The following is a 144179-nucleotide window of genomic DNA, read 5'->3' as shown; positions in this document are numbered from 1 at the left end:
AGAAGCTAAGGGGAAGGGGGGTCCTCCCTCTATACAACTGGCTTTACAAATATGAAATTGATGTTTGGGTCAATATATTTGTCCAACAGGTGCGATTTGTGGTCCATAGTACTGTTGCGGCGCATTAACTCAACAGAACTCTTGTCTGCTTCTATTCTCACACGTGCAAACTGCTACAATAATGGAACTATTCTAATTCTCTCCATCTATTTGTCGCTTGTTACTGTGCTACTAAATTGTAATATTATACTGATGTTATATAGTGTGTCATTTTGGTGCGGCACTCCAATACAGCGCACTCCAATACGTTATACAAGCTAAGAGTAGTATAAAATTATTTTTAAAATTCTTGAAATACTGATTATTCAATAATTTTAATGGATAATTTTAATTAATATATATTATATATTTTTATAATTAAAATTAACAACTGAAATTATTAAAATATTAATGTTATAGAAATATTTGAAGTTCTTCTCTATGTTATATATGCTTAGTTAGAGTTAATAGTCAAAATCGTCCCGAAAAGATATTTCGATCTCTATTTTGGTCCTCGAAAGATAAAATTAATCGAAATCGTCCCTGAAAAATACACGACTTGGTCACGTTAGTCCTTCTGTCAGTTGGATGATGACGTGGTGGGTTAATGCCACGTATCACAAGATGATTGGTTGACGTGTCAGATCAGTGACACCTGACGCACCACGTGTCAGATCAGTGACACTTGACATGCCACATATCACTTGACATGCAAAAAAGTTATTTATAATTAAAATAGTCGTTGAAAGTTCAGACGTAAGTCATTTTCATCCCTAAACTTTTAAAAATTAATCAAATTAGTCCTTATATATATATTTTTTATTTTTTCTTGATAATATTAAATTTGAAATATTTTTTGATATTACTAATTTTAAAAGAAATGTAATTGACAAACAAAAAATTAGTAATTGTATCTTTTCTTCTTAAAAATTTTTCAATAAAATTATCTGAAGGTTGTGGTAGGCTTAGAGAAGGGGCTTGAATCTATGCCTTCCTTTTGAGTTGTTGTTATTATCCTTTTAAAACAAACTTTCAATTTTAATTCTGTTTGTACTCAGTAGCAGAAATTTATGAGACAATTTATTTTTGTCTCATGAATATCAGAAAACAGAACACAATAGAGAAGAGAGAAGCTAACACCAGCATGTATCCTGGTTCGGTTGCCTTGTGCTATGCAACCTACGTCCAGTCTCCTCCACAACTATGGAAGAATTTCACTATAGTTAACAGTATTACATACACCAATTTCACAGGATTGACACAATCCTTTCACACTCAAGTTCTAACCTAACTTGACATTGGCTATGCTAATACCTAACTATTTCACTCTTAGTGCTAATCCAACTAAGAAAGGGATACCTCACAGGTACAAGATATAAGACATAAACATACCTAAAGAAATCTGAAAATAACTCTAGGCTTTTCTCTCAAGTGTATCACTCAGCCTTTTTCCACTCATGGCTTTTACTTGAGCTTTCTCACAATACATTTTCTCACAAGAAATTACAGAAAGATAAACTTAGAAAAGTACATTACAATCAATAAAACATGAAGGAGATTGATTTCATCAACAGCCTCTGTGCTATGCGAAAAACCAGATTGGCAAGCCTCTGATTCAGTTCTTCATACTGGCGGAATGCACCTTTGATTAGGTTACACTGTCCAGTTAGTTGAACTTCTTCAACGAGCTCTCTCAGAACAAAACCTCTATTCACTGGTTTTTTTTCCTTGCTTCTGAATGAGCAGAAAGTCTTCTTTTATCTCCTTACATGTTGCTGGGTCCTTCTACCAAGGTCAACACCTTGAGCCTTGAGCTTCACCAACCCACAAACTTACTTTTTCTCATTAAACCTTAGAGTAGAAACTTTGCTTCTGACTTCTTCATCTTGACCGAAAGCTAGGGGTGTTTATGGTTCAGTTTTTTCATAAATTGAACTGAAACTGCACTAAACCATTTTAAATGGTTTAGAAACTAAACCAAACTACTTTGTCAAATAAGAAACTGGTTTTAAACCAGTTTACAATACAATTCACCAGTTTAAACCAGTTCATAAAAATAAAACCAGTTTTAATTGAAAAAACCAGTTTAAACTGGTTTACAGACTAAAAGTAGTTTTAACTTTTAACATATATAAAATTAGTTTTTACATTTTCTCTCTCCCCCTCTCTCTATCCTTCTTTCCCTCTCTCCCCCCCCTCTCTCTCCCACTCTCCTTCTCCCCCTCTCTCTCTCTCTCCCTCTTTCCCTCTCTCTACTCTCTCTTTCTCTCCTTCCCTTCTCTCCTCTCTCTCTTCTTCTCTCCCTCTCTCCCCTCTCTTTCTCTCTCTCCCACTCTCCTTCTCTCCCTCTCTCCCCCTCCTCTCTCTATTTTCCTTTTTTCTCTCTCCCCCCTTCCCCTCTTTCTCCCCTTCTCTCTCTCTCTCTCCCCTATCCCTCTCTCTCTCTCTCTCTCTCTCTCTCTCTCTCTCTCTCTTCCTCTTCTCCTTTTCTCTCCCTCTCCTATCTCTCTTTCTCTCCCCCTCTCTCTCTCACTCCCTCTTTCTCTTAACATATATTAAATTAGATTTTACATTCTCTTTCTTATCCTCTCTCTCCCTCCCTCTCTCTCCTTCTCTCCCTCTCTCTCCCTCTCTCTCTCTCTCTTCCTTCTCTCCCTTTTTCTCTTTTCTTTCCCTCTTCCTCTCTTCTCTCCCTCTCTCTCCTTCCTTTCTCTCTCTCTTCTTCTCTCCCTTTTTCTCTCTCTCTCCTTCCCCTCTCACTCTTCCTCTTCTCTCTCTCTCTCCCCCTTTTTCTCTCCTTCTCCTCTCTTTGTCTTCCTCTCTCTCTCCCGCTTTTTATTTTCTCTCTCTCCCCTCTCTCTTCCCCTTCTCTCTCTCTCTCTCTCTCTCTCTCTCTCTCTCTCTCTCTCTCTCTCCCTTGCCCCTCTTTCTCCCCCTTCCCTTTCTTTTTCTCTCCCACTTTTTATTTTCTCTCTTCCCTATCCCTCTTCCTCTCCATCTCTCTCTCCCTCTCTCTCCTTCCCTCTTCCCCTCCTCTCTCTCTCCCTCTCTTTTTCTCTCTGTCTCTCTCACTTTCTCTCTTCCTCTCTCTCTTTCTCTCTCTCTCTCACGCTCTTTCTCCCCCTCCCTTCTCTCTCTTTCTCTCTCTCCCCTCCTTCTCTCTCTCTTTTTCCTATCTCTCTTTCTCCCCTCTCTCCTTCTCTCTCTTGTTTTGAAGAAAAGAGGGAAGAGAGAGAGAGAGAAGAGGGATATAGAGTGAGAGAAGGTTGAGAGAGAAAGAAAGGAAAGAAAAAGGAGAAAGAGAGAGAGGAGGGAGAAGAAAGAGAGAGAAAGAAGGGAAGGGAGAGAGAGTAAGAGAGAAAAGGGAAAAAGAGAGAGAGAGAAAGAAGAAGAGAAAAGGGAGGGAGAGAGAGAGAGGAGGGAGAGGAGAGAGAGAAACAAAAGGGGAGAGAGAGAGAAAAGAGGGAGAGAGAGAGAGAGAAGAGGGAGACGAGAGAGAGAGAAATGAAGGGGAAGAGAGAGGAAAATGAGGAAAAGAGAGAGGAGAGGGAGATAGATAGAGAGAGAGAGAGGAAGAGAGACGAGAAGGGAGAGGGAGAGAGATAGAGGGAAAGAAGAGAGAGAAGGGGGAGAGAGGAAAAGGGGAGAGAGAGAGAGAGAAAGAAGGAGGGGGACAAAAAAGAGGGGAAGAGAGAGAGAGGGGGGAGAAGAGAGAGAAGGGAGAGAGGAGGGTGAGAAAGAGGAGAGAGGGAGGAAGGGGGGAGAGAGAGAGGGTGAAGGGAGAGAGAGATAAAGAGTATGTAAAAACTAATTTTAGAGTTTAAATAAAACTAATTTTAATTTGGTTTAAAACTAAACTGAACCATAAAAACTGGTTTTTAATAAACTGGTTTTCATAAAAACTATGGTTTCAATTCAGTTCAGTGAAACCAGTTTTTTTGCACACCCCTACCAAAAGCCATAAAGCAGCAACCATAGAAATCTTCCCATGGTCAACTTGATCTTAGCCCTTGAAAACCAACTTGGTCCCCAAGTCATGTTTAAGACCGTGGATACACAGCAGAAAAGAACAGAAACCATCTTTCCTTTGTATCCCATTTCGGATAGAGGAGAGAGTTGGAAAGAAGAGAAGAAGATCTGATGCATGCAAGAGGAAATGGGTTACCTTTAACCTAAGCTTGATTTGGTTTGGATTTTCTGATTAGACTTCTGTGTTTCAAGCTTAATCCTTCTCTCTCTTGCTTCTTTGGTGACTAGCTTAGGGAAGAAGCTCTTTCTCTCTCTTACTTTTCTGAATTTTTGACCAACTCACAGAGGTGAACGTTGCACATTGAAAGAGTGAAGACTTCAATCTTACAAGAGAAGCTTTGTGGGATGGACACAAGTTTGGATTGGATTTCCATTAAGCAACCCGTTTTGATTTCTTTGGCTTTGTTCCTTTTGAGCTTCGCTTGATTTACTAGCCCCCATCCTTGTTGTTTTATTTTGTTTCAATTGGGCTGCTTGAATTGAATTATGGCCTGCAACACATAATAAATAATTAGTAATATGCAATTATAATTAATCCATACTAATTATTTATTTACCAAAAATAATGTTTGTCATCACTAATTAATTTAGTTAATTTCTTAACTCAACAATCTCCCCCTTGATGACAAACATGATTTAAGTAGTAATCAAAAGAAAATGAAATTGAGTAAGGTTTAAAAACTCCCTTTGATTTTTGTCATTTGCTTATATATTGCTCCCCGGCCCCTTTCCTTTTCTAGATTAGCTTCCCCTGAATTTATACTTTCTTCTTTGTACCTGTTTTACATTATACTTAAAGAGAACATAATAAAGAGCTGTACACACTTATCTTGTCTAAGGAATATCAAGCAAACAACACTATATAATCAGTCCAACTTCAAGCTAATATCAGCAGCAAAAGAATTCAGCAAGTGATTTCAGATATTAATGCAGCAATCAGACAAAAATCCCAAAAGAATTATAGTAGCTGCATTAATGCCAAAAATCCTAGGATATATTTTCTATATTATCCTTCTCCCCCTTTTGTCATCAAGGACGGATAATAGGCATGATCAACAAAAGTCTTGTTTCCTGCAGAAAAGAGTTGGTTCACAGTGCAAAGTACTAACTAAACTACCAAAGGTGCAGCAGTATTTAGAGTTATTACAGTCATCCAAAATAAAACAGATCAAAATAGCTAAAGAAAAACAGAGTTCATGAGACAAAAAGAGAGCAGCAGCAGCAGTTTTTATGAGACAATTTCTAGGCATCAGAACCATTCCCTTCCGAATTAGCTTCCTCCTCAACATCAGTGGCAGGGTCTTCATCTTTTTGAAGGTTATCGATGAAGGACATGAACACAGCCACTCTATCCCTTGATTTCTTTAGGAAGTTCTCATGCTTGCTAGCTAGCTTTCTTTGCTCTTTGCTCATAGCAATCAAGTGATTTGATTGAAAAACAAATTCCTGAACAACATCTTTGACCATATTCAGTAAGGCAGATTTCTTCCCAATAAAGATGGATGTACCCTCAGTAGAAGGAGCAGGAGAATCCTTAGGGACAAAGTCATCATCTTCATCATCAAGGACAACTCTTTCAGATCTAGTGAGTTCTTTTTGCTGTTTCACTGAACCACCCCTTTTAGGTATGAATGTCTATTTTAATATTCCCCATTGATCAAGTCAACACCAAAATACTCAAATAATGGAACTATTCTAATTCTCTCCATCTATTTGTCGCTTGTTACTGTGCTACTAAATTGTAATATTATACTGATGTTATATAGTGTGTCATTTTGGTGCGGCACTCCAATACAGCGCACTCCAATACGTTATACAAGCTAAGAGTAGTATAAAATTATTTTTAAAATTCTTGAAATACTATTGATTCAATAATTTTAATGGATAATTTTAATTAATATATATTATATATTTTTATAATTAAAATTAACAACTGAAATTATTAAAATATTAATGTTATAGAAATATTTGAAGTTTTTCTCTATGTTATATATGCTTAGTTAGAGTTAATAGTCAAAATCGTCTCGAAAAGATACCTCAATCTCTATTTTGGTCTTCGAAAGATAAAATTAATCGAAATCGTCCATGAAAGATACACGACTTGGTCACGTTAGTCTTTCCGTCAGTTGGATAATGACGTGGTGGGTTAATGCCACGTGTCACAAGATGATTGGTTGATGTGTCAGATCAGTGACACCTGACATGCCACATATCACTTGACATTCAAAAAAGTTATTTATAATTAAAATAGTCGTTGAAAGTTCAGACGTAAGTCATTTTCATCCCTAAAATTTTAAAAATTAATCAAATTAGCCCTTATATATATTTTTTTATTTTTTCTTGATAATATTAAATTTGAAATATTTTTTGATATTACTAATTTTAAAAGAAATATAATTGACAAACAAAAAATTAGTAATTGTATCTTTTCTTCTTAAAAATTTTCAATAAAATTAACTCTCTCCTTTAATTCTTCTCAAAATCTCTCTTATTTTTTTCTATTCTAAAACATTTTTCTTACATTATTACATTTTGCTGGAATATATATATATACACTCAAAATTAAAATGTATGTATTTGTTAACCTAAACAAAGTTATATATACCACTATTTTTTTCTACTACAGCTTTTTTTTCTATTACGGTTTTACTTACATATAGAATGTAATGGTAGTGATATCAAAAGTAAAAATTCAAGAAGATCCACAAATTTTACTTCAATGTCAAACTTTACAAAATATTAAAAATTTGTTGCTTAATTATTATTATTATTATTATTATTATTATTATTATTATTATTATTATTATTATTATTATTATTATTATTATTATATGCTAAACCAATTGCTTCTTAAACGTACTACATGCAAAGATGATAATAATTTTTTGTGTTGAGATAGATTATATAATTTTTTTTTAATATCACTAGCTACCATTACATCCTATATTCCAGTAAAATGTAATAATATAAAAAAAGAGTTTTAGAATAAAAAAAATAAGAGAGATTTTGAGAAGAATTAAAGAAGAGAGATATTTTTATTAAAAAAATTTTAAGAATAAAAGATACAATTACTAATTTTTTGTTTGTCAATTACATTGCTATTAAAATTAGTAGTATCAAAAAATATTTCAAATTTAATATTATAAAAAAAATAAGAAATATATATATAAAGACTAATTTGATTAATTTTTAAAATTTTAGGGATGAAAATGACTTACGTCTGAACTTTCAAGGACTATTTTGATTATAAATAATTTTTTTATATGTCAAGTGTCACTGATATAACACATCAACCAATCATCTTGTGACCAAGGTTTTGAAAACCGGACCGATCATTAAACCGTTTTAATAATTAGTTCACTAGTTTACTGGTCCAACCGGTCTAACCATGGTTCAACCGGAAAAACCGTTTTACAATAAAATAATAAATAAATTATAACTATATGAGCATAATTAAGTCACAAAATTGCATAACACAACAGCAGCATAAAAGTATTACTCTCCCAGCACTTAATACAAAATTGTGGAGTACTAGAATGTAGAATCCATCTCAATTTCCACTATAATACAAAATTGGAAAAGAAATTTTAAAGAGAAAATACAGTTACAAAGCACTTAATTAATATTAAAGTCAGGCAAATTGACAAAACACACAACCCTGAGCTAAATAATCAAATAATCATCTACAAATTTAACAAAAACACAAAGCAGCAGCAGCACAGTCGAACCAGAACCCAGAAATCGAATAACCATTCAATGATTTCAACAAAAACACAAAACAGCAGCAGCGCAGCAGAGCCACAAAAAAATAGTGGTTCATTCCACTTGCTTCAAGTGTATTGCTATAATTAAAAATTGATACCACACAACAATACAGTTCGACACAGTCTAGTATTTCGCATTATGGCATAACTAACTCAACAATAATGTAATCAAACACATCTCATGGACCTTCTCAGTCTCAATCATCGTACAACTCCACAACAACTCGCCCATAGTCAATGAGACCGATCATAGAATTAAATTTGCTTTTCTTTATCTCCTCACTGCAACAACCATGTCAGCGTGGAACAATCAATCATTTACTAGTTCATTGTACTTTCAAATGCAAACTCACATGGTTGTCTCAACTACCAGAAGCTCCGATATCGATTCCGCTGAGTCAAGCGAATTCTCCACGAGCTCTCTAACAGTAGTATAAAGAGATTTTCCTGGCTGATATGAAATCCACATAATATAAATACAAACAAATCACAAAATCAATAGAAACATAAACATCAGACACGCCACTCCTACATTATCAAATCCTGCAATGTTCTTGTTCTCAGTAAATAATTCCGGGGACATTCTGCAAATTTGAACAAAGACACAAAACCCTATAATCAATATAATCATTCAATGATTTGTTGATTTCAGAACAAAAAGTCAGAGAATAAAACGAAAAACGAAGAACAAGTGCACACCAAAGTCACTGACCATCAAGAGGGAGACGAGCAGGACGAATCCAATGGAGGATGGGGAGAAATTACTTTCCCATCAGGCAGTGAAACAGCAGACTCAGTTTCAGAACAAATAATCACCCTAACCTTCAAATCAATAACTATTTCAACAAAAAATTAGAAACATCATACTCAAAAATTAAAAAATGGCAACAGCAGGCCAGCAACATAACAAATCCATTTCAACAACATAATTTCAACAACACAAAACCAATTATTTACGTCATTTCAGATTCAGAAATCACTAATTATCAGACATTCAAGTTTCAACACAGACTCAACAGAGCATAAAAGGGAATCACTAAACAGTGCCACTGACCTTCAACTGAGAGCAAGACAACGACGGTGACACCACGGCAAGCATCTTGAACTCGAAGCCTCGAACAGCGAAGCTAGAAGACGACGTGACGACGACGTGCCGAGCTAGGGATTTGGTTTGGAACAGGGGGAGGAGGAGGCCGCAGAGGCGCCTACAACGACGAGCGGCGGCGTCGAATCCGTTGAAGAGGCTAGGTTTTTGGTTTGGGTTCTGAATTCTTGAAGAAGCTAGGGTTGGTGAGTGGTGAGGGACTGAGGACATTTGATTCGCGAAGGCGTTTGGGGGAGGGGGTAAGTGACGCGGCGTAGGTTTGTTTTTTTAAGAACCGGCCGGGTTTTGGTCTGGCCCAACCGGCCTGTTTTTTGCCGGTTTGCCGGTTTTCCAACGATTTTGAAATTGGCGGTTTTAGGAGGAGAACCGAACCGTTTCTCTCACTGGTTCCCGGTTTAACCGGTTCAACCGGCCGGTCCGATCCGGTTTAACCCACCACGTCAGCATCCAACTAACGGAAGGATTAACGTGACCAAGTCATGTATCTTTCGGGGACGATTTTGATTAATTTTATCTTTCAATGAACAAAATGAAGGTCAGGGTATCTTTTAGGTAGCGTTTGTTTTGAGGTACTGGGACAGAGACTGGGAGACTGAGACACAGTATCATGTTTGTTGGCTCAGAGACTGGTACTAAAATTTCTGTCTCTGTCCCTAAAATTTTAATATTTCAGTACCTTCAAAAAGTAGAGACACAGGGGGCTGAAATTTTTAGAGACGGGGACTGAAATTTTAATAATATTTTATACCTAAAATACCCTCATTTCAATTAATTAATTCCAATTTTATCCTTTGTGCAAATTAAATTAGAGTTTTATTCTTGTTTCAATTTCTGTCTCTCACTTTTCACCAAACAGAATACTAAAATTTATTTTGGTCTTTGTCTCTTAGTCTCCATCTCTCAGTCTCAGTCTTTCAATCTCTGTCTCTCTACCAAACGCTAGGGATGATTTTAACTATTAACTCTGCTTAGTTATTTATTGCTTATTAGTACAAGGATTTTTAAGTTGGAAAGCACTGAGAATTAACCATGATTGTTTGGAAGAGTGATGCACCACTATTTGGTGGTACATCTTGTGCTTAATTGAGTGGATTACATCCACTATACTCACATTTACTCATTGAATTCGCATGTTTTACATTTGCCTTCCTAATTATGTGCTATGATTAGAAACATGCTTCTTTGGTCTTAAATTTGCTATGTTTAATCCTCTCTTATTACCATTCGATGCCTTGATATGTGTGTTAAGTGATTTCAGAGTTTATAGGGCAGGAATGGCTTAGAGGATGGAAAGGAAGCATGCAAAAGTGGAAGGAATACAAGAAAATGAAGGAACTGCTAAAGCTGTCTAGCCTGACCTCTTCCCACTCAAACAGTCATAACTTGAGCTACAGAGGTCCAAATGAGCCGGTTCCAGTTGCGTTGGAAAGCTAATATTTTGGGCTTCGTAATGATATATAATTTGCCATAGCTACTGATAAACCACTATTTTATGATTTATCTTGTCCTTAATTGAGTGTTTTTATCAATTCTTCACCCACTTATTCATAAGATTTGCATGGTTTTACAAATTCCTTCCTTATTTTGTGATATATGTGAAAACATGTCTCCTATACCTTAAAAATATTAATTTTAATTATCCTTTATTACCATTCGATGCCGTGATCTGTGTGTTAAGTATTTTTAGGCTTCATAGGGCAGGAATGACTTAGAGAACAGAAAGGAAACATGCGAAAATGGAAGGAACGCACAAAATAGAGTTTTGAAGAAAAGAGCAGCGACGCGCACGCATGGACGACGCGGACGCGTGGCAAGGAAAATCTCCAAATGACGCGCACGCGTGACCCACGCGCACGCGTGACGGACGCCACGTGCAGAAAATTGCAGAAGTCACCCCCAGTGATTTACTTTAGTTTCTCTTCTACTTTTAATTATTCTATTACTTTAGTTTGTTTATTTTGCCAAATTGCTATTTAATATAAATTGAGGTATTTCAGATTTATGATTGCTTTCTTTCATTTATGTTATTGATGCTTCCAATTAATCTTCTCCTGGTCAAGGCATTTTTATTCGAATAGATTTTTTCCCCTTTTGGCTTTGGTTGAGTAATTGGTGACACTTGAGTTGTCAAACTCAGCTGTTGATTGAAAATTAAAAATTACTGATTGATTTGGATCCCTCTAAAGCTAGTCTTTCCATAGGAGTTGACTAGGACTTGAGGAATCAAGTTGATTAGTCCACTTGACTTTCCTTTATTTAGTAAGGGTTAACTAAGTAGGAGCAATAAACAATTCTCATCACACCTGATAAGGATAATTAGGATAGGATTTCTAGTTCTTATATCTTGCCAAGAGTTTTTCTAGTTATTAATTTACTTTCCTGCTATTTAATTTCCCTGTTCAACCTTTCAAAAACCTATAAATATACCTTTCTCCATAACCAATAATAAATCATACTTCCCTGCAATTCCTTGAGAGATGACCCGAGGTTTAAATACTTCGGTTATCAATTTTATTAGGGGTTTGTTACTTGCCAAATTTGTTTGTACGAAAGGATTTTCTGTTGGTTTAGAAACTATACTTGCAACGAGAATATATTTGTAAAATTCTTTAAATCAATTAGCTTCCCGACGTTCCGGCACTCAAGGAACTCCCATGAATTCATGTGGAGAATCTAATGAAGAACGTAGCATGAAGGAGACACTAGAAGCTCCGGTTAGCAGTACAGAGCATGACTTTGTACTGGAACAAGTAGAGGAAGCTGAAATTAAGAAGAATTGGTTGAAGACTTAGGAGACGCTGAACCTCCATGGGAATCAAGAATTGTAGAGAATCCCGCCAAGAAATTTGCAACTAATGCTAAGGAGGATAGTGCACAACTCCCAAGGCATGTATCTTATGAAGAACTGGACGGAACAAATCAAGAAGTAAGTTTCCTTGGTAATGATGATCACGAATCAAGCTCTCCTAGTGATAAACTTGCATCCGTAATTGAATTCTTTGAGACTGAAGAATCTGCCCCAAGTGAATATAAAGATGATGTAGAGGTAGATTTTTTTCAACCTCCAACTTATGACTTGAGTGATGAGGAAGAAATTGAAGACTTTGATCAAGACGTGGTTGCAGTTGAAGAGGTTTGTAAGGAAGTGGAACTATTCACAGAGGAGTATAAGGAAGTGGAGCTTGAAAGACCACTGGAAACACCTCTCCCAACGCCATTACCACCCAATACAAACTTCAAGTGGGTAAAATCCTTAGCCTTTATCTTCACCTTTCCACTTGAATATAGTTTGCTTGAGACCGATGGCCAGCTTAGAGCTCTTTGTTGCTTTAAGAGTAAGAGGGATATGGTCGATAAAATAGTTGGCAGGTAAGGTTCAATAAGGTTCCACGCTCCAAATGGAAGTACAAGGATTGGTATAGAGCTCAATTGAATGGATTTCGGAAGAAGTTCGGGTATCTCAGTAAAAATTCAGGTTGTGTACCGCCCGATTGGAATAATGAAGATAGAAGCGAAGACGGGTACAAAACCAAGGTTTTGGATTCTGGAATTTATCCTGACAATCAATACTCCTGGAACCTGAACACCTGCTTTGACTTGCTCGAAGGCTTTACATGCCTAGTTTGGGACCCCGGAGGCTATTGGAATCGCAAACGCTGGTGGAGATTTCTGGATGAGTTCAAGCACAAGCCACCATAACAAGGAGCTCAACAAATGTCCAGCTTAAGGACTTTAACCAAAAGTGCTAGGTGGGAGACAACCCACCGTGGCATGATCGTTCCTTTTTAATTTTGATTTTATTTTGTTTTGTTTTGTTTGTTTTTAGTTTCATTTTATTTTATTTTATTTTATTTTATTTTATTTTATTTTTCCTAGTATCATTCATAACATCCACATCAGCATACGCATTTTGCATTCTGCATATTAAAAAAAAAAACGCCATACCACGCGGGCGCATGGGCCACGCGTGAGCGTCGATTCCAAATCGGCGTCACCATCCAACCCTCAAAAAGTTGTGCTGGAATTGTGCGGTTGGTATGCGTTAGGCACAATTTGGGCTATGCATGCGCGTCAATAACACGTACGCGTCATTTTCACTTACGCACACCACGCGTGAGCGTGTGCGACACGTACACGTCGCGTGAAAATTTTTGCCCCCTTTATTGAAACAGAGAGTTGCGCCAAAACGACGCTGGATGTGTACGTTTAGCACAATTCTAGTCGACGCGTAGGCATGCTTCACGCGTACGCGTCATTTTTATTATCCCTTAATTACGCATTCGCATAAATGACGCCTTCGCGTCGTTGCACTTTTCGCCTCATCCATGCTGTCGCGTGATCCACGCGTTCGCGTGGATTTGAAATCACTTAACCCCCCTGACGCGGAAACCCTAGCCCTCGCGTGCTCAATTTCCCCCCTCCCTCACAGTCTTCTCCCCTTCCCCCTCAAACCTCCCAACCACCACTGCCGACCCAGCCGCTGTGCAACCACCGTCGACAACCCCTCGCCGCACCGCCCTCACCCCCTCTTTTCCCCTCTCTTCCTTTTCTTTCCCCTACCCCCTTCTCACTTCTGCCCCACCGCCAACCCAACCCCGCCGCCGCACCCTAACGCCGGCCACCACCACCCCAACGCCACACTCCTCTCCTCGCCCCTCCCCTTCTTCTCTTCCTCTCCCTATCCCTCTTTCACCCCCTGCTTCCACCGCGGACTCCTAGCGCCACTGTGCCGCCCACCAGCGGCACCACACCACCACCCTCTCTCTTCATTCAATTTCTTTCACTACGCACACCAGGTTCCACTGCACTCCGATTCCTTTCCCATTCCAGTTAGTTAGTTTGCATATTTTTCAATTCTGTTCAAATTAGGATAGTTAGAGATGCATGTTCGTAGTGGATTTTAGGTGGTTAGGTAGCTAGGATGTGGTTAGTGGATTTAGGTCTGATAATTGTGCCGTTCTTGCTGCTTGCTTTAACTATTTTGCAATTTTGAAATTGCTGTGTTGTTGATGTTGCTATTCACTGCTGTTCTATTCTTGTTCGATACTATTTTGTTTCATCAGATCTTAATTGAGTGTTGCAAATGCCTATATAACTGCACATACATTAGCATTCTTGTTGCCATTTGCTTTATCCTCATTGATTCAGTAAGTCGAATATATTGCATCCATATCCTATATTCTTGCTTGCTTTCTGAATTTGCTAAAGCTAGGCTGATTACATATACCTAATTACTGCTGTTTTGGATTAGCTAAACCACTTATTGCTGTTTTGGATTGGCTAAACTTGCTTATTGCCTATACTTACTATTTTTGGTCTTACCTGTTCTAGGATTCATATAAGCTGCTAATCTTGCTTAAAAGTAATGCTATTTGCATTATTAGGCTATTTGATTTTCCGGGAATGTCCAATTTATAGCCGGAATGCTGCCCAATTTTTTCGCAATTTGTTTCACTCAACTCCCATTCATATATTGGCTTTGATACTTTTGAATTCTCTACTAATTGGTTTCATTCAAGTCAATTCATGGACGAATGGGCTCACATTCCTACTCCTTCTGGTTCCCTTCTTAGTCAAATCGCATTATTGATGATTTTATTCATTTTGCACTTCTTTTATTTATATGATTCATCATCAATAACCTGCATTCTCTACTTGAATGTGAGTTAATTATTCTTCAAGTTCGTGCAATTTTTGTTCACTAAGAACTACAATACCGTGCCACTAACTTTAACTTCACTTTTTAACTCTTAACTGCATTAACTTTCTAACTTCTCTCTTAGTTTTCAACTAACTACTTTCAACCCATTTCAAGGCACGATTATTGTTGTTCCTGATAAACAAGCAATCCGCATATCATAGATCTTGGATTGTGATTTTTATTTCAATTCTTTGACATTCAGCTTGCATATAGTCCAAAATTCTGCATCTATCTAACTCACTTCATGCTTATATTGCTATTCTATTCCTCTTTTGCCCATCTATACTTATATTCCTCTTTTGCCCATCTATCTACCACCATTTTAGATATCCTACACGATGATTCCTAGCGTGAGAAAAACTTTACTCCGCAAGAAAAAGCAGATCAACTCGTGCCTGCCACTGATCCGATAAAGTTCGCAAACCGTTATTGTGAACGAAAGTATGATGTCTTTGGGACTCACAGGCACCTATACTTGGAAAAGACCCTCAGAATCCCAGCTGAACTATAACATTACACTACCGAACAGATAAAACAGAGAGGCTGGTTCTTTCTGGAGAGGAACTTGACTGAGGTTAATGCATCCTGGGTCAGAGAATTTTACTGCAACTATTTTAAAAATGACCCTGGATGCAGTACAGCTCAGAGAGAAGCAGATTCTAGTTACTGAGGAGGCAATTGAAGATATCCTCCAACTCCAGCCTAAGTCAGATAAACCAGATGGTTACCAGAAGGCTGAAGAAGATATGAGGTTTATGCGTGTTGATTGGAAAGCAGTCAAACACACTATAGCTATTGATCCTGCTGTCTCATGGGTTATGGAAAAGTCAACAGTGCACCCTAAAGGCATCAAGATCAATTATCTAAACGATGAGGCTCGGCTATGGCAGCAAATTCTGAGCAACTATGTGATGTCGAGCACTCACGAGACTGAGGTGCCAGCTGCCATGATGACTCTTATTTGGTGCGTGATGGAAGGCAAGGACCTGTACCTTCCCCGATTCATCCGTCACTCCATGGCTAAAGTCCATGTTCGAGGTACTCTGCCCTTCCCATACCTGATTACCCAGCTGGGCCGCCGAGCTAAGGTGCCCTGGGAACCTGAGGATGAGAGGCCACCAGCCGCCGACTGCAAGAAGATCATCCCACATGGCAGGAAGTTCATGGCTCTGGGCTACAGACCGCCCTCTCTTACTTCCCTCACTGATGCAGCCACATCTTCTGTTGCTCCTTCAGCATCTGCTGCACCAGCTACCACCACAGCACATTCACCTGCTTCTGAGCCCATTTACCACTTAGTGCATCGCCTCTTTGAGCGGCTAGACCAGATAGAGCACCGCAACCAGCGACGATATGAGCGGTCTGAGCGTTGCAGCAAGCGACGCTATGAGCATTTAAAGTTAATGATCCGGTCGGGCCACGCTGACATCCCCTCCGAGCCTGACACACCATCAGAGCCCTCTGAGGAGGAGGAGGATGAGCAGGAGGACGATGCACGAGCAGAGGCTATGCAGGCAGGACCCGAGCAGGCTGCGCCACATCATGAGGAGCCCCAGCAGATACAGCCAACTGATCCACAGGTCCCTTTACAGATAGAGCCTCCATTTTAGCAGGCAGATCTCCAGACACTCACACAGACTGCAGCACCTCAGGCCGCCATTGAGACACCAGCAGAACACCCTTCCGGAGATGCCACTTCTTCACACCCAGCCTGATTGAGCATCGAGGACGATGCTATTATATAAGTGTGGGGAGGTCGCCATCTCTGGCGTATGTTATTTTAGTGAACTACTTTCAGACTCTTTATCATATTTTATTTCTTTTTCTGTATTTTTATTTTATTTTTATTTTATTTTATCTCATTTTCCTTTTCATTACTTGCACATTTTCTTTTGTTGTATTTCTGTTTATTTCAACTTTATTATATTTTGCACTTTGGGCTGTATTTATATATCTTAGATACTTAGCTTAATTTGCACTCCTAGCTTATTAGTTGTGATATAGAAAATATAGATTATTTAGTTTATTTTACCCTTTTAGCATATAATAATTTGGTTTAATTGAAAATAAGAGTAAACTAGAAATTTTAGTTTTTCAGAATCACAACAATCCACCCACTATATATATATATAGCAATAAATGTTGGTAAATTGACAACATTTTTCAAAAAATATACTTATTTTTATATGAGCCATTCAAAGATTCACATTGAGTTGAATGGAAACTCTTGATTCCTACTTGCATGATATACATAATTGATATATGGTTTCTGAGCCGAAGAACACACAACCCGTGAGTTTTTGAGCTTAATTGCGTGGTTACATTATGTAACCATAGTTTTCATTCTTGTGTGTTTCTTCCTTCTTCACTATAATTGCAGACTTTACTTTGTTTCATTCTATATGTCCAATATTCAATGTATTTACATTCTTGCATATGATTGAGGCCATTACTTATTCTTTGCTCACTTATCCCAATTAAACCTACCTTTTTATGTCACCCTTGTTAGCCCCCTTGAGCCTTTCAATCCCCTTCTGTTCTATAATCACATCACTAGCCTTAAGACGAAAAACAAATTAAATATCCCAATTTGGATCCTTGGTTAGCTTAAGATAGAGATTGTGTATCCACTAAGTATGGAAAAACCGTGGGAACTTGGGTTGGTAGGAAGATATTAAATTGATAAATTATTTGAAATATTGGGTGCATGCTTATGTGAGACTTAAATAATTAAAATACCATGTGCATTGATATTTTATGTTTATGTTAAAAAAAATTCCCTTTAAGTAAATAAATAAATAAGGGGATAAATTTACCCCAGTATTAAGTTTAGTAAAAATCAATGCACATAGGATAAAATTAAAAATAAATGAATGCATGAGTATGTAATATAAAAGTGGGAAAATTAGGTAGCTAGGTATAATTTTAAAACTGTATAGAGTATGTATATGTTAGGTGAGATCTTAGACTAATCAAGGATTCAATTTATAGCTCACTTAGCCATATATATATATATATATATATATATATATATATATATATATATATATATATATATATATATATATATATATATATATATATATATATATATATATATCCTCACCTTTGCCTTAACCCTATTACAACCTTGAAAAGACCTCATGATGTTTGTATGTGTACATTGAATATTTGTTGATTGGTTAGATGAAGAACAAAGTTTTAGAAAGCATGACTAGAGAAGAATAGAGTGATTAACCCCAAACACTGAGTGATTAGAGTGCATACACAAATCCAGTAAGAGTTCAATAGCTCATTTCCATATATCCATATTTAATTATTGATTGCTTGCAAGTTTGTGAAATCTTTTGATTAACTCAACTCAATTGTGAATGTGTTTTAATATGGCTTGGCCCTTTGCTGTGCATATATGTTTCCTTGAAGAATTTGACTCAATTTAACCACATATAAGCTTTATATATATAAGTGGATAGTAATTAGAATTGCATGATTCATTTAGGTAGCTTGCATTTAGAATAGATTGCATTGCATAAGATTCCACCATTCTACCTTCACTCTTTTTCATTTTCTCTTAAAATTAGCATGAGGACATGCTATTGTTTAAGTGTGGGGAGGTTGATAAACTACTATTTTATGATTTATCTTGTGCTCAATTGAGTATTTTTATCAATTCTTCACCCACTTTTTCATAAGATTTGCATGGTTTTACAAATTCCTTCCTTATTTTGTGATATATGTGAAAACATGTCTCCTATGCCTTAAAAATATTAATTTTAATTATCCTTTATTACCATTCGATGTCGTGATCTGTGTGTTAAGTATTTTTAGGCTTCATAGGGCAGGAATGGCTTAGAGAACAGAAAGGAAACATGCAAAAATGGAAGGAACACATAAAATGGAGTTTTGAAGAAAAGAGTAGCGACGCGCACGCATGGACGACGCGCACGCGTACCTAGCGCAAAGCACGAGCGACGCGTACGTATGACTGACGCGTACGCGTGGCGAGGAAAATCTCCAAATGACACGCACATGTGACCCACGCGCATGCGTGACAGACGCCACATGCAGAAAATTGCAGAAGTCGTCCCCAGCGATTTCTGGGCCCTTTTTCGGCCCAAATCCAAGCCCAGAAACACAGAATAAAGGTTGGAGAATGGGGGAATCAAAAGAGACAACATTCATTATTCACAATTGTAGGTTTTTATATGTAGTTTTCTAGAGAGAGAGGCTCTCTCCTCTCTCTTAGGTTTTAGAATTATGATTTCTCTTAGTTTATGGTTATTTCTTCATTCCAGGTTCAATGTTCCTTTACTTTAGTTTCTCTTCTACTTTTAATTATTCTATTACTTTAGTTTGTTTATTTTGCCAAATTGGTTCATGGATTCCTATGTTTAATTTGATTCTCTATTTAATATAAATTGAGGTATTTCAGATTTATGATTGCTTTCTTTAATTCATGTTATTGATGCTTCCAATTAATCTTCTCCGGGTCAAGGCATTTTTATTCGAATAGATTTTTTCCCCTTTTGGTTTTGGTTAAGTAATTGGTGACACTTGAGTTGTCAAACTCAGCTGTTGATTGAAAATTGGAAATTGCTGATTGATTTGGATCCCTCTAAAGCTAGTCTTTCCATAGGAGTTGACTAGGACTTGAGGAATCAAGTTGATTAGTCCACTTGACTTTCCTTTATTTAGTAAGGATTAACTAAGTAGGAGCAATAAACAATTCTCATCACACCTGATAAGGATAACTAGGATGGGATTTCCAGTTCTTATATCTTGCCAAGAGTTTTTCTAGTTATTAATTTACTTTCCTGCTATTTAATTTCCCTGTTCAACCTTTCAAAAACCCATAAATATACCTTTCTCCATAACCAATAATAAATCATACTTTCTTGCAATTCCTTGAGAGACGACCCGGTGTTTAAATACTTCGGTTATCAATTTTATTAGGGGTTTGTTACTTGTGACAACCAAATTTGTTTTTACGAAAGGATTTTCTGTTGGTTTAGAAAATATACTTGCAACGTGAATATATTTGTAAAATTCTTTACTAGCAGAAAACCTCTCGTCAACTGCCCCGAAGATAGGCGACGCGCACGCGTGGATCACACGCACGCGTGACCTTGAGAAAATTCAAGCCACGCGTACGCATGGACAACGTGTACGCGTGACTTTACCGTGTGCTGGACGTATCAGAAATCGCTGGGGGCAATTTCTAGGTTATTTCTAACCCAGTTTTCGGCCCAGAAAACACAGATTAGAGGCTATAAAGTGGGAAAATCGATTCATTCATCATACAACTTTCATATTCACAATTTTAGATTTTAGATGTAGTTTTCTAGAGAGAGAGGCTCTTTCCTCTTTCTAGGTTTTAGGATTTAGGATTTCTCTTAGGTTAGGTTTACTTCTTCTCCATTCCAGGTTCAATGTTCCTTTAATTTAGTTTCTCTTCTACTTTTATTTATTCTAGTGCTTTGATTCATCTATTTCTCTTGTTAATTACTTATTTTTCCAATTTGGTTTATGAACCTTCCAATGTTAGATTTGATTTTATATTTAATGTAATTTGAGATATTTCAGATTTATGATTTTTATTTAGCTTTTTACGTTCTTAGCTTGAATTGATTAATTGGTGACACTTGAGTTATCAAACTCCTTTGATGATTAGTAATTGGAATTTGCTGGTTGATTTGGATCCCTCTAAAGCTAGTCTTTCCTTAGGAGTTGACTAGGACTTGAGGAATCAAATTAATTAGTCCACTTGACTTTCCTTTATTTAGTAAGGGTTAACTAAGTGAGAGTAAAGAACAATTCTTATCACAATTGATAAGGATAACAAGGATAGATTTCCAGTTTTCATACCTTGCTAAGAGCTTTATTAGTCATTACTTTAATTTTTGCAATTTACTTTTCTTGTTCCTTATTCAAAAACCCCAAAAGGATAATCTTCCATAACCAATAATAAATACACCTCCCTGCAATTCCTTGAGAGACGACCCGAGATTTGAATACTTCGGTTATAAATTTTATTGGGTTTGCTTAAGTGACAACCAAACTTTTGTACGAAAGGATTCTTTGCTGGTTTAGAAACTATACTTACAACGAGAATTTATTTGTGAATTTCTTTACTAGCAGAAATCCACTCGTAAAAATGGCGCCGTTGCCGAAGAATTGCAAACATGTGCCTTATTATTGGTTATTATAAATATTTGCTTTTTCTTGTTTATTTGTTTTTGCTTTTAATTTTTATTAGCTACTATGAATTCTCACCCCTCTGGTTTCAAGTTTGGTTCCAATGTTGTTGAAGGAATGGAAGCTATAATGAGAACAGGCATCAAGGTTGGAAGAATCAAAGATGGGAGGAGCCACAAGGATTTGATCAACCCTCTTGGCAACAACCCCCTCCAATGCGCTATAACCAACAACCATTATATGATGTATACCAGGACAATAGTTATGGTGGACCTTTTCGTGACAACCAACCTCCACCAAATTACTATGGTCAAGAGCCATTCTAGGGTGCATATCAAGATGATGAATATGGTGGACCCCCTTGTAGTTACCAACAAGCCCCGCCATATGCTGATGAACCACCTCCTCAACATAGCTTCGAACCACCATACTCACAAGCCACCTACAACCATTCACCTCCATATGATCCTAATCCTTATCCACCACACCAACCACCATATGAACCACACCCAGAACCACCACCTCAATATTCACCATCTCCATATCCTTATCAAGAAGAACCACCTCCGTATTATGAGCCCTCTCTCCCAACAAATGAACCCTCCTATCCACTCCAACCTCCATTGGATAACAACACCCTCATCTCTAACATCATTGGTCTCACCTCTACACTCCAAAATCTTATATCCCGCATGAACCAACCCTCTACCTCCAATATTCAACCCTCAAGCTCTAGTGCGTTTCCTTTTGAATCACATAATGATCTTTCCATCCCATCACCATCCTCCATGGAAGAGCACCCACATCCATCAATCCAAGAGCAAGATGATCCCAATTATGCTATTGATACGGAACAAGAAAGAAGGAATCATCTTCGCGAATCCATACTTCATAAGAAGCTAGAGGAGGTCCTAAGGGTAGTGGTAGCAGAGACCCTTGAAGATGAAGGAGTGGTTGAAGAATTAGTAAAGGAAGACATCAAGGAGGAGTTTGATTTTGTATTAAAGCAAGTGGAGATAGCCGAAATTATCACAGAAGAGGAAGTGGTTGAAGACTTAGGAGATGCGAAACCTCCATGGGAAAGTCCAGTCATAGAGCCTCCTTCTAAGGTATTTGATGTTGATGTTGAGGAGGGTGTACAACCTCCAAGACATATCAAGGTTGAAGACTTTACAGAGGTTGATCAAGAGATGAGATTAAAGAAGAAGAAGCACAACCTCCCATGCCCTTGGTGAACAATGAAGAAGAGATCAAATTGGAAGAAAGATACCAAGAGGAAGAGGTTGATATTGAAGAAGCTTGCAAAGAGGTGGAAGTTGTCAAAGAGGAGTCCAAGGAAATGGAGCTTGAGATCACTGATGAGCGGATAATTTATACCCTTTTTGGCATTATTTTTACATAGTTTTTCGTATGTTTTAGTTACTTTTTATTCAAAAATTACATTTCTAGAATTTACTATGAGTTTGTGTGTTTTTCTGTGATTTCAGGTATTTTTTGGCTGAAATTGAGGGACCTAAGCAAAAATCTTATTCATAGGTTGAAAAAGGACTGCAGATGCTGTTGGATTCTGACCCTGCTGCATTCGAAATGGATTTTATAAATCTACAGACGCCCAATTGATGCGCTCTCAATTTCGTTGGAAAGTAGACATCCTGGGCTTTCCAGCAATATATAATAGTCCAAACTTTTCCCGAGATTTGATGGCCCAAACTGGCATCGAAAGCCAGCCTAAAACATCTTGGCGTAAAACGCCCAAACTGGCACCATAATTGGAGTTAAACGCCCAAACTGGCACCAAAGCTGGCGTTTAACTCCAGGAAAAGCCTATGCACGAAAAAAGCTTCAATGCTCAGTCCAAGCACACACCAAGTGGGCCCCGGAAGTGGATTTATGCACTATCTGCACTTAGTTGTTCATTTTCTATAACCCTAGGTTACTAGTCTAGAATAAAAACTACTTTTAGAGATTTATTTTACATCTTTGAAATACTTTTTCACTTTGATGCACGTTTTGGAGGCTGGCCATTCGGCCATGCCTAGACTATTTTCACTTATGTATCTCCTACGGTGGAGTTTCTACACCCCATAGATTAAGGTGTGGAGCTCTGCTGTTCTTCATGAATTAATGCAATTACTACTGTTTTCTATTCAATTCACGCCTACTTCTTCTCCAAGATATACTCTCGTACTTAATTCAGTTAAGTCAGAATGAAGGAATGACCCGTGACAATCAGCCAATCTTCGTTACTCGCTTAGCCAAGATCCGCGTGCCTGACAACCACAAAGCGGTCTACATGATGTTCAACGTAGTCATTGGACGACAGCCGGAGTATATTCTCTTGGGTATCTAATACACGGACCGAGTCCGTGAGATTAGTATCTTCGTGGTATAGGCTAGAATAATTGGCAGCATTCCTGGGATCTGGAAAGTCTAAACCTTGTCTGTGGTATTCTGAGTAGGATCTGGGAAGGGATGACTGTGACAAGATTCAAACCTGCGAATGTTGGGCGTAGTGACAGTGTGCAAAAGGATCAATGGATCCTATTCCGACGCTAGTGGGAACCGACAGATGATTAGCCATACGGTAGCTGTACCTGTTATTTTTCATCCGAGAAGAGAAATCTGACAGTTGATTAGCCGTGCAGAAACCGTAGAGGACCATTTTCACTGAGAGGATCCTACAGCTTGCCATGGGAGGGAGCACGCATGGTTGGAAGAAGGCAATAGGAAAGCAGAGGTTCAGAAGCAACAAAGCATCTCCAGACGCTTATCTGAAATTCCCACCAATGAATTACATAAGTAACTTTATCTTATTTTATGTTTTATTTATCCTTTAATTATAAAAACCTTATAACCATTTGAATCCACCTGACTGAGATTTACAAGATAACCATAGCTTGCTTCAAGCCGACAATCTCCGTGGGATCGACCCTTACTCACGTAAGGTATTACTTGGACGACCCAGTGCACTTGCTGGTTAGTTGTGCGGAGATGTGAAAAGTGTGAATCACGATTTCCGTGCACCAAGTTTTTGGCGCCGTTGCCGGGGATTGTTCGAGTTTGGACAACTGACGGTTCATCTTGTTGCTTAGATTAGGTAATTTTATTTTATGTTTAAGCTTTTTAATTTTTATTTATTTTCGAAAAAAATAATAAATAATATCAATAATAATGTTTAGTTTTCTAAAATGTGTTCTTCAGAATTTTTAAGAACAAATTCTAGAGTTTCATAAGATATGTTAAAGCCTGGCTGGCTGTTTAGCCATGTCTAATCTTTTGGACTGAGGCTTCCACTTCTCATTGACATGCTTGTATGTTTTATGCTAAAGCTTGGCTGGCTATTTGGCCATGTCTTATCTTTTGGACCGAAGCTTTCACTTAAAGCTTGGCTGGCCATTTGGCCATGTCTGATCTTTTGGACCGGAGCTTTAGACTAACATTGCATGATTCTTGGAATTCTTATTAAAAATTTTGTATCTCTTTATTCCCTTTTCCAAAATAATTTTCGAAAAAAAAATACAAAAAATTAATAAAACCATAAAAAACAAAAAATTTTGTGTTTCTTGTTTGAGTTTAGTGTCAAATTTTAAGTTTGGTGTCAATTGCATCTTTTTAAATTTTCTTTAAATTTTCGAAAATTCATGCATTGTGTTCTTCTTGATCTTCAAGTTGTTCTTGATGATTTTCTTTGTTTGATCTTTAAAAAATATTGTTTTGTGTCTTTTCTTGTTTTTCTTGTGCATTTTCGAATTCATAGTGTCTAAACATTAAAATTTTTTAAGTTTGGTGTCTTGCATGTCTTTCTTTTCTTAAAAATTTTTAAAATTATGTTCTTGATATTCATCATGATCTTCAAATTGTTCTTGATGTTCATCTTGACATTCAAAGTGTTCTTGCATGCATTAGTTGTTTTGATTTTAATTTCTTATGTCTTGTGTCATTTTGTTGTTTTTCTCTCTCCTCATTAAAAATTCAAAAATAAAAAATAATATCTTTCCCTTATTTTACTCATAAATTTCGAAATTTTGGATTGACTTAGTCAAAAATTTTTAAAATTTAGTTGTTTCTAGTTAGTCAAGCCAAAATTTCAATTTAAAAATTCTATCTTTTCAAATATTTTTCAAAAATCAAATCTTTTTCATTTTTCTTTCATGTTTTCGAAAATCCCAAAATTAATTTTCAAAATCTTTTTCTTATTTTTATTTCATGATTTTCGAAATAATTGCTAACATTTAATATTTTGATTCAAAAATTTCAAGTTTGTTACTTGCCTATTAAGAAAGGATCAATCTTTAAATTCTAGAATCATATCTTTTAGTTTCTTATTAGTCAAGTAATCAACTTTAAATTCAAAAATCAAATCTTTTTAATTTCTTCTTCAAATCTTTTTCAAAATAAATTTCAATCATATCTCTTTCAAAATTTAACTTCAAAATCTTTTTCTAACTTCTTATCTTTTCAAAATTTATTTTCAAATCTTTTTCAATTAACCACTTGACTTGTTTGTTTTAATTTTAAAAAGTTTACTGTTTCTTATCTTTTTCAAAACCACCTAACTATTTTTCTCTCTCTCTAATTTTCGAAAATCACTACCCACTTTTTTGAAATTATTTTTTAATTAACTAATTATTTTAAATTCTAATTTTATTTTAATTCCTTTCTTAAATTTCGAATTCTAACTAATAATTAAAAATAAAAACAAAAATATTTTTCTTTTATTTTAATTAATATTCAAATACTCTCTCTCTCTTATCTCTTTCTATTTATTCTATTTATTTACTAACACTTCTCTTCTACTTATAATTCAAACCCCCTCCCTCTATCTGTGTTCGAATTCTTCTTCTTCTCCCTTCTTCATTCTATTCTTCTATTCTTATACTCACATAAAGGAATCTCTATACTGTGACATAGAGGATTCCTCTTCTTTTCTGTTCTCTTCTTTTTCATATGAGTAGGAACAAGGATAAGAACATTCTTGTTGAAGCTGACCCTAAACCTGAAAGGACTCTGAAGAGGAAGCTAAGAGAAGCTAAAGCACAACACTCTAGAGAGGACCTAACAAAAATTTTTGAAAAAGAAGAAGACATGGCAGCCGAAAATAACAACAATAGTGGAGATGCAAGGAAGGTGCTTGGTAACTTTACTACACCAACTTCCGACTTCTATGGAAGAAGCATCTCAATTCCTGCAATTGGAGCAAACAACTTTGAGCTTAAGCCTCAATTAGTTTCTCTAATGCAGCAGAATTGCAAGTTTCATGGACTTCCATTGGAAGATCCTCATCAGTTCTTAGCTAAGTTCTTGCAAATCTGTGACACTGTTAAGACTAATGGGGTTAATCCTGAGGTCTACAGACTTATGCTTTTCCCCTTTGCTGTAAGAGACAGAGCTAGGACATGGTTAGACTCACAACCTAAAGAAAGCCTGAACTCTTGGGAAAAGTTGGTCAATGCTTTCTTGGCCAAATTCTTTCCACCTCAAAAGCTGAGCAAGCTTAGAGTGGAAGTCCAAACCTTCAGACAAAAGGAAGGTGAATCCCTCTATGAAGCTTGAGAAAGATACAAGCAATTGATCAGAAGGTGTCCTTCTGACATGCTTTCAGAATGGAGCATCTTATGTATATTCTATGATGGTTTGTCTGAATTGTCCAAGATGTCATTGGACCACTCTGCTGGTAGATCTCTTCATCTGAAGAAGACGCCTGCAGAAGCCCTGGAACTCATTGAAATGGTTGCAAATAACTAGTTCATGTATACTTCTAAAAGAAATCCTGTGAATAATAGGACAACTCAGAAGAAAGGAGTTCTTGAGGTTGATACTCTGAATGCCATATTAGCTCAGAATAAAATATTGACTCAGCAAGTCAACATGATTTCTCAGAGTTTGACTGAAATGCAAGCTGCATCAGGCAGTACTAAAGAAGCCTCCCCTGAAGGAGAAGCTTATGACCCTGAGAATCCTGTAATGGAAGAGGTGAATTACATGGGAGAATCCTATGGAAACACCTATAATCCTTCATGGAGGAATCATCCAAATTTCTCATGGAAGGATCAACAGAAGACTAATCAAGGCTTCAATAATAATGGTGGGAGAAATAGGTTTGGCAATAGCAAACATTTTCCATCATCTTCTAAGCAACAGACAGAGAATTCTAAGCAGAGCCTCTCTGACTTAGCAACCACAGTCTCTGATCTATCTAAGACCATTCTCAGTTTCATGACTTAAACAATGTCCTCCATTAGAAATTTGGAGGTACAAGTGGGTCAACTGAGTAAAAGAGTTACTGAAACTCCTCCTAGTACTCTCTCAAGCAATACAGAAGAGAATCCAAAAAGAGAGTGCAAGGTCATAAACACGTCCAACATGGCCGAAACTGTAGAGGAGGGAAAGGCAGTGATTTCCACTGAGGAAGACCTCACTGGACGTCCACTGGCCACTAAGAAGTTCCCTATTGAGGAACCAAAGGAATCTGAGGCTCATACAGAGACCATAGAGATTCCACTGAACTTACTATTGCCATTCATGAGCTCTGATGAGTATTCTTCCTCTGAAGAGGATGAAGATATTATTGAAGAGCAAGTTGCTCAGTATCTAGGAGCAATCATGAAGCTGAATGCCAAGTTGTTTGGTAATGAGACTTGGGAGAATGAACCTCCATTTCTCATTAATGAACTAAATACCCTGGCTCAACAAAAATTACCTCAGAAGAAACCAGATCCCGGAAAATTCTTAATACCATGTATCATAGGCACCATGACCTTTAAGAAAGCTCTGTGTGACCTTGGGTCAAGTATAAACCTCATGCCACTCTCTGTAATGGAGAAACTAGGGATTTTTGAGGTACAAGCTGCTAAAATCTCACTAGAGATGGCAGACAATTCAAGGAAACAGGCTTATGCACTTGTAGAGGATGTCTTAGTGAAGGTTGAAGACCTGTACATCCCTGCTGACTTCATAATCCTAGACACTGGGAAGGATGAAGATAAATCCATCATCCTTGGAAGACCCTTCCTAGCCACAGCAAGAGCTGTGATTGATGTGGACAGAGGAGAGTTAGTCCTACAATTGAATAAGGGCTACCTTGTGTTTAAGGCTCAAGGATCTTCTTCTGTAACCATGGAGAGGAAGCATGAAAAGCTTCTCTCAGTACAGAGTCAAATAGAGCCCCCACACTCAACTTCTAAGTTTGGTGTTGGGAGGCCACCATTAAGCTCTGAGTCTCTGTGAAGCTCTCTAAGAGCTTCACTGTCAAGCTATTGACATTAAAGAAGCGCTTGTTGGGAGGTAACCCAATGTTATTTAATTATATTTATTTATTTTCCATTGTTATTTTATGTTTTCTTTAGGTTGATGATCATGTGAAGTCATAAAAACAACTGCAGAATTAAAGCAAAATGAAAAATAGCATGAAAAATAGCACACCCAGGAGGACAGGGTAAGGATAGCAGAATGGGCGTTTAACGCCCAGCCTGGCAGCATTCTGGGTGTTAAACGCCAGAATGGGCAGCACTCTGGGCGTTTAACGCCAGAAAGGGGTGTCTGGCGTCTGGCTGGTGTTAAACGCTAGAAATGGCAGACAGACTGGCGTTTAACACCAGAAAGGGGCAGCAGACTGGCGTTTAACGCCAGAAAAGGTAGCAGAGCTGGCGTTTAATGCCAGAATTGGCACACAGTGGGCGTTTGAACGCCAAAATGGTGCAGGAAGCAGAATTCCTTGACACCTCAGGATCTGTAGACCCCACAGGATCCCATCTACCCCACCTCTTCTTCTCTCCTCTTCACACCTTTCCACAACACTCTTCCCCAAATACCCTTCACCTATCAAATCTTACCCCCTTCTCCATAATCTCTTCACCACTCACATCCATCTATCATAAAACCCCACCTACCCCACCATTCAAATTCAAACCATTCTCCTCCCAAACCCACCCCTTCATGACCGAATTCCCTCTCTCCCTTACCCTATAAATACCCCCTCCTTACAACCTTCAATCTCACACATCATACACACTACTACCCCCTTAGACGAAACCACTACTCCCTCCATCTCCTCCATTTCTTCTTCTTCTACTCCTTTCTTTATTCTTTTTGCTCGAGGATGTGCAACCATTCTAAGTTTGGTGTGGGAAAATCTAAGCTTTTTTGTTTTTCCATAACCATTAATGGCACCTAAGGCCAGAGAAACCTCTAGAAAGAGGAAAAGGAAGGCAATTGCTTCCACCTCCGAGTCATAGGAGATGGATAGATTTATCTCAAAGGTCCATCAAGACCACTTCTATGAAGTTGTGGCCAAGAAAAAGGTGATTCCCGAGGTCCCCTTCAAGCTCAAAAAGAGTGAATATCCGGAGATCCGACATGAGATTCAAAGAAGAGGTTGGAAAACTCTCACCAACCCCATTCAACAAGTCGGAATCTTAATGGTTCAAGAGTGCTATGCCAATGCATGGATCACTAAGAACCATGATCAAAGTATGAACCCGAACCCAAAGAATTGGCTCACAATGGTTCGGGGGAATTACTTAGATTTCAGTCTGGAAAATGTGAGGTTGGCATTCAACTTGCCAATGATGCAAGGAGATCCTCACCCTTTCACTAGAAGGGTACACTTTGACCAAAGGTTGGACCAAGTCCTTAGGGACATTTGTGTGGAAGGAGCTCAATAGAAGAGAGGCTCAAGAGGCAAGCCGGTTCAACTAAGAAGGCTTGACCTCAAAAACCCGTGGCTAGGGGATGGTTGGAGTTCATCCAACGCTTTATCATTCCTACTAGCAACTGGTCTGAAGTTACAATAGACCGGGCTATCATGATCCATAGCATCATGAATGGAGAGGAAGTAGAAGTTCATAAGATCATATTCCTAGAACTCTACAAGGTGGCAGACAAGCCTTCCACTTTGGCAAGGTTAGCCTTCCCTCATCTCATTTGCACCCTTTGCAATTCAGCTGGAATTGTCATAGAGGAAGACATCCTCATTGAATGAGACAAGCCCATCACTAAGAAGAAGATGGAGCAAACAAGAGGGCCCACTCATGGACCTCAACAAGAGCATGAGAAAGTTCCTCATCTAGAAATCCCTGAGATGCCTCAAGGGATGCATTTTCCTCCACAAAACTATTGGAAGCAAATCAACACCTCCTTAGAAGAATTAAGTTCCAACATGGGACAATTAAGGATGGAGCACCAAGAGCATTCCATCATCCTCCATGAAATTAGAGAGGACCAAAGAGCCATGAGGGAGGAGCAACAAAGGCAAGGAAGAGACATAGAGGATCTCAAGCACTCCAAAAGATCTTCAAGAGGAAGAACTAGCCGCCATCACTAAGGTGGACCCGTTCTTTAATTTTCTTGTTCTTATTTTTCTATTTTTCGAATTATATGCTTTATTGTTTGTCTACGTTTTTGTCTTTATTACATGATCATTAGTGTCTAGTGTCTATGTCCTAAAGCTATGAACATCCTATGAATCCTTCACATTTCTTAAATGAAAAATGTTTTTATTTGCAAAAGAACAAGAAGTGCATGATTTCGAATTCTATCTTGAAATTAGTTTAATTATTTTGATGTGGTGGCAATACTTTTTGTTTTCTGAATGAATGCTTGAACAGTGCATATTTTTTATATTGTTGTTTATGAATGTTAAAATTGTTGGCTCTTGAAAGAATAATGAAAAAGGAGAAATGTTATTGATAATCTGAAAAATCATAAAATTGATTCTTGAAGCAAGAAAAAACAGTGAAAAACAAAGCTTGCGAAAAAATGGCGAAAAAAATATAAAAAAAAAAAGAAAAAAGAAAGAAAAAGAAAAAGCAAGCAGAAAAAGCCAATAACCCTTTAAACCAAAAGGCAAGGGTAAAAAGGATCCAAGGCTTTGAGCATTAATGGATAGGAGGACCCAAAGGAATAAAATCCTGGCCTAAACGGCTAAACCAAACTGTCCTTAACCATGTGCTTATGGCGTGAAGGTGTCAAGTGAAAAGCTTGAGACTGAGCAGTTAAAGTCGTGGTCCAAAGCAAAAAGAGTGTGCTTAAGAGCTCTAGATACTTCTAACTGGGGACTCTAGCAAAGCTGAGTCACAATCTGAAAAGGTTCACCCAGTTATGTGTCTGTGGCATTTATGTATCCGGTGGTAATACTGGAAAATAAAATGCTTAGGGTCACAGCCAAGACTCATAAAGTAGCTGTGTTCAAGAATTAACATACTGAAATAGGAAAATCAATAACACTATCTGAATTCTAAGTTCCTATCGAAGCCAATCATTCTGAACTTCAAAGGATAAAGTGAGATGCCAAAACTGTTCAGAAGCAAAAAGGCTACTAGCCCCGCTCATCTAATTGGAACTAAGTTCATTGATAAGTTTGGAATTCATTGTATATTCTCTTCTTTTTATCCTATTTTGTTTTTAGTTGCTTGGGGACAAGCAACAATTTAAGTTTTTTGTGATGAGCGGATAATTTATACCCTTTTTGGCATTGTTTTTACATAGTTTTTAGTATGTTTTAGTTACTTTTTATTATATTTTTATTAGTTTTTATTCAAAAATTATATTTTTGGACTTTACTATGATTTTGTGTATTTTTTTATGATTTCAGGTATTTTCTGGCTGAAATTGAGGGACCTGAGCAAAAATCTGATTCAGAGGCTGAAAAAGGATTGCAGATGATGTTGGATTCTGACCCTGCTGCATTTGAAATAGATTTTCTGGAGCTACATGAGCTAAATTGGCTCGCTCTCAATTGCGTTGGAAAGTAGACATCCTGAGCTTTCCATCAATATATAATAGTCCATACTTTTCCCGAGATTTGATAGTCCAAACTGGCGTCCAAAGCCAGCCTAAAATATCTTGGCGTAAAACGCCCAAACTGGCACCAAAATTGGAGTTAAACGCCCAAACTGGCACCAAAGCTGGCGTTTAACTCCAGGAACAGCCTATGCATGAAAAAAGCTTCAATGCTCAGCCCAAGCACACACCAAGTGGGCCCCGAAAGTAGATTTCTGCACTATCTGCACTTAGTTATTCATTTTCTGTAACCCTAGGTTACTAGTCTAGTATAAAAACTACTTTTAAAGATTTATTTTACATCTTTGAAATACTTTTTCACTTTGATGCACGTTTTGGAGGCTGGCCATTCAGCCATGCCTAGACTATTTTCACTTATGTATCTCCTACGGTAGAGTTTCTATACCCCATAGATTAAGGTATGGAGCTCTGCTGTTCTTCATGAATTAATGCAATTACTACTATTTTTTATTCAATTCACGCCTACTTCTTCTCCAAGATATACTCTTGTACTTAATTCAGTTAAGTAAGAATAAAGGGGTGACCCGTGACAATCACCCAATCTTCGTTACTCGCTTAGCCAAGATCCGCGTGCCTGACAACCACAAAGCGGTCTACATGATGTTCAACGTAGTCATTGGACGACAGCCAGAGTATATTCTCTTGGGTATCTAATACACGGACCGAGTCTGTGAGATTAGTATCTTCGTGGTATAGGCTAGAACAATTGGCATCATTCCTGGGATCCAGAAAGTCTAAACCTTGTCTGTGGTATTCTGAGTAGGATCTGGGAAGGCATGACTATGACAAGCTTCAAACCTACGAATGTTGGGCGCAGTGACAGTGTGCAAAAGGATCAATGGATCCTATTCCGACGCTAGCAGGAACTGACAGATGATTAGCCATGTGGTAGCTATACCTGGTATTTTTCATCCGAGATGAGAAATCCGACAGTTGATTAGCCGTGCAGAAACCGTAGAGGACCATTTTTACTGAGAGGATCCTACAGCTTGCCCTGAGAGGGAGCACGCATGGTTGGAAGAAGGCAATAGGAAAGCAGAGGTTCAGAAGCAACAAAGCATCTCTAGACGCTTATCTGAAATTCCCACCAATGAATTACATAAGTAACTTTATCTTATTTTATGTTTTATTTATCCTTTAGTTATCAAAACCTTATAACCATTTGAATCCGCCTGACTGAGATTTACAAGATGACCATAACTTGCTTCAATCCGACAATCTCTGTGGGATCGACCCTTACTCACGTAAGGTATTACTTGGACGACCCAGTGCACTTACTGGTTAGTTGTGCGGAGATGTGAAAAGTGTGAATCACGATTTCCGTGCACCAATCACCTTGCCAAGGTTATTGGAGACCTCTCCCCCAAAGCCATCACCATCCATCCCTTCATTCAAGTGGGTAAATCTCTCATCTCTAAGCTTAATTAGCCCACTTGAATATGCTTTGCTTGAGACGGATGGGCAACTTAGAGCTCTTTGTGGCTATAAGAGTAAGAGGGAGATGGTTAGTGGTTGGCAACACAATCCTAGGTTCATTGTGGTAGGAAGCTCACGGCTGAAGTATCATGGTTGGAAGAATACTAAATTGTATGGGTCTAGGAAGCTGTTTGGATGCCTCAGTGAGAATTCGGATTGCTTACCACCCGGTTGGAACAAAGATGGTCAACAAGAAGACGGGTGCAAAAGCAAGGTTTGGGACCCCGGAATTCATTCTAGCAATCAACACCCTTGGGGCCTTGTCACTTGCTTTAACTTGCTTGAAGCCTTTATGCAACTAGTGTGGGATCCCGGAGGCTATTGGAATTACAAACACTAGTGAGGATTCCTGGATGAGTTCAAGCACTAGTCACCATGACAAGGAGCTCACCAAAGGTCCAACTTAAGGACTTAAACCAAAAGTGCTAGGTGGGAGACAACCCACCATAGTATGATCGTTCTTTTTCAGTCTTAGTTTTATTTTGTTTTTTTATTCTTAGTTTTATTTTATTCTATTTTTCTTAGTGTTCATTCATAATGCCTGCATCAGCATCTGCATTTTGCATTCTGCATACTGCATAAAAAAAAGGGACAAACCACGCGTACGCGCAGGCCACGCGTGGGCGTCGATAGCAATCTCGCTCCCCATCCAACGAACAGAAAGTTATGATGAAATTGTGTGGCTGGTGTGTTCTGCGCACAATTCGACCCATGCGTATGCGTCTATGACGCGTGCGCGTCATCTGCCACAAGGGAAAACCACGCGTACGCGTGGATAGGAAAATCGGCGTAAATAGCATTTTGGACAGAAAGTTGTGCTGCCCCCACGCTGGAACTGTGCTAGAGGCACAAGGTCATCCACGCGTACACGTCCCTGACGCGTGCGCGTCCTTTTGCTTCCAAGACCACCCACGCGTACGCGTGGGTGACGCGTACACGTCACATGGCGAATACAGTTCTCCCACGCATGCGTGCCTTGCGCGCACGCGTTGCGTTTCGACTTTTCATTCCCTTCTTCTTTCTTCCTTCATTTTTCTTATTTGCATTTAATTACTTTTCTTTCTTCAAAAAAAATTTCTCTTTCATGCTTAGTTATTTCTGGTTTCTTTTTCATTCTTTTCTTTTTCTTCACGCATTTTTATGTTGGTGTTGGAGCTTTATTTGAGTCTTATATTATTATACTTAAGCTTGTGGATATCATCAAGAATGATTTGACAATTAATATTAATTTTTGGGGTTGCATGCATGTTTTGAATTCTTGCTTTTCCTAACGTATTTTACATGCATACCAAATGTTTGTGAAAAGCCCGTATGGCATTGTGAATTCCTAATTATTCTATCCTTCTACTCTAATGCCTATTTTTTACAAAACCGTTCCAATATTTTATTAATTAAATATAATTATCTATACAAATGTTATTGTTAGTTTGTTACGACTAATAATACATTTTGGCTTTTAATGCTTAATCTATGCTACTCATGCATTTGCCAGCATGCCAATAAATATCTTGCATTTAATTGCCTCAATTTATCATGCTATATTTCCATTGATGTCCTAATTACATGGAGTCGCGACCATGTGTTAACGACATTCTTCTTTATCTTGGCATGATTATCACTCGTACTACCCTCTTCCTTGCTTATCCCTTTGAATTCATGCCCCTCTCTTTTTCCTCTTCTTTTAGGATGGCCACCGAGGAAGGAAAACAGAAAACTTTTACATGGGGAGACAAACAAGTCCATCTGCACAATCCTTGGAGAAAAGTATCAGTTGGAGCCACCCATCCACTTGTACATCTTAGCATGCACCGAGGATGGTGCAATCTTTAAGTGTGGGGAGGTCGATACCGATCTCCGTGGGTTAGTACCTTCCTGTCTCAAAACCAATGTTTAAATTTTCTTTGTAGTTAGTTGTTGCACTTGCATGTTTGATTACATGTTTGTTACATTTTGTGCATATTTTACCAACTGCTTGGTTGAAGTAATATTTACTTTTTCAAGAAACTTTTTAGAGTATTTCACTAATTTGATTAAAATTTTTATTGAACTTGTTTGAAGAAATATTATTTTGGAACATGGTTTAGAGTTCGAACACACAAAACCTGTGAGATTTTTTAGCTTATTTGATTGGTTGCATTTTACCAACCAATATTTTATTTTTGGTGTGTGTTTTTTTCTCTAAAATTGTGATCTTTGTCTTGCTTAATTCTATATTTCTATTGTTTGATGTATGCATGCAGTTATATAATTGAGGCCTTTGTTTCACTGAGCTTACATACCCATATGGCCTTACCCTTTCATTATCCCTTGCAAACCAATTTTGAGCCTATTTTACCCCTTTGTTCTTTACTTTAGCACATCATTAACTCTAAGCGGAAAACAATAATGTCCTTAATTTGAATCCTTGGTTAGCTTAGACTAGTGAGAGTGCTCATGAATTAAGTGTGGGGAAAAGTGGGTTTGGAAACGTTTGGTTTAAGAATTGGGTGTTGTACATTCTTGAGAAAATGTGAAAAAAATGTTTAGAACATGTTCATGCATTCAATAATTTAATCATGTGCATTGAGAAAAACAAAAGAAAAAAAGTATAAGAGAAAAAAAAAAAATATATATATATATATATATATATATATAAAATAAAGGAGAAAAAAAAAAGAAAAAGAGCAAATAATAAAAAGGGGACAAAATTCCCCAAAGTAAATGGTGAAAGCAATTCATATGTACTGTACTCAAAATTAGGATGCATGAATATGTGAAAAATATGGTTAATGGATAGTTAGGTTTTGTATTTTGATTACATGGATTGTCTTAAGTTAGGTGAGAAGTTTAGGTTAATTAAGGATTCAGATTTTAGTCCACTTGACCAAATACAATTCTACCTTGACCCTAACCCCATTACAAACCTTAAAAGACCTCGTGATATGTGTATTTGTGCATCAAATTTATGTTGATTGATAGAAGAAGAGAAATTCTTAGAAAGTAAGGTTAGTAGAGAATTTAGAGAATCGAACCTTAAACAGTTGAGTGATTAGAGTATATACACTTCCGGTGAAGGTTCGAGGCTCGATTCTTTGTTCCCGGCTTTCATGAGCTATTTTCTTCTTGCAAGTCTATTTGTACTTCATTTTTATGACTTGAATTAGTGAAATCCAGTTCATATTTGTTCTTGAAAGGTTTATTTACTTTTCACCAAGTTGGTAGAAATATTTTGCATGTAGTTGCATTCATATAGATAGGTTGCATTACATACTTTCTACCATTCCTCTTCACTCTTATAGTTTCTCTTGAGCTTAGCATGAGGACATGCTAATATTTAAGTGTGGGGAGATTTGATGCACCACTATTTTGTGGTACATTTTGTGCTTAATTGAGTGGATTATATCCACTATACTCACACTTACTCATTGAATTCGCATGTTTTACATTTGCCTTCCTAATTATGTGCTATGATTGGAAACATGCTTCTTTGGTCTTAAATTTGCTATGTTTAATCCTCTCTTATTACCATTCGATGCCTTGATATGTGTGTTAAGTGATTTCAGGATTTATAGGGCAGGAATGGCTTCGAGGATGGAAAGGAAGCATGCAAAAGTGGAAGGAATACAAGAAACTGAAGGAACTGTTAAAGTTGTCCAGTCTGACCTCTTTGCACTCAAATGGTCATAACTTGAGCTACAAAAGTCCAAATGAGACGCTTCTAGTTGCGTTGGAAAGCTAACATCCGGAGCTTCGCAACGATATATAATTTTCCATAGCTGCCCCAAAGATAGGCGATGCACACGCGTGGATCACGCGCACGTGTGACCTGGAGAAAATTCAATCCACGCGTGCTGGACGTATCAGAGGCGATTTCTGGGCTATTTCTAACCCATTTTTTAGCCCAGAAAATACAGATTAGAGACTATAAAGTGGGGGAATCGATTCATTCATCATACAACTTTCATATTCACAATTTTAGATTTTAGATGTAGTTTTCTAGAGAGAGAGAGGCTCTAGAAAACTACTTTTATTTATTCTAGTGCTTTGATTCATCTATTTCTCTTGTTAATTACTTATTTTTCCAATTTGGTTTATGAACCTTTCAATGTTAGATTTGATTTTATATTTAATGCAATTTGAGGTATTTCAGATTTATGATTTTTATTTAGCTTTTTACGTTCTTAGCTTGAATTGATTAATTGGTGACACTTGAGTTATCAAACTCCTTTGATGATTAGTAATTGGAATTTGCTGGTTGATTTGGATCCCTCTAAAGCTAGTCTTTCCTTAGAAGTTGACTAGGACTTGAGGAATCAAATTAATTAGTCCACTTGATTTTCCTTTATTTAGTAAGGGTTAACTAAGTGGGAGTAAAGAACAATTCTCATCACAATTGATAAGGATAACTAGGATAGGATTTCCATTTCTCATACCTTGCTAAGAGCTTTATTAGTCATTACTTTAATTCTTGCAATTTACTTTTCTTGTTTCTTATTCAAAAACCCCAAAAAGATAATCTTCCATAACCAATAATAAATACACCTCCCTGCAATTTCTTGAGAGACGACCCGAGGTTTGAATACTTCGGTTATAAATTTTATTGGGTTTGCTTAAGTGACAACCAAACTTTTGTACGAAAGGATTCTTTGCTGGTTTAGAAACTATACTTGCAACGAGAATTTATTTGTGAATTTCTTTACTAGCAGAAATCCACTCGTCAAAGAGTAAGGATTAATTTTTTATATGAATAAATAAAGGGATTTCAAGCTCTTCACTTGTGCGGCAAGAAAAATAATGAGAACAAAATTTGTAGTATAGATGAATTAGAGAGGATAAGATGAAGACTTGTGTTTAGAATTGAACATTAAGATTGCATTACATTGAAACTGAACTAAGGAATCAGTAGCATATACAAACCATATATATACATAGTGTTTTAATCATGCTGCACTACTATGATCTGCAGAAACTAATATTTAACTTATAACTCAATTCTAACTAACCAAACTGACCTAACCATAATAACTAATCTTAACATCTGATTTTGTACTCCTAATACTCCTTTAAACTCAAGTAAGGTTTTGAACACACTCAAAAGTTTGGATTTCAATTTGTTAAAAGTACTAGTAAATAAAGATTTAGCCAAGATATCTGCAATCTGATCTATCCTTGATATGTGAACAATGTGAAGAGAATTTGACCGAAACTTGTATCGAATAAGTTGCACATCTAATTGGAAGTGTTTAGTGCGATTATGCAGCATGAGATTAGCTATTAATGTAAAACCTGGTCAAACTATAATTAATTAAGTAATAAATTAAATGTGAGCAAGAATAGTTAGAAAATTTAGCAATTGTAATTTAAGAATTTAAATATAATATTTGAACTCAGTAAATTTTTCTGAGTGAGAAAGCATACTTTTCTGCGTAAAAATGTGCACTGAAAATTTGATCGGCAGTACCGGTTGAGATCTGTCCAATACTACAGTCGAGAAAATTAATTATGACTTATGAGTGAGAAAAGTTTAAAAGTTAAAAATTTATAATTGAGATGGTAAAAATAATTAAAACGCTAATTTTAAAAGTTTTGGCTTAAAGTTAGGCCAAACGGGCCATATATGTGAATAGGGTCCAAACCCAACATATAAATAGCCTTCATTAAGGCTATTTCAGCTCATTACAATACATAGAAAGGGAAAATGTAGCTGAAAAGAAGAGACGGGAAAGGAAGAACATGCCCTAGGTTACTATTCACTTGAAATTTCATTTGATCATAACTTTGGCTACAAAGCTCCAATCGACAAGTTGTTTATGACCACGCGTCGTCCTCGTCGAACTCTTCAAGTCTATCTAAGTAGGTGGTAAGAAATCTCGAAACTCATATCCAATTTTTAATTCTCTTTCAATTTCGTGTTTTGGGTTGAGTTTTGAGGAATATCTTGAATTTTAATATTTAGGGAAAGTTCAATTGTGAGTTCTAGCGAGATTTTAATCCAAAGCTACAAGAAATAAGGTAAGAGAACCTTTTTCCATTATTTATCCAAGTTTGAGTTGTGAATTTGGTATAAACTATGTGAAATCTTGTTATTAGATGGTATAGAACTTGTTGAGATTTTAGTTGGGGTGAAGTGAAGGTAACCTGGTGATTTTGGAGCGGAATTAGATCTGTGGATAACTTTGGTGTGGTGCGTGAACTTAGAACTCGCACAATTTAACCGGCAAGTGCACCGAGTCATCCAAATAATACCTCAGGTGAGTGAGGGTTGATCCCACGAGAATTTTCGGACGACTGAGCAAGCAATGGTTATCCTGTTGGACTTGGTCAGGCAAACAGTAAAAGAGGTTGTTGTTGAAAACGCATAAATAAAGACAATAAAGAAAGCAATAAAGATTTGGTGTAAAATCAATATAGGAAAAAAGTTAAGGTCTCAGAGATGTTTGTTTTTCCGGATCAAAACTTCTTACTAACTATTTTAATAATGAATGATTCATTCTATGGCAAACTGTAAGTGATTAAACCCTAATCCCTTAGTGATTTATTCTCCTATAATCCTCATCAAACGCCACTTTCGTGGTCATTCAATTCTGACCGGAGGGTGAAGTTCAGAGTGCTAGTTTATACCACAACGACCCTAATCACCCCAATCCCGGCTAGATAGATGTTGCATATCCCCATCAGGTTGTGTGATTAGCCATCTAGGAGGCGCATTCTCAAGCTGTAGTTCAAGCGAGATAACTCTCCCGAGAATCACAAGAACACATATAGCAAAAGGGTCATACTCCCGCTCCACCCAGTTTCATAAGATTAAGAACGAAAATAACACCTTAGAATTGAATCAAACATATATTAAAATAGAAGAATAATAATCTTAATCCATAAAAATAAACAGAGCTCCTAACCTTAAACCAGGAGGTTTAGTTGCTCATAACTTACAGAGAAAACAGGATTATGAAAAGTGCGGAAAGAAGAAGATCCTAAACCTAATTGATCTTTTTCTTTAAATACTAACCTAATAATAAACGCTAAATCTAAAAGATATTATTTGTAAATAAAGATTACAAAAAGAAAATAAAATAAAAAACTAGGAAATGCTAAATCCACTTGGAGGCTTCAAAGAGGTGTGAAACGGGCTGCTGCTGGCTTTCAACTACAAGACTAAGGAGGAGATGCGCGCTTCTGGTTGTGCCCCCTGCTGGCGTTGAATGCCAGGTGGACGTTCAGCGCCCAGGGAGGGTGTTGCCAGCATTTTCCTTTATTGCTCTATCCTTTTCTAAAATGCTCCGAATTTCACCTAAAACCATAAAAATACAAGAAAAACTCAAAGTAGCATCCAAAGGTGATTTTTGCACTAAAATCAAGTAAAAGTAAATAAAATCTAACTAAAAATAATATAAAAATAACTAGAAAAAGGGTATAAGATGCTCACGCATCAGTGTGACCCGGAGAAAACTTAAAGTGTTGGGTGTAAACCGCCGTCATTAAAGGTATGGTTTTAGTTTTATTTAGATACCGTATAATATAGTATGAAATCCTAAGCTAGATGTCCTTAGGATTAAGTTTGAATTGTGTATTTGGATGGATTTGATATGTGTAGATGATATGTTGTGGTAATTGATGATTTGGATGAGGATAGTGTAATGTTGCATAGTTGATGTTTTGTTGGAATTGGTGTTGGATAATATATATATAATGAGAATATTATTTTGTGTATTTTATGAATATTTTAAGAATATAATTATAATTTATAAATTATGTATAAACGTTAATCTGTAATTTTTTAATAATTTTTTATAATTTTTGTTATTATGAATATATTAAAGAATAAAAAAATAAATATTTTGATTTTTTAAAAATAAATATGTTGCGTATATTAATAAATAAATATTATAATAAAATAAATATGTATATATATATAAAATATATTGTTATTAAAAAAATAAATAATTTGATAAATAAAGATTATTAAATACTTTATTTAAAGTGATAAATGTTATTAAATATTATTAAATATTGTTATCGCTTAAATTTTTTTGTAAGAATTAAATATTTTATTCAATAAAAAAATAAAGATTTTAATTTTTTAATAAATAAATAAATAAGCTATGTTAAATATTTTAATAAATAAGATATTAAAATAAATATGTGAATATTTATTAAAATATTTATAAGGATTATTATTTAATTAATGTAACATATATCTTTGTTGATGCAACCTAACAGGAATTTGTTGGTGCGTAAACTGGATCCGCCACAGACGTGGAATCTGATGGTCGAAAACTACTTACGTGCCACGGGATTCTACCACGTCTCTCGGATTCGGGTCATAAGAGGATTTCACCCCTTATTAGCTGCTCTGGTTGAAAGGTGGAGGCCAGAAACCCACACCTTTGTATTGCTGACCGGTGAGGTTACAGTGACATTGGAGGATGTCGCTCATATATTTGGCCTACCCATTGATGGAGAGCCTGTGAGTGGATGGACAGATAGTAGTGGCGACTTCCTTCAAAGTCAGAGCGTAGCGATATTCGGTCGTGAACCAGTAGTCATTCATTCTTCGAAGTCCTATATAAAGCTGGGTTGGGTTCGACGTATCAGAGACGCAGATCCGTTGGACACTGAGGAGTCCATTAGGAGATACGTCAGATGTCAGATCTTCTGTTTGTTAAGGTCGACGCTTTTCACGGATAAGTCGACCGCATATGCCCATGCGAAATATCTACCATTGCTTCGCGATTTCGAGCGGATCCATACTTATAGTTGGGGGACAGCATGTCTCGCACATCTTTACAGAGCACTATGTCGTGCATCACGATATGATACAAAGGAGATGGATGGCCCTCTGAATCTGTTGTTTGTTTGGGCATGGGAGCGAATGCCGTGTATTGCTCTCGTACCGAGACAAACCCTTCCACCGGCTGAGATACCAATTGCCAAGAGGTAATAAGTCTTATTTTAATCATGTGTTATATTCACGATGCATGTTTGATTTATGGTGACTTATTTAAATTTTTTCAATTAACCATGTTTCAGGTGGAGTCATTCGAAACGGACCACAGCGTGGTTATCGAAGACCGTAAAGACATTCAGGCATGATATAGACTACATGCAGGAGGTAAATAGTTATTGTTCTTGTGATTCGTATTTCCAACCATTAATGTTAGGATTCTAATATACCAATAATACGTGGCAGTTTGAGTGGCAGTCGTACGACAGATTGATCATTCCCGACGAGTTGCATAGTCATCTTGAGGTGTGTGACATCATTGCTCCGTTGTTGTCGTTCGAATATGTCGAATGGCACCCTACGGACCGAGTGATGCGTCAGTTTGGGTATGCACAACCTCCTTCACCAGAAGCAAGGGATATTTCACTGGACTAGCATTGCATCGTTCTACATGGAGTGCAGCTTCATGACTGGACAGTTTTGTATGGGGGCATGGATAGTGGAGTGGGCCAACAGGCGAAATGGTCGATTGCGAGATCAGCAACCCCTTTGACCTGGGACTTTTACCAACGGTGGAGTACCAGGATTGGTACATGGGCTCGTACGGACATCTGCTGAGATTTTCGTACGGAGTAAGTAAATCCAGCACGCTTGCGTTCGTGAGTCTCGGCACTCTTCCACGTAAAAAGTTCATTTAACCTATAATATGTTGCTCGGACCAGCGCCAACATAGGTAGATTACGAGCATCCTTCAAAACTGAATTAATGCACTCGACAAGGTTCGTCGTCATATGGCCCCATCAATGTCCCTTGTCGAATGCCAATACCCAATGTTTGAGTCCGATGGCATCGCACCACCTGGCATATGCCTCGCCTCGCTCTTCCAACCTCTTATGGTTGATATTGTACTCCTCCATCGTTCTTGAATAGCCTATGTTGACAACAAGCTTTTGCAAGTGGGGGACTTTGAAGGCCCTTAAGAAGTTACTGTCGATGTGCCTTATACAAAACATCCACCATGCTCTTGGAGGTTGCCAGTCACCTCCGGAACGATTTACTGCTGCCCGTATTGACTCATGCCGATCTGAGATCATACTCATACCGTCTTTTCTAACAACATGCATTCGCAGATTCCTGAAAAAGAAGTGCCACGCATCAGCTGTCTCCCCTTCCACCAAGGCAAAAGCGATAGGCACAATGTTCTAGTTTCCATCTTGTGCAACAGTGACTAGAAGTGTACCATTGAATTTTCCGTATAGGTGTGTGCCGTCAACCTTAACTAGGGGCTTGCAATGCCTGAATGCCTAATGCATGGATTGAAACTCCAAAATACGCGATGAAGTATTTTTACACCTTGGGCCTCCTCATTCCCGTTGTACAGTGGTCGTGTTTCTATTTGAACAACTGAACCAGGCATCTTCTGCACCATGACTGAGAGCCACCATGGCAAGGCTTGGTAAGAATCCTCCCAACCACCGAAAACTTTGGCTATGGACTTCTGCTTTGCCAACCAAGCCTTTCGGTAACTCATGGTATAGTTGAACCTTGATTGGACTTTCACAATTATAGATTTCACCTTGATGGACGGGTCCGTCTCGACCAATGGCCTTATAGCCTCAGCAACTGTATCTGAGTCCAACTTGGAATGATCTTGTGAAATCGTTCTGATTGTGCACATGTGCCTAGCGTTGTATCTGCATATCTCTCAACAACCTTTTTTCCATATCAAGCTGGCTCGGATAAGCCAGTCGCACCCACACCCGTACATCTTGCATTTTGCATAGAACGTCTGTGGCTCAGACTCATACACATCATAGTCAACTCCTCTAGATATAGTGTAACTTCAAATTGCTACGACGACCGACTTTCTAGAACTATATTCCATTCCAATCCGGAACTCTCCGTTCTCAGGATCAGCAACGCCTACAAAAAGCTAAAATCATCGTTTATTGATCAATCCAAAGTATAAACTAACAAAAACTTATTATTTAGTCAACACGTACCTATGTTTGTATATTCCAGAAACTCGGGGGCATGCATGGCGTTGAGATCCAACTCACGCATAAAAGGTGGAACGTACATCGATTGACTGCTCGAGGGATGAACCACTACATTCTCCGCTGCTGCCTCAACTCCCACATCACCATCCTCATCTTCGTCGCCGGCTTCATAAGTGGCTTCAAAGTCCTCTTCGCTGTCACTATTCATTCCTTCGTACACTGCATTTCTATCATCATCTATATCTATATCATTTTGAACCACTACTGCCTCTACAGTTTCAAACTCAACATACAGCTCAATCTGTGGGTGTCGCATCTGAGTCTGCCAGTGAATTTGAAACATATTCTGCATACTCATTTCATCAGTGATCGGCATGGTATCAAACTGTATTAGACTACCAAAAACTACAACCGGATTCCGGTACAGAATTTTGTCCACTCTCATTAACGTACTGTTCTCCATGCTTTGACAGAGGCCGTTCTACAGCTCTATTAACGTCATGGTGCATGGAAATACAAACGAAAATAGATTCTGGCACACAAACCTCACTCTCTCATGAGTATTATGTATTATCTCACTGTTGCGATACACCACCAAGTTTGGGGTGTCCTCCATTACACTAACAACACACTCAAAGAACACTCAAAACACACTCAAATCTTATTCAGAATGCAAAATAGTATCGAGCTCTGCCTTATATAGAGGGGTGCATTTAACACGCCCCCACGTGTTGCCTGCCTCCGACAATCATGTTTTGACACGTGTCAGCGTGCCCCCGCGTGCTGACTCAGCACGCCCCCACGTGCTACTTGTGTGAACCAATCAAGCTTCGCCACATCAGCATGCCCCCCACGTGCTGTCCTAACGAGCCAATCAGCCTTTGTCACGTCAGCACACCTCCTACGTGCTGACTAAGCACGCCCCCCACGTGCTGCCTTGTTGGTTCAACCACACGGTGTCACGTGGCTTCGACGCCCCCATGTGCTTTAGATAACACGCCCCCTGCGTGTTGAGCTTTCATCTGACACGTCCACCTATATATAATACACAGAGTACCCCCATTTCCAGCCTTCAATATTTTCCATAACCAAATTATTGAGCCCATCTTCTTTTCTTTCTTCTTTAATTTTTCTGTCCTCCTATTCTTTGGTAATAATATGCTACTCCTAGAGGCCACATTGCATCACTATGATATTATAGGACTTGATTTCTTCAGAAGCTAGAAGTATTTTTATTATTTTTGTTTGGGCCTTTAGCCCATGATATAATTTTTCTTTTTTACAATTCTCATTAATCTTTTAGTTTCTCACTTCTATCATCTACCATTTTTAATAAATAATTATTGCAATTAGTATATATTCATTATTTATTTATTACTCATTTAAAATTATATATAAAAAGAATCAATAATCAATTGAATTTGCATTGATAATATCATTTTTTATATGATTTTTTGTATTATATTTTATATAAATTTGTTAAAAAAAAGTGACGTTATAAAAAAAATATTATTATCTCTTATAAATAAATTATTATTTTTTTCCTTCTCAAACCAATCTTCACTTCATTTGCTACAATCAAAGTTGTTTAGCCGCTTGATATTTTCTGTTTGTAGCGATTTTCTCTTCATATTTTTTTTATTGTAAACCGCTATACGTGTAACTGTGTAAGAGCGATTTCTGCTGGACTGAAATGGTATATAATTAGCTAGCGCGCGATTTACATAGTTTAAAAAAATGCACGCATATAAAGAATGTCAATTATTATATTTGCGCAATTTATCTTGAGAATTTATTTAAATACATAAATTACCCTTGATAATCTATTTCATTCGTTATTATTTAACAAAACAAGTAGAAAAAAATTGATGTTACTAATTTGCTATTATTTGCCATTCTTTTCTCCAAACATGAATATTTTGAGGGAAGAGTAAAGTACCAATTATGCCCCCAAATTTGTAAAACGCTGACAAAAATAACCCTAATATTTGATAACGACAATCATACCCTCAAAAAAGTTAAAAACGCTACAAATCTGTCCATCCGTGAGGAGAACCCTTCTCCATTTAACAGAGCTTGGTGATGTGACAAACGAAATTTCAACGTGGCCTCCGTATTAGGATCTCAATCCCTAATCTCCTTGTATCCCTATTCATGAAACCCTAATTGCCGAATTCAAATGAAATGATGAAGTTAACCTTTAGTGAAGCACCATATTTCGTCATTTCATTTGAATTGGGCAATTAGGGTTTCATGAATTAGGGATACAGGGAGATTAGGGATTGAGATCCTAATACGGAGGCCACGTTAGAATTCCGTTTGTCACATCACCAAGCTCCGTTAAACGGAGAAGGGTTCTCCTCACGGATGGGCATATTTGTAGCGTTTTTAACTTTTTCGAGGGTATGATTGTCGTTATCAAATATTAGGGTTATTTTTGTCAGCATCTTACAAATTCGGGGGCATAATTGGTAATTTACTCTTTGAGGGAACATAGAATAACTTGTAATGAAGCACTTGCCAGCTAATTAACCGGCACCTATACTTTAGAATTAGGAGAAAGTATGGAACCCAACTACAATTAAGTTCACATAAAATTAATAATTAAAAATTATTAAATAATTTAATAAATTTAATTAAATTATTATTTAATAATTTTTAATTATTAATTTTATATAAAATTAATTGTGTCTGAATTTTTAATTTATAAGAATAAATAAATTGAATGAAATCCAAATCATAAATTAATTGTATAATTTTTATTTTCTAAGATAAGTGTCTTAATTTTATATTTGAAATGATAAAATAATTTGAATTTATAATTTTTAAATTTAATATTATTATAAAAAGCAACAACTTTTTAAATATATGAGTATTTTAAATATTTAAAATTTAACTAATAATATGCAGTTATTTATATTTTTTTAAGGCAAATTGCATAAATAAATAAAGTAGAATTTAAAATTACTCAATTACAACATTTGGATAATTATATTTTTTGAATTTGATAAAGAAATAAAAGTTAAACAAAAAGATAAAGATTCAAATGGAATAAAAAAAAAAGATAAATTGAAATTGAAATAAAAACAAAAAGGATATATTGAAATTGAGTACAAAGAGAATCATTCTACTCTCTACCTAATTTCTTAACGCAAGAAAAAATGGGCTCCTTAACCTAACTTGTCAACGCCATAACTCCTCAATCTTCTATCTAATTTCTTGATGGAATAAAAGAGATTCATCAACCTACTATGATTTCATTACGAAACCAAAACAAAATTTTTAAACATTTAAATCCTTCTATACTACGACTACCCTCGTTTATGAAATATTTATAACCTCTTATGTTAAAATATAGAAAAGCTCTAAACTCACAAATATAAAGCCCAATCTAGTAATTAAATAAACAAAATTAAAATATATCAAATTAAATTAAAACATTCTAAAAATATAAACTAATATCCTTTAAATAAAAATATAAACTAATATCCTTTACGGATATTTAAAACATGTATTAAAACTTATTTTAATTATATAGATTATTATAGAATATAGAAATTTTAAAATTTATACATAAACTTTTATAAATTATCGCAATTTATACTTATATTAAATTGTAAATAAACGGTTAGAGACTAAAAGAGTTTTTACATAAAATAAATAGCAAATAAAAAACTACGTGGAAGGGAGTCGCGGATTCACATCCGTTATCTCATTCCATGTAGCTTTGGAAACTGAACCATGGGCATAGATCATGATTTTTTTTTTATTAATAAATGATGTTTATTTCCAACAACATAATACTACAAGTAATAGAAATAATAACCTTATTTTCTTCCTTCAATTTCTCACGATAATAATCAACATTCTTTTTTATGACAATCTTATATTGACGACCATATGAATATTTAGTCGACTTTAACTATATATTTTTATTAGATTTATATTTTGAAAATATAATAAATAAATAAATATAATCTAATTATAAAAATAAAATAAAGTCAACCAACAAACTTTAATCTGAGAAAAAGAGATATAAAATAAAGTAGGATGTATAATAAATTTAAAACATTTTTTCTTTTTATCTATTAATTTTTTTGTTACGAGATCAAATTTTATTAAATTAAACTCAGTTTACATTGGCAGTATTTGTGATTCAATTTAATTATCTGACTTTAATTTGAATAAAAACTCAACTATATATTCTGAATAAAATCAATATCAGTTTGATTCGATTTTTTTTGAAAATTTTCTAAAAAAATAAACAAATGTATATAAATTTGATAAGCCTATTTGATTTTTTATGTTGACTTTTATAAATATAAGACAAAATCTTATTATCTAATGTTTTTTATAAAAGGTGAAATTAAAATAATTAATGTTTTTTATTTTCAATCTTTTGTCTTCTAAAAATAAAAATATTTATTTTTTGTAATTAGAATATATATAGTTGAGTTTATTAATGTTTTTTTTTTATTTTCAAAATCAAATTAAACTGAATAAAAAAATTTAATGGATAAAGAAAAGTTGTTTTAACATCATTATACATTATCCTACTTTATTTTATATCTATTTTTATCAAATTTGTTAGAAAGTAAGAGAGAAGAGTAGAAAAAGGTTTTTTGTCTATTTAAGTTGTGTAGAATGATACGATATAAAAAAGTATTTATAAGTATTAAGAAAATCAAAATAATAAATATATAATATCTTATAATAAATATTCAAATATGTTAAATAATTCTAATAAAAACTAATTCATCCTAATATATTCTAATAAAATTAAAGTTTATTAATTGATTTTATTTTATTTTCATAATTAGATTATATTTATTTATTATATTTTTAAAATATAAATCCAACAAAAATATATAGTTAAAGTCAACTAAATATTCATATGCCCATCTATATAAGATTGTAATAAAAAAGGAGATTGATAATTATCATAAAAAATTGAAGGAAGAAAATAAGGTTATTATGACTATTAATATGTAGTGTTATGTTGTTGAAAATAATCACCATTTATGCTTATAGTTCAGTTTCCAAAGCTACACGGAATGAAATAATAGATATGAATAAACTGAGATCCTTTAGGTAGCGTTTGGAAGAGAGATAGAGATTAAAAGACTAAGATTAAGAAATAAAAATTAAAATAAATTTTAATATTGTGTTTGGTGTAATGTTTAAGATAGAAATTGAAATAAGAATAAAGCTCTAATTTAATTTACACAAAAAATAAAGTTAGAATTAATTAATTGAAATGAAAATATTTTAAGTAAAAAATGTTATTAAAGTTTTAGTCACTATCTTCAAAGATTTCAGTCTCCTATGTCTCTACTTTTTGAAATACTGAAATACTAAAATTTTAGTACCAACAAACGTGATATTAAATTCTAAGTCCCAATACCTTAAAATAAAAGCATTTTACATCAAATAAGTTTAAGATGAAAATGTACCTATTATTCAAAAATTGTACTCGAATAATTTTTAGTTCTATTTTATTTATTTATATAATTTGTCTTATTTTTTAATTTTTTTAATTAATAAAATATAATTATTAACATTTTCTAAATAATAATAATTTAACAACTTCAAAATAAGTAAACAACAACATAATAATAATAATAATTCCACATACGGGTGTCCATCAAAATTAAACAAGTGCGCACAATCACAATTCCTCAAGCAACAAAAGAATTATAATTATAATTATAATTATAGATAAATAGAAGATGAAAATAGATTATTCAAAATTCAAAAATAAAAATATATGATTTGAAAAAGATTAGATGATAACTGAATAATCGAAGATAGATTTTTAATCAGTTGGATAAACTTTATCCGCCAAATAATTCAACTATAAATAAGAGCTATTCTTCTTTAGTGTTCATCAGTTTTGACTAATTGCTTGTGTTACCTAGTACAATAATGGCGGGTGGTTTCATAAAGAAGGGGTCTTTCGAGAAGAATTATCCCGAAAAACTCACTTTCAGAGTCTTCATAACTTGTGTCACCGCTGCATTTGGAGGTCTTATCTTTGGATATGACTTAGGCATTTCAGGTACATATATCTATTTTATGTTAATAGTTTATAAAATCAAAGAGTTGATGATGATCCATGTTTTTGTGATGCTAAATGAATATTATAGGTGGAGTCACCTCCATGGATCCTTTTTTGAAGAAATTCTTCCCTGATGTGTACGCAAAGGAGCACAACATTAAGCCCACTGATAACCAATATTGTAAATTTGATAGCCAAGTGCTCACACTCTTCACTTCCTCTCTTTATTTGGCTGTTCTTGTGGCCTCAATCTTTGCATCTAAGGTAACTCGAGCCTTCGGTAGGCGCCTCACTATGATCTCCGGCGGTGTTCTCTTTCTCGCCGGTGCAGTTTTGAACGGCTTCACCCAGCAAGTTTAGATGCTTATTTTTGGCCCATGTTGCTAGGTTTTCTTTCTTTTGATTTTATTCTCGGCTGGTTTTGAACGCTGGTTGATATTCCAATACGTCAGTTAGTTAACATTCGATCCCCTCTGGAAGACTAAAAGAATTTCGCTTTTCTGAAAAAAGGAAACTTACGGAAGCATCTATCTCTATCACGCACTTCAATCCGCACATGATTCCTCTTTCTATACTCAATTACGTAAGAGTCCAACTAGCTCGTCTCTGTCTGGCAGTTTAAGCCTTGGCCCACCAGCTTCTTTTCAATCCAGGAGCTGCATGATAAGAAAGCGCCAATCAGGTACTACTAATAATAATAATTATCTGCATGATGTTTCTTCTTAATTCATAATAATCATTACATGTTTTTATTCGTTCATAGTCTGTGCCGATCTACGTGTCCGAGGTTGCTCCATACAAATACAGAGGAGCACTTAACATGTTGTTTCAATTGGCAATCACCATTGGCATTTTTGTTGCCAATATTCTGAACTACCTTTTTGCCAAGATGGAGAACGGCGAAGGGTGGCACTATAGTTTAGGTTTGGCAGGAGTCCCTGCAATAATAATCATCATCGGTGCAATGTTTCTTCCTGACTCTCCAAACTCGTTGATCGAGCGTGGACAAGCTGAGAAGGCCAAGGAGGAACTAATCAAGATTCGTGGAACCAATGATGTTGACGAGGAGTTTAAGGATCTTGTTGCTGCCAGTGAAGCCTCCAAACAGGTCAAGCATCCTTGGTCTTCTTTGCTCAAAAGTGAGTACAGGCCTCACCTCACCATGGCCATAGCCATTCCCTTTTTCCAACAATTCACTGGCATGAATGTCATCACATTCTATGCTTCCCTTATGTCTTCCATGATTACCGGAGGTTGTAACGCCCTTGCCACCCTTGTTTCCATCTTTACTGTTGACAAAGTTGGCAGACGAAAACTTTTTCTGGAAGGTGGTGCTCAAATGTTTATCTGTCAGGTATATTAATTACATGTGTTTCATTAACTAAAATAAAAATTTCTTTATTAATATTATTATTGGTATATATATAAGTTTAATTTGTTGTGTATGTCTGTGTGTAAAGCTTGTGATCGCAGCTGCAATAGGTAGCAAATTTGGAACAGATGGAAACCCTGGAGTTCTTCCCAAGTGGTTTGCCCTAACTGTTGTGGTATTCATATGTGTCTATGTGGCGGGATTTGCATGGTCGTGGGGTCCACTAGGATGGTTGGTACCTAGTGAAATATTCCTGCTTGAAGTTCGATCGGCAACTCAGAGCGTCAACGTTTCGGTTAACATGATCTTCACCTTTGCTATTGCCCAAGTTTTCACTTCAATGTTGTGCCATATGAAGTTCGGGCTCTTCATCTTCTTTGCATTCTTTGTCATTGTTATGAGTATCTTTATCTACAAGTTCTTGCCAAAGACAAAGGGTATTTCCATTGAAAAAATTTCTCTTGTGTGGAAGAATCATCCTTATTGAAACAAATTCGTCAAGTTCTCTGCTCAAAAGAACAAAATTATTGTGCCAAATTCTCAAGTTTAGGATTCCATAAATATTCTTATCTTTTCTATTGTTTAGTTTACTGTTTATTATTGGTATAGGTTTGTTTTTGTCTGGTTGTTATTGCTTCTTTGATATTTTATGAATCTTAAGAAAATTTTATAAATCCTTACTATTATCTAAATTATTTGGTGTGAATTGTTTCAAGTTTCAACTCAGTAATTTGAATAATTATTGTTGATTTTATTTAGTCTAAATTTTAAATTTTGTATATTTTAAATCAACTTGAACATTTCAAATGTATAAGTATAAGTAGTTACTTTTTATTTATTAACATTAGGTAATATTTTTCTGTAAAATTATTTTAAAATTTTTTTATGAAAAGTTTAGAATTTAATATTTAAAATTTAAGATTTATAATAGTGGTATCTAACGTACCGTTGTAGTTAAAAGCTCTTCTTTATAAGAGATGTCAAATTATGAAATTCTTTTTTTTTTTTTTGCAGTGATAGATACTTTACTTGAATATCTCGGAGATAGTATCTCTTTAATATAAAATTGCTTCTATATTAATATTACAAATTTACTAGTATAATTTAAAAAATATAATGTAAATGAATTAATTTAAATAACATCTAAATTTATATTTTCTAAAATAAATGTTCTAATTCTATATTTGAAATGATAATAAATTAAATTTATGATTTTTTAAAATTTAAAGTTTGTTATAAGCCTAAACAATAAAAAATTTCTAAATATATATATATATATATATATATATATATATAAGTATTTTAAATTTTAAATATTTAAAATTTAAATAGTAAAATATAATTATTTTTTAAATCATTTAATAATAATTAATTGCTCATTTGATTAGTATTAAAAAATTATTAAGTGAATTGATTTTTAGAGTGAAATTTTTTTAGTATTAAGATAAATTAGAACATAAGTGACTAGAGTCATATACCACACAATGATTAAACAATGAATATGTTGATGTTTTAAGAGTACGTGGCTACTCTAGAGAATAATATTAAGATGATCTGACTTAATATATATATATATATATATATATATATATATAGTGCACTAGGATAATATAAAAATAATACTACCTATAATATTTTACTAGATCTTACTTGTTCTTATTTTTTGAATAGATATATATTTGTTTTTTTTTAAAAGATATATTTTTAGAATTTGTTTGGGCGTTATTTTAAAAAATATTTTTTTAATGATATTTTTTTAAATTTTTTTTACAAAAGTTTGTTTTTATTAGTTTATGATGTATTTAACATTATTAATTTTAGAGCGTAAATAACATTCTTGCTATCTTAATATTTCAAGAGTCTAGAAGTAGTTAATGAGTTATATATAGTCTTCCAATACTCAATTAAAAAGTTTCAGGTTGAAAAAAAAAAATTAGAGGTAGACATGTTTTGATTGAAAAAAAATTAAAAATTTTTAGCATACTGGATCCATTAGATCAATAGATGTGGACCCCACGATAAAGATGGAACGATTCTGATTGGGAACAGGCATGTTCCATTGGGAACACATTATCTCCTCCTCACTACTTTCCTTTTCCTGAAGCCGATTCTGATTCGGAGCCCTCTCACTCACACATCTCTTCTCACTCTCTCTGGAATTCCGGCGAAGATAGAGTCCGATCGGAAGAGGAAGAAGTCTCCGGTGGTGCCGGCGGAGCAGAAGGAGAAGCATAAGCAGCATTTGAAGAAGACGAAGAAGATGTCGTCGTCTAGCAACAGGCACGGTGGTGATGGAGGTGAGGTTAGGGCATCGCACATACTGGTGAAGCACCAAGGTTCGAGGCGCAAGGCGTCGTGGAAGGATCCAGAAGGCCAGGTCATCAAAAACACCACCAGAGACAGCGCCGTCTCTCAGCTAAAGGCCTTCCGTGACGACATCGTTTCTGGCAAAGCCAAGTTTGAGGACATCGCCTCTCGCTTCTCCGATTGCAGCTCTGCCAAGCGCGCCGGGGATCTCGGTCAGTCCCTCTCTTCTTCGTATAATTCCAAATTTAACCAGAAAAATATCTATTTACTTAGTAGAGGAAGTGAAAAGCGTTGTTAACATTTCCTATTATGTTTAGATCTTCCTTGAGTAATTAGGTATCATTATGAATTGTCGTTGTTCACTCTGCAATTTGTTATTTGTTATCAACTTATCACGATAATAAGGAAGTATAATTGAGTTTAGGAAGTGAGATTGTTTATCCTAATTATATTAGGGATTAGCTATTCTCGAATGATTGCCCTAAGATGGATGGATAATTTGATACCATAAGAATGTGTGTTAGTACTCTTGATTTGCGGTGTCTTTACTCTTTAGCATCCAGTGGTACCCGACGCCTTCCCTCGTGAGAATTGAATCTTTTCTGATTTTAGAAACGTTTTATTTCGAGTATTCAAGCATACGGGCTCTGGCATTGCATTGTATGAATCTTTTGCCATGTGTGGTTAGTGGTTACTACTGAGAGACTTTAAAGTCAGCTCAAAATGCCATGCCACTGGTCTAACTATTTTGAATTTGGTAGCTGATTGTAACTAATTTGAAGTACTGTGCAAAAGGCATGGTTTGCTTGTTTGATTGTTGATGTTTTAACGGAACCTCAGACTTAAACTTCTAAAGTTTTTCATTCACACCTACACGCATACATAAGCTCACTACAGCGACTTCCATAAATGGAGAATTTTTCTTTTTTAAACTCTTCTACTTGTGTTGAATTTAGAATAAAATCAGTCTGATTTTCACCTGTCAAAGTAATATGTTCTATCTTCTCTCTACATGGGGAATATCGAACCCCCCTAATGGAACAAAGCTAAGCTGTTATTGTTCTCTAATCTCTACAAAGTGTGATTATGATATGATTTCTTGTCATTGTACAGAACACAGACTAAAAGAGTTTATATCTGACAACATATATTGCTAGAATTCAATTTACAAAGCCTGTGGTTGAATGATCTTTAAATTGCATAAATTTGTCAAGTATGTATTATGCGGTAGTTATTGTTACCAGTTTTCAATTTTTCATGATTGCATATCCCCATCCCTCTGACCATCTTCTATTTCCATGTTTTAGACTTGGATCCTTCTGTCAATATTTGCATTTGTATCTAATTTTGCAAATCTGAGCGAGTCAATCGGTTTCTTGGAAGCAGGTCCTTTTGGCCGTGGCCAGATGCAGAAGCCTTTTGAAGAAGCAACTTACGCTCTGAAAGTTGGTGAGATAAGCGACATAGTGGATACTGATAGTGGAGTTCATATAATCATGAGAACAGGTTGATTACTGCATGGACCATGGAGTAATTTTGTGTTGCTCCTCCTGCTTGGAGAGAACAGATTACATCTTTTTCTAGATTGGTGCGAGTATTGTTCATCTGGAATTTTCTTAACCTACAAATATTTTAGACATGGCATAGCCAGTGACCTTGTATGATTCATGCTTTATTGTTTTCTCTGTAATTGGAAGTTGTATGCGTAACTTTGGATGGTTGAATGCTGACAGTGACATGACATTTGTACTCTCTTTTCCGCGACTAGCGGCCGTGAACTATATTATATACAAGTATAATATACTATAACAAAAATTCTCATTGCAATTTCAGCATGATTGAATGGATTTGAATATTAGTTTAAATTATTCTTTGTTTTTTCTCAGACTAACTTTTTGCTGAGTTTATTAGGTTTTTATTTTTATTTCTTCATTTAATAATAAATTTCATAGGAAGTACTATGAGTGTTCATGGTCCGGCCCGAAGACCTGGCCTGGCCCGAACTTTTTAGGGACTAATTTGGTGTGATTTCATCGGGTATAGGATCGGGTAAGAGTCTTAAAAATAGATCCAGTCATTATTTCGGGTCGGGTCCGTGCCATGGCTCGAATCGCCCGAATTCGGCCCGGTAGTCCGGTCATCATACACAATTAATATTTTATTTTGTGTTATTATTTATTAGTGATGGATGATGACTATTCTTATGTGAAATTTAAGTATTGTAAAGTGTAAACTTTAATATTTTGTGTTATTAGTCATTATAAGACAATAAGTTAATGTTTTATATTTAAAATGCATAAAACTTTAAACTAATGCATAATATTGTGTTATTTGTATTGATTTAAATATTTGGTGTTATTAGACAATATTAGTATTTATTATGGTTATGCTTTAATTTTAGTGAAGAGTTGGTTCTTATTATATTTTTTCAAGTGAATTTTACCATGTCCAATAATGGTTGGAATTTTGAAAATTTAGATATTTTCATATGCTAGCTTACAAGAAAGTAATGTGAATAGTCCGGTTTTTATCTGGTATAATCGTGGCCCGAAAGTGTGTAGGTTTTATCGGATTTAGGACCGAGTTCGGATCTAATAAATATGTCCGTATATATTTCAGACCGAATTTAGGTCATATCAAACCTGATTTCACCCGATCCATGAACACCCCTAAAAAGTTAAGTATTGTTGCCGCAACTAACAAATAAATATGCAATCAAATATGTATTTTTTAATTTCTTAACAAATGTAATATATTTATAATAGTTACTACAATAAATGGAGCTGATAAAGAAACTTGGATGGAAACACATAAGAAGTATTCGTCGAAAGGATCAAAGGGATCAAAGTGGCGAGAAGCAAGAAGCAAGAAGCGTGGTGGCCATGAAATTTGTCCTACAATCATGATTACTAAAACAAAATAAGTTTGTTGAAAAATCTTAAATAAATAAAGGCTGTTGTTTTAAAAAATATTCTAACGTACTCTTAAGTTTATTTAATCATGTTAGATATTAATTAAAAATTTATCAAAGTACTATTATCAAATGTATTATATTCAAACATTCTCATCACAAATAATTTTTAATTTATTTTATTAAATATAATTATTATAAAATAAATTCATTTTAAGAGGACAACATAATTTAACCACTTTCAAAAAAAATAAATGATATCGGAAACTTATTTAAAAATTTAAAAATTTAAATTTAATACATTAGACAAATAGTTTTTTAGGGAATTTTTACTTGAAATTATTTTTTTTTATTACTTTTTTGAAACTTTGTACTAAAAAATGAGTACATATAATCATCACAATAACTTACTAATAATATAGATAAAGAAAACGAGTACATATCATTATCATCAAAATAAATAACCTAATAACAATATAGACAAATAAAATAATTTTCTCCTATTGAAATTATTATCATTAAATAAGTGTAAACAAAGAATTTCTCAAGCAATACAATAATTCTAATTATATATAAATATATAGATAAATAGAAAATAAAAACATCTGGATGATTAAATATATGTATTTAATTTAAAATTTGTTATGATAAGTGAATAATTGAATAGAAAAATTTAAATAGATAAAATAGATAATTTCACAACAATTCATTGGGAAAAATACATCTACCAAGAAAGTTGGTTAACAAGATTACTAATTATATTTTTTTTTAAAATATATAAAATTTAAATTTTTAACTCATTTATTGTGTATTTATTAAAATAAAATATTTTAAAAATTTGATAATAAATTAATAACTTCAATATGTATTCTTAGACTCAATGTTAGTCAAATAATTTTTTCTCTTTTAGGTGACTAGTATAGTTTAACGAACTTTTTAGTAAGTTTATGATTTTGTTTTTGAAAGAGAATATCAACTAGTTATTTTTTTAACATATACAGGCGGCTTTTTTATAATTTTAGAATAAATTTACCAATAGTTTAAAGAATAAATATTAAACATCAACTTTTAAATGATTAACATTAGCAATTTTTTAATTGCAAAATTATTTTTATCCTATTTTTAGATAATTTAATTAGAATTTAAAGTTAAAATTTAACATTTAAGATTAAAAATTTAAAATATATGATAAAATAATAATTTAAAAAAAATAATCAACATTAAATAAAAAATAATTAATTTTTTAATTGAACTTTAATTTAAAATTTCATAAAACAAAGTAACAAAACCAGGAAAACATTCAAATGTTTATATGTAATCGTTAACAGAGTGCGGTGCGCCATCTCAGTGGAACAGTATGGAATGTGACTTCTTGTTGTTGGTTGATTTTGATTAAGTCTAAAGTCTTTTGAGGTTTGACCAAACTAATAAAAACAGTGAGAATTCTTCTTTTCTGTCTGCCCAACCACATGTTAATTAAATGATATCAAAGTCACCAAAAAAATTAAATGATATCAAGAATACATTTATCTGACTTTTAGAATTTTCTTAGAAAGGGGCAGTATTATTTTTCATTTTAGATCCCAATTTGATCTCAAAAGTTCCATTTCTTTTACCTATTTTTTTCTACTAAAAACATTAAAATTTTCTCCATATATTATTAAAAAAAACTCTGGAAAGCCAGCAATTTTTAGTATTTTTTATTATTATTTAATCAGTATAAATACTAAATTATTTTTAACAAATAAATTTTATTAATTTATATGTACAAATTCTAAAAAATTTAGATACAAATTGTATTGATTCATGTATATAAAATTTTGATAAATATAAATATAAATTATATTTTTTTTATGTGTAACTAAAACGTCTATAAATATACGTGCAAATTATTGCTGGCCAAGTGCGGGTCAAAAACTGATAATATTTGCTAACCACATTGTTTTATTATTAATATTTTGATATATTATTTTAAAACCTAGAGTTTTTTTTTATCTTTCATTTCAAGTTTTAATTTTATTTCTTATTATACTCTCCATGAACATATATAATATTAGTGAGAATCATCGTGAGTGGCTATAGAGATGTTTAATTATGGTGTCACAAATTAAATGATTCAAATGCAAATTTGCATTGAATGTTCTTCTCCTAGCTTGTAGCGAAGAAACGTGAGACGGTTACTTCAGCAATGAGAGAAGCAACGATAACAACGGTCATCATAGGCTAATTAGGCACACATTAATTTCAGTTGATCACATACATGTAGTTGACAAGACCACTTTTGGGACAACCAAATGAAGGAGTGAACTACAAGGTTTCTAGAGAATAATTGTCCTTTTTCGTTCCCTAGTAACTTTAATTTGGAGTTGGATTATATTCTCAATGGATCGAGAATGTTTTTATGAGTTTGACCAGGTAAGAGTTCTGTTAAATCATGTAATGGTCCACTCCCACATTCGTATATAGTGCAACCCGAAAGCCAGAAACCTCCACACACTCAAAAAACAAAGTCAATGACATATATACATTCTTCATCCTTCAAATTAAAAATCACTACTCACTATCACTGATGATGAGATAGTTGCATTATACTCAGTCAACCACAAAGCGACAAAAGCTACATACCCTCTTTTATTTAAATAAAATAAAATAACAAAATATCAACTTATTCGAAATGTATGTGGATCAAATTTGATACTATTCTCAACTGATATTTGGGTTCATCAAAAATCGAACTCTTCATCTTTCGGATCTAGAGTTCTAATACCATGTCATGATACCACTCATTCCAAAAGTTTTAGCTGATGGAAAAAGATAACACTAATAGTTATATCTCTAATACTCTCTAAACCTCTATTATACACATTGTACAAATATTCCATTGACTCCTCATATTTTCCCATATAATATTAATAGTGTTAGGACATTCTAACATTTCTTATATAATATTACACCGTTTCTACTTTTTTAAATAAAATGTATGACATGATCTAAAAGAAATTAATTTTTATTTTCACAATAACACTTTCTGTTGAATCAGCAAAAGTAGTCTTATGGAAGCTAGAGGGCACAAAGCCACCACCATACAATTAATAGGAATGGAGCACTTTAGGCCCTCTGCCCCATTTTATTTTAAGAAGCAATCACCAATATTTACCACTACCGTTGCCAAACTTGCCATGCTACTTAATTAATATAACTTTGACTAGTCAAGTTGCCTAATTAGTCTATGCGTCAAATTTTGATGCTAAATAACGTACACTACTCTAAAAGACTAAAACGCGTGTTCTTCCATGTAACTCATTTTGACAAATTAAAGTTACTTATCTAGTATATTCCTTAGTTACTTAATTGATTAAGAAACTGAATTGAATCCAAGTAATAATAATAATTATATTTTGAGCATAAACGAATATGAGGGCATTCAAGTGTTGTTTTTTTTTTTTTTTTGGGTATTATGCAAGTATATATCCATGAAATTTTTACAAATACACCAATTGGCTTAGTGCAAACGGAACATATACATACACTATGCTGAATCATTTCCAGCGCCACTACTGCATGTGCCCATTGAACCATTCCACAGAACACGAAATTAAAGGAAAGCGTAGATAATAACCCAAATTAAGCGACCAAGTCCACTCGTCGAACAAAAAGAAAAAAAAAGGGTCCATTAGCATAATAGCATTAGCACCATGGATTATTCAACAATAATGATATGTTTGAAGGCGACCCGAAACTAACGATGATGCTTTGAACATGCAAAAGTCGATATTCCATTTAGACATCTCCTTTATTAATATTTGATCAAGTTGATTTTTTTATCTTTATATTTATCAGATGGTTAAATAAACACAAACACATAATTTGCATACAATAAATAATGATCATTTAGTTATATGTTGTGCTAGATAGACAACTGAAATTGTGAATAATGTGAAATCGTGAATAATGAACTATACTCTCGGTCCATAAAAAAAATAGTCCATTACAAATTACGCTCCCAAAAATCTTTTACTTTCAGCTTTTACATTTCAACCATTCACATTCTAACCCTTTTAACGTCGCATACTCCCTCTCCAAACTCTCATTGTGCCGTGAGTCTCTCTCTTACCAGCCAGCTTCAGTGCCATCAATTTTTTTCTCCATCAAGAACGTTGATTTAAAATGAAAATAAACATCCATATACTTAGTAAAATAAACATCGAAAAATTTTATTGTATCTACTTAAATCCAATCCAAATTAAATAAACATCCACATTAAAATAAAAATAACCACCCACATACCTAATAAAATAAACATCAAACAAATTTTATTATATCTATTTAAATCCAATCCAGATGTTTATTTTTTTACAAACAACATATTTATTTTTCATGCAAATGGGATGTTCGTTCTTAGTGTGAATCACATCCGAAAAAGGGGAAGAAAAGAAGGAAGAAGAGGGGGGGAGGAGAACTACGAAGGCAGAGGGAAGATAGCGACGAGGCAACAGCGGCTCCCGTGGAACGCGAGATGGCCGTAGTGGCGCATGGGAAATGTGCGCGACGGAATGAACGGATTGATGACTTCATCGATGATTCACTCTCCGGCGGTTTTTACCGGGAATTACGGCGCCTCAGAATGACATACTGACACGACGCAGTAGCAACTCCACGAGAGGGTGGCGCGACACTGCAACAATGGCGCCAGGGAAGAGTGGCCCTAAAACAGCGATAACAGTGGATGGGCGAGTGGGTGGGAGGCGTGTTGGGCTGAGCGTTGGAGGGAGAGACGCGTCGAACTGACTGACGGAGGTAGAGGCGTGTCGGGCTGAGCGGCAGAGGGAAGGATTGTCGAGATGAACAACAGTGTGAGTAGAGAAGGGAGAGGAGGGTTGAGATGGTATGGAAACGTAATGTGACAGTATATTAAGAGGAGGTTACGTTGCCTAATCCTAATAATTTAAATTCAAAAATTGATTGAGAATATGATTTTAATAATTAATTTAACATTTTTTTTAAATCGTTGCTCACGTTGTTCAATATTTACATTGTTTACCTATACTTTTTCTAATAGGAGTCTAGCCAACAATAAGCCAACAAGCATTTTAAACTGCACTCCATATTAATTAACTATCATTAATTAGTAATTATTTAAATTTTATTTTTAAAAAATACAAAATTATTCATTATTAATTACAATTGTTTAAAATTGACTGATTAAGAGTTCTTCACCTATATTTTTCTTTCTCTTTCTAATCTTTTTCACTAAATAAATTTTTTTTGCAAAAATATAAAAAAAATTAACCTCAAACATCATTATATAAAAATATATATTTTATATTTATAAGTAAATTAATTATGTTATTATAAAAGTGGAAATTCAGGTGCAGTCGACTTCACGTGAAGTTGATACCTGAAAATTGTTAAATGATTTGACTGATTTGACTAAATTTTTATCTAACGGCTCTCAGATATCAACTTCACGTGAAGTTGACTTCACTTGAGTTTTCACCTATTATAAAATGTTTTTATTATTCTAATATAAAATATTTAATTATTCTAATAATTAATTATTTTAGTACGTTCCTTTATTTTCTTTTACTATTTTATTTTAATAAAAAAAATAAAAATATATAAATAAATAAAACAATGAAAAATCACTAATATTAATAAATATTATTATTTTAAATTTATATTTATTTAATAATAATTTATATATATTTATCATAATTTAAACACCTAAATCAATTTAATTTATATACATAAATTAATAAAATTTATTTATTAAAAATAATTTAATATTTATACTAACTAATTACCGATTAAAATTATTAAATTCTGTTGGCTTTCAATAGTTTTTGCGTTGTAATTTTTAAAAGAAAACATAAAATATTGCTTGAATGTGGTGGTGACCTTATTTTAGTGAATCCACCAATAAGATAGTACATTATAAAATTGAAGAGATAGAGAGACACGTGTGAATGAGTAGGGTAAGTGAGTACCCTTTTGCACAAACAAACAACTGATTAGTGAACGGAAGTTGGGATCGTACAAAGCCTCCTTTTGGTTTAGAAAAAAATAATAATAATTCACTGGATTGATTTGAATAATGTTTAGTTGTGTCCGTGCGCATAATGGACACGGTAGTAGGAACAGTGTTGAAAGAAGAAAAGAGACAAAGAAGAGTCGTACACGTAGGCTGCCCCATGGCCATGTCATCCATTCACACCGTCTTTGTTTTACTTTGACCACTATTCATCATCTCGTCTTTTATTAGTTATTATTTCTTTTTTGCTCTCGATAATATTCTTTTTATGCTATCATTATTTTAACTTTTAAATCCTCCCACCACGAGTCGACGGAGGTGGAAGTGCAGAACAATTCTTATCCCTAAATGGCCCTACCTGATTAGTATGGATAGTGGTCATCACCGCCTATTTTGTCAAAATCCGCCACTAAAAGAGGTGAATTATTGTTGGTAAAAATTTATATACAATTATTTTTATCTAAAATTATTAATTAATAATTATTTGATGATTTAATATATTTAATAAAATTAGGACAGATTATTTAAATAAAATTATTATAATATAAATTTATCATATTATAACTTTTTAAAATGAGATAGTATTTATAATTTTTTTTATATCTATATAAATCGCTATAGGTATAGCGATTTTTAAATTGAACATAATCTGTTATAAAATATCTCTAAATATATGTACAATTGATTATAGTTGTAAACTTCTTTTATATTCACAAATAATAAAAGTTAAATGATTTCTTTAAACACTTTCAAAAGGTAATGAAATTTTTTTTAAATATTTTAAAAAATAATTTAAATATATTTTTAACTTTTTATACATATTTATCGTTGGTTCTATAATAAAAATAAAATTTTTAAATTTTACTACAATAATTTTTTGTAAGAATAAATTATTTGGATAAATTAAATTTCAAAATAACATTTTCAAAGGAAATTTTTAAAAATGAATTAAATTTTTTAAAAGAAACAGTTGAATATTGTACTTATATTGTTGCCTAAAATAAAAGAGTATTGTATTTTCTATTTTTTAAGTAAATAAGAGTGATTACTATTTGATCTATTGTACTTAAAAAATAGTGTCTAATTTATTAAAAAAAATTAAAATTAATATTTAATTTAAAAAATATAAAAATAAATAAATTTTTAAAATTTGTTATAAAAAATAAGTTAGATAAAAATTAGACACTAATTCATAAATAAAAAAATTAAGAGAATGTAAAATAATGCATCCTGCACAACACCACATTCGATTCTTAGTTTAATCTTTTTTTTATAAATAATCATATTATTATTTCAACTATCAAATATTAATTATATTATAACTATTTTTAATTTTGTCAAAAAATATTAAAAAAATTTTTAATAACAGGTCTAATTATTAAATTTCATATTTTGTTAGAATTTTTTTAATAACAGATTAATTTAAAACCTTATTAACTAATCCACCTTGATCTATTCGAAAGATTTGGATAATAATAATGTACAAAAAAATTCACCTCTAAGTTTTAACTACTCCACCTTGACCTATCTAAAAGATTTTAGATAATAATAATGTCCACATATAAATAATCTGTGTAGATGAGCGGTTTCTGCTTTGCAATTTTTTTTATGTAAGTGGCTACCTTATAACAAATTACAAATTACGTGCAAGGTAAAAATTGTAGTTGTTTATATAAAATTAAAAAAGTTGCAAAAATATTTGTTTTTTCAAAAAATTATAATTGAATGAATTTAAAATTTAATTAATTTATTTATATAATTTACCTATAAAATTATTATTAAAAAATTTTTTAAATATTAACTTTACATAAAAATAACTTTCACGGTTTAAATTTTTTATTTTTGTTTAAATAAATAGGCTAAAACTATTACTATATCCCAATCTTTTTAGTAAGATGACTTCTAAAAGAGCAAAAGAGAATTATAGGTTAATAACAAAGATGTGTGACAGTGTGAGAATGAATAATGAGGAGAATTAAAATTTTAACTTTTATATTTGACAGTAAAAACTTTTTCTTTAAGTTTCTCAAGTCAGTCTATATAGACATGCCGACTTGATTCGCGTAGCTAGCATTATATATATATTTTTAATCTTATCTACTATGAATATTATTATTGGATTGCAAGCTTTTTCTAATATTTTTCTTTATCAAATTGATTTAGTTTATTATTATTGTTCAAGGCTTAATAATAAGTAATTTCTTTTAAAGATATTTTAAAGTATTTGAAGCGCATGCACATGCTTTATTTGTTGACCTAATTTACATGTCAAATTTCTAGCCATGAGACAAAAAAAAATGTGACATAAGCCATTTGATCCACTGTAAATTTATTTATCCATATATAATACATGTTATAATGAACAAAAATCAGCCCTACCTATTTGTTTTAAGAACATGTATATATTCCTTTATTTTTATTATGTGTGTGTTTAACTGGGAGTGGGTGTTTACATATAGGTTAATTTGAGTCCTATTAAAATTTGTATATACTTATTAATATAATTATGTATGAAAAGAAAAATAAATTTATTTTAAAAAAATATTTCTTAGAGATTTCTGAAAATGAATTGAACCATGATGATAAAAACAAATGTGTCTAGTTCTTCTAGTATAGGAGTACTGCTAGTATGAACTTACATATTACGGCCAGAATCTTCTATTCCATTCAAGTATTGCTCATGTCATTTTTGATGGGTGACCTTAGGATTTATTCATTGCTGTCTCAAGCGTGTTTTTATTACTATTGTCTCTGGCTTAAAATACATAAAAGGCAATAAAATAAAAATTAAAACATCAAAGTAATAATCAGTGTACTATATTCTCTTAAAAGAAAATGTAATTACTAGCTAAAAATATTTTTATTAGTAAAAAACAAATAAAAATTTCCAATTAATGCAGTCAATTGAGATGGCAAAATATAAACGATATAAAAATAAAATCTACAGCATAATGTAATGTAGGGGTAACGGCTTATTTACTAATTGAATAAATCACCTTCTACTCTATGCAAATGGGTGAACTATAGTAATTTTTGCATACAATATGATAAAATTTGGTTTGGCCGACATAAAAGAGTACATCTCATTTTGTATGGGAAAAATTTAATTTGTATGGCCCCAAATTAATGTTAGCCATAGTTACTTAACCCATGTTTTATATTTCAACACAAACACATTTAATTTGAAACTGCAAAGACCTTAAATGTACACAAAATTGTAAGGTAGGGTGTTGTCAAAATCAAATTAAATATATCGAAAAACACACAAAATGAACTTGAATGATATTAATTGCCGACATAGCATTGAACCGAATAATCCTGGCTAGAAAAAATCCTAAACTGAAGTCAAGGTTCCATTTTGACGGTGGGTCCTTTCCTGAAAAAGTAAAAAACCTCTAACCTCAACTCTTTTTTCTTCTTCCTATGCGCTACAAATTCCGACACGTTCTTCATACTGCCTATGTCTCCTCTCAATTTAAGTACTGTAATTAAATACTTATTTAATGCTCCTTTAACTCATTTTTTAAATTAATACTTTGTCTCTGACTTTTATTCTGTTTAATGATGTTACTTGTTACAATGAAAATAAAATTAGAGTGGTTTCACCTCATAATAATAATTTTTTTTTCACACGTAGTAAAGTGGATTGGTCATAAAAATACGCTTTCAAAATTGAAAATAAAATAAAAATTTATAATAGTTACATGTTTAAACTTTTTCTGTGAAAATACAAAAAAGCACTCTAGGTACTCCTACAATATTCACAATTCTTATTTCTAGATTAGTGTGTAATTGGTATATCTATTAAATTTAAATATATAAATATTGGTAAATTCTGCCATTTTTATAATTTATTTACAACAATTTTTTTATAACTTATAATATGTCTAAACTGTTCTTAAATTAATTTTGTCACTGTTAAAAGACATAATAATAGAGTATTTAAATGGTTTTATTTAGTGTAGATATAAATTTTGTATTATTTAAAAAAATATATGATACAATTGAAAGACGGTATAAAATTATTTGAGGAAAAATTTAATGTATTTATTTTTATGGTGAAAATTTTTTTTATTACACTGAAATTATAGTAAATATATATTAAAATTAATTATTAATATAAATATTAATTTTGATGATTAATTTTAATGTGAAAATAATATTTTTGTTTATTAATGTAAATAATATTAATATAAATAATATTTTTGTGACTAATTTATTAAAAATTGTTTGATGCAGAAATAGTGCGTCCGTATTTGCTGCAAATAAGTCCAAATTGAAAACAGTATAATCTCTCCTTTTAAACCCAGCCTTCCTTGCAACAATCTTGCGGATTCTCAAAAACACAATCACCTCTCTCTCTCTATATCAGCCATGTGCAAGTTATCATCATCTTACACAGCTACAACTATGTGTAAGCGTGAATGCGATGAAGGGCAAGAAGGAAAAACCCCTGACATGCTTACTCATTTGATTCCTAAAACCCCAACAACAACACAAAAGCCCCACAACAACAACACAACCAATCATTTATCAGAAGCAATCAAAGAGGCAAAGTGCATAGCCAAGATATCGTTACCCATGGTCCTAACTGGCCTACTACTTTACTCTCGCTCCGTCATTTCCATGATCTTCCTTGGCCGCCTCGGCGACCTTGCCTTAGCGGGCGGCTCTCTCGCCATTGGATTCGCCAACATCACCGGCTACTCTCTTCTTTCCGGCCTCGCCGTCGGCATGGACCCAATCTGCGGCCAGGCTTTTGGCGCCAAAAGGTACAAGCTCTTGGGCCTCACCATGCAGAGGACAGTGCTTCTCCTCCTCCTCACTTCAACCTTCATTGCCGCTCTTTGGCTTAACATGAAAAAGATTCTCCTCTTTTGTGGCCAGCAACACGACATAGCCACTGAAGCTCAATCCTTCATTCTCTTCTCTCTTCCCGATCTCCTTGCGCAATCGCTGCTCCATCCTCTTAGAATCTATCTCAGAACCCAATCCATAACTCTCCCTCTTACATACACCGCGCTTCTTTCGATTCTTCTCCACGTCCCAATCAACTACCTACTAGTCTCTGTTCTTGACCTTGGAATCAGAGGAATCGCGTTAGGCGCTGTTTGGACGAACTTCAACCTCGTGGCATCTCTGATTATCTACATATGGGTCTCAGGGATTCACACCAAGACATGGAGCGGTGTTTCTTCTGAATGCTTCAAGGGATGGAAGCAACTACTGAGTCTCGCGATTCCGAGCTGCGTCTCTGTGTGCTTGGAATGGTGGTGGTACGAGATTATGATCTTACTCTGCGGCTTGTTAATCAACCCTCAAGCAACCGTTGCGTCAATGGGGGTTTTGATCCAAACAACTGCATTGATATACATTTTCCCATCTTCGTTGAGCTTCGGCGTGTCTACAAGAGTTGGAAACGAACTTGGTGCGGGAAATCCCAAGAGAGCGAAGCTTGCAGCAATTGTGGGACTCTGTTTCAGCTTCTTATTGGGATTCTCCGCATTGGTGTTTGCAATTTCGGTGAGGAACGTGTGGGCTTCGATGTTCACAAAGGATTCACAGATCATTGCTCTAACGTCAATGGTATTGCCGATCATAGGGCTGTGCGAGCTCGGAAACTGTCCTCAAACGACGGTTTGCGGTGTTCTGAGGGGAACGGCAAGACCAAAACTGGGAGCCAACATAAACTTAGGTTGCTTCTACCTTGTGGGAATGCCCATTGCGGTTTGGTTAAGCTTTTATGGTGGTTTTGACTTTAAAGGATTGTGGCTTGGCCTATTGGGTGCTCAGGGTTCATGTATGGTGACTATGATGTTTGTTTTGGTTCTAACCAATTGGGAAGCTCAAGCACTTAGAGCAAAGGATCTTACTTCTTCTGAGGATGTGGCGCAACCAAATTTCCCAGAGGATGATGAACAAGAACATTGCAAATGCTCTCTGATTTCGTCAAAACAATTCTCTGATTCTTTAGTTTGATAACATTTTTTTGGTACATTCAATAGAACCTAGCTGACTAAGGGAATTTTTTAAGTAATATATAGTTTAATCTAAATATATCAAATAGATTGGAAGATTCAAAAGATATATATTTATTAAATCATTCTTCTACCTTAGTCTATGACAAAGAAGTTTTACAGTCCACAAATTCAGTTCAACAGAATTTATAAATTTAGTTTTAATTGTAGCCTTTATTATCTTATCTCATCTTTATATTACCATCTTATCTTATCTTTACTTTTCTTTTTTGTAGACAATACTTTATATATATTTAGTTTTACTCTTATAATTCAATCAATCAAAAAATACATACTAAAATATTCTTTATCTTTACGTACTTTTTTTGTACTCTTTGAATTTTGTTAATATTCATTTATTTCTATAGGTTGATCGAATTATTCTTACTTGTAAATTTAGGAGAATTGAATTTGAATGGAAATTATTTATTAATTATTTTTCCTATAACAGTTGATAAGGAATAGTCGATTCCATGTGTATAGATAATATACACTAAACAAAAAAATATACATAAAATTAAGAATGTCAAAATTCACGTATCATGCAAAATTAATAATTAAAAATTATCAAATAATAATTTAGTTAAATATATTATAATTTTTAACTATTAATTTTATACTAAGATAACATATATAGGTCTTTACCGATTTAAAAGATGACAAGGCAGAAAAAGGAGAGAAAACATAGGTAAGAGGGTGTTTGAGGCTTGGGGATAAGATGGGTTGGTGGGCAGTAGGATTGCGCGTTGTGATTTGTAAAGTAGGCAATGCAAGCTGGAGTCTTGTGTGTCGGTTGTTTCGCAACGAAAAATTGACAAGTCGCGTGCTTTGATTATTCTTCTTCAGGTGTATATATGCCTTTTATTTTATTTTATTTTATTTTATATTATATTATTCCAGAATTTTCAGTTCCACACGTAGAATTTGACCTAGTTTAGAATGTTCCATGTTTTGATCAACTTTAGTGGCCTCTACGATGTTTCTTCCTTTTTCAATTGAGGAATGTTTCTTACTACTAGCTACAATACAATGGTATTGGTATTGGTATTGGTATGCGTACATCTATTAATTAATTTTTAAAAAAATTCTCAAGTTAGGCATTCGGTTGAAACTTCTTCAGTCTAATCTTGGTAATTGAAAGTTGAAATGGCTTTTTGAATTTGTTCGGTTAAGTAACCCTCAATCTATAACTGCTTAAAATATTATACTTCATTACTTTACTTTTTGATACAAAAACTTGGATTAAGAGATACTTACAAGTTATTACTCATTGAATATTCCTTTTAGCAACCAATGGAGTACAAGGTCAACAACATATTATATTCCCTTTACAAGGTCTTTATCATGGCTAGTGTGTTAATTCGATGACATATGTTTCATTTCTACCCAAATTAGAAAAATTAAGCAAGCTAAGGAAGAATAAACAGCCTCCGCCATGCATAATAAAGATATATTAAATTTCGCACAAAGGAAATTTAAATTTAGACCGGAGGTTGAAAATTAGCTTTAAAACCTAAACCATGTTTAATTTGAGGTTTGAAAACCGTTATCAATTAACGTGTAAAGTATAATCTAAGTAATATCAAGTTGATGGGCATATATAATTTGATTAATTGTGACAATTTTAAATCATTAGATGATGTGTATAAACTGGCAGGTTGAAGTAGCAGCAAGATCTTGGTGTTGAAATTATTTGTTAGAAGTTAGAACAAAAATTAATTTTACAATTTTTTATATAGAATAAGATAATATATAAGATTGGTTGACGGTAACAATAGACAAAATTAACGGCTGATAAAAAGCCACCGGAAGAATTATTTTTCTTTGAAAAGACAGTGGTACTCGCCGTCCTTGTTAACCGTATGACAATGTATTCCATTTGACACTATTTTATTATAACATTAACAGTACAATTTATTAGTTGTTACATTTAGATTTGAGGATATTCCCCATTACAACAAGACAAGAATATTTATAAAGGGAATATTTATCCGACAAAGATAATAATAATAATAATAATAATAATAATAATAATAATAATAATAATAATAATAATAAGTACACAAAAAATTAACCACTAAATCAATTACTTAGAAAAAATATATTATTGAGTTTGAAAAACTAATATTAAAATGATGATCAAACATTATTAAAATAATCAGATGTTTATTAAATTATTACAAATTGTTTGTTTAATAAATTTTGTTTAATGCATAGGAAAGCAATCTAGGCTTTATATTGGCCTAATAAACAAATGAGTTCCATGTAGGGGTGACAACGGGGAGGGTAGGGGCGGGTTTTTGTTCTATCCGACCCCGCCCCGCTTTACAATAACCCGCATAAAATCTGCCGACGCTCCTACCTGCGGGTAGTAAATGGTTGAACCCTAATCCGCCTCCCGGGTACCCGCCCCGCCCCTATAATTATTAAAATCTAATAAATAAAATAAAATTTCAAAATTTATTTAACCATCATCACATTCATAACATAAATTAAAGTAAATTTTTAAATATGATACAATATTATCAATCATTTTACTAATTATTTTACATATATTACACATATTATATATTATATATACCGGGGCGGATAGTACCTAAACCCGGCCCCGCCCAAGAATCCGCCCCACTAAAAACCCTCCCTGGTGCGGGACGGGGTGGGTACTCGCAGATTCGGGTGGTGTTGCCATCCCTAAGTCCATGTCCATCAATACAAATTTCGTCATCAACTTGATCCAAAATTTAGTGGCTGAACTTTGAAATAAGAAAAAAAAGACAAGTTCAATCACAAGTCCATGAACCAAGTATGATGAATTAAAGAAAGAAACCCAAGAGACCACAAGCCCCATATAGTTACTGTTACTCTTGATAACTGGAACTTCAAATTCAATTCAATTTAATTTTCTTGAAACTTCTACCGAAAGCCATTACTTCTCTTTTCTCTCTCCTCTCTCTTTGCTTCGGTCACATCACTCAATCAAAAAAGAAGAAAGAAGAAAAATAGAAACTACAGAACATAGGCTTTAAAGAAAGACAAAAAGATTGTTACCAAATCAAAGTAAAAAGGAGGGGCTTCGGTCAAGTAGCAAATCTCATTCGGTCAAAGCACATCAAAAGTTCATTTCCTCATTTGTGCTACGACGAGGAACTAAGAAGAAAGACACAAGGTCTCAAGCACAGAAGAAGCAACCATGGAAGAGGTGTTGTCAACCATGGTCAAAAGCTCATCAACGCTCAAAATCAAAACTTGGGGCCAAAGTTAAGCTGAACGGTCAAGATTGAAGAAGTTTGAAGAAAAAGGATGAGAGAGAAGAGGTGAGTTGCATGCAAACAGATTCGGTCTTCTCTCTCCTCTCTGATGAAGCCGCTGCTAGTCTCTGATGTTGGAGAAGAAGACAGTATTAGGGTTGAACCTGATTCAACCTTGGAAGCTTCACTTTTCTATATTAAGGGTGAACTGCCAAGGGTCGAAGGCAAGGAGAGTAAGTGAAAAGCACAGAGTTCACTCTCATAGCTACCCAAGCTGTTAGAGCTCTTCTCCTTCATGTAGTTTATTTAGTATTTTCTTTTTCTCAGTTTATTCTGTCAAAGTCTCATTGTAAAAGGTAAACATGGTGAGGTTTGTAAGAAAAAGCCAGTGAGAGGTAAAAGGCAGTGAGATAAACAGTGAGAAAAAGCCATAAGATGTCTCAGATTTTCTTTGTACATCTTTCTATTTTGTGTCATGATCCTGTGGAGATTTCCTTACAAGTTGGGTTAGTACTTTGCTGTTGAAAGTTAGATTGAGGTCTAGTCAAATTCGGATTGGGTTTAAAATCTAGATTTGTCCCAGATAGGATTGGGTAGATCCTAGAGAAACATTGGTGTTTGTAATCTTGAAAAAAAGATAGTGAAATTCCATCATAGTTGTGATGGAGACTGGATGTACACTACATTGCACTAAGTAGCTAAACCAGGATACATCTGGTGTTATTCCTTCTTCTCTACTTCGTTTCTGTTTTTGTTACTTAGGAGACAAAATGAAAATGTCTCTCAACTTGTTACGAGACAAAAGTAAAAATATATCCTGAGTTTCTTTGAAAAAGTAAAAGTACTATTCAGCAGAAAAGGAAGCTAAGATTCAACCCCTCCTTCTCTTAGCCACTGATAACCAGTGGTGGAGCAGGCAAGAAACCAGGAGGCGGAAAATCCTGGAAACAACGCCGAATCAGGCAACTCTCAGGCGGATGGAGATGCCAATGATCAAATAAGAAAGGACGCGAAATCCAATTTGCACCATAATCCTTGACCAAATCAAAATTCTCTAGATTTTGGCCATTGGATGATCGTTATAAGGCAAACTAGGAAGAAAAAGATAGCAAATCCTACGGGGAAGGTCAGAAGTAATTATGTTATTAATAACCACGAAAAGTTAGCATCAAAAGAGAACGTTGAAGATCCTGAATTAATTGAGGAAGGAATGGGATCACGTTATAATATTCTTTATGAAGATGAGACGCAATCTGCGAAAGTACATGGCATGGATAAGGACGTAGATATGCAAACCCCAATTATCCATAATGGGCTCCCTATAGCCAAGGCCCATAAAATTGTGGATAGACTCCAACTCATCTACTCAAAAGTCCTTAAATAAGGAGCAAGGAAGAATCCTCAAGGGATAAAAAAAACCAAGTCATATGGCTGCTGGTAGGTCCAAGCCCAATGACAAGACTAATAAGCTAAAGACAAAGGTGGTAGTCAAGTGATAAACCCTAATTTTATGGTTTATCTTGTACTTAATTTGGGAGGTTTTATCAATTTTTCTCACATTTATTCAATGAAATAGCATGGTTTTGTAATTCTCCCTTAATTTGTGCTTAAATGTGAAAACATGCTTTTTAGGCCTTAAAATAGCTAAATTTAATTCACTTTAATTCCATTCGATGTCTTGATATGTTTGTTGAGTGATTTCAGGTTCATAAGGCAAGTATTGGATGGAAGAAGTGAGGAAAAAAGCATGCAAAGTGGGAGAACTCATGAAGAAATAAAGGAACCGCAAAGCTGTCAAGCCTGACCTCTTCGCACTCAATTGACCATAACTTGAGCTAAAGAGGTCCAAATGAGGCGATTCCTGTTGCGTTGGAAAGCTAACATCCAGGGCTTCAAAATGATATAAAATTTTCTATAGTTGCTTCACGTGGCCCACTAAAGGTGAAATCACTGGGGGTGATTTATGAAGCACTTTGGGCCCAATCCAACTCATTTTTGATGCTATTTCATGCAGAATTCAATCTTGGGTAAGGGGGGAGCAATTGTTTGGTAGTATAGCATCATGTAGGTTAGTTTCTAGAGAGAGAAGCTCCATCTTCTCTCTAGAATTAGGTTAGGTTAATCTCTCCTAGATCTAGGTTCAATCTCATCTTTTCATCTTGTTTCCTTTATGATTTCTTGCTTCTACACTTTCATTCTCTTAGTTTGTGATGTTAATTTTACTTTTATGCTTCTTTTATGTTCATAGATACTCATGTTGGATTTAGATCTCTTTTAATGAAATTTAATGTTTGATGTTCTTTTTATTGATGATTTGAGTTGTTGATTTACTTTCTTTGCAATTGGTAGTTGGTAGATTTATTATTCTTTCACTTTTATCATGCTTTCCATTTGTACCCACCAAGTGTTTGACAAAATACTTGGTTGGGCTTTAGAGTAGATTTTGAGCATTCTTGGCTTGGGAAGAGTAATTGGGCAATCTTGAATCATTAATACCCAATTTAGATTGGTGATCTAGAGTTGTTAGTTAATATCATTTTCAATGACTCTAATCTCTTGCTAATTCAATTAGTGAGTTGATTAGGATTTTTGATTTGAGATTAACTAGTCTTGTTTGACTTTCTCTAATGGAAGATAACTTATACCTTCTTCCAACATTGAGGATGACGAAATAAGATAAATTCTTGTTAAGTATTGTTATGATTAATAACTAGGATAGAAAGCCTATGATCTCAAACCTTGCCATGAATGTCTCTCTTTATTGATTGCTTTCTTTAAGTGCTTGTTTGATTTACTTTTTTTGTCCATTTATTTTCTTGCTCTTTATAAAAAAAATCAAACCCCTTTGTTCCCTCATAGCCAATAATCATACATTTCATTGTAATTCCTTGTGAGAGGACCCGAAGTTTAAATACTTCGGTTAATTCTGTGACAACCAAATTTTTGATTGGGAGGATTGTTTGTTGGTGTAGAACTATACTTGCAACGAGAATTCATTCAATTTGGAGAATTTCTATACCATCACAACAATTCGCTCATCAAAATGGCGCCGTTGCCGGGGAGTTGCAATGGTGTTATATTATTGGTTATTGTGAATATTGTGAATATGTTTGCCTTTTGCTTATTTGTTAGTTTTTGTTAACTTTAGGACTTTGTTGCTTATTTTTGCTAGCTTTTTTTTTTATTTGCTATTATGAATTCTCACCACTTTTGCTATGAGTTTGATTCAAATTATGTTGTAGAAAATGGGAGCTACAATGAGGATGTGCATCAAGGATGGAATAATTAAAGATGGGAGGAGCGCTAAGGGATTGATCAACCTTCTTGGCAACAACAACCTCCAGATTTTTATGGGTATAATTCCAATCCTAATGCATATAAATCTAATGGATGTGGTGACCCTTATTGTGATTGTCAACAACCACCACCATATGCCTATGAACCACCCCGTCAACATAATTTTGAACTACCTTACTCACAAGCCTCATACCACCAAACACCTCCATACGATCCTAACCCATATCCACCATACCAACCACCTTGTGAACCATATGAACCATATGAAGAACCACCCCAATTCAACCCTAATACCCTCATGAACCACCACCCCCATACTATTACCAAGATGAACCACCTCCAATGTATGAGAACTCCCAACCACAAGATGGATCACCTCCCATACTTGAAAAAATCATGGCTCAGTTTGCTAACGTTACCGCTATCTTGGAATCATTGGACTCATGCAACAAGCAAAGCGTCCCCACGGATGAATGTGAGAAATCAACCGAGGAAAGGAGCATGAAGGAGATTTTAGAATCTCAACATGAGGACAAGGAGATGGGGTATGTCTTGCAACAAGTGGAGAGTGAAGAGATTGTTAATGAAGAAGAAGTGGTTGAAGAGTTAGAGAAAGTTGAACAAGAGGTGGATTCCAAGTTTGAGAACACTTCCACACCAAGTGACATTGTTGATGATTTTGTGGAAGTTGTTGAACCTTCTTCCATTGAGCTTGAAGGCGATGTTAAGGAGGGTGCGCAACCTCCTAAGCATATAATGAATGATGAAGAATTAAAAGAAGGTGAACAAGCAACAAATCTTCCTCTTGAAGATGAGCCCACACCAACACATGATCCTTTGGTATTTGAGGAATCTTCTCCTATTGATATTGAGGTGAATGTTGAGATAAGTTCCACATTACCTCCATGTTGTGACATGAAGAGTGGGGAAGAGGTAGAAGAAGTTGGTGAAGAGGTAGTTGAATATGAAGAACTTTGTCAAGAGGAAGAGGTTGAAGTTGAAGAAGCTTGCCAAGAGGTGGAGGTAGTCAAGAAAGAGCACAAAGGAGTAGACCTCGCATTGTCTAAGTGTGGGGAGATTTCCCTTCCTAAGTCACCATCCTACACAACATTCAAGTGGGTAAAATTCTTATCTCTAATCTTTACTTTCCCACTTGAATATGGTTTGATTGAAAATGATGGTCAACTTAAAACTCTTTGTGAAGTTAAGAGTAGGAGAGAGTTGTGTAGTGGTTGGAAACATCACTCTAAGTTCATGATGGTTGCATGCTCAAAGTTGAATAGTAATGGTTGGTGTAGAACCAAATTACATGGGTCTAGGAGAATGTTTGGATGCTTAATTGAGAGTTCACAAGCCTTGTCACCCAAATTTAACTATGGTAGTCAACGGGAAGATGGGTGCAAGAACAAGGTTTGGGACCCCGGAATTCATTCCCACAATCAAAACTCTTGGGGCCTTGTCATCTACATAAGCTTACTTGAAGGCCTTGTGCGTCTAGTTTGGGATCCCGGTGGACATTGGAGATGCAAATATTGGTGGGGATTCCAGGATGAATTCAAGCATAAGCCACCATAGCAAGATTCCACCAAATGTCCAACTTAAGGACTTAAAATAAAAGTGCTAAGTGGGAGACACCCCACCATGGTAAACTCTTTCCACTCTCTTTTAGATTTGGTTAATAAGTGATTGGAGTTGCCATTGTAGGTAGTTTTTGTTATTTTCTATACTCTTATACATTTTACTTTGTTTGGTTGGTTGCTTCTTAGTTTGTTTTGATTAGTTTAGTTGTTGTTAAATTGTATTTTGCTTGAGGTGTAAGTTTTGTTTGTTTGGTATTTGAAAATTTTTCAAAAAAAAAAAAGAAGAAGAGAGGGCATTCGCGCAAGCGTGCTATGCGCGCGCGCGTCGATGGTGCACTTCACACTCCTGGTACAAAAACCAGAGAGTTGTGCCAAAGTTGTGCCTATTCTGCGCCACGACCTGACGCGCAAGTGTACATGACGCGTCCACGTCGGTCGCCATCTTCACATCCATGCGTATGCGTGCTATGCGCGTACACGTCGCTTGTCCCGCCTACCCACCCACGCGCACGCGTGCTGTGCGCGTACGCGTCGTCCTCCGCGCCCTGTTTTTCCCCTGTTCTGCCCTGTTTTCTTTCTCCCTTCTTCTCTTCTTTTCCTTCTAGTTTCTTCCTCTTTCTTTCTTCTTCTTTCTTCCTTTCTTACTTTCTTTTCAAAATTTTCACTCTTTATTTTTCTTATTTTCATCTTCTTTTATATGTTGCATTTACATATTATCATTCATTACATTTTAATATTATTTTTATAGCTTGTTCTTATTTTATTTTCTAAGTTTCTTATTTTAATAATGGTGTTGGATTCTTATATTCAATTGTTGAGAATTTCTTGGTTAATGTTGATGCTTTGTGATTTGTTTGGCATTAATTGTTATATTTTCTCTACACACAAGATTAGTGCTTTAGTCCTTCCTGACTCATGATCCCTTGCTTTTATACTCATCATCATTGAGTTAGGATGGGACCAAATGCTCTCATGCTTATCACTAATCTTGTTTGTGTCAATTATTGATTAAGCTTGATGCAACGTGCTCTTCATGTCATGTACCCATGCTTTGACTTTTCTCTTGCATCAAGTATTAGTTAATATGCCTTTGCTTGAATTGCTTTCTCACTCACATGTTGTAGCTACCATGTATTTGAGAACCATACTTTTATTTGGCATTAGCCCTCGCCTATGTTCTAATTACTTTCATATCTTTGTTGTAGGCTTAATTTTCTTTCTTTTTCTCTCCTCTGAGGTTGGCCACCAAATGAAGGAAAGGAAAAGCTTCTAAATGGGGCAACAAACAAGTTCACCCGCACAATCTTTTGAAGAAGCTCATCAATTGTAGCTACCCGTCCACCTTGCTCTTCTTTGCATGCACCGAGGACGGTGAAAATTTCTAAGTGTGGGGAGATTTGGTCGTCCGACCGACCTCCATGGGTAACAACTTCCTTTTTCAACACCAATTTTTAATTTTTGTCTTTGTTAGATTAGTTGTTGCATTGCATGATAGATTGCATGTTAGTTAAAATTTGTACATATTTCACCATTTCTTTTTATGTTAGGACTACTTGGTTAGGGTGATAATTTCTTTTCCAAGAAAACTGTTTTTAGGGCACCCTACCAATTTAAAAATTTTTTTCTTGTTGAACTTGTTTGAAGAATTTATTTTGGAACATGGTTTTTGAGCTAAGAACACAAGCATGTGAGTTTTGAACCCAATTGTGTGGTTACATCGTATAACCACTTATTTCCATTCCTGTGTGCATCATTCTCTCTCTATGATTGTAATCTTTGATTTGTTTGATTCTTTATGTCCATTATTCCATGTATACATGCATTTATATGATTGAGGTCATCATTTTATTTAGCTCACTTACCCAAAGATCCTACCTTTCATCAACCATTGTTAGCCAAATTTGAGCCTATTTAATCCCTTTCGTTCTTAATTGTAGCACATCACTACCCATAAGCGAAAAACAATAAATGTCCTTAATTTGGATCTTTGATTAGCTTAGATTTAATAAAAACCCAATTTTGTGGTTTATCTTGTGCTTAATTTGGGAGGTTTTATCAACTTTTCTCACATTTATTCAATGAAATAGCATGGTTTTGTAATTCTCCCTTAATTTGTGCTTAAATGTGAAAACATGCTTTTTAGGCATTAAAATAGCTAAATTCAATTCACTTTAATTCCATTCGATGCCTTGATATGTTTGTTGAGTGATTTCAGGTTCATAAGGCAAGTATTGAATGGAAGAAGTGAGGAGAAAAGCATGCAAAGTGGGAGAACTCATGAAGAAATGAAGGAACCGCAAAGCTGTCAAGCCTGACCTCTTTGCACTCAATCGACCATAACTTGAGCTACAGAGGTCCAAATGAGGCGATTTCTGTTGCGTTGGAAAGCTAACATTCAGGGCTTCAAAATGATATAAAATTTTTTATAGTTGCTTTATGTTTAGGGGTGCACACGCGCACTTTACGCGTGTGCACTGATGCTGCACGTGGCCCACTAAAGGTGAAATTGTTGGGGGTGATTTATGAAGCACTTTGGGCCCAATCCAACTCATTTCTGATGCTATTTCATGCAGAATTCAATCTTGGGTAAGGAGGGAGCAATTGTTTGGTAGTATAGCATCATGTAGGTTAGTTTCTAGAGAGAGAAGCTCCCTCTTCTCTCTAGAATTAGGTTAGGTTAATCTCTCCTAGATCTAGGTTCAATCTCATCTTTTCATCTTGTTTCCTTTATGATTTCTTGCTTCTACACTTTCATTCTTTTAGTTTGTGATGTTAATTTTACTTTTATGCTTCTTTTATGTTCATGGATGCTCATGTTGGATTTAGATCTCTTTTAATGAAATTTAATGTTTGATGTTCTTTTTATTGATGATTTGAGTTGTTGATTTACTTTCCTTACAATTGGTAGTTGGTAGATTTATTATTCTTGCACTTTTATCATGCTTTCCATTTATACCCACCAAGTGTTTGACAAAATGCTTGGTTGGGCTTTAGAGTAGATTTTGAGTATTCTTGGCTTGGAAAGAGTAATTGGGCAATCTTGAGTCATTAATACCCAATTTAGATTGGTGATCTAGAGTTGTTAGTTAATATCATTTTCAATGACTCTAATCTCTTGCTAATTCAATTAGTGAGTTGATTAGGATTTTTGATTTGAGATTAACTAGTCTTGTTTGACTTTCTCTAATGAAAGATAACTTACACCTTCTTCCAACATTGGGGATGACGAAATAAGATAAATTCTTGTTAAGTATTGTTATGATTAATAACTAGGATAGAAAGCCTATGATCTCAAACCTTGCCATGAATGTCTCTCTTTATTGATTGCTTTCTTTAAGTGCTTGTTTGATTTACTTTTCTTGTCCATTTATTTTCTTGCTCTTTATCAAAAAAAAAATCAAACCCCTTTGTTCCCTCATAGCCAATAATCATACATTTCATTGCAATTCCTTGTGAGACGATCCGAAGTCTAAATACTTCGGTTAATTCTTATTTGGGGTTTATTCTTTGTGACAACCAAATTTTTTATTGGGAGGATTATTTGTTAGTGTAGAACTATACTTGCAACGAGAATTCATTCAATTTGGAGAATTTCTATACCATCACAACAATTCGCTCATCATCAAGCCCACTCCCAAAGCAAGGGAACCTAGTAAGAGTGCTCCCATAGTCAATCAGAAAGGTAAAAATACAGAGAGGGGGGCAATGAAAATGGAAATGCTGATGCTCAAGCATATACAGCAGGTCTAGAAATAAAAGAATCAGGTTTCGAGGTTGAAAAGAAATGTACATCTCCTATGAAAGCTCATGTGGTGAAGAACGATTTCTTAAATTAGAACCAAATCCCATCTTCCTCGTCAAGACCACCGGACCCAGGAAGTAGTGTGACTTCGACCTCAAACACATTTCCAATTGCGAAAATTGGATAATCCAAGTAATAGTTGGATGAAAATCGGGAAGCTTTCCGACGCTAGTGCTGCTCGAGTACTTGGGTCTCAAACCCAAAAGTGATTTTGGTCCTTCATGACCCTTTTTCCTCTATGTTTCAATGAATATCATATGTTGGAATTGCCAAAGAACTCGAGGTAGGCCTTTTCATTCTCTGATTAGGGATATGCACAAGGAATATGCTGCTAGTTTTGTTATATTGCTCAAAACTTACATAAGTGGTACAAAGGAAAAAATATTAAAGATAAAATTGAATTTGATTGGTCTTTTGTTGTGGATGCTAATGGTCACTCTGGGGTATGTGGTGCTTGCGGGATGAAAATTTTTGAAGTGTCACTATTCTTGAGCATAACAATCAACTGGTCCATCTCAGAGTCTCTGGGAATAATTTTACTCCTTGGTTGTTTTCTGCCTGTTATGGAAGTCCACAACGTGTTTCTAGGAGAACATTATAGAGCACAATCTCATCGTTGGCTCAGAGAATTACTCTCCCTTGGTGCCTTTTTGGAGATTTCAATGCCATTTTGTATGATCATGAACGACAGGGTGGGTCGAGTAGAGTTACTGCTGGTGCTTGTAATGATTTCCAAAGCTATGTGTCTGAGTGTGGTCCTATTAATTTATGTTTCATTGGCTGGCCTTTTACTTGGAAGAGAGAAAATCTTACGGAAAGAATTGATAGAGGTTTGAGCAACCTAAATTAGCAATCTACCTTTCCTAAGGCTTTTCTAAGCATATTTTCCCATAAATTCTAATCATTCTTCTATCTGTCTTAATATTGCTGCTAATCCCTCTCTTAATAGGGGACAGAGACTATTCAGATTTCTTGCTGGTTGGCTATCCCACCCCAATTTTAATAATTTGGAACAAAACTCGTGACACATAGAGGATTCTTGGTCTGAAATGATTGTTAATTTCGGGAACTCTCTTAAAGATTGGAATATAAATGTTTTTGGCAATATCTATAAAAGAAAAAGCAGAATTCTTAGAAGGTTACAGGGGATTACCAATAGCCTTTCCCACGCTAGTAACTCTTTTCTTGAAGACCTTTAAGTCCAGCTTTAGAAAGAATATGAGGAAGTACTAGCCCGAAAAGAAATTCTGTGATACCAGAAGTCGAGATGCAAGTGGATAGAATTTGGTGACAGGAATACAAGATATTTTCACGGCTCAACCTGTCAAGAGAAGGAAAAATAAGATCATCTCCCTTCTTGACATAGGGAAAAAATTTAATTACTAACAAATGCATCTTGGAAGGTATGGCTCATGCTTTTTATTTGGATTTATATATGGACCACCTGCTCGATTATAATTTTGTTATTAGAAATACTTTCTTCGACCTGAGTAATGATGATTGCTGTATTTTGGGGGAGAATTTTTCTATTTTGGAAATTAAAGAGGTTGTTTTTGCTATGGGGAATTTTAAAGCACTAGGGAGAGATGGCTTACAGGTTTTTTTTTTTTTACCAAATCAGTGGGATAAGATGGGTTCGGACCTCTGTACCCTCATACATCGTATTTTTGAGGAGCCTGGAAGAGTAAAGGAAATTAATGAGACCCTTATCACTCTCATACCCAAAGTAGAACCTAGAACTAGTTTAAAATAGATGAGACCGATCAGTTTGTGTAATATTTCTTACAAAGTCGTTACCAAGGTGCAAGCGAATCATATTAGAAGCCTCATGGGAAAGTTAGTGAAGCTTACGCAGTGTAACTTTGTGCCGGACAGACATAGCTCGGATAATATTATCATTGCCCAGGAAATCATTCACACGATGATGATGATGAAAAAGGGTCTGAAATGGTGGATGGCCATTAAGATCGACTTGGAAAAGACTTATGACAGAATCACATGGAGCTTTGTGAAGGACACTCTTGAAGATGTTGGACTACCTGATCATATTGTTAATCTTATCATGACATGCATATCCACAGTAAGAATGAGAATTTATGGACCGGTGAATAACTTGATGAGTTTGTCCCCTCTAGGTATTCGTCAGGGAGATCTCCTCTCGCCCTACATCTTTGTCCTTTGTATTGAGTGTCTATCACAACTTATTAGTACCGTTGTTAATCATGGCTTTTGGAAACCGATCAAGCTCAATAGGGAGGCTTCTGAGCTCTCGCATTTATGCATTGTGGATGACTTAATTTTGTTTGGGGATGCTAGTCTTAATCAATTCAACATTATTAATAAGTGTCTCCAAGCCTTTTGTGATAGTTTGGGGCAGAAAGTCAGCAATAAAAAGACTCGTGTGTTTTTTCTCTAAGAATGTGGGTTTTCGCACGAGAACGGAGATAAGTGAAGCTCTGTAGTTTGCAAGGACGGACAACCTTAGAAAGTATCTGGCTGTTCCTCTTTTACACTTAAAGGTATCGAAGCACACCTTCAATGACATCATCAACAAGCTCAATTCCAGGCTCAATTCTTGGAAAGATTCTTGTTTGTCTCTAGCTGGAAGAACTACCCTGGTGAAATCTATCTTTACTTTTATTCCTACTTATACTATGAAAATTGTTTTATTACCTATTCCTACTTGTAATGCAATTAACCATAAATGCAAGAGTTTTCATTGGGGTAATATGAAATAAACAAAAAAGGTTCGTTTGATTAAATGGGATAAATTTTGTCAACCTAAGAAAGCCCGTGTCCTAGGAATTAGACATGCGAGCAAGATGAATCACGCATTCATGATGAAAGCTGGTTGGGGCCTTGTTGAAAAAAGGAATTCTCTTTGGGCGAGAGTCCTCCAATTGAAGTACAAAGTGGGGAGTGATATCATCTCAAACGTTAAGCGTAAGGCTATCTACTCAAATATTTGGAAAGAAATTTCCAAGTCTTGGCCAGATGTGAAGTTGAATCACATTTGGCGGATTAGCGACGCTTCTGAAATTAGATTTTAGGATCCTAATTGAGTTTCTAATCTGGGCAGGTTGGAACAATACGTTCCTCAGGTAAGCAATTCCTTGGTTGATAGTTCAAGATTATTGATGGACTTCCTTGACATTTTAGGTAATTGAGACCTAAATAAACTTAACCAATGGCTGACAAAGGATATAGTTAAGAAGATTACTGCCATCTCCCCTCCCTCTCCTTGGAAGATGCCGGATCATGTGGCATGGACCCTGTCAGCTGATGGATCTTTCAATCTAAAACAAGTTTACCTAGCCTTGTGCGACACCCCTCCTAACTCTTTTGGAACCTTCAACCAAATCTAGCGTTGGCACGTACCCGAACGGATTATATTTTTTCTTTGGTTAGCAGCAAATGATGCACTTCTAACCAATAAAGAAAGGCAACGATGACACATGCCGAATCATGTCATATGCCCCCAATGCAACAATTAGACTGAATATATGCTATATGTACTCAGAGATTGCAACTTTGCTTCCAAGATTTAGGAAGCTTTCCTGCCCCCGATGTGGAGACGAAGTTTCTTTAGATGTAACTTACAAGAATGAATTAACTCCAATTCTCTAACTCTAGCAATTGGCAATGTCTTTTCGAGGTGGTAACGTCCTTCCTGTGGTTTTTCCGAAATAGGTTGATCTTCGAAGGAAGTGCCACATCAGCTTCCTCAGCCCTTGATCAAATCCGAGTTCGTTGTGATGAATTTCTTATTAGATACTCAGAGTCTAAGGTGAGCCTTAAAGTACTTCTATTGAACCTTGATCGAAATATTTGCTGAAGACCCGCTAATGAAGATGCTATCAAATTGAATGTAGATGGATCCTACATGGCGTCCATCAACAATGCTGTTTGCGGTGGGATTGTTAGAAATCACCTCAAAAATTTTGTCAAAAATTTTTCTTGTAATCTTGGAAGTTGTTCTATCATGCATGTGCCAAACTTTGGAGAATTAGTCATAGTCTTTAAGTTGCTACTGCTCTAAATTTTCTTGTATAATTGTGGAATCTGATTCCGCAACAGCTCTAAAATTCATTATCCAAGGATGTCCAATTAGACACCCAAACTCCTCTCTCATTGAAGACATAAAGATACAAGCGAACCGTATCCTTCATGTGTTCTGGACTCATGTTTCACGTGAAACAAATTTTGTGGCTGACCACTTAGCAAAGATAACTAGTTCATGTGAAATTACTTCATACATTGAAAATTAATTACAATACGTTACCACTAAACAAAACACACACATATATATTATATTCAGTATAGTCTATAGATTTTGGGATGCTTTAATTTCAAGCTGGATTATTTGTATTTATTTTTGGCATACAAAACTAGTTTAATTGCAAAGGTTTATTTTAGATGAATTCATTTAGGGTTTGTTTATAATACAACAAAATTGAAATTAATATGATTTCAGAATTAATCTTTATTTGGAATGGATGAAAAAATAAATTGAATTAATTTATGAATCCTACATATTTACTTTAACAATAATAAAAAGATGTTGCCTCACATTGCGGCCAATCTCATTTTTTATGAAAAGACAAAACATTTGAAAATTGACTACTATTTAGTTTGACAAAAGACTCATTTTGGAGTGATGAAACTTATCCCTGTTTCTTCTTTAGGATAGTTGGTTGATATTTTCACAAAGTTGTTGTCTCTTTATCCCTTTCATCTCAACCTTTCAAAACTTGGTATTTTGGATATATTTCATCTTTTAACTTTCGAAAACATATTAAATACATTTGCTATTTCAACTCAAAATAGAAGTAATAAGGTTTTCAATTAGCCCACACAAAATGATTCAATCTAATAATAATAAGAAGATGCTGACAACTGATTAAAGCACTGAGTTACCATAGCTAAATTTATTTCTAGAAAAGTGAATAATAATTTGTGTATAGAATGTGAGACAATATTTTTTTATTATTGTTAGAATGGATCATTTTGTATGGATTGATTGAAAATTTTATTACTTTTATTTTGGGTTGAAGCAGTAGATGAATTTAATAGATAATTTAATTTAGATTAAAATAATTTGGTGCTAAATATATGTATAAGGTCATTTTTACTGTTTAAGTTATCGGTAATATATGTTACATGACTAAATTATTTTAGTAATTAAATTTAACCATGTTGATTTAATAATTTATTGGCATAACAAAAATAAGTTGAAAATCAAGGAAGCTAAGGAAGAGACACATAAAAAGAAAAAAATATACTTGATTAAACTTAATTATAAAAATAACTTTTTAACCCAATATTTTTTTAATAAAAAAGAGATAAATTTAAAAATAAAAATAGATGGTGGTGGTCTGATAAAGGTGGTAATGGGTAGGGTATTATAGGATTCGGATTCAACCCTAATTTTATTCATGGGTTGGGAATATCCTAACTCTAATCATATCTATTCTTAAACTGCGAATATCCGACCTTATTCACGGGTTATAAAAAAGATGCAATATTATTATATAACTTGATGATAATTTAAAATAGAACAGACTTTTATGTGAAAAAAATATTAAATTATAAATTAATAATTTTTTTATTGACTAAGAATCTTTTGTATTTAGTGAGAAGTCTTTAGTTTAACATCTACTTAAAACATATTTGAGTAAAGTATCGTTTTTGTCCCCAACGTTTGGGGTAAGTCCTATTTGTGTCCCTAACGTTTAAATCGTCCTATTTGTATCCATAACGTTTATAAAAGTGATTCAATGTTATCCTACTATCAATTATACTAACAAATCAGTTTATATTTTTCAATTATTCTTACTTGAATGTATTCATTCTCAATTAGGTCTCACTTGGATGTGATCGACTTTAATATTATACCCACTATTTGTGTTTAGATTCAATTATGTCCCTAGAAAAGTGAATTATGTAAATGTTGTAGGAATTAGTTTCAACATTTGATGAGCTATTTTTCGGAGTAGATCATCGATTCTATCCCAGATATTTGTATTCTAACTTGAAGAAGAGATTTTTAAAACTCAAACTAAAGCACCCATGATGTGTAATTGACGGCAGGATAACATTGAATCACTTTTACAAACGTTAGGGATACAAATAGGACGATTTAAACGTTAAGGACACAAATAGGATTTACCCCAAATGTTGGGGACAAAAAGTGATACTTTACTCAACATATTTTTATATAAATATATAACACACATATATATAAGATACGGGTATCATATCCGCTACAGATCGAGTTAAAAATCCTACCCAACTGAATTAGATTGAATTGAATACTCGCAAATAAAATGCACATTATCACTTCTAAAACTGGCCATCCACAATGTGGTAGGGGTGGAGCTTTAGTACATGGGATAGGGGGAAACCCCATCCCCCACTCCCTCCAAATAATTTTTAGAGAAAAGGATAAATAGGTCCCTGACCTTTTGTCCCGCGGATATTTTCGTCTCTGACCATTGAAAAGTACTTTTAAGTCCCTAATTTTCACAAAATTTGGATGGATCAGTCTCTCAGTCAACGGAACATGCTTGTCAGTTGTCACGCGTACACGTGGGGCACGCGTACGCGTCGCCATGAATTTAACAAATCCAAACTTCTTCATGAATTCTCCACTTTGCATGCTTTTTTTTCTATTTCTTTCAAGTCATTCTTGCCTTCAAAACTTTAAATCACTCAAACAAACATATCAAGTCATCGAATGATAGAAAAATAAGAATAATACAACATCTACATGATTAAAGAAAGTTACAATGATGAAACTGCTCTTAAAGTTATTAAAAGTCATTGTTAGTAATATTTTTCATTGGTTTTTTTTCTTTTTTCTTTTTTGCATCATCATAGCCTTGCATTGTACATCAAAATGTTAATGAGAAAGTATAGGGAATCAATGGCCTAAGCGTACAATGTGTACAATGGAGGTTTAGGAAGTATTAGAGATATGACCATTAGTGTTACATTGTCCTGTCAGGTTATGCTTTTGAGGTGAGTGGTTTTATGATATGGTATTAGAGTTCTAGATTCGAAAGGTCAAGAGTTCGATCCTTGGTGAACCCCAAAATTAGCTTAAACTTTTAGGATGAGTGGTTTTATGACATGAGATGTTTATTATCCCTGGTATCGGATGGTTATTCTAGATAGTATGGGTGATGTTCATTTTATTCATGGACGAAAGATTTAGCCCATTGTACATATTGTACACATTGTACACTTATTACCCTAGCAGTACTCAATGTTAATACTCTTATTCCAGTACTCTCAATCATCTTATTCTTAATATTATTTTAGAATCTAACGTTTATGATTATATTATTACCTATAATTAATTTTTTATTTAATTTGTCTTTTTTAATGAGATTATAATTTATATTATAAAAAAATTACACTAAAAAGTGAAACTTTAAAAAAAAAACTAAACCTGTGTTTGATGCTTCAAACGCTAAGCCAAACACACCCTAAATTGCTAAATTTAATTTACTTTTCTATTATTCGATGCCTAAATATGTTTGTTTGAGTAATTTAAAGTTTTGAAGGCAATAATGGTTTGAAAGAAATATAAAAAAAGCATGCAAAGTGGAGAATTCATGAAGAAGTGTGGATTTGTTAAATTCATGGCGACGCGTACGCGTACGCATGAGAGGGAAGTTTGCCAGGCAACGCGTACGCGTAACCGACATGTACGCGTGAGAGGGAAGTTTGCCAGACAAGCATGTTCCGTTGACTGAGGGACTGATCTGTCCAAATTTTGTGAAGGTCAGAAACTTAAAAGTATTTTTCAATAGTCAAGAATAAAAATGTCCGCGAAACAAAAGGTCAGGGACCTATTTATTATTTTTTCTAATTTTTAAATATAAAGTTTTTAAATTTTTTATTCCGACTCCTCCTAATTTTATTTTTTTTCCTTTCATAAGTTATATTTTTACATTTGCTCCTCCAAACAAAATATTTAGTTCTACCCCCTGACAACAGGAGTGGTTATTAGTAGTGGTAGAAAGTTGTATGATAAATAAAGAATAAAAAAATAAAATAAAATTATTATATTAATTTATAAATTAAATTATTTTTATTTTACATAATTGATTATAAATAAATACAAAAGTTCATTTTTCAATTCAAATAATTTCAATAAAATCAAATAAAATTAATTCCAAAAATATATTATTTCAAATATACTCTTAGGATAAAAAATAATATAAATTTACTATTGGTCCGGCGGTTGGTTAAAGGTTTAGTTATAAAAAAAGTAGTCAGCGCATATCATACATAATAAACTAAAATAATAAGTGTAATGGATGTTGAGACGTATTTTATACTATATGTTACTGTAATTTTAAACTCAGAAATTGGACGGAGTTAATAATATTGCGTGAAGCTTTTTGAGAATTATAAATGGTAATTGGTATAAATAATTTAATATTATTTGTACATTAAAAAATAATTACAAAATTAGTCACTTATATTATAAAATAATACACATATATAATAATTAATCTAATAACTGATTTTTTTTTCGTATTCACGGTATTTTTTATTTAACATGTATTATTTTTTTGAGAAATTCTCCACATACAAGCGTTTTTTTATACAAGTCTTTACAAGTGCACATTTTTCTTCTTCTTGCGCACGTTCTTCTTCCTCTTCCTCCTCTTCTTCTTCTTTTCTTTCGTTTCTTACTTTCTCTTTTTCCTTCTTCAACCATTAATGCACGTTCTTCTTCTCCTTCTTCTTCCTGCACGTTCTTCTTCCTCTTCCTCTTCTTCTTCTTTTTTTCTTTCGTTTCTTGCCTTCTCTTTCTTCTTCTTCAACCGTTACTGCACGTTTTTACTGCACCTTCTTCTTCTTCTTGCTGCACGTTCTCCTTCCTCTTCTTCTTCTTCTTCTTCTTCTTTTCTTTCGTTTCTTGCCTTCTCTTTCTCCTTCTTCATTTACGTACTTTTCTCTCTGTTTTCTTTTTTCGTTATTCTCAATTTTCATTGTTTTTTGACATCAAGCTCTGAAATCGTTTTTGAAGAAGAAGAAGCAGCAAAAGATGAGGAGGAGAAAGACAAAGAGTTCTGAATTATGCATAAGGTGTACTTCAACGAATTTTGGGTGTATTTCTTAAATTCTTTGGGTGTAGTTTTTGTAATCCTTTGGGTGTATTTCTGTAATCGTTTGGGTGAATTCCTGTAACTGTTTGGGTGTATTTCTGTAATTTTTTGGGTGTATTTCTGTAATCATTTGAGTGTATTTTTGTAATCGTTTGAGTGTATTTCTGAAGTTCCATTATCTTCAAATTTGACAAGAAACTCGTTTTCATTGAGGAAGAAGAAGAATAGTCGTTTATAATGCATAGTGAGTAGCACGCTTTGAAAACAGGAAGTGATTGAATAACGTGCGTTTATTTACTCTTAAATACGAGAGTGTAATGCATGTTTTTTATTGAACTTGTGATAACTTATAAAATTTATAAACTAAAAAAATTTATATGTGTAACGGACCTCTGTTTTCTTTGCCGGCTTTTAAAAGTTTATTAATTGAAGTCATCACAGGTTAATCAATTGCAAGGGGCGGAACCGGCTGCATGAGTTGTTAGGGTTGCAATATTTAAATATTGGATAATATTATTTATTTTATACGTTTAATTTAGCGTCTATTTTAGACGCATTTTTAAATCTAAAGAAAGGAAATAGTGAATAAATAAGATATGACTAATGTTTATACTTAACCTAATGATGATGAAATGTGTCTGGAACAAATACCATTCTTTAGATGTATATAAATATCATTATCTTTGAGTAATTATTTAATTAAATAAATTACTATTTAATTTATATCTATTTTTATCTATAAAAAATAAAAATACTGAAAAAACTATTCACAAAAAATTAAACTCATCTTTATGGATTTTACTAGGTAAACAATGATTTTTGTGAACAATATAAACAATAGACTCTAAAATTGGTCCAATAAACTAAAAATATATTACATTCCTAAATTATCCACCTAAATTTTAATATTAGAATAATTATCCACACACCTAATAAATTGAACATCCAATATATCTATTATTCACATTATTTAGTATCTTTATTATTTACTTATACTTTCGTATTTTTATACACTTCTTTCACCTTTTTGGTGGTGTTATTGTTCAAACAATCCGAAAAAATTTGTTCGAATTCTAGAGCTATTCCAACTCTTAATGGAATCAAAGAAGATTGAACTTTTGTATACTTTTGTCGAACAAAATTATCTTTTTTGGATAGTTTTATCAACAGTTTTTTTATAATAAAAGTTAGAATTAAATTTTGATGTAAACTATAAAATTATTTTATACATTGTATCTGAGTATGTAACACTATATTATATAAAATAATTATTATTTTTATTGATTGCAAGAATGATTAGCTAACAATACATATGTGTTTTTATAATTGTATTAAATTTACACTGATAGTTAGTATATTAAAAATAAACTTTAAAATTATAGTTTAGGAAAAATTTTAAGTATATCGAGGAACACTGGTGTTTCCGTTGTTTTAACCGTTAATTTTAGTTAATATATATTATATATATTTTTTATAATTCAAATCAACGGTTAAAACAACTGAAACACCGGTGTTCCTAGTATACTTGAAACTCTTCCTATAGTTTATTCTATTTAATAATTTTAAAACTTACAATAGGTCATCTTCCTATGCCCTTTAAGTTATCTTAAACAAACAAGCATGGCTGTTATTTGGCCACGATGCCCTCGTGTGTATATATTATATTAGGGATATTAGTCCAAATCCTTTTAATTAACGTGGTAAGCAGATACCATGCAATATAATGTCCAAATGCAAACCACACAATGTGCCTTACAAGATATGAAGACGGTAAATTATATGTTTAAAAATTAGACTTGGAAGTCCAAGTCAAGATATAGAGTGTCTCATGTTGCCTTTGTACGCTTATGATGATTAATTTGCCAACTATAATTGATTCTGACCTTTATATACCTTCGCATGTGGATAAGGGGTTTGTTTGACTCTTGATTCTTACATTTTTTTCCAGAAAAGAGAAGAGGGAGCGGTGTTTGCCGTTTTGTTTGTATCAATGGAAAATAAAATTTATATATAATTATTTTTATGTAAAATTTATAGTTAAGATTCGTTAAATTTTAATTTTGTCAAATATATTAAATTATTAATTTTACATAAAAATAACTGTACGTAAGTTTCTATTTTACTAAAATTATTTTTAGTGTGATTTATTTAACAAAAATATTATGTATATATTAAAAATTAATCATTAAATTATATATATATATATATATATATATATATATTATTTAATTTATTTTTAATGTGTATTTTACATTTCAATATATATATATATATTACATTGGTTGCAGATTTAGTAATTAATTTTTGGTATATAACTAAGATGATGTTTAGTTAATTAAGAGTTAAGTATGATTTTGGTTCTTAAGATATAGTTAGGCCGAAATTTTTTTTCATTTCCAACCTTTTTTTACATATAAAATAGTCTCTAAAGTTTAACTTGGTTTTAAAATCATTCCTAAAATTTAACTTGGTTTTAAAGTTTTGACGACAGAAATAAATGCAAAAATGAATCGTAGACAGCTTCTTTTTTTTTTTTCCTTTTTCCTCCTTTTTTTTTCTTTTTTCTTTCGCAGGAATAGAAACACTTTTCTTTTCTTATTTATTTTATAATTTTTTTATTATGAATAATTTGGTCTAAAATTTTAAGATTTAAATAAAAAAACGATTTTAAAACTTAATTTTAAATCTTACAAGACAATTTTATATAAAATAAAATTAGAAAAAAAAAAGTTTTAAACTTAAAATTTATGAACTAAAATCGTACTTCACTCTTTAACCCTTTAGTTAATCATACGCGCGACATTTAGCTTGGAAAGCATATGATCTTGTGTATAGTTATAACAATCACAAACATACAAAAGATGTGACAACATCCAAGGTTGGCATTATTTTTTGCTAGCCATATGCTTCACTAAAATCCATGTTTTCATTGTTATACTCATAAAAAATTGTTTATTTATTAAATAAAACGCATGCTTTTGGTAGTGTTCCAAATCTTGCACACCCTGTAGAATTAAAAATGATATACTTATCAAATTAGAAAACACTAAAATGTACAGGTTTTCAAAGAAGAAAAAAGAATACAAAACACAATTTAAATATGGACGATTAATCTAAAGATAAGACTTGTAAGCATTGTCAAGTAGAATTCTAATGGTATACGCGTTAGTTTTGTCCATTATTATCCCAAAAGGTACATATATATTTGGAGTTTAATCGGGTACAGCTCACGATGAACTTGATGATGTTAGTTTCAATGTTTCATCCTCTTAGTATTTTCCAAAAGTATAAAATTGTCGGTAATTATTTGATTGATTTGCCGGCATAAAGCGACATAAATAAATCTTACTGTACTAGGAAAATCTTCTCCACTGAATATTTTTCTTTTAACAATCCCACTGAGTAACCAACAAAGATTTAATTAATAATAAATCAATAAATATTTTTAAATTATATTTTATATTAATTAATTATTATTAATTAGTAATTATTTAAATTTTATATTTTAAAAAATATAAAATTAATAATTAATAATTATAATTATTTAAAATGAGTTAATTAAAAATTATTTATCTATATTTTTTTAAATTATTATTGCAACTAAGAGTTTATATATTGATATCTTTTTTTTCTTTTTTTTGGGTTACTTCATAGAATGTTGATATTTAAATTATTATTATCGTTCTTGTTAAAAGAAACGTGTATATGATATATTTTTTGGGTCAAACTAGCAACACATAATGAATCCATGCAACAATTGGGTTAGGCTAAAAAATATTTTGCTTTCCCTAATAACCAGATCCAACCCACCAATTGAATTAGTGGTTTGGGCCTAAACTCCATGACATCCAAACACATTCTTTTGCTATTCTCAATTCTCATGACTCATGAGACTACAAATTTTTACAGTATGAGACTGAATTTAGCCGGACATGGTAGTGTGTAGAGCTGGCAATTTATATCCTATTTGCAGATATCCAATCCGTTTGGGTAGGGTAGGTCACTCGCTCGCTGCGGGTAGGTAGGGTAGGATCTGAACAAGAATAGCAAATAACCAAATATATAGTGAAGGAGGTGAGAATTGAACCCACAACTTCCATTATGTAATAATTTACAATAAGTGAATAACCACTAAACTAGTTAGTTAATTTAGTAATTTAGATCATTAGTTTTTTATTTTTTATGTTATTAATATTGAATTTTATATTTACTTTAAAAAATTTTGATATTTTTGCAGGTAGAGTAGGGTCGGGTAGGGTTTAGAATTTTAGGATGCAGGTAGGGTTATGGTCGAGAGATTCTCAACTCGCATGTAGGGTAGGATAGAGTTTTAATAAAATTTTCAACCCACGGGTAGGATTAGGGTAGGGTCTGGACCCTACTCTATCCTACCCATTGCCAGCCCTAAGTATGTGTTTGGATTTCAGTTTGTAAACGGGAGTTTGCATAAAATTGATTTTGCAAATTTGATTTTGATGAAAAGTAAGTTTGTGTTAAAGTGATTTATGTTTGGTAATCTTTATATCAAAATGGATTATAATAAAGTAAATATTGTTTGGATTACACTACTCAAAATTACTTCTAGAGAAAAAATTACTAAAATAGACATCAACTTAAATAAATTTTTTATATTATCTATTATTTTAATTTAGATATTTAAATAGATATTATTAATTAATTTTATAATAAAATTAATATTTATTTACTAAAATAAAAATAATATATAAAAATTAGTAAAATCTATTTTTATATCAAAAGCAAAAATAATATATGAAAAATATATCAAAATATACTTTATTAAATTATATTACTTATAATTTTTTTAATACTCTCGATACTCTTTTATTTAATACTATTTTAAACTATAAATTTTAATTATTTATGACTTTATTCTTAGTTATAATTAATTTTTTATTTACTTTGTTCTTTTTAATGGATCAATAATCTATATTATAATAAAATTATAATAATAAATTAATATACAAGAATTACACTTACAAATTTTAATAGAATAAAAAATAATTTTTTTATACAAAATCAAAAGTAAAAATTTAATAAAAAATATAATTATATATTTAAAATATTTGAATACTAAAGAGACTACAAGTAAGGAAATAAAAGGTAGAATTGATAAGAAAAAATTAAATTTAATCCTAACATGATTTTCTAAACGCAGAAGCTATAATTTTTAGTTTCTTGTAAACGCACGTTAAAAACGTAAAATTACGTTGGCGTTTAGAGCAACTCCAACACTAAGTGCCTGTGTTACTTTTTCTGACATATTTGAGTCCCTAACAGATGGAGAGAAGCTCAAGTTGGTCCCTGCACAGCTTTTTATAGATCCAAGTCCCTCTGAATGAGGACTTACTATAGCCAATAATAACTTGCTATTTGGCAAATTATTATTTAAATATATAATTATATAAAATTTTAATTAATTATATTAAATAATTATATTTTTATTTAATTAATAATTTATATTAATTATTTAAATAATAATTAAATCTTAATTAATTTATTGATAATTATAATAATTAATTAGATTAAATAATTAAATTTCTATTTAATTAATGATCTATATTAATTATTTATATCATAATTAATATTGAATATTATTTATATTATTATATTAAATTAGCCGTTGTAAAACTAGTCGTTGTAAAATTAGCCGTTGGAAACTAGCCGTTACTATATTATTGTTATTATTAATAAATTAATATTTTGTTACTCTATATATACCACTTAGATACACTTCTATTCTCACACTCTCTCCTACTTTTCTTCATCTTTTTCCAAGTTTACGAAATCAAAGTTCTGCTAATATTATTTTTTGTTTGAAAAAATGGATCCAAACCAACTCAACTCTTTCTTCAATTACTTACAAAACTTTCCTCAAATTCCAAATACCCAACAATCTCAAACCTCAAACTCTCAAGTTTCAAATCAAAACTTCACACTACCAAATACATTTGAAAATCTAAATTCACAAAATCTTTCTAATTTCAATTTTCAAGCTCCTTATAATAATCAATTTCCTATATTCCAACCGCAAAATCAAAATTCACAAACACCACATTTTCCATTTCCATCCATATTTAACCCCTCTATCGGAAATGTTACTCCAACTTTGTTGCCGTTTCCAACTCAATTCAGTGCATCAAGACATAACTCATTTGGTGTTGGTAGCTCTTCTAACCCATCCTCTCAGACTCCTATATAATCTAGTCCAAATTCGTAATATTCAGATTTTGCCAAATCTCGTGGATTAGATGCTATCGACCTCAATGATGATGAAATTGAAGATCGGAGGCAAGATAGTATTCAACACTGGCATTGGAAAGAGGATGAGATGCTGATCAGTGCATGGTTAAATGTTTCAACTGACTCTATAGTTGGTACCGATCAAAAGGAGAAAATATTTTGGAGTCGAATTCATAGCTACTGTGTATAATTTTGCTCCGACATGACAAGGGGGTAGTTGCATGTAAGAAACGATGGTATAAGATCAACAAGGTTGTTGCACAATTTGCTGGTTGCTACGATCAAGCTAGTCGAAACATAAGGAGTGGTTCGAATGCTAATGATATAAAGGAGTTGGCCTATAAACTTTATTCCATAAATTATGGTCAAAAATTCATTTTTGAGAGGCATTGGAACATGCTTCGGTTGGAGCACAGAGTGGCGGCTCAAAGAGAATCAAGGTTAGTGCAACTGGAGCATACTCATCCTCATCAAACCCAGAAACACCGTGTTGGCTGACGAACCCGGTGTGGACTCTCCCGTTCGCCCACAAGTATCAAAGAAGAGCAAGCGAAAAGGTAAGGAAAAAGCACAAATGTCTGAAGATTTTAGCGAAAAAAAAAAATCATCGGTTGTTAAAAAATTATCTCTCATAGAAGATATTAAGAATGTTAGAGAAAAGGAACTAATGGATAGGGAAAAAGAAAGAGAAGAGGAGAGGGAACATAGAGCAAAGATTATGGCAATCAAAGAGAATGAGTTACAAATTCAAGCGGCAATGAAAGAACAAAAATTACAAGTTCAAGCGGCAATGAAAGAACAAGAATTACAAACTTAGAGGTAAATTAAAGAAATAGAGATAAATGCAAAAAAATGGGAAATGGAAAGGATGGCCAAAGAAAGGGAAAGGAAAATGGATATGCAAATACTTAATGTTGACACGTCTACAATGAGTGAAAAACGACGAGCTCTTCATGAGATTGCATGTGAGAAAAGTGGTTTACTTAATGGTTCCTTGTATTCGTAGAGTTATGTAGTATGTTCTTATTTTTATTGCGTATTACTGGTATGTGATGTAGTTTGTTTATTTATTTCTGATGTAATTTTTTAAATTAGTCAATATTATTGTGCCGTTATTATTCATGAAAGTGACCGTTGCAAAACTAGCCGTTAAGTAGCCGTTGCAAAACTAGCCGTTGCAAAATTAGCCGTTAAGTAGTCGTTGAGGAGTAGGTACTTATTGCAGACATACTTATAAATATCAATTATCAATGACTCTGCAACTCTACTTCAACTCTTGTTTCTCACCTCGGAAGAGAACTAAAAATTACATTTCTAGATATGGCTAGAAATTTTGATGATATGTTTAATGAGGCTTTGTATGGAAAAAGAAGACGACAAGATAACACACTCATAGATAATTGGATCGAAGAGTGTTTACTCGAAGATTCTGAAGAAGAAGATATCGATAGAAACTCTATCCCAACTCCTCGTAGATGGATCAACAGAGATCGAGAAGCAGGACATGATCGCCTTTTCCAAGATTACTTTGCAGATGAACTGGTGTATAATGCTGACATTTTTCGACGGAGATTTCGAATGAGAAGACATGTGTTCCTTCGAATAGTAAACGCTCTCTCAAACATCTATCCGTATTTCCAATAGAGGGTTGATGCAACTGGAAGAAGAGGCTTGTCATCACTCCAAAAATGTACCGCTGCGATACGGATGTTAGCATATGGCGCAGCAGCTGATGCTTGGATGATTATGTGCGCATAGGCGAGAGCACTACAATTGAATGCTTGGAAAAATTTGTTGAAGGTGTCATTTCGGTGTTCGAGGATGAATACTTACGAAAACCAAATCCAAATGACGTACGACGCCTACTACAAATGGCGGAGGGTCATGTCTTTCCTGGTATGTTGGGTAGCATTTACTGTATGCATTGGGAATAGAAAAGTTGTCCAAAGGCGTGGAAAAGTATGTACATGAGTGGTTATCGTGGGGTTGCAACCATAGTACTTGAGGTTGTAGCATCTTCAGACCTTTAGATATGGCATGCGTTCTTTGGAGTTTCTGGTTCAAATAACGATATCAACGTGTTAGATCGTTCTCCAGTGTTCGATGATATTCTAAATGAATGTGCTCCAGAGGTAAATTATACTATTAATGGTAATATTTATACTATGGGATACTATTTAGCAGATGGTATTTATCTTGAATGGGCCACATTTGTCAATTCAATCTCAAAGCCACAAGGGGAGAAACGCAAGTTATTTGCACAATACCAAGAAGGGCAAAGAAAATATGTGGAGCGAGCATTCGGAGTGTTGCAAGCACGCTTTGCAATTATACGTGGTCCAACTCGCTTTTGGGAAAAGAAGAAACTTGCCAATATAATGAGAGCTTGTATTATATTGCATAATATGATTGTTGAGGATGAAAGAGACACTTATGCAAGAAATTTTGCTCAAGGCTTAGAGTATGATGATGTTGAAAATGGCTTATCACAACCTCAGCTGGAAGAAGAAGATTTTGCACCATACCATCAATTTTTCCAAAGAAATGTCCAACTTCAAAATAGGCAGCAACATAGACAATTAAAAGAGGACTTGATTGAACACATATAGAGCTTAATTATGTTTTTTTTATTAAGTAATTTTACAAATTAGTGTAATCCCGAATTATATATTATGTATTATTGTTATATATGAATTTATTTAATATTAATATCTTTTAATAGTGAATTATTTTTAAAATTTATAAATTTAAATTATATTATTGAAAAAAATTAATTACATTAATTTTAAGTATTTTAATTAATTAATTAAGTGGAATTACAATAGAGACTAAAGTTAGTTCCTTCTAATGGAAAAGAGAGAGATACTTTGAGTTCCTATTTATTGTTTATGATGCAAAAACTGATGTGGAGTTATTTTTTATGACAGGTAAGTCATAAATAAGAATTGGGATGAATTCTCTACTCGACATGGTCATAGAAAAAAAAAAAAAAAGTACCTAAACACAGCCGTAATTGTTGGCCAAATTTGGCTGCTACTTTGAAAGACAGATATGTGTATACAACTATACCTACTACCTAGCCTTTCTTGTTTGCATCTCTAGCTAGTAGCTACTTGTTAGGTCCTCTGAATCCGTCTATCTACTTACCATGCATAAACAAACACACTGTTCCATACAGAGAATCACGTGAAGTGGCAGGCTACAAACAAACATCGCTTTCTGCTATTAATAGCTTGAGTATATAATTATGGCAACGCTCATTTGCAGTTGCAGGGTCATGGATTATCAAAACCCAGCAGAAGATTAATAGATTTAGATCCTAAAGCCAGAAAGTAGAAAATAATAACTGTCAACTTATCAGGTGTTTTGTTAACATTTTCTTTGATGTTTTCAACTAATTCACATGTTTACAGATTAATTACAGCCGTAAACTTTTTGAATATACTTAGAGTTGGAACCCTTTTGCATGCAGCATACTGCACACGCAAAGAGACACATAGAAGCTTTCATAATTCCAACTTTCGCCCTATTGACATGTTTTCTTCTTTGATTAGGCAAATGTATACTTCATAAACATCTGTATCTGCTCTTTTTTTTATTGACAAATATTTAAGTTATATAAAAATTAAAGAATGAATGACTATGAATGTTCTTTTAAATCACTTTAAACGTATGCACACGAATTTTTCATCGAGAATACTCAACATATTGGTATAGGATGGATAGTTGACTTCCAATGGTTATGTTTGCGATAAAGGAACTACATACTGCCAAGATAGTTAAGGGTGGAAAACTAAAAAGAACACAGAAACCAGAGATGTCACAATACAACCACAACAGTAAAATTTGGTTTTTATATTTCTCATCAGTTTCTTCAATAATTAGCCCCACTGTTCAGTTATTTATGACCATGTAAAAAAGTATACCCAACACTCTGCTCTGATGATACAATTCAATGCCAAAGCCAAAAGTGTAAATAGGTTCAACCACTTCAAGAGCAAATGAGATGTTACAAAACATTAAATAACAGAGGAGACGACTGCCAAAAGCTAATCCCTAATTTGATGTAAAAAATCCACAGAAAACTGCTCTTACTGCCTCACTGCTCCTTCCGACCTTTGGATCTGACAGGTTTTCCAGGCTTGATTATGGATCCAAGAAGAATCATGGCAATAGGAACAACAGTTCCAACAAAGTGCACACTTCTGAATGATGCCAGAGTTTCATGCAGACTTAATACCTATTTTATACACAAAAAGAAAATCAGCAAACAAAAATTTATAATATTATGACTTAGATAAATGATGTATTCACATGAGTGTGACTGTGTGAGCATTCAAATTGCACATGCATGTATGTGATTGAATTTGTGTGCAGAAGAGAGAGAAAGAGAGAAGACAAACCATGAAACCAATACACGAGTAGTTCAGAACCAAAAGTGTATAGGCAAAATTGATGAACACCAACACATTCTTAATTGCTGAAGGCACTGCTTGCTGCCATCTGTAAATGACTGCACAAAAAGAAAGAAAGAAAGAAAGAAACACGAGTCAACTACCTGAAGCGAAGTAAGAAAAGAAAATTAGTTAAATCCAATTTATACCTCGGGAACCAGCAATCATCAATGCTGACTGAACGAAGAATATGATGTAACCAGGATATAATCCCTGAAATAACAAAGTCCATATGTTAATATTTTTTATCTTCTTTAAAGAAGATTATTATTCATTCATTTATTTTTTAAAATGAGACCTTCAAACTTAGGAGTTAGGACATGGACTCAGCAATTCATTTATTTATCTTCTTTAAAGGAAAATTTTGTGAATGAATAGACCAAAAGAAGTTAGCAAATATGGTTATGCCTCTTATCAACCATCACAACCTGCTTGAGTAATGAATTGAATGACTTTGTATTCCTTCAAATCTACCATCCATTTCCAAAGCCAGAGTGTGAAAAATGATATCAAGATTTAAAGGATATGCAACCAATGTCTCTTCTCAGAACTCCAATGTATGCATCATGAAAAATTCATGCACAAACAATTCCAATCCAGTAGCTTATAATCTTGAAGCGATAATAATGCATATAGAAGGTAAAATAATCTTGAATACAATAATGTACTCACATGCCATATAGCACTGATGGTCTGTGTGGCAAGTAACTGAAAGAAACCAGGTTTCTTCCCATTCTGAACAAGCCTATCATAAACATCTGAGGAAAAACAAACAATAACATTACTACTTGTGTTATAGCCAACTGTTACAATGGTAGGTAAATAGACAATCTATTTGATTCGCCATCATATATTGCCTCGTTTATGAAAATGAAAAAAGGAAAGAGAAAGGAGACTCGCTGTTGATTAACAAAAATATATGTTAGAATTCAAGAACAGAGGTTATTTCAATGTTACCATGTGGATAGAACGCTATAAAGTCTTATGGCCAGTTCAATGTCAGGAATTGAGAATATCAGGCTGTCAAGACCCTAATTAAGATAAAATGTTTGCCTAAAATTGAAAGAATTCAATATGATACTAACATATCTAATGAGTTCGCTAAGCAAGAAAATCATCAAAATGCAAAAACTCACAATGACGAAGCCAGGTGCTGACTTGAATGTTCCACACAAGTGGCAACACGACTGCACTCTTGGCAAACTCAACACCTATTATATCTACATTCTTTGCGCGATCCCAGCGGGGCTTTGGCGGAGTAGATTCTGTCCAGCCACTAAAACCCAGCCCAGAAATGATCACAGTAGCCTCTGAAATCGACCAGATGAAATAATATTTCCAGCGTGCTGTGAAACCAGACATATATTGGTAACCCAACCGTTTCCAGAATCCCCATTCTTGGTATATAGGATCATTAAACCTGGAAAGAGGAAAGTAAGGCACCAGATATAAATACAAGGCCATGCAAAAACCAGCTTGCAGGATAGCTCGTAAGGTTGCCCCATATGGTGATGCAGATCGCCCTTTTGCTTCGGTGCTCCAAAGCTGCAAACAACAAAGACTCTAGCATTAAAATCACAATTACAAGAGCCGGTATAAGCATGAAAAATGAAATGCTTCAACCAACTTAAGGAGCATAAATTTTAATCCTTGAAGCACAATCAACTAAGCAAAAGGTTTTGCAATAGTGATGAATGATAAACGCACCCCTTTTCCTTCTGCCCAATCGAGATAATCCTTCATTTCATAAACCGGGCCAGCAAAGTGAGTGCCACAACAGAGGCAGTAACCAATGTATTCAATTAGTGAAGGCAATTTAATCAAACGGTTTTTCTTCTGAGCCTCTCGCAAACCTTCCTCCTTCAGTAATCCATCATTATAATTAAACGCACAAGAGATGACTTTAAGAGTCAACACCATCAAGGCCCCTAGTACAACAATAACAACATCATTAATAACACTATTAGGCACCAGCTAAGGTCCTTTTGTACTAGCCGATACTTTTCCTCTGTAATTTGATTTGAATTTTGCTTTATTATAACGTCAGTGGTTAGAACAAGGAGAAAAATTAACAGCATTAAATAAGGAATTAGCGGTAGGTGAGTCTCACCGGTGGCATCGATACCCCCTTCCTTCCATGCATCACCGCTCATGTAATATACATGGCTACACACAACACCATTTAATCAATTACAAATAATTAAAAATAAAAATAATTGAACGAATAGAGCATAATAAGGGAGAGTTGAAATTACCAGCCAATGAGGTAACCAAATCCGAGGAAGAAGGTGAGGATGCCGCAGCGGGGGCGATAGAGAAGCATGGAAGCGTAGCCGAGTGACATGGGAACCAGGAAGTGGAGGTTGGAGGAGAGACCAAAGGAGAGGTAGGAGAGGATGACGCCGACGGCGGTGGAATAGAGGTTCTTGGAGAAGCCATAGGGGACGAAGCGGGAGAGGAAGCTGAGAGGAATGGTGGCAACGAAGCACAGAAGGAAGCGAAGCACGGGAACAGAAACCCCTATGGCTGCCGCCATGGAATCCATCTGCAGCTCCATATGCGGCGTCGTTTTGAGTCAGACTTAGAGAGTTCAAAGACTCAAAAGTGTTTCCTTCTGGTTTCTTCGCTGTAGATCTACTTTAGCTTCAGTTACAGCCTAGTTATCTCTGATATACTTATGCTTCTCCTTCGAACTGACGACAACCCTGCCATTCAATTTCAATGCCAACCAAATAGATTACAACAATTTCCATTATATCTGTGGAAAGTACAATTATGCCCTCCGGTACCTAAATGGCTTCAATGCTAATGGTAGTTGTCTCGAGTGCAAGTATGGAATTTACCGACGGGTGTGGGAATCTGATATGCGAATTTTATTTTATTTGTAAGACTGACAGATAGTAATGTTTTCCGAGAACTCCGCCAGGCGCCAACCAGAGCCCAGAGCCCAGAGCCAATGCTATTGCTATATATAGTACTTCGTAGTACGTTTGATCCATCTAATTTTATGTACACACTTTAGGAAAAAGTTATTATACGCCTTAATCTCTGTTTACATGGAGGGAAAATGCAGGGGAGGGATGGGAAGCATTTCCTTAATTACATTTTCTAAAGAATTTTCGAACTATAAATAAAATAAAATAATTTATTAGTACATTATGAAATTCCAATACATTAAAAATATATTTATAATGTTTTGGTTAGGAGAGTAATTACAAAAGACTTTTATAAAATGATGATCAGGAGTTAATACTCAATTTGACTCCTGAAATTTGTGGTGGAACTCAATTTGACTCTCAAAATTTTAATGGACTTAAATTAAATCCTGGAATTTATAATTTTAATTCGCATTAGCTCTTGAGCTGATTTTCATTAACGGCGTGTTGATTTGATACATTAACTTGCTGCGATTTGGATTTCTCGCTCAAGTTCCATGTGATCGAGTTTAGAAGCTTGATTGTTGTTCCTGAGTTTTAAAATTTTCAAATTGAATTTGTTATTATCGTCTTCGTGAGGATGTTGAGATTTCGTCAAATTTATAGGAAATCTAATAAATTTTAGTCATATGAAATTTAGACGAGAAACCCAAATCTTGATAAATTAATATGCAAAATCAATGTCCATTCCCAGAAATTAGTTCAGAAACTAATACATGTTATTATTGTGAATTTCAATATTCAAATTAAGTCAATTATAATTTTAAAAATCAATTTAAATTTGATCTTAAATTTCAAGAGCCAAATTAAATATTAATTCAATTATCAGGATTACAGATCTTCTATAGGTTTTTGATAATAAGTGCCTAGAGTTATTTGAATAAACCAAGCAAATTCAAACTGGACATTTAATTAATTTTCTGTTCCATGTTAATTGCACACAGTATTATCTTTTTGGTTTGATATATTTGAAGAAAGGAAAAAAAAATAATTAAAAAAAAGAGAGAGAAAAGAGTTGCTTTCTAGAAGAGTTTTTTATTAAAAAAATCAGTGTGCCATTTCTCATAAGATAAGAATATGTAAGATAAGATAAAAGAATGTCATGAAAACATTCAAACTAACGACTCATTCAATCTGCCACAATAGCACAATATTAGTTTGCTTAGGACTTGGGTCCCATTAATAATATAAGAATATGTAAGATGAGCCAACGTCATTAAAACATTCAAACGAACGACTAGTTCAATCTGCCACAAATAACACAATATTGGTTTTGTTTTTAAGTTTAGTAACTGACAACAGACCCCTAAACAAGAACGTTTAGCCATTACATGTTGAAGAAGAATCCAGCAACATCTTTTTGGCGGATCATAATTGAAAAGCCTATCCGCAACAAGAACACCCTTGATGTAGGTCTTGATCTGCAACACACGACCAACTCCATTGAAGGAGATTCTGAATACCACCACAACTGGACAACATAATCCTATCAAACCACTCTCCCAAACTACATTGTAAACAAAATTACCCTGAGTACCATTGTTGAAACACAGTCCATTCCCGAGACGCTGCGCAATGCAACAAACAGAAGCTGCTAAATGAACCAACCTAGAGCAATGTACTTCTACACCAATACATCCAACTCACTTGGGTGAGAGAGGTCCGCGTACTGTTCTCAACTTGCTAAGCCTTACAGAGTTGGAAATAGGAGCAACCAGACGGTCAAGCCAAAAATATGAGCCCAGTTCAAATCTCCATTCCACCCCAGATCTCTACGCAAACTATTCTTAAGTGTACCGTTCGGAGGTATGAATAAAAGAACCATCCTTCAAACTGACAAACTACACACCTATATACATCACCTCCCAGCTCCTACAAAAGTCTAATACTCGAAAGAACCATATAAAAACTCGATTCTCTACTCTCCCTGACGCCGCACTAAGCACTATATATTATTAGATGCACACTACATCTATGAAGCTAAGGAGTGATTCAAAAATGCTTTTACCTTTCTGAATTCACTTGGGTATATGAGCACAGAATCTAAACATAGACCACCTTTAGTGTGTGTGCAATCAATTTGAGTCATAGAGAATTTAATTTTTGTTGATACATTGCCATTGACAACTGTAAAATCGCCAGCATGATAAAAACTCCATTTGGCAGGTTCTTTCAGGAAACATTGGGATGAACCATACTGCCCATCTGAAGTCCAAAGCTGGAACCGAACGGGCTTTTTGTCCCACCCATGAACATGCTCGGTGTTGCAGACTCGTCGACCGAACCTCTTGCCAGCTCGCCCCAAATGGATTCTAAAGAATAGGCTATATGTCCCGGCAGGAAAGGGAAAGTCAACTTCCCCAATGACTTCAAACCACCAGGTTTGCTGGAGGTATGCAACAGCATGGAATCTGCAAAGGCAAACAATGGAGATGATTCATGTTTAGTTCCAAAGCACCCTTAGAATGAATAGACTTATAATTTTGACAATCAAACTAGTTGAATAGTATTTTGGATCATCAGAAAAGGAGAGAAAACAAAAAGAAAGAAAAAAAAAAATAGGAAAAGAGAGGAAAAAGAAGGGGGGGGGGGGGTTTAAGAAGAATCACATTCAAGTTCCGAAATCTTATGCATGACACTAGCTGTCTTTATGTGCTTAGCGGAAGAGAGGCACACTATAGACTGCATGCAGATTTTTCTGTTTACATGCTTATCCATTGCTAACACGATATAAAGGTTAAAAATTCAATATGACTATTTTTTTAATTAGATAATTCAATATGACTATTAAACAGAGCATAGTGTGACATGCATTGTTTGTGTATCAAACATTTAATTTACTATCCAATAAATATTTTACTTTAAGAACATCACAATTAATAATTCAGTCAAGTCTGTCCAGAAACCTTAATTCTCAACCTAAAACCACACTTAGACTATTTTATGCTTGATTATATAAAATGACATCAGAATAAACAAAAGTAAAAATACTTGAAGAGGAAAAAATCACAAAATCGTCATTCACACACAAGTCTGTTCCTTGACTCATTCCCATTTCATAACAGGATTATGGGTTTGTCATTTCCCTTTGGGTTATTTAGTTTTTCTTTAACCGCTATGATTAAGTATGTGATTTACACTGCTGGTTAATCAACATTTGTTGTGCATCATGTTTTGCAGAATTAAACTTATATATAGAAATGAAATTATTGTTCCTAAACTTATTTTTCTCCCTAATTCTCCCCGTGTTCCTCCAGTTTAGGTATCTCTAACCCTCAATTACTTCTTTCCTTTACTCTTAGCCCTTATCTCCCCTCATTGAAGTATTCAAAATACAAATTTATCAACAAACCAATAATTATGAAATAATAAATTAATAATCCACCTAAAAACTACCAACTCAGATGAAAAGAAAGAGAAGTGCTCACAGTGCCAGAAAATTTCTTGCTAACAATATAAATATCAATTTAGAACCTGACCTAGATTCTTCAGTTGGGATACGATTCCAATATCTTCGATCATCAACCCCCGTTATAGATAGCCCCTTGGAAGATATGCACATACATAGCTTACCCGTGCTTCTATCCAACCAAACTTTCTGCAACAAACACATCAGAAATCATCAACCCCTTTTCAATTTTCCAAAAAAGCTAAGCAAGCAAGCAAGGTCTTAAACAAATCATAATTAAGGTATTCGTTAAAAAGAGATCAGATAATTAAAATTATTATTATTGTTATTATTATTTACCTTGTTGCCTTCGTCAAGCGAATTGAGGCGACAGAGGCTGGCATAGATTGCTCTTTTGCTGTGATTGTTTTGAACACTTTGATCGAAGATTTCAGCGATAAGAACATGGTAGTTTGGGGGGAGCTTGGATTCCCAAACAAAATCAGCAGATGAAGCGGCGCGAAAAGTGCGATTCAACATAGCGAGCTTGCAAATCTGGGGAGGATCCATGTATCCAATGATGGAAGCGACGCAACTCTCTGGTAGATCCGCCAAAGTAGGACTCGAAGGCGGTGCTTTTCGCGCGTAACTCGAGGAGAACAGGATACCCATGGAGTGGAGAGAACACTCTAACTCAGAAGAAGAGAAGGAGGAAGAGGAAAGTGGCGACGGAAATGATTTTGGAATGAATGATATAATGTACAGTTCACACACGGAGGCGTACGAGTTGTATGTACCTCCTTTTTCTGTTTTGGGATTTTGTTTATTTTGTTTGTTTGTTGGGACAGCCAGCGGTTTTTGATTTGGATGGATAACAACATCATCTACTCAGCGAGAAACTCACTTTTTAATCTAGACATGGAAGAGAGACTGGTCTAGGATTCAGTTATGGAATGTATAAGTGTTTTACGTAGTTATAGTGTTAGAAATTAAAATCGAACAGTCTGATTTATAGGATATAAAGAAATTGGACAATTCGAATTTTTTGGTACACAAATTAGATTTTTTGATTTGTGTTTAAAAAATTAAAAAAATTTGGGATACACAAATCGAATTATCCGATTTGTATACTCCGAATTTTTAAAATTTTTTAAATACAAATCAAAAAATTTTAAAACTTTTTAAATACAAAACGGACTTTCTAATTTATGTACATCTCACAATTTTAAAAAACATCCAAAATTACAATAATAAAATATATTACACATCTCATTTTCATATTTAAATTTTTTAATCCGAAAAACTTTGCGACAAATAATTTTCAATATTTTTTATTATTTTATTAATATATGTATAAATTTTAATAAATATAAATTATATATTTTTTATATAAAATTTTTTTATAAATATAAATATAAATTATTATTGACTAAAAATAATAATCGTGTAACATACTAACATTACTCTCAACTCAACTCATCACACTATTAGTATAGTATTATATTATGGATTTATAAACACATTTTAGCAAGATTATAATTTTAAAGTATTATTTTACGCCATCATTTAATTTCATTTTTTTAATAAATATAAAAAATAGCTACATTTGTTATGGTTATACATAATTAAGTGTAGAATTTAATTTTTACATCTCATGAGTGCAAAAAAAAATTTATATAATTAATTAATCATATATTATTATATTAATAAAAATAACTTTTTTTTAATCAATGAAAACTTAACGTGCCGATTTATTTACCCTCGTAAAACATTAGGAATATTCACTATGTTGTTAAGTGCAAATATTTTTGTTTATTTACAGGAACAATTTTTATTTTATTTTGCACTATTCACTTATATATATATATATCAACTGTTTATTATTGTGCAATACTTAAATAATATTTTTTTCAAAAACTAATTAAAGATTCATTTAAAAAGTTTTAAAAGTAATTTTTTGAGTTTTTGATTTATAAAAAATAGTAGTATTAATGTCTGATGTAATTTTTAAAATCAAATTACAATTTTCTAAGAAGCTATATATTTAAGAGCTTATAGAGAAGTTAAAAAAATGACTTTTTTATAATAATTTTTTTTATTATATTTCTTTTAAAATAAGTATTTTTAGAACTAAAAATCTAAATATAAAATAACTTATTTATAAGTTACTTTTAATATAGGCATTTATTATTTGAACTATTTTTTTTTTAAAAAAAAAAATTTAATTAAACTGTTTATCCAAATTAAACCTGACTCTAAGTTAAAATTCTCAAAAATTTTATTGTTATTTTACTTTTTTTTCTAAATGAAAGTGATCAGTCTATTAAGACTAATAAATTATCATATAAAAAATGAATATTGTTATTTTTATTTTGATAACATTATTCTTTTCATAAATTGATATAAATATATTTTATAAAAAATTATGTGTATATTAATATAATAAAAAATAAGAGTGTGATATTATCATTTTTTTATTCTTTTTAAATTGTATGAGGGAGGTTTTTTTAATATATTTCAGAATCAACACAAGCATTGCCATTTGTTGTTAATCAAGTACTCAAGTAGCATCCACACAATCCATATTTCATGCTGTTACGGATCCGGCCCACGGATCCTACACCCAGAACGGTCCCCGAACTCGGTTACTAGGGTCCGACCCGCTTCGCCCTTCCAAAAGGCTCGGAACCAGCCCACTAGAGCTTCTAACCAACTTTCGAATCCAAACGTCTCTCTTATCTTAGCCAAATAAGATAAGATAAGATAAGATAATTCAAACGTCTCCCTTATCTTAGCCAAATAAGATAAGATAAGATATTCACCATCACCTATAAATAGAGAACCCAGGCCCCTCCAGGTATTCATTCATTCCTCACACTTTCTACCTCTTAGATCCATTCTGACTTGAGCGTCGGAGTGTCTTTGCAGGTACCACCCCCCATTGCTCCAGGCAAGTGATCCGGCATCTGCCTCAACCCGCAAGTTCTCGATCCATCTCTCAACCCGTACCAGAGACATCTTGTACATTGGCGCCGTCTGTGGGGACTTTGCAACGTTGTGGCAGCATGGCGGATAACCCAGAAGAGCAATCATCAAACTCAGATTTCTTGGGTGTAGCTGAGAGCAAAAAGGAATAATGTTTCCTTAACTTGCATCACCTTTACAGGGATAACACACCTTCGCCCTACTCCAACGGCGAAATCCCAAAGGAATAATATTTTCTTAACTTGCATCATCTTTGCAGGGATAACACACATTCGCCTTACTCCAACGGCAAAATCCCAAAGGAATAATGTTTCCTTAACTTGCATCACCTTTGCAGTAATAACACACCTTCGCCCTATTCCAACGGCGAAATCCCAAAGGAATAATGTTTTCTTAACTTGCATCACCTTTGCAGTGATAACACACCTTCGCCCTATTCCAACGGCGAAACTCCAATGGCGAAATCCCAAAGGAATAATGTTTTCTTAACTTGCACCATCTTTGCAGTGATAACACACTCTCGTCCTACTCCAACGGCGAAATCCCAAAGGAATAATGTTTCCTTAACTTGCATCACATTTGCAGTGATAACATACCTTCGTCCTACTCTAACGGCGAAATCCCAAAGGAACAATGTTTCTTCGACTTGCAATCACCTTCTTAGTGATAACACTCTTTATGCACCCTCGCCCTATTCCAACGGTGAAATTCTAAATCCTCCGAGCCCAAAGTCTCACATCTCTTTAGTGGGACACCTCCACCTCTTGGACCCTATCATTCACCACTCCCCTCATCCGTCCCTCCAAACACCATGGCCCCATCTTCTCCCTCTATTTTGGCTCCATGCCCACCGTTGTTACTTCTTCTTTTGAACTCTTCAAGCGCTTCCTCCAAACCCACGGGGTCACCTCCTTCAACACCAGGTTCCAAACCTCTGCCATCCGCCGCCTCACCTATGACAACTCTGTCGCCATGATCCCCCTTCGGACCTTACTGAAAATTCATAAGGAAGCTCATCATGAACGACCTCCTTAAACGCTACCACCCTGGCCAAGCTCAGACCTCTCAGGAGCTAAGAGATCAAGAAAGTTCTCAAAGTTCTTGCATAGATGCGGGGGACAGCCAAATTGTGGCGGCATGACGGAGAACCTCGAGGAGCAATCCTCCACCCAACACCCCAACTCCCGAACTCCAAGATAACACTCCTCCCACCCATGGGAGGATAATAAGCGCGGCACATCGCCAACCAACCCCAACCCAGCAACAACCAAGAGAGGACAACCGTTCTCCCACTGAAGCTCGGCCACCCGACGGCCTAGGAAAGAAGGCGGTCCAGATAATCCAAGAGCTGTGCCTCAGGGTGCAAGACCTCAAAGGCCGAGTTACACCCAAAGAAAAGCACAACGCCGAAAAAAATAGAAGTCACGCAACCTCTAGATCAAGATCTCGCCATGAAACCAGGCACGGCGGATCGCCAGAACGGCGACATGCCAAGAGATACAATCGCAGCATCTGCCGTGACCACGGACATGACAGGATGCCTGAACGACGACATAGCAAAAGGTATGATCACAGCGTCCCACGCAACCCGGCTCATCAACATGAAACGGACAACGACCGACGACATCAAGAGGCTAAACGCACAAGAAGTGACCACGTGATAATGGGAGCCATTCCCTTCACTGAAAGAATCCTGAAAGCAAAACTCCCTAAAGGCTTCGACAAACCTACGGATATGAAGTACGACGGAACCAAGGACTCCCAGGAGCACCTAACGGCCTTCAAGGCCAGGATGAACCTGGAAGGGGCCGCTGACGCGGTCTGAGGTAAGGCCTTCCCAGTAACCCTAGCTGGGCCAACGATTAAATGGTTCAATGCCCTCCCCAACGGATCCATAACTGGCTTCCATGATATCTCACGGAAGTTCATGGCCCAATTCACCACCAGAATTACCAAAGCTAAACACCCCATCAGCTTATTAGGGGTCACACAGAAACAAGACGAATCAACACGAAAATATCTGGACCGCTTCAACGATGAATGCCTAACGATTGATGGACTCACGGATTCCGTCGCAAGCCTCTGTTTAACCAACGGGCTCATGAACGAAGACTTCCGCAAACACCTCACCACCAAGCCAGTATAGACCATGCACGAGATCCAAAACGTCGCCAGAGACTACATAAACGACGAGGAGGTCAGCCAGGTCGTCGCCGCCAATAAACGGCAAAACGGCAACACTCCACACGGCAACCCGACTTCCCGCCATAATCCGATGCCCAGAGAAAGTCAAAGAGACCAACCCAAACAAACCAACACAAACCGACCACCCAGGATCGGGAAATTCTCGAACTACACCCCCCTGACAGCCTCGATTACCGAGATATACCACCAGATAGCGGGTCGGGATATTATCCCGAAAGCCCGACAACTCAGAGAAAGAACGGGCGGCAACAAGACCCTTTACTGCGACTACCACCGAGGTTACGGGCACAGGACACAAGACTGTTTCGACCTTAAAGACGCCCTCGAACAAGCTATAAGAGACGGCAAACTCCCAGAGTTCACCAAATCATCAGAGAACCAAAACGCGCGGAAAAAGACAGGTCGCCTAAGAGGGAAGGACGCAACCCGAGAACACAAAAACAACCTCCCAGGGAAAGTCCAGAAGACAACCCGACCATAGTAGTAAATGTCATCACAGACAAGGATGTGTCAGGCAAGTCAAGATCAACACTAAAAAAGGACCTCAAAGTCTTGGCCGTCAGAGATCAAGCCCCAGCTACCACAGCCAACAAAACGATAACTTTCTTGCCCGAGGATTGCCAGCATAGCACCTCGGCCGAAGACGCACCTTTCGTCATCTCGGCGAGAATCGGAACAAAACTAGTTCGGAGAATACTGGTGGACACCGGCGCAGACTCCAACATCCTCTTTCGAGGTGCCTTCGACAAGCTCGGGCTCCGCAACGAAAATCTCCAAACACACCGCAACGGTGTCACGGGACTCAGAGACAACTTCCTCAAGCCAGACGGTTCCATCATTCTTCCCCTTACCATAGGGACGGGAAGCCAGAGGAAGACAATCATGTCCGAGTTCGTGGTCCTCAAGAACTCCACCGCTTATAACGTCATCCTCGGAAGAAAAACAATCAACGACCTCTCCACCGTCATCTTTACCAAATACCTTCTAATGAAGTTCATGGCAGAAGATGGCTCCGTCGGAACCATCCACAGAGACCGGGAAACCGCGGTAGAATACGACAACATCAGCACTAGCCCTACGCAACAGATCCCGAGACGCGGCAGGCATCTTCCTTTCTGATCTCGATGGACACCAAAATTCACGCAGAACCATGGGAGGAAATGACAAAGAAGCAAAGTAGGGCCTTGCAGACAAGGTCAGGAGTATAGCACACCTACGTGAGCTAGCCCTAAAATAGAGAATAAGCCTAATGTACAATGGCAGCACGTTACGACGAGACTTCGGACCAGGAGACCTCGTCTTATGACAAAACAACATCGGTCTACCCACTCCCAATAAAACGGATATCCAAATAACAAAACGGATATCCAAATAATAAAACGGATATCCAAATAACAAAAAATAGCAGCCCGGGAATCTATCACTCCGAGGCTAACAAAATAGATATCCAAATAATAAAACGGATATCCAAATAAGTAAACGGCTACCCGGGAATCGATCACCCCGAGGCCAACAAAACGGATATCCAAATAATAAAACGGATATCCAAATAAGCAAACGGCTACTCAGGAATCGATCACCCCGAAGCCAATAAAACGGATATCCAAATAACAAAACGGATATCCAAATAAGCAAACGGCTACCCAGGAATCGATCACCCCGAGGCCAACAAAATGGATATCCAAATAATAAAATGGATATCCAAATAAGCAAACGGCTACCTGGGAATCGATCACTCCGAGGCTAACAAAATAGATATCCAAATAATAAAACGGATATCCAAATAAGTAAACGGCTACCCGGGAATCGATCACCCCGAAGCCAATAAAACGGATATCCAAATAAGTAAACGGCTACCCGGGAATCGATCACCTCGAGGCCAACAAAATGGATATCCAAATAATAAAACGGGTATCCAAATAAGTAAAACGGCTACCCGGAAATCGATCACCCCGAAGCCAATAAAACGGATATCCAAATAATAAAACGGATATCCAAATAAGTAAACGGCTACCCGGAAATCGATCACCCAAGGCCAATAAAACGGATATCCAAATAACAAAAATAGTGACTCGTGAATCGATCACCCGCAAAGCCAACAAAACGGGAATCCAAATAAGCTAAATAAACAAAGTCTTAAAATCGGCCCACCAAGAGGCCTAAAATAAGTTCACAATAACGGCCCAAAAAAGGCCACACAAAACAAGCATGAGCTGACGGTCTTCCAACTTGCGGAAAGCCATACTGACCAACATCCTACCAATTGGTGCATGATGACGTCACGCCCTTTTCAGGCCCCTCACAGTCTCCCGAACTACAGAGAATCAGACTCTCCAATGACTTAGCATTGAGACCAAGAAAGCATACTCATGCTCCGGGGGCAACTGTTCCGGACCCGATCTCCGGGCCCTTCTTCGGAACGGTCATCAAACCCGGCATGTGATGAGACGCCCAAACAACGCGCTCCTCGCCTGACCATGAAATGGCTAGGAACTCCCCAAATCCTCGACCTCGATTGGAAAAACCAAACAACGATCTCCTTGCCAAACCACAACGGCGAGGAAAAGGTTTGTCCAGCGATGAGACCGAGCACCCTCACTCTCTTGCTCCGGGGGCAACTGTTACGGATCCGGCCCACGGATCCTACACCCAGAACGGTCCCCGAACTCGGTTACTAGGGTCCGACCCGCTTCGCCCTTCCAAAAGGCTCGGAACCAGCCCACTAGAGCTTCTAACCAACTTTCGAATCCAAACGTCTCTCTTATCTTAGCCAAATAAGATAAGATAAGATAAGATAATTCAAACGTCTCCCTTATCTTAGCCAAATAAGATAAGATAAGATATTCACCATCACCTATAAATAGAGAACCCAGGCCCCTCCAGGTATTCATTCATTCCTCACACTTTCTACCTCTTAGATCCATTCTGACTTGAGCGTCGGAGTGTCTTTGCAGGTACCACCCCCCATTGCTCCAGGCAAGTGATCCGGCATCTGCCTCAACCCGCAAGTTCTCGATCCATCTCTCAACCCGTACCAGAGACATCTTGTACACATGCCATAAATTTTTTTAAGAAAATTATTTTTTAAAAAATCTATGTGCCTTGTATGGCAACACGGGGCCATCTTGTTAGAAAAGAATAAAAGATGATGAACATATTAATTACATAGATTGTGCTGAGGTGGAGACAATGAGGCCACTCTCATATTTATCAACTACGGTCGACGGACATGTACTTAGTATTTAAAAAAGGAATAAAATTCATGGTGGTGTTTGGTTTTTATCTTCACGTTTTCATTCATGGTGCTAAACCAATAATTGAATAGTTTTGATTAAATCAGTAAAAACAAAAAAAGTGATGTGGATCCGAGTCATCTTGACAATCAGCCGCGTATAGGAGTCTATCTAAATTGACTAGCATACGCAATAAAGCATACATTGCTTTATTCTTTAATATTCTTTTTTTTTACTCATACAAGAGGAGAAGTTTGGTATTGATTTTTTAAATTTTAAAAGTTTTATAATTTAAATTTTATTTATTTAAAAATTAAATTTAAATGGACAATATTTATTAATATAGTATACGTATATAGCATATTTGGTATTATTTTTTAAAAATTTAAAAATTTTATAATTTAAATTATATTTATTTATATTTGAGTGCAGATTGAATTAAAATTTTGACGATCCACATTGATTCTCTATTTATATTTAATACAGTTTTTATCTATTTAATAAATCTTCTTTTAATCTTAAATTGTCAAAAATAGTATTTTAATTTATGTTCCATTAATTAAATCTCTAAATATTTCCACTTCTTTTTAATTACCTTGCACTTATTTATATATATATATATAGAGAGAGAAAGAGAGAGAAAGAGAAATCAGCTCCACTTAAACTGTTAGAGTCTCCTATGAATTAAGCAAAATTTTTCATAAATCTCGCGGTTTATGCATTACCTCAATCTTTCAGAAACTGCTACTACCTATAGCGTTTCTGTATGCACACCATTTTAAATGTAAACTGCGGCTACCGATAGCAGTTTATATTAATCTAAAAACTATATAGATGTATAAAAATTACAATAACTGTGTATTCAATTTAAGAAAATTACAATCTGATAATATAAATTTGTAACTATTTTATTTGAGCAATTTGTCTTTATTCTAAAACTGTATTAGCATTTTAGGCAAATCAAGTTGAGATTTGAGAGTTTATTTTTTGTTTAATTTCTTTGTTCATTTGTTTGATTAAGATATTGTTTATAAGTTTTGATTTTGCTTTTTCTTGTTTCTCACAGCCACTTCTCCACAGACCACAGGTGACAAATATCTTGAAGCTCAAATGCTCAATACTTCGTCTTTAAACTCATACCCGATGTTTACTTTATGTAGACCCGAAATAAGTTTAATCCGAATATTATTAGATTTCGTTGTATTTAAAATTTTAAATGTTGAATAAGGGAATAAGGATCTACAAAATAAATAAAATCAAAACAAAGTATCCGACCAGAGTAAAGCCGGCCCTACTCGACACCCTACATTTAATGATTAGAACGGTGCATCATCATTGTATCAAAATAACATTATGGGTTGGCCATAACAATAATACGAAATATCTTGAAGAGTCTCACATAAAACCCTCCTCCTCCCCTCATCAACTTGCTCGTTAATGTTAATCATCGATCCAACTTATCATAAGCAATACACCTTCTATCGCATCGGAATGAGTGATGATAAGTTGATAACAAGAAAGATATGGTGAGGAGGAACACGGAAGGACACTCGTATGGATTCGTCATTTTCCTGCCTGAATCGAATTGTCACTTTCACCAACTTGTTGCTAGCACTAGCATGATTTTGATTTTCTTCATTACATTAAATGCTTGCAATTATATGATTATATTGGATTGATATTGATATTTAAGTAAAATGACCTGTCATGAACTTTATTACAATATTTACCATATGAAATGAAACAGCAGAAATATAGAAGCTAGAGTTAGACACACCTGAAGCTGACACAGATCAATGGAATTCACTTTTTCACATATAAAATGAATAAAACTTGGAATCATGATCAACTCCAAAAACATACAAAGAATTGGACTATAAAAATAATTGAATTACTACAAATATGAGAAATGATAAATAAATCTAATTAATGAAAGAAAGAAATGTTATCTGCAACAAAGAATGAAAGAATAATAATAACAAATTTCTTTGGTGTTTGATCCCCCTATCTAGAGAAATTAAAGAATGTTACCTTCCCTTTGTGTGTATAGAAACAAAGAAATGAAATCAAATTGGCTGAGAAACAGATGAAGAGGTTCCTGCAGCATCAAGAGGTGCCCAAGCTGAAACAGTGAACAAAGGAATGTCCATCCAACAAAGACTGAGAGCCTCACTTGAATGATTCCTAACACTGTAACTGTCACAAGGGTACATCTTCATCAGCAACTGGCTCTGAACCCTTTCTCTCTCAGTAACACTCAAGCACCTGAACCCTCCTTGCTCCACCATCATCTTCCTCCACTTCCCAAAACCCTCATGCCTCTCCAACCTATCACTCCCCTCACAAGCCACAATGTTCCTAATCTCCCTTCCAAACATCTCCTCTATCTTCCTCCTCGCACTGCTATCCCCTTCAAGACAGTGCTCAACCGAGTCAAACAACGCTGAGTAGTATTTCAACGAGTTGCAAACCCTAGCCTCCAACCTCATATCGTTGTGCTCTGCTTCTTGCTCCGCCACAACCACCATTGCGGGGTTCGTGCTTCGTATCAGTCCCAAGAAATCTCTCAACGCTCCGCCGTTTACGTCATACAGAGTCTTGTGAAGCTGGAACACGCAGTTCACCGCAACCGTTTCGTTCTCCTTCACGTGAAGCATCCACAGCCTCACGTCTTCCAGCCTGTCCACCACTCCATGGAACTCGAACGGAAGGTTCAGCGCCTCTGCGAAACCGGCGAGCCTGTCACCTGTTTCGTTCAGATCTTGCTTGGATTCGCCGATGCCGGTGATTCTGACGTGGCTGGGAGGGTTCGATCTGGAAGCCAAGCTCTGGAACAAGCTCGGCCATTGAAGACCTTGCTTGATGTCGAAATCTATGATGTGGACTCTGTCTTTGCCTTCGAAGGCTCTCAGCAGCATCTCGTTCGATGTGAAGTGAAGGAACTTAGGGATCGGTGTGATTTGGTTCAAGAGCCTCAATGCGGTGCCGTTTTCGTCCTCCACAACACGATCGAGCTCCCGAGGGATGGTGATGTGGAAAATGTGAGGCCATAGCCTCGTCACTCTTATGGCTAGGGCTTCTGTGAAGTAAGAACAGATTCGGCTCATTGAACTTGTTCCTCTTGGTGAAGCAAGATCTCCTAATTTCGCTATGAAATGGTTGATTGCGGCGATGTTCTTTGTTCCAATGGCTTCAACGCATGCGGTTAGTAAACTAACAAGCTCGAATCCACGGTGCTCCTCTTGGATATCTTCGTCTTCCTCCGCGGTGGTTTCTTCATGGTGGTGGTTATGGTAAGGGTTACCTGAACCGTTTCCGACTTCAGGATTCTCGTTCAGCCTGAGGCTTAAACCTTGGCTCTCTGATGAGGTGTTGGAGGAGGCTGAGGGTTGTGGCGGAGGGAAGCGGCTGCCACCACCCTCGCCTTCCTTCTCGCCATGGTTTGTTATCTTTGTTATTGCGGATTCCACCCAAGGGGCGGAAACCACCTCGCTTGGAACGAAGCACACCCTCTCTTCCTCCCCTGAACATGTTAGAGAGAATGGAGGAAGTGAAGATGGCTGTAACCAGAAGTTTGCAGATAAACTCAGACCCTCTCCTGTTCCTTCTTCTTCCATAACATCATCGGAAGAATCGCCATTGTCGCTGGTGCTGTTGCTGTTGCTGTTGCTGCCCTTCTTCCTCTTGCCTCTGCTGTCAAAAGAGTCGTCATTATCCACTGGCCTCTTCTTCAAGCTCCTGTTGTTGTTGTTGTTGTTGTTGTCCCAGAAGGGCTCTTCTTTGGCTTCAAGAAAGGGTGAAGGTGGTGCAGATGTGATAACTTGTGGTGTGGTTGCCAATGGCGGAAGCCTAATGTGCTGCTTGAGAGAATAAGAGCTTGTCTTGGCTTCAATGGGCTTGTTGGTGTTGGTGTTGGTGGTGACAACAGAAGGCCTTGGTGAGACTTTGTTGTTCCTTGGGAAGGTGCAAGCTGGCAAGTCCAATCTCTGCGTGCTCATGGAAGGTGGTAGCTGAAGATGACAAGCTTGATGATGAAACTGTGGTGATGGTTCGCTCCTCAATCTATGCCTTGGTGACAACAATGTAGAACTAGAACACCCAGCCAACATCCTCTATTGCTTTTTCTGTTGCTGGTTAATCCCCCCGTTTTCCTTCTCTTCCCCAATGCTGCTGCTGCTGCTTCCTGCTTCTGCTATGGTACCTGCTTCTTTTTCCCTTCCCTTTTTTCTTTTGTATCTAGTAAATAGCTTGATCAAGTGATGTATGTAATATATAATATGGTGGATGTAGGAAAATGTTATGTATGTGTTTGTTTTCTCAACTAGCTAGACCCTGGCCCAACAATCAACATGTATGTAGCAAAACTTTACAAGAGGGGAAATGCAGAGTGAATGCCAGTGGATGAAGTTTCTAGTTAGCAAGATTTTGTGTCCACAGAATGAGAAACAAGAGAAAAAAGAAAGGAATCCGATGAATATGTTTCAAACAAATTTAATCAAGCTTTCTAGTGTGTTTCTTTACAAATTCAGTGTGTAGGTATGTATGTGAAGAAATGAATCTGTATATGCAAAAAAAGAATGGTCCCAACCCAGTAAGTAAGTAATAACAATAAAAGAATGAAAGAATGAATTTGGAAAGAAACTAACCTAACACATGCACAAAACGATCATCGGATTCCAGATAAACTCAAACAAGGGTCATGGCAAAGTGCCGAGTAGTAGTAGTAGTTTTAACAGAAACAAGGGAGGGGAAACAGAAACATACTCCTTCAAAGTGGTGGTGGTGGTAGTGATGGCTGAACTCCTGAGAAACATTCAAACCCATATCATTATTATTAGCACCGGAAACTCTCAACAACAACGTCATGGCTCAATTACCCGCGCCAGGGGAGGGAACAAGAACAGAAACAAAAGCCCCCTAACACCTCTCAGAACGCCATCAATCACTTACCTAAAAGAGAAAACACAAACCTTAAAAGCGTTGTGCTTTTATATAATAGTAGATGTTATAGTTTAACACAACACTATGCTATAGGGTCCTCTCCCCTGCATGAACCAGCTTCATGTTGTTGTGGTCTTCAACACTCCAAGGCTGTCTCCATCATCGTCGCAGTGAGTGAGTGAGTTGTGTTGTGGTGTGAGTGCGTGGCTGGGCCTACACTAAACCCTGATTTGATGTAAGAATCGGCGGAGGGAGAAAGAAAAAGGAATAGAGATGATGACAGCGGGCACCACGGAACAACCCCAACCTCCCCTTCTCAACCGTACGATCATCATCCAACGGCCCATCGCTGATGCCATATAATCATGTGACCGTTGTGTGATGTCGGTGAAATATGACCGTTGTGGGGGAAGTGACTAGTGGCCGCCGCACGTGCCCATCATGCGGGTATCCGTTCAATTGACCGTTGCATTGGGTTCTTCGCTTTTTGGTGGGAGTGAGTAACAACACAACATGCTACTTTGCACCATCATCATCTTGTTCCTTCCTTTTTCCCCTTTACTATAAACTAAACTAAACCCCTGTTGAGGGGACACGTCCACGACCATTTGACTAGACTGCTCTAGTTATTTTGATCTTTGGAATATCATAATGCGCCTGATATAAATCAAAGTAAGATTTTGTTAATGAATATGTTAATAGGATTATTTAAGGATATAAAAAATAAAAATTTAACTAACATGTTTCCCAAACACATATATATATATATTAAGATTATCAGTGAAATTTTTTATAGAAAATATACAAATTTAAATTTATAATGCATTTGTTTTATATTTATTAAAGTAAAAGGTTTAAAAAGTTCTATTTACAATAATCTTAACATGTATCTACTGAATCCAAAACAAATATACTAGTTACAGTAAAAATCTTTTCCTTGCTTAAAAAATAATAACTTTAAAATATTTTCCAGCAAAGTCCTAGATAAAACACATTTAGCATAAATTTTATCTACCATTTAAAAAAAAAAACACTTACCATGATCCTGACTTTCTTAAATATTTGTTGATTGACAATGTAAAATAATTTTATGATTGTGTAGAAAAGTTAACTTGTTTATATTGTCAACTTTTTTTTATGACTATTCAAATAGTAAGAGCTAAAAGTAATCACTTTTAGTAATGTAGTAATATATAATTAGATGATTGTACAAAACTTTACTTACAACAATTAATATGAAATAAATCCCTAAATGAACTTCCTATATTAAATAGGGTTGCACTAGTATAAAGATTCATTATATACAGATTTTGTACAGATATATTTTATAATTAAAATTAGTGATACGTGTCCTTTTTTCTTCTATTAAACTAAATTCTAATGCAAATGCGAAGGCTGTAATTATAGTACAGTACAAATATTTGCGGATTGTTAAATGTTAATTCCTAACTCCTTTTAAAAATAGTTGACGCCGTTAAAACTGTTACTAATTACACTTTCTTTTTCTTAATAGTTGGACGCACCAAATTTTTCAAGCAATACAACGATTATGACTTTCTTCGTTTGGACTATCGACTCAAGTTTATTTTCTTTTTTCTTTTCCTAATGTAATATACTATTAGATAAAACAATCTATAGCTATATGACGGTAAAATAATATATATATATATATATATATATATATATATATATATATATATTCTCATTACAAAATGTTTTGTTTTAGTAAACCAATTATTTTTTCATTTAGTTAGTATGTTGTTTAGAAAACGGAAAGATAATTTAAATAGTAATTTTGGAATGTTGATTATATTATTTGTGGATAAATTTGTGATTATTACAAGATTTATCTATTATAGTAAACTTAGAATATTCGTAGATTTAGAATTTATTTGGGTGAGTTTATAAAAAAAATTAATTATCTTTATTCAAAAAATTATTTTAAAAAATAAAAATAATTTTATGTTTAAATATTTTATATAAAAAATATTTTTATTTATTAATTATATTTAAATACAATAATATAAAAATATTTTTTATATATTATTATGTGAAAAATATTTTTTAAAGTAAAGTAATTTTAAATTGTATAATTTTTTAGTTGAATAACGGAAGAAAAACACAAAAATATTGTTAAAAGGCACAAAAAAATTTAGTTCATTCCATAATACATAAATTATTTTTAATTATGCAGATTGTTTAGTTGAATAATACCAAAAAAAATCTATAAATTTTAATAAAAATACAAAATAATTAATTAAAAAATATAAAAAAATTAGTTGAATAATACAAAAGTATAATTTAAGTAACACAAAAATTATAATCATAAGTTTTTAATTTAAGTTGTACATATGATATAAGACATTGTATAAGATATATTTTACATTATATTAAAGAATTATTATGACAACTACGATATTTTTTAGAAAGAACGGATAAAACCAACAAAATAAAAAATTATTATATTTACTGAAAATTTTAAATTTTTTCTATACTATGTATGTATATGTAATTTCAGATTTAACTCAATAAAATAAAATTTAAAAAAAACATTCTCGTTCCAATGCGTGTATTCTATAAGTGATTGTCGTTACAATTTAAATTTTGTACATATCTATGAAACTATTATTAAATTTAAATATAAAAAATATTTAATTATTATAAAATTTATTTAAAAGTCTTCATTAATTTAAATCTATATTTTTTAAAATTTAATTTAATTATCTTTAATAAAATAATTTTTAAAAATAAAATTAATTTTTATCCTCACAACTTTATTAAAATTGTGCATCAATTGTTACTGCTTCATATAAAGAGTATTAGATTGTTAATAATTAATGAGATAAAAAATTATTTATATATTTTATGATTTATAATTTCAGTTATGAATGATAGTATCAATAAAAAAAACACTTATTATTTAACTAATAACTTTTGTATTTGTACTTTAATAAGATCGTAAGATTTTTGTTGATGTAGTATTTTAAATTTGAATGACATTTTAAGATTTATATTAAACTATAATTATATTTTAGTATATTTATTTATATTTTATTAAATTATATAATTATAAAACAGTTATTTTAGTTTAATCATAGTTAAACCAATTAGTCTAATGAACTAATAAATCAATAATTAAAATGGTTTGATAATTGATATGATTTTCAGAAACTTTTTTTTAAGACTAGCTAATGTAATAGGTTAGTTGATTAATTAGGGTGTTAAAAACTTAAAGTCCAATTTAATTCAATATGATCTAATTTAAATTTAACTATAAAATATATCAAAATTAAAAACAATTTGTATTGGACTTAAATTAAATTTTAGGTTTAACTTTTAAAATTTATTTAATCTAATTCAAATAAATTATTTTTTTTGTTTTTATAATTAAATTTATATCTCACTTATAATATATTCTTGTTTTATGAAGTAATCCTATTAAATTTTTTAAAAAATTAAAAAAAATATAAAAATAAAAGATAGATAACTATTATTTAAAAAAATATTTTTTATAAATTATATATATCCTAGATATAGTGCTAGAAATTTTATTATAATTATATTTCAGGTACAATGTACTCAATTTATACACGAACTTTTAAACTATATCTTAATGCATTTTAATAGTTGACTATTTTTGTTGTTTATATTTTTTATCTGTAATATTGAATATTCAAAATAAATATTTTCCATTAATATTATAAAAATTGAGTGCCTTAGTGTATTTTCATCATAGTTTAAATTAGTTATAAATTTTCTTACTAAAAATAATAGCTATTGCCTATGGGTATGATATTAAAATTCAAATTCAACTTGAAAAAAAAATATAAAGTATAAACTAAAGAAAGGTCAACAAACGGTGGTAGTACAATTTTGTTATTTATCTAGTGTAATTGTCTTTTATTTCTACCTTAATAAAATAACAAATCTGTTATATACATTACAAAAAACCTAATTAACATTTTCTCTTTTTTATGTCATTCCTCTAGCAGACACAACACGCGTCAATAATTTTGTGACTCAAATGAAATATCTGTATATTTAAATCTGTACCCTATAATTTACCTATTAAATATTATATAATTATTAATGAAATACTTTTATCCTTTCATAAAAAAGCAATGTCTTTCTCATAGTTTATTTTCAAGAACTAAAAGTTGTCCATCTATTATTCGAACTGGAGTAATAAATTAATAATACTATATGGAAAAAAATTCTGGACTGTTGAATTAATTTATAAATAAAAATTTTTTGAAACTTAAAAAAAATAGTGTATCTCATATTACTTTTTCCCCTTAGCATGCTTTCATCATTCATCATGTACTCACGTATAAAACTATTTAATTAACGTGTACTCTTCGTAAAATTGAAAGGGTTACTTTGCTTAGCTTCACTAAATTCATGCAAACTCGAGTGGGGGAGACAAAGATGCTGAAACTGAAGAGATATGCATCTAAATTTTAATTCGTACTGTATCTAAAATTTGCTCAACAATGAATTATTTCCTCTAACTCAACGTCTATAATCTCTTCTTGCCGTTTAGATTATAATAGTAATAGCAATAGTAATAGAAAAAGCTGGTTGTTCCAGCCAAGCCGAGGATGATACTCCAAAATAAGCTCAAAGAAAAAGAAAAAAAAAGACATAGATGTCGAGAGAAAAAGCTTAATTGAACTACAAAAATAAACGCTTGAATATGAAATTGAGTTAAAACCTAAAAATCATATGGTTGAAATCGATAAATTTAAAACAAAACATTAGGAAATTATGAACAGTACTTTTCGCTGATAATGGACGGTAAATGAGTTTTTTTAACTATTTTAGTTCTTTCCGGGCGGGGAGGGGGCTTGAAATTGAAGCTCCAGTTATCAAATATAAAATTGTTTTGTTCTCTCCTGAGGAACACACCCGCGTAACGTAACGGTATCATATATGATCACGTACAAAAGATGGAAAAAATAATAGGCGCCATGTAATCAATTGTTCATGAAACTGCTACCACGAAGATTCATAACATGCCAAAACCTGATCGCTTTGTACATCTAATTCTGATCTTCTAGAAATTATATGATGAATAAACTTTTATCCAAACAGCACAACCCAGATTGAAATTCCATATCACCGTATAAATGGATTGATTCGTAAACTAAAAACTTCAATGTTTTTCAAATCTGCGCCATCAGGGCACTAGACTAACTCCAAAAACAAGGCTTCTTGCTTGTTGGTTAGTCCAAGCTCTTCAAGTATCGATGCGCTTTCTTCGTAACTAAAAGCACGCCTAGGATACGGTCTCACCTGACCCAACAAGAATAACATGGAAAGAGCAATCACTACGATAATACATATCAAGGGTACCAATTATAATGATAAAACTGAAACGTAAGGGGGTTTGCTCACCAGCCTGTAAGTGCCTGGTTTCACCACTCTAGCAATATCTATGAAGTCGAAAAGAGACTGAAAATTTCCAGGATCAGGTTTAGCAAAAATATTCCCCGAAAGAAAGGATTAGTACAAAATTCTACAACAGATTTCACCTGTAGTTTATTAGATCTAAGGAATCGACGTCCACGGCGGCTTCCATCTGGCATCCTTACCAGCAAGGTGACAGCATTTTCATCATCTGAGGATGGTTCTGGTGGTAGAGAGGCTTCTTTTGCTACTAGCTGTGTTTCCAATTCCTGAAGCAGGATAATGCAAATTGCATAAGTGAGAAGCGTGACTTTGATATTGGTAACAGGATTGGACATGAGAAAGTTAACATCAACAGCAGGATAAAAATTGTGAGAATGCACGGGAGCTATCTCCAACCCAATTTAGTTATAGTTCAACGAGGTGTGCTCATTAAATGAGTCAAACTTGAACTCTACTATGTTTGACTCAGTAGCATATGAATCGGCTCCATAAGACTAGGTTTTTACATTTTATGACTAGAAATATCATTAAAACCTAAAAGGTTTCATTTGTATCTAACATGAACTATTTAATTGAGCTTAACTAGGCCTTGAAAGCTAGCTCAACAAGCTTCTAGTAAGCTGAAAAGTGAAGAAATTGGAGTACCTACTTCACAAAACCTCTAGCAACTGCTGCTTCAATAACAAATGCTCATCTAACCCTCCAACAAAAAGTACACAGAAATGCAAATATAAAAAAAAAAATTGAAAAGCACGATAGTACTCTTTCTCACCAGCTTGGTCTAAACTAAAACAAAATAGAAAGAAAAGGAACAAGCAGTTAAAGCGAGGGACAACTTAACAAAGACCAGACAATTAATTACAAATGTAATACCTGCTCTTCCTGTAACTTCCTGCGAGATTCTTCCTCTCTCCGCCTTTCCTCTTCACGAGCAGCCTCAGCTTCTTCTATGGCTTTCAATTCCTTTTCTCTGTCTGCTTGTAATGATGCAAGATATTCATCATCCTGCATTGAACAACCATAGAAAGTGATAGCTACAGTGAGGAATTTCCTACAAGGCTACAACTTATAATTCCAACCCAGGTAAGAAAGAAGTTGCACCTGCTGTTCCCTTATCAAGCGCTGAGCTGTCAGTGATGGTGACGGTGGGCGTGGGGTTGGCCGAGGATATGAACCCCTACTCTGCATGAACTCATGAGGTGCATAGGCATAGCGATAACCGGTTCCTTCTGGGATCCCACCAAACATTGCAGCCTCCAGCATAACTGCTTCATCGTGCTCCACCGAAGAAATACCACCCCACTTCAATTTCAGTTTACACAAAGATTGGAAATTAGGAAACATGGCAGATAGACAACCTAACATGCGATGGCAAATACACACAGAATTACATCTTAAAAAGTTACAAAGAGGAAGGATTATACCTCATCTAATTGGAAGGAATTTTCATTATGTTGAGCAGGATTGCTGTTATCCTGCTGTCCTGTGCTGGGCAGAGTACTAGCCTCAGCAACTTCAACTTCTTGTGGTGACTCTTTAGGGCTTGAGGATGTACGTCTAGGCCTGTTCCAAACCAGAGGTTGCTCTTCTATGTCTTCATCTTCATCTTGGAAGGAAGAACTTCCTGACTGCAACCTAGAATGACCATGATTGCCCCTTTCAGATTTGACAGTCACAAGAAGGGAAGAAGTTGAGTATGATCTGGGCAGCCAATGCAACAGATCCAACAGACACTACAGGTATAAAGAAATATACCTTCCATTTGATGAGGCTTCCCCTAGCTCCACTTTAGATGGTTTGGATGAACCAACTGTTGATGCTTCAGCTTCTCCTCCTTGCATGCGCAATTGTTTCTCTTGCTCAGCAGTCTGGACTCTTTCCATGTTAGAAGCAATACGGGTACCAAAATTCCATTATTAATGAAAAGCAAGGTGAAAACAACATTCTATCCCAGAGGCATCACACACTGCTGAAGATGCTCAATGCAATGAATTCCTAACATGGTAAAGGAAAAATAAATAATATAAGTGTACCTTCAGGGACAATGAGACTGCATGGGCAAGCTCAGGATCATCCAGATGAGATACAGTTCTCTGGGCCCCAGGTTCGCTGAAATCCTGAATCAAATGTGAAATAAATAGTTGAACATTAGGCAAGAATTCAGTAAATAAAGCAAGAGAAATCCATCAAGGGGGGAAACATACGCTTTCTGTGTTAAGATTTTGATTTGAGTACTTCTCCTCAGCCTCCCTTTTTGAAGCCTCAATTGCTGCACGGATCATTTCTTCTTCTATGTCATTGCCATAATCTGGCAAATTCTCAAACTCAGGAGCACTGGGTCTCGCATTTCTGTCAAGTGTATGCATCTGCTCATCCCGAGCAGCAGTTTGGGCAGGTGGAATATCATCATCATCATCATGAATGATGACTGTTCCATGAATATCTGGACCATGGGCCTGAGAAGTTCCAGTGACATCTTCAATGGTCGGAACATGGTCCCCTGGAGGGTTGGATTGATTACTATCCTTAACCTCTATAGGAATTTGTCTTACTTCTCTTGGATGTGTAACAAATGGTGATCGGTTTGTTGGATCAAGATGATTATCAAATATACTTCTCCCAATAGTTGGATCAAGAAGAGAAAACGGATTAGTTCTTGCCGAAGACAAAAGAGACAGAGGTCTGCGCATTTCAGCATTAAGTTCATTATCTATATCCATAAAATCATCTTGTGGAAGAGCAGCAGAGGTATTGAGGGTGCTGGCCATGAAAGGAGTCGATTAAAATGTCAATATCATGCATATTAAAAAAGAAAGCCATTGTCTTGATAAGGCAAATATCTATATACCTTACTAGCTTAGTTACTAAGAATCACAAACAGTATACCTGGTTGACAAATTTCGGTCACCTTCACTAAAATGTGCATTGACAGCTTCATTAAGATTGCCCCCATGTTCCTGAGAGGAAACAATATTTACAGATAATAAGGAGGAACACGAACAGCTACCTGAGATGAATTTTTGAGTGCCTAAAATCTAAAGCCACAAAATCAAAACATCGTTGGTTCTACACAAACTCACAGTCACAGTCACAGTCACATTTGGAAAATTCTATGTACAACTAAGTTTCTAAGCTAATGCAAAAAGTTTACAACATTTGAGCTCGTAATACAGTATTAATAAGTTCAGCAAAAATCATAGAACTGATTAAAGACTAAAAGTGAATCATGAAAAGACCCCATAATCTAAGCATAAGTTTAAACAAATCGATAATCCAACAAACAAAAATATAACAACCAATTAAATATCAGGGAATAAAAATAAAAATAAAAATAAAAGATAAATCGTAAAATAGTTCAAAAGCAGTAGTTGGTTGCGCTATAATGATCGAGCATAGTTGATCAGATTATAGAATAAACAACCACAATTACATTCCAAATGCCACGTGTGTAACTGAACTGCAGAATAAAATCAAATTGAAAAGAAAAGAAACCCTAAGTATGAGCGATTGATTAGTTCGGTTTTTGTTCAAATACAATTCTTAGAGAATCTGCGATGATAAAAAAGAAATGATAGAGAGAAAAACCTCAAGCTTTTGCACTGCGATGGGTTCAGATAAGCCAGTGATGCTCATAAATGTCTCAATTGCCTCTTGATTAGGCCTAGCCATTGACATCGTAATTCAAAGAAACCCCAATACAGCAGAAGAATAAATAAAAAGAAAAGAATTCGATAATGAAGAGAAAGAATGAGATTTGTTTTCGTCTGCTTTATGGAGAAGAATTGGAGCTTCAAAAGGAGAAGTAAGAAATGTTTGTATTTATATTTTTCGACTGAAATATCAAAAAAATTATATAAAGCGGTGGGTAGGAAGGGCAACATGAGCGAGAGAACGAGGAGACAAGGATGGGTTCTTAGGGGTGTTTTGGTCTTTATGGTAGTTTTTCCGGGGGTAAATTGGTGAAATCGAATGGTTGGAGTTCTCCAACCTTCTACGCTATTTGGTTATAACTTGTAGCTTAGGCTGCTGGACTTTTTGGTCTTTTGCTTTCTTTCTTCGCAAGTAGATCCATCCGAAGATACTTTGAAGCCCCAAACAAGTAAAACACCTTTAATATCAACATTTCCAATTCTTTACTTTTAAAAAAATAATTACACTCTTTTTCTCTAGTGTTAGGTTGCTATAAATTTGAGTTAGTATAAATATTTTAGAACATGTATTAGACTCTTAGCTATATACAAAAGCAATGAATCAGAGCTTATTATATGGTTATAAAGTTGTTCTAACTATTCTTTTCTTTTTCTTTTATTTTTTTTGGTCATGGATCTAACTATTTTTTTTTTCAATTTGCCCTTTAACGATTCGCTAAATTATGAAATTTTTTATAACCAAAAAATTGGGAAAAAGGATACTTTTTTTATTAATAACATTATTCTCTTTTTAATTTTTTTTCAATAATCGCTATGTGCAATTTTAGGAAAATCTCTTTTAGAAAAATGATAAAATAATTTAATTAAAATATATATCTATTATTCTGTATTATTAATAATTGAAAGAAAAAACGTGACTACTAGTTTAGGTCTTTAGGATAAAAATGAAAAAATGATAAATCATGAAGAACGAATTCCTTTTTTTGGGACTAGAACAACCAATTCCTTCAAGTTTTTTTTTTTTGGTTCGATGGATTGGACAACCCCAATCCTAGGTTACACAACACACCCACTCACACACACTAAGGTAGCGTTTGGTGTAGAGACAGAGACGAAAAGACTGAGACTGAGAGACAGAGACTAAGAGACAGGATTGAAATAAATCTCAGTATTCTGTTTGGTGCAAAATGGGAGACAGGAATTGAAACAAGATTGAAACTCTAATTCAATTTGTATAAAGGGTAAAATTGGAATTAATTAATTGAAATGAAAGTATTTTAGGTATAAAATGTTATTAAAGTTTTAGTCTCTATCTCTAAAAATTTCAGTCCCCTGTGTCCCTACTTTTTGGAAGTACTGAAATACTGAAATTTTAAAGACAGAGACAGAAATTTTAGTACCAGTCTCTGAACTAACAAACACGATACTGAGTCTCAGTCTCTCAGTCTCTGTCTCAGTACCTCAAAACAAACACTACCTAAAGGTTCTATCACTACCCAACTATAGCTGGGATTCGAACCTAAGATGTGGCTTCTGTAAGGCCAACATATTGGCCATTGGTGCAATGCCTCGGCCACACCAATTCCTTCAAGTTAACTCAGATTCGCAGCCTCACAGGGCCGGGGGAATAACATGCTGTGTCCTTTTTTTTTTTAATTTATTGGACTTAGTGTTTCTATTCCTTTTTTGTTGGTATGGGTTGGTGTTCCAAATTGTTTGTTACATTTTATATTTGGTGCTCTTATTGAACAAAAATAAAGAAATCCAACTAATCCGCTTAAAAATAATCTTTTTAGGGCCTATTTTTGAAGGATTCATTAGCCTGCTATTCTTCGCAATGGATCCCAACAGATTATCTACTCTTGTTGCCTCGATCCATTTGATATATTAATTCATCTACTATTTTTTGAGGAATTATTGTGAATGGATTAGGGAGGGACAAAGCGGCGGAGGAGTCTTCTGCAGGAGGTTGTTGTCTTTGTCAACGCAGGAAGGGAGGGGACGTTTCGATGGACACCCTTCTCGGCCCAGCAGCGACATCGAGACGAGATCGGAAAGGTCTTCGGCGCGGTGGCGCCAACTCCAAGAAGAGCTCCATCTGCTCAGCGTTCAAGCTCCTTGCCGCTGTTAGGATTGGAAGATGGCAGTAGGGGGAACGGGTTGTGGGGATGGGTTAGGTTTGTCGGGTTGGGTCAGTCTGTTGTTGTGGGCCTTGACCCTCGTCCCAAAAAAATATCAATAACTGGGAGTATCTTCAAAAAATTTTAATGTCTAAATAAATGTATGAATAAATTAATGATTCTTTTATTAAAAATGTTATCTAAAATGATATTTATAGACGACAAAAGAGTAAAATAGTAGAGCCATTGACTCAGGAACTCTCGACTACCAAAGTGGAGAGGTTTTATAGAGAAATCAAATGAAAGAACACCAAAACAAAAAAGATATCACATTCAATTCAAAATTTTAAGACAGTTAAATTATTGAGTTTCTTATCTTAAAAATTTTTCACTTCTTTTTGTTTTTTCTAATGTAGACTCAATTTATTACAATTCTCACTATTGCAATTTTAACATAATCTAAATCAGAGAAGATGCTTTTGAGTATTTAATTATTTATTGAACTCTCTTTCAACAAGATTTCTCATGGAATTGTATAGGTGTCAGGTAAAAAGTAAAAACATATAGACCTTAGGTTTTTTATTATTGGATCTCGTTAAGAACACAAGTATTGCTTAATATATTATTCAGAAATGTTATTTCTATATTTGAACCAATACTAGTCATTTTTTTTTAACTAAAAATGTTGTCTTCTTAGCTTTCTCTACTATTTATCAGATATATATTGTAACAGACTTAAATGCAATAGAAGCAAGCAGCAACAGGTGTTTAATTTTGATAGTAATTGAATAGGAAGGTTGTTAGCCTCGGTGAAATAGATGTTGATGATTGACACACCATATTTTAAATGTTGTGAACATAGTAGTAGGACAAGCTGCTAGAGGGAGCCAAGCCAACATGCATGTCGGAATATCCGGAAACATGCCATATAATCCACCGGCAACAAATACAATAATGACAACAAATAATAATCCATGTTCTGCCAATGTTGATCATAACCCTCATCTGCTTTATTTTCTATGTTAGTCTCTTGTATTTGGTTCGGCAATATATATAAATTTTCATTTTGGACTCTCATGACCAACCCAATAGGCCAACATGCAACATATTACATCCTTCTCTTTCGGCTGTTTCTACAACAAACCATGGCCTTAATTGATTATATATTATTACTATTATTGTTATTATTAATTATGTTATATATCTATTTATTGCACTATTGAAAGCCTTGGTTATTGCAAGGTTAGGATAGTTAGGAGTCAAGAATGCACATAATTGCATCCTTGCTTTCCAAGCCAAAGAATAAACAAATTAAAGCAGGGAAAGAACATCAAAAGAAAATAATAATAGATAATAAATTAAAGTAAATTGAATAAGAGTTAATACTAGTGTAAGATCTTAATTACTTGTTATGAAAAGTGAAAGAACTAGTGATGTGTAAATAAACGTGTTATTTTGTGTACACCTTGTATAAATTACATACATCTATATATATAGAAAAATAATTTGATTAATTTTGAAGGGATGGAGGCTTTCAAGTTTCAATCTGCCTAGAAACTAGAAAGTTGAGGTGAGGCCCGTAATTTATGTCAAGTATGAACTCACCGATGACGGCATCTAAAGTCTAAACTTCGCAATATTATAAAAAGAAACTAAAGCATGGTTTGCAATTAGATTCAAACTTCTTTTGTCCTTGGTTCCTGAAACTTATACAATATTTAGCATTTTTGTTCACTTTTCATGTAGATTCAAAATCAACAACTCATATAGAATGAATATTAAAATATAAAATATATATTAAAAATAAATTAAATAATATATATTTACATACAAATACACAAATATATAATAATTGAATTAGTAACTAATTTTTTATATTTACAATTGAGAAATTCAGGGTGGAAGCCATGCCAGTTACCAAGAATGATCAGAACTGAGCCCTTTTGGCCCTCGAAGCCAAAGGCAATTCATTCAATAAGAAAAAACAATGTATTTCAATTACGAATCTTAAAATCAACTACTAAAATTAGTTATTAATATAAAATATATATTAAAATATAAATTTATATAAAAATAAATTAAATAATACATATATTTATATATAAAAATATTAGTGGTTAATTTTAATGTATAAATAATATTTTTAATTTTATTTTCTAAATATATATAGAATAAAATAAATATTAAAAATATTTATTAAATAATAATAATACATAAATAAAATAAAATATATAATAAATTAAATATATTATAACTAAAATTTTAAATATAATAATAAAATAATAATATTATATTATAGTATGTGGTTTAAATTAGATTGAATTGATTTTAAAAAATAAATTTAAAATTTGATCTAAACTATGTTATTTATCAAAAAAAATCTAATCAAATCTAAATTAGTGTAACTTTAATCAATTTTTAATTTAAATTAGATTGAATAAATAATTTAATTTAGATTGGTTTAAAATTAAATATCTTAACAAGTATATAGGATTCTATATATAAAAATGAACTAAACAAACTCTCTTCTAAGGCCGACAGAAGGTACTACCTTGAGAAGTAGGAAGCTAGCATGTAGGGATTGAACTTTCCGTATCCAAAAAAATATATATAATATAAAAAATATTTGATAACAAAAAGATATTAATAAAAAAGGTTAAAATTTATTGTTTTTATTGTTTTTAATTTTATTTAATATATTTTATAATAAATATTAAATAAAATAAATTTGATCCTTTTTTTGTTTTTTAGTATTATATGTATAATATTATATTATTATAATAATAGTATTAGAGATCAATATATTTTATAATTTGTAATTATTAATTAGTCATTATTAATATTTTTAATGATATGTGAGATTATATTTAATAGTATAAAATTACACATTTTTTTATAATTAAATATTGGTTAAATTTTAATGAAAATGATGTCCTAAAACTTTCTCTTATTATAATAATACCTTCATGATTGGTTGATACTGAATTATAATTTATAATATAATAGTATATCAATCTTTTAGATTACTCTTAGCTCCAAACTAAATGGAGCTTAACCTTAATTAAATCACTTAATAACCCAAGTAATAACCTAGTAGCAATTTATATACGCCAATTGTACGTGGGACTAGCTACTAATTAATAAATTAACTAACTATTAAACATTAAGACTAAGTGATGACGTGTCTAGCATGTTCTATGTTTTGTTAGAGAAGAACAATGAAAGTCTAGAAATTATTAATTAATTTGATTCCTGGATAATAAGCTTGGTTTTTGGGCAAATGACTTCCCAGTTACGTTATTTAATTTAAGAAAATGTAAAAGAAGGGCCAATTGGCATTATGGAGCCACTCAGATAAAGATGTCTAAAATATCTTTTTTTTTAAATAATTTTTAATAATTAAAATTTAACACATATAATTGATTAAATTGTGTTATTTTTGTTAAAATTAGGACAGAAAAATTAATTTAATAAAAAAATGATGAATTAAATCTTAAACCGGTCTAAATTAATATTATTTTTTATAAAAAATGACTATAATACTCTTATTATAGAAAATGACTAAAATACCCCTATTTTATATATATATATATATAGAATAATACTACACATTCAAGTTTTTCTATTAACCAAGTCCAACCAAGTTGGTTTAACATAACAAAAATCAGTTATGACCAGTATTATTCTAAATTTTATTGTTTTGTTTAGTTGGATTTGGTTCATAAAAAAATTTGGATATATATATATATAATAGGAGTATTTTAGTCATTTTCTATAATAAGGATATTATAGTCATTTTTTATAAAAAAAATAATATTAATTTAAATCAGTTCAAGATTTGATTCACTATTTTTTCAGTCAAATTAATTTGTCTGACCGAATTTTAACAAAAATAACACGATTTAATCGATTATAGATGTTAAATTTTAATTAATAAAAAATATCTTTAAAAAAAAAACGTTTTAGTAATTGTCTTTATCTTGAGTGGCTCCTTTGACATCAAACTAAATAAAATAATTAATATGATCTAATTTTTTTGATGATCTTATTCACTCTTTTCATTATCTCAATTTAATTAGGACAACCAACTCTCTTATGTATATTAACTATGATACTGATGAGACCGTACTAGGTGTTTTTAACTAATGTAATTAATAACGAGATTCAACGAAATGAAAGAATTAATTGCAGTCATATATAGTATGCTGAATTAGTGATTTTGTGATGAATTTTGATGTTAATTATTATTAATTATTCCCATGGATCCACAAGTGTGCATGCATGTGCACATGCGATTATCTCGGTAAAAGAACAATTCCACATACGCGTTCAGTTTATTTATACTCAAGAAAACAACATTTCTTCTGCTTCTGTGGTTCAAAAACAGCAACGTTGATTATATATGTGCAATGCACTACACGTTTCATTCACATGCATCGATCATCCTCCAAACATATGGTAAGCTTTTAATTTTATATTTATATAAAATGCACATTAAGTTTATGGCTTAAGCTTCCTTGACGAAATTAGTCTATAAGAAAAGAAAGGGAGAAAGAAATTAATAATGTAAAAAAAATAATAACTCGATTAACGACAAAGAAAGAAGTATATATTGGCTGCCTTTCGACTTTAAGTTCAGTTTAATTAATTCCTCATGTATACTCCCATAATTATTATTTTTTTAACTAGATATAGCAACATCTCACATAGGTGGCAAACGAAAAAGTCCAGTAGTCCACCCTGTTAAAGTTCGTCATTTGACGAGTTAATTTGTTCGTTCTGTTTAGTGAAGTAGTTTTAAATTTTTTTTGTTCCGTCGATTAACAGTGAGCTAACGGGTTAAATTTGTCAAATATTTTTTTTTATAAATTATTAAATATTAAATAATATATAATTTCACAATTATTTCAATAAATTTATAATTTTTAAAGACATAAAAAAATTATAATTTTTAAATTCACAAATATTAAAGTCTTTATAATTATAAATATGCAATAAATATAATCATAAATCAAGATTTTTGAATCAAAATAATAAAACCACTGACATTATCCAAAGCAAAACAAACATTATCCAAAATATATAATTAAACATCTTCAAGTTTATAATCAATCAAACATAGCACATAATCTAAAATATAACTTAAAACATCTTCAATTATCATCTTCATCCTCTTGTAGATCAACAACATCATAGAAATTTGTAAAACAATGACCCTAACAAAAAAAACGTCTGGCCCGCCGGGAAGCCCGACCTAGCCCGCCGAAGCCCACTAAAGTCCAAGGATTAGGTAGTGCGGATTATGCGAATTTTTTAAGTTTAGCGATTTCAAATTTCCAGCACAGGCAGCCTTTTTTGGCGGGTTACGCGGAGTAGGCCAACGGATTTTGGCCCGTTTGCCACCCCTAATCTCACAAAAGAAACAAAATATAAAACATATAATTTCATTCAATGTAGTAACTAAATAGAAGTGATAAATGGACCAAAACCCATAGACCAAATTAGGGGTGTTCATAGGTCGGGCCGAACTGAGTTTAAATAAACCTAGACTCGACTCTAAAGGACAACGGGTTTGCTTTGACCCGACTCGGAAAAAAAAGGGGTTAAACCGGAATCGACCCGATAAAACATTAGTATATACAAATTTGTAAATTTTATATATCAAAATAATAAAATTTTACTTTTAAAAAATAAATTTAATAAATGTTATATCATATTTTTTATATCAAAATAAATTATTTTAATACAAAAATAATACCCTATAATATAAAAAAATATTAATTGAATTATAAAAATATAACATAACAATACTAATTAACTCAAAATATATATATATATATATATATATATATTTTTTTTTCATTGTAAAAAGGAACTTCAGGTCGGGCGCAGGCCGGATGTCCTAAAACAAAATCTGAGCTAGACCCGAAAATAACATCGGATAAAAAATGAAAATCCGAACCCGACAAAAATATGTCTCAGGTTCGGGTTGGGGCGATTTTGAACACTCTTAGGTTAGACTATAAATTTGAGATCGCTATAATAAAAAATTTGTTTAATCTGCACCAGCTAATTCATAGATTTTGGTAGGGCAGGACAGGCCGGACTTGCCTGGCATATTTTTTACTTTAAAATAATAATTAAATTTGGAATGTTATTTTTGTGTTTATGTTTGTATTTGAAAGGTTTGTTCGTTTTATTTTAAGTTATAATTTGGATTATGTTTGATTAATTAGAAATTTAGACAATGTTTAATTATAGAAAAAAGTAAAGGGTACCAATAGATTATCTACCAATTTATTGTCAACAATAATTAATTATTATATTTTAAACACATGTATAAAGAGACACATCTAAAAAATATATTTATAAAAACACTTCTATTAGATATAGTCATAAAAAATATATTTTTATTAGACACATCCACAGAGACACTTTTATTAAACACAGTTATAAACAAGAGTTGGCAGAAGTTGACAGAAATACTATTAGTAACATAGTGGGATTGTTAATTATATGTTTTAGATAATATTTTATTTTGGACAATATTAATTTTATTATTTTATTTTAAAAAATTTGGTTAATAACGATATAATTATAGTGCTTGTGAATTCAAAAATTTTAAATTTATTAAAATGTTTATGAAATTATATATATTTTTAATTTAATAAATTTAATAAATTTAAAAAAAGAGAGAAAATTGACAAAATTAATCTGTTAATTACTCACTAATTTATTGTTAAATGAAATGGAGTACAAATTTAAAATGGCCTCAATAAGAGAGACGAAGCGGGGCGGAACGCGACGGGACAGAACGGGTCAGCCCGCGTGCCATCCGTATAATTTTAAGGCATGCTTGATTTCTTAATTCTTAAGAAGCTAAAAATATAAAGTTCAATAACACATTATTCTTCTTTATTTAGTGTTGAGAAACCATAATATTGCCTTCAACCCCTCAAATATAGGTGGTGCGCTGGAAATTAAAGTTTTAATAATGTTTATTGAATAATGTACATATAATTAAATTATTTTCGCAATAAGTCACCATTTCAATCATTTAATTCCTATGAACTAAGGTGAATTCTACAGTATAAAATATTTTTTTTTTTTTTTACACATACAGAACTTAGGTAAAAACTTTAAAAAATGGACACTTGTTGTACTGTATTTTATGTCTAATCATGTCTTGTAGATTTTTTACTACAATGGAATAGTTTGCCGTAATTTATCTCTTTATATTAAATATTAGCTTAAATTAATTTTTGAATAGAAGTGTTAATCAGGGGATTAAATTTTTTTGTAATAGACCACTTAAAAATTTAGACTATACTTAAATTTGGACCTAAATAAGTTTCTGCTTTTCATTATTATAGTTGATTAATTATTATAGTTTGTTATTTATAACTTTATTAACTGTGCGAGACCAAAAAAAAAAAAATATCAATAGTCACCTTTGATTATTTTAATAAAAAATAAAATAAAATAAAATATTAAAAAAATGAAAAATATGATTTTAAAAAATGAATCACGATATAGCTTTATTTTTGGATAAAATTTCTATTGTTGCACTTTTTCTCTTATATTATAAGCATTATATATGTTATAATTATTTAAATATTATTTTAGATCTTTTTAAAAAGAAAATAAAATCGTACCATAGAAAATATTCATTTAGAAACTAAAATAAAATATTTCAATATTTGATTTTCATATAAAACAAATATACATACAAATTTAGTGTGTAAGTATAATAATTATAAGGGTTAAAATATAATGAAGTAAAAGTATATTCATACTATTCATTTAAATTTAAATAATTTTTTAAAATTTGTACCAAAATCGGTGTGGCCAAACTTATGTTTTTCATAAATCAATAAGAAAAAACGAAATTGTATGTTGGTATTTAATTTAATCTTCATTTTTTTTGGAAATAATGCACTGTTAATTTATTTATTTATTTATTTTTGTTTTTATTAATTTATTTATATTAAAAAATCTAAAAGGGTTATACCGTATTTTTTTTGTTGGTGAACAGTTATACTGTATATTAAAAGATTTAAAATGATTATTTTGGCCCAAATTAAAGTATCCTTCAAATTTTAACTGGCTTGTTACAAAAAAATCTAACCCACTTAATTAGCACTTTCATTCAAAAATTAATCTCAGTTAATATTTAATATAAAAAGATAAATTACTGTAAACTATCTTATTGATAAACTAAGAGACTGCAAGACTTGATTAGACATAGAGAGTAATACAAATTGATGTTCATTTTTTAAAAATTTTCACCTAAGTTCTATATGTGTAGAAAAAAAATTACATTTTACACCATAGAATTTACCATGAACTAATATAACAACAATGGTAACAAGTATCCACACTTTACTAAGTTATTGTGTCCGTATATCAGACACATTTTAGATACAATATTTATCGATATTTGTCGACACGTATATTTCGTATGTCTAATTGTGTCTTAAAAAAAAATTTTAAACACACTTGAACATACCTAAATATCATCACGTGTTAGCGTATCCAATTTTATTCTTAAGATATATTTTTGAAAGGAGTTTAGAAATAATATATATTATTATTTATTAAAATAAAAAATACTTTAAATTATTTATATAATTAAAAGAAAACACTAAAAATATTTAAAAGATTATTTTATATTTTAATATCAATAAAATATCAAAATATCATTATAATTTATCTAAAAAATACTTTATATTTTATATATATACCGTGTCCCCATATCTTATAAAATTTTAAAATTAGTGTGTCTGCATGTCCCGTATCGTATCGTGTCCTGTGTTTGTACTAGTGTCTGTGCATCATAGCAACAATGCTATACATACAAGTCTTTTTGGTAGTCAAGCCCAATCAAATTTATCCAAACCCAACAAAAACCAGTTTCATTACACGTGCAAATAAACACACTTTCACTCTCCACACACACGACGTTTCAATGCACGCTCTGACACGAAGGACCATTTCAAAATCTCATTTCAACATTGAACTTGAAATTACTCTCAAAAATTTCTCAGCCAATCTCTCTTTGCTAGGTTGAATTATTAACAACACCAAATGAAAAATCTCTCAACGAACCTCTCTGCGCTAGGTTTCAAATTATCAACAATAATACTGAACGAAAAAATTCTCAGCGAAACTCTTTGTGCATTTCTAAAATATGAAAAGACGAAGCATTATTAAAGGTAACTTGATTTTAAACCGTGCATTTATACTTCTATGTAGTTGTAGTGTTTCTTATGTGATTTAAACTATGTTGATGAGTCTTCTGGTGTCATCATTTTAAGCTTCGGTGATTTAAATTTAGTGTGATTCTTGTCATAGACTTGGATTTGGAGTATCTATGTAGTTGTATTGTTTCTTATGTGATTTAAGCCATGTTGACGAGTCTGTTGGTGTCATCATTTTCAATTTTCGGTGTCATTTTGATTTAGATTTGTGTAATTCTTATCATAGGTTTAGATTTGGAGTCTTTATGTAGTTGTATTATTTCTTATATGATTTAAGCCATGTTGATGAGTTTTTTGGTGTGATCATTTACAATTTTTGGGTTTTATTATGAGTTACATTCAATGTGATTCATGTCATAGGCTTGGATTTAGAGTCTCTATGTAGTTATATTGTTTCTTATGTGATTTAAGCTATGTTGATGAGTCTTCTAGTGTGATCATTTTCAATTTTTGAGTTTCATTATGAGTTAGATTCAATGTGATTCATCTTTTTTAATTTATTCCTTATAGGCAAAAGACAAAGAAAAAAGTTGCTGAGAAGAACATTATAGCTGAGAAGGTACCAGAATATAATCTAAGCATATTTTAAACAAAACAATTATATTTTTGTTGCATAAATAAATTTTATAATATAATTTTTAATTACTTTGCAGGAAACTCATGATTTGCAGTGCTCTATAAGGACTATAGTTGATGTTTTTAGAAAAATGAGTAAAAAAAAAAAATTTATTGTGGATGAAATGAGATTTGGTGCTTTGAGCCATATCCCATTCTTAAATGTGACACACACGCTTTTGAATAAACGGACTAATTCCTTCGATTTATATGAAAATACCCTCATTACACGGTAGGGAAAAATCACCATAACCCCTGTAAAGATAAAGGATGCCCTAGACTTAAATGCAATAGGTAAAATTTGTTTCTGTAATCTATTCTCATGATCAACTTTTGGTATTTTTATTCTTTGATAACGTTTTTGTTCACCTGTTTTGGTGTTGTTGTAGGGGATGTTTTTCCATAAAAGATTATAAATAAAGGCATCACAATAACCAAAAATAACCAAAAAGCAATATAACACCAAAAATAACCAAAAATAAGCTATTCACAATATTCACAATATGTACAATAGCCAATAATATAACACCATTACAACTCTCCGGCAACGGCGCCAAAAACTTGATGAATAAGATTTTGCACCGGTTTGGATTTTTCCACTCAAGATAACTTACGATGCAAGTATAGACCAAACCGGCAAATTAAATCCCAAACATCAAAGTTTAATATTTCTAATTTAAATCGAGAGTAATTAAATCTCGAATCGTCTTCCCTATGAGTTGCAATGGGAAGTGTCATTATTGGCTATGAGGGGACAAAAGGGGATTGATGGAAAGATTGCAAGTGATGTAAATATGCAAGGAATTAAATAAGCATGCAAGTAATTAGATGAGGGCAATCAAAGCAATAAAAAATGGAATTTAAATACCAAAAAGGACCCTTGGCAAGAATTGGGTAATTAGGGCTTGCTATCCTAGTTGTGGACCACAAACATGGTAATTGTGTGTGGGTTAATTCCAATTAGTCAACCCTACATCGAGAATTAGTCAACTAGGCATAATTAATCTCAATCCCTAAGTCCTAAGTCAACACTATTTATGGGTCACTTAGAGTCAAGGGAAACCAAATTAATTAACAATTCTCACACAATGTGGAATGGACATCCACCACTCAAGTTCACCTAAACATCCAATTTCTCAACCAAGAGTGAGAAAAATTAAGCCAAAATTCTACCAAGCATTTTATCAAACACTTGGTAGGCATAGAAAGAAAGCATGGTAAAATAATAAGAAATAATAAATGCTACAACTACCAAGCAAGGAAAAAAGATAACAACTCAATAAAGCAATAAATGACATGAAAACATAAATTGTATTAAATGTAAATTAAAATAACAAGAGTGTGCTTGAACATAAAAGTGAGCAAAATATGAAATTGACAAGATAAACTAAGGAAATTAAGACAATAAAACAAAGAAAGGTAGAAGAAACTAGATTGAACCAAGAATTAAACATAGAAATTACAAGAAAATTAAACTAAAAACCCTAGGTTCTAGAGAAAAAGGAGAGTTTCTCTCTCTAGAAGATGAACTACATGACTAAGATCTAACCCTAATTTCTCTCCCCCTTCACATGGAGTGAGACCTTCCTTGATATAGGTAAAAATCAGCTTCAGAGAGTCCCAAAACTGGGCTCTAGAGGCCCAGAAATCGCCCCTAACGATTTTCATTAAGTGAGTCACGTGTTGGCTGCGACGCGTACGTGTCGTTTGGCGAAATACACTCTCACGCGTATGCGTCGCCAAACTCTCGCATGTGCGTACGCACGCATCACTGTGCGCACGCACGAAAGCTGAATCTTCCAAAACTTCATTTCTTTATGCTTTCTTCCTTTTTGCATGCTTTTCCATCACTTCTTCCATCCATATTAGCCTTGTAAACCTGAAATTACTCATCAAACACATCAAGGCACCTAATGGAATGAAAGTGGAATAAAATTGATTAAATTAAGTACAAAATAGCATGTTTTCATAATTAAGCTCAATTTAGGAAGAAATCATGAAACTATGCTATTTCCTTGAATAAGTGCAAGAAAAGTTGATGAAATCTACTCAAATAGAGCAAATAAATACCATGAAATGTGGATTCATCAGCGAAGCAAAAGGAAGTTATTGAAAATTTCACTTCATTGTCTTCTTTGACAAAATCTCTGTTAGAAATGAGCATGAATGGAGAGGAAAATAGGCTGAAATTCAAGAGAACGTTCATTCTTTTAATCCAAAAATGCTTCTTATTGCCAACAACTATGAGCAAAATCTCCTTAGTTCACATGCCAGCAATCCTTGATACTGAAAATACACGAAGACAGAATTGGGCTACTCACGTGTTGAACTTCCTAATTAAAAGAATAAAGAATAACAAAAATGAAGAAAAATACTCAATCGATAAGTGTCTTTTTGCATTTATGATTATATACTTTCATGAGTCTAAATTTATTGATATCACAGCCAATATGATGCCTGGACCACCGTGGGTTGTCCAATGAACAAGGGAGATGTTGGTTAAGAGGATTGAACGTGAGGGAAAGGAAAAAATGGTAAAATCAAAGAACTCATTTCTTTTAAATTTTGGTATCATTATTTCTTTACAAAATAACACCAAATGTCATTCAAATTAACACTCAAAGTTCTATCTTATAGCATTGAATATGCTAATTAATTACATTTGTGTTTTAGGAGATCATAAAAAGAGTAGAGTTCAAGCAAAAAAAAAAGTAAAAAAAAAAGAGTGAAAAGAAGCCTGTTATAGAACTTTCATCTTCAGAAACAAAGACTAATTTTAACTATGAGTAAGATTTAGAAGTTATATATTTATTTAAAAATATATTCTATTTATTGATCAAAATTTTTTCTTCAAAAGAAAAAAAAGAAAGGAAAAAATAAAAAAAAATAATTAGAAAGAAGAATAAAAAAATGACAAATATGTAGAAGTGAAGGCAAAA

The 144179-nt window shown here is 33.9% G+C and overlaps 9 protein-coding genes and 1 pseudogene across 12 annotated transcripts; 5 read left to right on the top strand and 5 right to left on the bottom strand.

Moving 5' to 3' along the window:
* Positions 1-42832: 42832 nt before the first annotated feature.
* On the bottom strand, positions 42833-43710 carry LOC148563413 (uncharacterized). Its single transcript, XM_088486795.1, has 2 exons — positions 43386-43710; positions 42833-43200 (listed from the first exon to the last, which is right to left on the bottom strand). Exons 1-2 carry the CDS (start codon positions 43708-43710, stop codon positions 42833-42835), a joined length of 693 nt encoding a protein of 230 aa, XP_088342921.1.
* Positions 43711-49957: 6247 nt separating this feature from the next.
* LOC110271768 (sugar transport protein MST8 pseudogene) lies at positions 49958-50450 on the top strand (annotated as a pseudogene).
* A 445-nt stretch (positions 50451-50895) lies between these two features.
* Positions 50896-51949, top strand: LOC107641707 (sugar carrier protein C-like). The gene is made up of 2 exons (XM_021123071.2): positions 50896-51444; positions 51551-51949. Exons 1-2 carry the CDS (start codon positions 50911-50913, stop codon positions 51947-51949), a joined length of 933 nt encoding a protein of 310 aa, XP_020978730.1. The 5' UTR covers positions 50896-50910.
* Positions 51950-53519: 1570 nt separating this feature from the next.
* Positions 53520-55596, top strand: LOC107642968 (peptidyl-prolyl cis-trans isomerase Pin1). The gene is made up of 2 exons (XM_016346490.3): positions 53520-53981; positions 55156-55596. The coding sequence occupies exons 1-2, from the start codon at positions 53723-53725 to the stop codon at positions 55278-55280; spliced, it is 384 nt and encodes a 127-aa protein (XP_016201976.2). The 5' UTR covers positions 53520-53722; the 3' UTR covers positions 55281-55596.
* An 11434-nt stretch (positions 55597-67030) lies between these two features.
* LOC107642967 (protein DETOXIFICATION 49-like) lies at positions 67031-68909 on the top strand. The gene has a single exon (XM_016346489.3). It carries the CDS (start codon positions 67086-67088, stop codon positions 68688-68690), a length of 1605 nt encoding a protein of 534 aa, XP_016201975.1. The 5' UTR covers positions 67031-67085; the 3' UTR covers positions 68691-68909.
* Positions 68910-93712: 24803 nt separating this feature from the next.
* On the top strand, positions 93713-98650 carry LOC148563412 (uncharacterized). The gene is made up of 7 exons (XM_088486794.1): positions 93713-93797; positions 96026-96171; positions 96252-96481; positions 97412-97585; positions 97686-97750; positions 97842-97937; positions 98127-98650. Exons 1-7 carry the CDS (start codon positions 93713-93715, stop codon positions 98648-98650), a joined length of 1320 nt encoding a protein of 439 aa, XP_088342920.1.
* A 1209-nt stretch (positions 98651-99859) lies between these two features.
* On the bottom strand, positions 99860-103596 carry LOC107642965 (lysophospholipid acyltransferase 1). 2 transcript variants are annotated; one of them, XM_021123070.2, is made up of 9 exons: positions 103339-103596; positions 102751-103200; positions 102606-102661; positions 102203-102423; positions 101632-102040; positions 101168-101253; positions 100645-100708; positions 100445-100554; positions 99860-100281 (listed from the first exon to the last, which is right to left on the bottom strand). In XM_021123070.2, exons 2-9 carry the CDS (start codon positions 103050-103052, stop codon positions 100141-100143), a joined length of 1389 nt encoding a protein of 462 aa, XP_020978729.1. In that variant the 5' UTR covers positions 103053-103200; positions 103339-103596; the 3' UTR covers positions 99860-100140. The 2 variants fall into 2 exon arrangements, with proteins under 2 accessions (XP_020978729.1, XP_016201973.1); XM_016346487.3 differs by having other exon boundaries at positions 103285-103496.
* Positions 103597-104566: 970 nt separating this feature from the next.
* LOC107642966 (F-box protein PP2-A12) lies at positions 104567-107695 on the bottom strand. The gene is made up of 3 exons (XM_016346488.3): positions 107180-107695; positions 106911-107029; positions 104567-105842 (listed from the first exon to the last, which is right to left on the bottom strand). Exons 1-3 carry the CDS (start codon positions 107489-107491, stop codon positions 105404-105406), a joined length of 870 nt encoding a protein of 289 aa, XP_016201974.1. The 5' UTR covers positions 107492-107695; the 3' UTR covers positions 104567-105403.
* A 9331-nt stretch (positions 107696-117026) lies between these two features.
* On the bottom strand, positions 117027-120508 carry LOC107642964 (GRAS family transcription factor). 2 transcript variants are annotated; one of them, XM_021123067.2, is made up of 2 exons: positions 120193-120508; positions 117027-120045 (listed from the first exon to the last, which is right to left on the bottom strand). In XM_021123067.2, exon 2 carries the CDS (start codon positions 119349-119351, stop codon positions 117309-117311), a length of 2043 nt encoding a protein of 680 aa, XP_020978726.1. In that variant the 5' UTR covers positions 119352-120045; positions 120193-120508; the 3' UTR covers positions 117027-117308. The 2 variants fall into 2 exon arrangements, with proteins under 2 accessions (XP_020978726.1, XP_020978727.1); XM_021123068.2 differs by having other exon boundaries at positions 120213-120453.
* Positions 120509-125133: 4625 nt separating this feature from the next.
* SAY1 (Ubiquitin-like superfamily protein) lies at positions 125134-129580 on the bottom strand. 2 transcript variants are annotated; one of them, XM_016346485.3, is made up of 11 exons: positions 129181-129580; positions 128482-128552; positions 127800-128355; positions 127629-127712; positions 127351-127463; positions 127020-127230; positions 126697-126897; positions 126469-126600; positions 125718-125861; positions 125581-125637; positions 125134-125478 (listed from the first exon to the last, which is right to left on the bottom strand). In XM_016346485.3, exons 1-11 carry the CDS (start codon positions 129268-129270, stop codon positions 125371-125373), a joined length of 1767 nt encoding a protein of 588 aa, XP_016201971.1. In that variant the 5' UTR covers positions 129271-129580; the 3' UTR covers positions 125134-125370. The 2 variants fall into 2 exon arrangements, with proteins under 2 accessions (XP_016201971.1, XP_016201970.1); XM_016346484.3 differs by having other exon boundaries at positions 127020-127251; positions 129181-129471.
* Positions 129581-144179: the final 14599 nt, after the last annotated feature.

The sequence above is a fragment of the Arachis ipaensis genome, chromosome B5, assembly GCF_059453495.1.
Source record: "Arachis ipaensis isolate K30076 ecotype BB chromosome B5, ASM5945349v1, whole genome shotgun sequence".
Lineage (NCBI taxonomy): Eukaryota > Viridiplantae > Streptophyta > Magnoliopsida > Fabales > Fabaceae > Arachis > Arachis ipaensis.
Note: the sequence above shows the minus strand (reverse complement) of the source record. Positions and strands in the feature narration are given on the sequence as shown.

What these genes read in the sequence shown, in the direction of transcription:
- LOC107642964 (XM_021123067.2), bottom strand. Translation starts at nt 119,351, where the DNA reads ATGTTGGCTGGGTGTTCTAGTTCTACATTGTTGTCACCAAGGCATAGA.
- LOC107642966 (XM_016346488.3), bottom strand. Translation starts at nt 107,491, where the DNA reads ATGGGTATCCTGTTCTCCTCGAGTTACGCGCGAAAAGCACCGCCTTCG. An exon ending in CGCTTGACGAAGGCAACAAG is followed by an intron (nt 107,030 to 107,179) that starts GTAAATAATAAT and finishes TGTTTGTTGCAG; the next exon opens with AAAGTTTGGTTGGATAGAAG. An exon ending in ATCCCAACTGAAGAATCTAG is followed by an intron (nt 105,843 to 106,910) that starts GTCAGGTTCTAA and finishes TTGCCTTTGCAG; the next exon opens with ATTCCATGCTGTTGCATACC.
- LOC148563412 (XM_088486794.1), top strand. Translation starts at nt 93,713, where the DNA reads ATGGTAGTGTGTAGAGCTGGCAATTTATATCCTATTTGCAGATATCCA. An exon ending in TACTTTGCAGATGAACTGGT is followed by an intron (nt 97,586 to 97,685) that starts GTATAATGCTGA and finishes TATTTCCAATAG; the next exon opens with AGGGTTGATGCAACTGGAAG. An exon ending in GGAGGGTCATGTCTTTCCTG is followed by an intron (nt 97,938 to 98,126) that starts GTATGTTGGGTA and finishes TCAACGTGTTAG; the next exon opens with ATCGTTCTCCAGTGTTCGAT.
- LOC107641707 (XM_021123071.2), top strand. Translation starts at nt 50,911, where the DNA reads ATGTTGTTTCAATTGGCAATCACCATTGGCATTTTTGTTGCCAATATT. An exon ending in CTCAAATGTTTATCTGTCAG is followed by an intron (nt 51,445 to 51,550) that starts GTATATTAATTA and finishes CTGTGTGTAAAG; the next exon opens with CTTGTGATCGCAGCTGCAAT.
- LOC107642965 (XM_021123070.2), bottom strand. Translation starts at nt 103,052, where the DNA reads ATGGAGCTGCAGATGGATTCCATGGCGGCAGCCATAGGGGTTTCTGTT. An exon ending in CAGCACCTGGCTTCGTCATT is followed by an intron (nt 101,254 to 101,631) that starts GTGAGTTTTTGC and finishes GTTTTTCCTCAG; the next exon opens with ATGTTTATGATAGGCTTGTT. An exon ending in GATGATTGCTGGTTCCCGAG is followed by an intron (nt 100,555 to 100,644) that starts GTATAAATTGGA and finishes CTTTTTGTGCAG; the next exon opens with TCATTTACAGATGGCAGCAA.
- LOC107642967 (XM_016346489.3), top strand. Translation starts at nt 67,086, where the DNA reads ATGTGCAAGTTATCATCATCTTACACAGCTACAACTATGTGTAAGCGT.
- LOC107642968 (XM_016346490.3), top strand. Translation starts at nt 53,723, where the DNA reads ATGTCGTCGTCTAGCAACAGGCACGGTGGTGATGGAGGTGAGGTTAGG. An exon ending in CAAGCGCGCCGGGGATCTCG is followed by an intron (nt 53,982 to 55,155) that starts GTCAGTCCCTCT and finishes TCTTGGAAGCAG; the next exon opens with GTCCTTTTGGCCGTGGCCAG.
- LOC148563413 (XM_088486795.1), bottom strand. Translation starts at nt 43,710, where the DNA reads ATGTGCACAATCAGAACGATTTCACAAGATCATTCCAAGTTGGACTCA. An exon ending in CGGGAATGAGGAGGCCCAAG is followed by an intron (nt 43,201 to 43,385) that starts GTGTAAAAATAC and finishes CCTTGGTGGAAG; the next exon opens with GGGAGACAGCTGATGCGTGG.
- SAY1 (XM_016346484.3), bottom strand. Translation starts at nt 129,270, where the DNA reads ATGTCAATGGCTAGGCCTAATCAAGAGGCAATTGAGACATTTATGAGC. An exon ending in AAAATCTTAACACAGAAAGC is followed by an intron (nt 127,713 to 127,799) that starts GTATGTTTCCCC and finishes CATTTGATTCAG; the next exon opens with GATTTCAGCGAACCTGGGGC. An exon ending in AACCAGGCACTTACAGGCTG is followed by an intron (nt 125,479 to 125,580) that starts GTGAGCAAACCC and finishes TTGTTGGGTCAG; the next exon opens with GTGAGACCGTATCCTAGGCG.